This window comes from Cricetulus griseus, chromosome 6 (genome assembly GCF_003668045.3).
Source record: "Cricetulus griseus strain 17A/GY chromosome 6, alternate assembly CriGri-PICRH-1.0, whole genome shotgun sequence".
NCBI classification, from domain to species: Eukaryota; Metazoa; Chordata; class Mammalia; order Rodentia; family Cricetidae; genus Cricetulus; species Cricetulus griseus.
The window spans coordinates 47,195,480-47,321,626 of NC_048599.1; the positions used below are offsets into that span (position 1 = coordinate 47,195,480).

General features: G+C 41.9%; 2 protein-coding genes and 2 non-coding genes across 12 annotated transcripts; 2 read left to right on the forward strand and 2 right to left on the reverse strand.

Moving 5' to 3' along the window:
* Positions 1–24,838: 24,838 nt before the first annotated feature.
* Positions 24,839–75,498, forward strand: Rnf24 (ring finger protein 24). 5 transcript variants are annotated; one of them, XM_027421746.2, is made up of 7 exons: positions 24,843–24,989; positions 46,192–46,301; positions 62,872–63,021; positions 65,694–65,736; positions 68,717–68,758; positions 69,558–69,637; positions 70,228–75,498. In XM_027421746.2, the coding sequence occupies exons 2-7, from the start codon at positions 46,273–46,275 to the stop codon at positions 70,364–70,366; spliced, it is 483 nt and encodes a 160-aa protein (XP_027277547.1). In that variant the 5' UTR covers positions 24,843–24,989; positions 46,192–46,272; the 3' UTR covers positions 70,367–75,498. The 5 variants fall into 5 exon arrangements, with proteins under 5 accessions (XP_027277548.1, XP_027277547.1, XP_035302378.1 ...); XM_035446487.1 differs by lacking the exon at positions 24,843–24,989 and adding an exon at positions 42,924–43,031; XM_027421747.2 differs by lacking the exon at positions 46,192–46,301 and having other exon boundaries at positions 24,839–24,989.
* LOC113836449 lies at positions 55,196–55,302 on the forward strand. The gene has a single exon (XR_003486657.1). It is a non-coding gene; the product is annotated as a U6 spliceosomal RNA (small nuclear RNA).
* A 2,350-nt stretch (positions 75,499–77,848) lies between the features above and the next one.
* Pank2 (pantothenate kinase 2) lies at positions 77,849–113,041 on the reverse strand. Of its 5 annotated transcripts, XR_003486516.2 has the most exons (8): positions 112,189–112,507; positions 99,190–99,542; positions 94,229–94,482; positions 89,830–90,006; positions 86,002–86,125; positions 82,186–82,311; positions 79,120–79,232; positions 77,849–78,087 (listed from the first exon to the last, which is right to left on the reverse strand). XR_003486516.2 is itself a non-coding variant. In XM_027421739.2 (7 exons), the coding sequence occupies exons 1-7, from the start codon at positions 113,013–113,015 to the stop codon at positions 78,037–78,039; spliced, it is 1,194 nt and encodes a 397-aa protein (XP_027277540.1). In that variant the 5' UTR covers positions 113,016–113,041; the 3' UTR covers positions 77,849–78,036. The 5 variants fall into 5 exon arrangements, 4 of the variants coding, with proteins under 4 accessions (XP_027277540.1, XP_027277542.1, XP_027277544.1 ...); XM_027421739.2 differs by lacking the exons at positions 79,120–79,232; positions 112,189–112,507 and adding an exon at positions 112,907–113,041; XM_027421741.2 differs by lacking the exon at positions 79,120–79,232 and having other exon boundaries at positions 112,189–112,506.
* On the reverse strand, positions 85,476–85,554 carry Mir103 (microRNA mir-103). Its single transcript, NR_105096.1, has one exon. It is a non-coding gene; the product is annotated as a microRNA mir-103 (primary transcript).
* Positions 113,042–126,147: the final 13,106 nt, after the last annotated feature.

Sequence of the window (126,147 nt, forward strand, 5' to 3'; positions counted from 1 at the left end):
ACAATGGCTCCAATGGCCCAGGTTTGCTCCTCACATGGGTGCTGTGACAACAGAACCTTTAAGGGGTGAGGCCTAATAGGACTCCTGGTCACTGGGGGGGGGTGCCCTTGAGGGCGACTGTGGGACAAGGTCTCTTTCTCCTTTCGAATTCTCAGCCAAGATGCTCCCTGGTGGTCTAGTGGTTAGGATTCAGTGATCTCTCTAATTCCCAGCCATGATGAAGTGAGCTAGTAACCCCTCCACACACTTCTGCCATGGTTTGCACCCCCCTGCCCGGGTCCAAAGTGGCTATGGACTGAAAGCTACAAAAAAAAAAAAAAAAAAAAAAAAAAAAAAAAAAAAACCAACAACAATAAAAAAACAACCTTTCATCTTTTTAAGCTGGTTTATTCATATAATGATTTGTTATAGTAACATAGTAATCCAGCTCACTGGCTGCTTTCTTACATGGCTCATCCCTCACTCCTCACACTCCTACTGAAGGTCCTAAGATCGCTTTAAACTTATGCTACTTGCACTAGAACCTTTGTCTCCCAGTCTGTTGCCACCTCCAGTGAAAGCAGCCCACCAAGCTAATGGTTATTCCCCATAGGCACTTCCAGGCCAAACCTGTTCTCTTCTCAGTGGTTCAAATAGCCACAACACAGAAGGACCTTTGCCCATTCAGAAAACACCTCCATCCTCAACCATGTAAGCTAGAAACACCTAAAAAAGCAGTTTCTTTCTTAGAAACCCTCCTTACATGCCTTAGGACTCTTGTACAATGACAGTCAAGGCCCTTTGGCTGGAGAGAGGAGTGGCATATAGTCTATTTTGTGCACCATCTCTGGTCACTTTATAAGAGCTAACTAGAGGTTCCATCCAGACTTATGGTGTGGGGGTATAGATAGTGAAATCTGTCTTGAGTGTTAGAGGGAGTTGCAATGGCCCTAAATCTACCACTGTGGCAATTTTTGGTGAAGTTGGCTTTTCCCTCAGCACTCATGTCCCTTTTCTGCCTCTGCCTGTCTCCTTGCCCCATTCCAGAAAGCAAACCTGCATAGTGGGCATGAGTGTTCATGGATGAGGAAACTGGTTCTAAGCTGGGAGTAGCTTTCCCAGCATCACAGAATGTGTAAGAACAGAGTGAGGTTTTCAGTCAGGCCTCTCTGACACCAAAACCCCCGTCCTAAGTCCTTCTTAGAGAAGAAAGTCTCCTAAGGGAAGCAATTCTCCTAAGGGAGCAGCTCAACACCCTGCCTTACTGTTAAGAACCTTTGCTGGCCCAATGATGATGGTGCATGCCTTTAATCCCAGTTTGGGAGGCAGAGGAAGGCAGATCTCTGAGTTTGAGGTCAGCCTGGTCTACAGAGCAACTTCCAGGACTGCCAGAGCTATACAGAAAAAGGTGTCTTGAAAAACCAAAAGATGAAAGAAAGAAAGGAGGGAGAGAGGGAGGGAGGGAGGGAAGGAGGGAGGGAGAGAGGGAGGGACCTTTGCTAACCAATGCCCTGCATAGTTGGTTGTCTACTGCAGCCAGGTGGAATAGAAGCTTCTTTGGGAGCAACCAGGATCCATTCTCTATCCCACAATCCCTTTGCTAGGCCTTCTCCCTAACCCCTTTTAGCCCACCTTGATTCTGAACTTTAATTTACTTTCTATCTTTGAGTAGCTGTTTCCCAGAGAGGGCAGAAAGCCTCTGAGAATGATGAGATTTTAACTAGAGCAGAAGAGATTGGGCCACCTCCAAACCTCAAAGTTATGGAAAAACCCGACTGAGGGCTTCCAGGGCAGTGACTCAGCACTCCAGGCTGCAGGGGGGACTACAGGCCACAACCTAGGCCTGGTGCCTGCTGACCAGGCAGCCAGCTTGCTTTCGGTTTGGTTCTGAACACTCTCCCAGGGGGCAGCTATTCTCATCAGGACTTATCTGGCTTCAGAAAGTGGCAATTTCCTATTCCTTCAAGTCTCGAGGAGACGGGACTCAAGACCAGCCCAGAGTCTCTCTTCCCAACAAGAGTAGGCCTCAACTCCCAGGCCCAGATAGAACTGGCAATGCTGCTCTTTGTGGGGAATGGATCAGGAGTGAGGGGTGACAATGCAAAAGAGGGCATGACAGAGCTGCAAAAACCTTCCTGAGGATGGGGAGCCCTCCCCTCAGCCAAGAACTCCCTCCTCCAAAAAGGTGCTGACACCCCGCTATGAACCGCTGGGTTTCAATAGGCTGCTGCCTTGGAGGCCAGACAGGGAAGCTGTGCACCTGTGCCAGTCGGTCATCCTCAGGGAGACGGGGAGCTAAGGATGGGAGAAGGGAATGTGAGTTCACATGGGCTTAGAATGGAGGCTGTCCACCACTAGGGGAACCATCCAAGGACGAACCGTCTCAAACATGAACTGCAGCCACTCCCATTACCAATTACACTGCACATGATTCAGTTTGCCCCTCTGCCACATGAGGTGTACTGGGGTGGTAGCGGGGTGTCCTGGATTAGGCCACCACACTAAAAACAAGGCTCCAAGACAAGAGGGCCTCAGGAACTGTGTCTGTCACCACTGCTTTTGCATCATGAAGTCATTTCAGTTGGGCTAATTTCATGTGTCGACTTGGCTGCGTCACAGTGCCCAGATATTTGATCAAACAGCATTCTGGATGGTTCTGTGAGAATTTCTTTTTTTTTAAATTAATATTTAAGATACATTGAATAAAGCAGATTGTCTTCCTTTATAGTTTGGATATAAAATGCCCTGCCTCTGCCAAATGTGCATATGCTAAAAACTTGGTCATTGGCCAAGCGGTAATGGTGCATGCCTTTAGTCCCAGAACTCAGAGGCAGAAGCAGGTGGATCTCTGTGAGTTCAAGGCCAGCCTGGTCTATAGAGCTACTTCCAGGACAACCAGGGAAACCCTGTCTTGAAAAACAAAAAACAAACAACAACAACAAAACAACAACAAACAAACAAAAAACCTTGCTATCCAACCATTAGATACATTCACTGGGAGGTAATTTGATCATTAAGACCCTTGGCCTATGGATGGATTGATCTACTGCTGGGTCCATATTCAGTGGTGTTATTAGGAAGTGCCAAGAGTGCTGAGAGGTAACTGGAGAAAGTGGATCTTACGGACTTGCCTGTACCCTGTCCCTAACCTTTACTCTCCATTGTTCATTACTTCCTGTCTGTGGTGTAAGTTAGAGAGCAGTTTGCTCCACCACATCCATTGTGCCATGATCTACTGCGCAATGAGCAGTGATTGTCAGAGCCCACAGCTCATACAGTTCCAGTACTCCTGTGGAGACGCTAAGGGCTCAGGGACATCTCATCAGGGGATAAGCAATCCCCGGTAATCTCCCACCAGTTAGCTTTCTGCTTTCTTCCAATTCTATGGGCTCCCAGCCTTCCATCTGCCATCAGGATACACACATCTTATCTGATGCTTTTCACACTACTCTTGCAGTGAGAGGAGGAAACACCGGCACAGATACCCAGATGTTTCTACAGGACATAGGGTACTGGAGTGAAGTTAATTATGTGAAATCCTGTCCAAGGAGGGCACAGCAGAGGGGTGTCCTAAGGACCTCACCGGACAGTTTGTTTCTAGTAATGTCCATGCCGTGTAGTCACTGGGCCTCTAACTCAGTAGAATCCTTGTGAGAGCTCACCTACTCTCACACATCAAGATCCAGTAAGGCAAGTGGAAATCAAGCTGTAGAAGTCTGGTGTGTGTGTGTGTGTGTGTATGTGTGTGTGTGTGTGTGTGTGTGTGTGTATGTGTGTGTTATGTGGTGTATGTGGTTTATGGTGTGTTATGTTGTGTGTATGGTATATGGTTTGTGACATATATATGTGATATATGGTATGTGTTCTGTGTGTTTTGTGGTGTGTATGTATGATATATGGTGTGTATGTGTGTAGTGTGTGTATTGTATACTGTATGTGTGAATGGTATGGTATGTGCTATGCTTGCTATGTGTGTGGCATATGATGTTTGTGTGGTAGGTGGTGTATATATGGTATACGTTGTGTGTATGGGTAAGTACACTTGCATGTGTGTTTGTGGAAGTCAGAACAGGATCTTAGGTGTCTTTCTCTACAGCTTTCCTCTTTATTGCTTTGAGACAGGGTCACTCACTGAACCAGAAGCTTGCTGTTTTGACCTAGCTGGCTAGCCAGCCAGCTCTCAGGATCTGCCCGTGTTCTCACCCCAGTGCTGGGATTACAGGATGCACAGCCATGACTGACTTTTTATTTGAGGGCTAGAATCTGAACTCAGCTCCTTGTGTTTGCAGAGCAACTGCTATTACCCACTGAGTCATCTCCCTGGCCGGGTTCCAGTGCTGAGTGTCTCTGTAGTTTACGGAGCTTACTCCCAGGCCTCCACTAATCTCTTTTCACATGCAGCACACCCCGGGCACCCAAACACTGCCTCTTGCCCCTTTAGTGCCTTCCTTGGTGTTCTGAGGCCTATTAGCCTAGCTCACCTCTTCTTGAACTTCACACAAATAGAATTTCAGGACACACTCACTCATGTTGCAGCTCATCTCAGCATTGTTTTCTTATTGCTGAGAGCTAGTCTGTGTGTGAATAAAATCCAGTCGAAAATGAACTTGTTGATAAACCTTTGACTGTGTTCAGTTTGTGACTATAAAAAATGAAGTTCTAGGAAAGTTCTTACATACTTTTGTGGGGACCAAGAATTTTTGGATGTTGTTGTAGTCCTAAAGGTGGAATTTATTGCGTCTTTATGGCATAAATTGTGTCTCCAAAGGAAATATTATAGTCACAATCCCATCAAGTTAAGAGTAGCCGCTGTGGTGGGTCCTAATCCAGTATGGCCCATTTCCTTCTAACAGGAAAACTCGGGCACATCTACACAAAGAGCCATGGGAAGACAGTCACCCAGGCAAATGCCACATGACAGCAGGGGCATAGGTTAGGTGTGACACCACTACCAACTAAGCACTGCTGAGGATTGCTGGTGGCACTAGAAACTCAAAAAAGGGGCCTGAGATGGATTCTCCCTTGGAGCCTGGGAGACAGCAGCAACCCACAACACTGCCATATGGACTTTGAGCCTCCAGTAGGGGATGAAGGCAAATGTCTGTGATTGACAGCCATTGTGCTTCTTTGCAGCTCCAAGACACTAATACTGTGATATCATATGTTGCCCTGCAGTTTGCCAGGGTGCCAAGTAAGACATTCCTTAGGGAAAACTGACAATGACTCTGGAAGTTGGTGACCACACCCCCACATTGTTCTCCTGGGGAGTGGGGAGAGGAGGAACTGTTGGACAATCAGGTCATCTTCAAGCAAATCCCCCTAAACCACTACCTCTGTCCTAAGATGGAAATGAAGGCTTAGGGAGGGATAGTAGCCAGCCCAACATCACAGAGCTGGCAAGTGGTGGGGTCAAAACTGAGCATAACCACTGACTTTTGTAGCAAATGAACTCCAAAGAGCAACCCACCTGAGACTACTTAGTCAGACATCTACAGGCTCCTCCCTGGTGACTCGCCTCAAGTTTCATGCTGTGAGTCAGAAGCCAGACTCTGAGCCTTCTTAACCGGCAGCTACCCAATAACCTGATGATACCAAAATGACACATGTGAAATTCCTGCCCATCCTTTCATTATATCTTCAAAATGTGGGTGTGTGTACCTGTGCATTTTCGTGCACGTGAGTGCAGAGGCAAAGATCAACCTTAGGTACTGATCCTCAGGACTTATCTACCTTGGTTATTTTGAAAAGGTGTCTCTCATTGGGCCCTGTGGATCACCAAGTAGACTAGAGGGGCTGGCCAGCTGGCTCTTCCTCTCCACTGCTGGGATTATGGATTATGGGTGCACCTCATGCCTAGCTTTCCACATGGGTAATAGGGCCTAAATTTGGGTCTTATGTTTGTTTTTTCAGACAGGGTCTTACTACATAGGTCTGGCTGTCCTGGAACTAGCTATGTAGATCAGGCTGGCCTCAAACTCACAGAAACCTGCTTGCTTCTGCCTCCTCAGTGCTGGGATTAAAAGCTTACACCAGCATACCTGGTATTGTACTTGGGCCCTTTACTGATTGAGCTATCACCCTAGCTCTAATTGCATCATGTATAAGAAAGTAAACCTATCTTCTTCTGGGCCATTGGCTCAGGCAAGCTTTTCAAGCCAAAGAGAGGCTCCACCCTCCCTCCTAATCCTAGAGAACACTGGCCACCCCAGTGTTGACCTCTGCACATTCTCAACCAACAGGGAAAGAAAAAGAAATGGATGGGATAGAGACGAGCCAGAGGGACAGCACTGTTTACCTATGCCTCTAGGAAACTGGGCTGAAACAAAACTCATAGAAAATAGGAACTCTGTCCCCTCTGCCCCAGGACACCTGACCCAGACTGCTAGCAAGACTGTCACCCAGTCTATGGTGAGACTGTATACACCGTGACCAGTGCACCCCTTTAATGATCTCACTGGCTTTTAGAATTCTCTCAGACTCCTGTTCCCATCACTGCTTCTTTCTTTTCCCTTCTCTGTGCCTCTTAGGAACATTTCTGTGGCAGTTCTGGTACTGGGAAGACAGAATGAGTGATGCCACACTCCTGCCTCTTAGGGTTCCCAAGGTCTCTTTCATTGTATTTCATTGTACTTGGCATTTTGGGCCAAGGCCACAGTCTCTCTCTCTCTCTCTCTCTCTCTCTCTCTCTCTCTCTCTCTCTCTCTCTCTCTGTCTGTCTCATTCCCATCCCCTTCTTTCCCCTCTTTTTAGTGCTGGAACTTAAGCCCCAGGCTTCCTACATGCTAGATAAGCACTCTTACACTGGCTGTACCCCTAGTTCTTCTCCCACAGTGGTTTCATCTGCTTCTAAGACTTTGTGTCTGTTTTTCCCCAACATCCCACTCTGCCTCTGGGACAACCCAGTTCCTACCTATTGCAAAAGCCATCTTCTAAAAAACGAGTATCCTCCTCCTTTTTCTTCTTACAACTTTTTTAGGAAAAATAGTAAGTCCTTTTTCTTCTTACAACTTTTTTAGGAAAAATAGTAAGTTTAACATAGGAGTTAAATCTCTCTTTCTCTCAGAGTTTATTGTACTCCTGAACAACAAGAATTCAGCACCTGCTGTGTGCCAGGATCTGCTTCTAGCCCCAACCTGTTGAACCTCTCCAATATCCCCAGAAGGTCAGCACTACCAATGTGGTATTTTCTCAAGGTTCTTCCTTCTCCTGCTGTTATCCTGCTTCATGGTTGGTGGGGACCCTTCCCCAGCCCCACTGACATGCTCTACCCATGGAATGTGGGTGGAAACAGTATTTCCCCTGTGAGCTCGATGCTTAAGAGTATCATGTGTTTCTGCTTGTCACACTAATGCCTATGGCCTCTGGCATAAAAAGAATATGCCCTTGATAGTTGCTGCTAGACACATGGAGCAGACCTAAATCAAAGCCATAGTCTGGAGCCCAGCCCAGCAGAGCCATAGCTAACCTGTGGGCTTTGGAATGACAGCTAAAGGCTTATAGGTTAGAAGTCACAGAGCCTAGGGGTTGTTTGTTACATAGCATTAGGGTAGCAATCGCTGACATGTTACTATTTCACCTTTGACATAAGAAAACTGTGGCCTGCAGGGGTAGAGTTTCAAGATTCTGGAAATGATAAGAGATGGAACTAAGGTGCATATTCACACAACCTGGCTGCAGCTACAGTGTCCTACATGACTCTTGCACAGAGAATTAGCATTCTCAAGCATGCTTACTGCTTATTGTATATATGTGATGCTTAAACTCCATTGTCAACTCTATGGGATTCAGAATCGCCTAGGAGACAAGCCTCAAGACGTGTCTATAAAGGATTATATGAATTAGATTAATTGACAGAAGATCCACCCTAAACATAGTAGCATCATTTCCTGAGCTGGGGGTCCTTCTGAGCAGCATAAAAAGGGAAAAACTAGAGAAAGCCAGCATTCATCACTCTCTGCTTCTTGACTGTGGCAATTGTGACTAGCTGCCTCCTCAACCTCCTGCTCCCATGACCCCCCTGTATTTGGTCCCATATTTCTTTCTTTTTTTAAAGTAAATGTACTTTTTTAAAAAAGATATTATTCATTTATTATGTATACAACATTCTGCGTTCCTGTATATCTGCACACCAGAAGAGGGCACCAGATCTCATAACGGATGGTTGTGAGCCACCATGTGGTTGCTGGGAATTGAACTCAGGATCTCTGGAAGAGCAGCCAGTGCTCTTAACCTCTGAGCCATCTCTCCAGCCCCCCATATTTCTTTAGTGTATTCCCATTCCTCCCTTTGGAATGGTTTTCTATATTTTATGCCATAATGAACTATAGCCTTGAATTCTTAACCAAAATAAATGCTTTCTCCCTTGTCTTAGTTATTGTTCAGTTGTTGTGAAGAGACACCATGAACAAGGTAACATTTTTTTATAATTGGTGTTTTGCCTGCATGTATGTCTGTATGAGGATGTCAGATTCCCTGGAACTGGAATTACAGTTGTGAGTTGCCACGTGGATACTGTGACTTGAACCCAGGTCCTCTGAAATGGCAGCCAGTGTTCTTAACTGCTGAGCCATCTCTCCAGCCCTGAATAAGGCAACTCTTAAAAGAAAGCATCTATGGGGGCTTGCTGTTTCAGAGGGTTAGTCTATGTTCATCATGGCAGGAAGCAAACAGGCATGGTGCTGGAGAAGTAGGTGAGAGCTTTACATTCTAATACCCAGGCAACAGACAAAGACAGATAGACACTGGGCCTGGTGTGGGCTTTTGAAACCTCAAGCCAGTGATACCCCTCCTCCAGCAAAGCCACATCTTCTAATCCTTCTTAAACAATTCCAACCACCTGGGAGCCAAGCATTTAAATATATAAGCTTATAGTGACCGCTCTCTTTCAAATATCACCACAGTCCACTCCCTAGGCCCCATAGGCTTGTAGCCATAGCATAATGCAAAATGCCTTCAGTCCAACTTCAGAAGTCCCCATAGTCTATCACAGTCTCAACACTGTCTCAAAGTCCAAGGTCTCTTTTGAGACTAATCCCATATAAAAGAAAAGAGAAAATCACATAATTCTAACATACAATAGCACAGAATATATATTACCATTCCAAAAGGGAGGAATATGGATAGGGACACAATGAAGAAACACTGGACCAAAACAAAACCAAAACCCAGCAGGAGCAAACACCAAATCCTGTATCTCTATGTCTGATGACAAAGGACTTAGATGGCTCTTCCCTTCCAGCTTAGCTCATTGTAACACACTCACTTTTCTCTCCTGGCCTGGTCCTACACCCTATCTGCAATTGTCCTTGGCAGGTATCCCACAGCTCTGCCATCTCCAACATTTTGGAGTCTCCAAGGTAATCCAGGCTTCACCTTCACAGCTTCATGCAATGGCCTGTACAGGCCTCCATGCAGGACCTCCCCTGCCACATTCCTAGCCTCAGTAGCTTTCCTTGACCGTGGAGGGGATTTCATAACCCCTTTTCTATACTCTTCTTGACCCAAAAGCCAGAACTACAAGATCAAAGTTATTCCAACAAGGCTACACCTCCTAATCCTTCCCAAACAGTTTTACCAACTGTTTACAGGGGACCAAGTATTCAAATATATGAGCTTATAGGGGCCATTCTCATTCAAACTATCACATCCGTTAAATTACTTTTATCAGGGTATTTTAGCACAGCAACAGGACAAGTAACTAATACAATTAATACAATGTATTTAATATATATATATATATATGTGTGTGTGTGTGTGTGTGTGTGTGTGTACATAAATTTATATATAAATACCTAAATACTATATATTCTGAATACTTAAAATCTCTATACATATGGCAACATTTTACACACACACACACACACACACACACACACATACACACACACATATATATCTGATGTGTTCCATTCTGTGAATGTATCCAAATTCCTACAGTATGAACAGTATGAACATGGCAGCTTTGCCAGTGATCACTGTCATAAGTAGCTACAACAAACATCTGAGTACATTTCTCCTCTTATATATCAAGTTTCTCTAGAGTGTATTCTGAAAGTAGAATTGCTGTGTCTTCCACTCTGTATTATGACATTGTTTCTCAAAGCTCTTATCTTTTTCTTTTAGGTGCTGGGAATCCAACCTAGATCTTTGCACATACATGCTAGACAAGTGTTCTCCCATCAAACTGTATCCTTAAATCCTTTACAGAGAGAGGTTTATACCAACTTGCATCTGGTCATGAGATTAAAGGCAGGGTGTGTGATTAACTAGCAAGCTGTGTAAAATTACAAGAAGGGTATGAGATTATCTGCTAGTTGACATCCTTGTTATACTGAATGATGTCAGTGCCTCATTCAAACCCTTCAAGCTGGTCCAATCCTGGCCCAGCTGTTGTGTGTGTATTGGCTGCTAATGCTCCCAAACACTCCCTTACTAGTGGATTGCCCTCAGCCCCCAGTGAGTCAGTCCAGACATACAGTAGGTCGTTGTTCATGTTTGTTATTTTGTGTTGGGTCCAAAGGGTAGAAAGAAAAAAATGAAGGCAAAGTAAAGAAGCTACAGTCTCCATCCTCTCTAACCTTGACGCTACTAAACTTATGTGCAAAGAGAGATTTAGAGAGAGGAATTAGAGGAAGAGAGGAAAGAGAGTCTGACTCTGAGGAAGATTCACCTCAAAGCTTCTCCCAGGGGAGGCTTGCTAGAGGGTGGGAGCATGCCAATGTCTCTCTGTAAGTGAAAAGAATATTGAAAGGCTTGCATCCTCCCCTGCTGGGAAAACTCTCTGCTTCCAGCACCCACCCACCCACCCACTTGGTTCTCCTTAGCTTTGTCTATTTTCCTCTTGTCTAATTCCCAATTGTAGTCACACATTTTGTTTGTTAAATTCATCTCCAAGCAAAAAAAAAAACATTGTCCAATGTATAGCATCAACTCGGCATTTATTGAATCAGGAAATTAATCAGGGAATATCATTTATATACACGACATCTTTTGTTTTGTTTTGTTTTTTGAGACAGGTTTCTCTGTGTAGCCCTAACTATGATGGAATTCCCTCTACAGACCAGACTGACCTCAAATTCAGAGATCCCCCTGCCTCTGCCTTCCAAATGCTGGGATTAGAGGTGTATGCCATCACCACCCAGATTTACACTGCATTTTTTTTTTAAGATACAAAAGGGAACTAGTGAAATGGCTCAATGGAGAAAGAGCTTGCCACACAAGCTTGATGACCTGAGTGTGGTCTCCAGAAACCATGGGGAAAGAGAAAATCAGTTTTAAAAGCTGTCCCCTGACTTCCACATTCATGACCAAATGCATTCTCTCTCTCTCTCTCTCTCTCTCTCTCTCTCTCTCTCTCTCTCTCTCTCTCTCTCACACACACACACACACACACACACACACACTAATAATGATGATGATGATGATAATACGTTTATTTATATTAGTTTTTTAAAGTCACAAAAGGCTTTGAGAGGACCCTATGTTTCCTATTCCTCCCAGCCTATTACAAACCATGCACATGTACAAGTGTGAAACCAGAGCCACATTTCCCAGGACAAACCTCCTACCTCTTAAGTGCCCTCTTTACTCATAGAGCCCTGGCCAGTCATCTCTTTCTGGGATGATCACACACCAGACAGGCACTGCCCACTCTCTAGTCTGGGCCAAATTCCTCTTTCTCTCTCTTGTACACACTCTGGGCAGCCTTTGAGACTCTTTTCTGTAGGGGCTGGGAATGTAGCTCAGCTGTCAGAGTGTTTGTATTGCATTCACAACACCCTGGGTTCAATTTCCAGTGCCACATAAGCTGGGGGCGGTGAAATATCCCTGAAATCCCAGTACTGGGGAGATGAAGACAGGAGGATCAGAAGTTCAAGGTCCTGTTTCAAGGCCAGCCTAGGATACATGAAACCCTATCTAAAAACAAAAGCTTCTTGGACTACACCTGTGCTTTCATCTGTCTATCTGGGGCCACTTCTTCAGAAGTAGGGCCACACTATCTGGACCTTACATTTTTCCCGGGTTCTACCCCCACATGGTTTAAATGGGACTGGCTCCTGGAGGCTTATATATTTTAATACTTAGCCAAGGCTTCTGCTGTCCCCTTTGGTAGAACTGTTTGAGAAGGATTAGGAGGTGTGGCTTTTTTGGAAGGTGTGTGTCACTGGGGGTAGGCTTTGAGGTTTCAAAAGCCCATCCTTTCCCTGGTTAGCACTCTCTACTCTCTGCCTTGTGCCTATGGATCAGATATAAGCTCTTAGCTACTGCTCCAGTCCCATGTCTTCCAGCTGCCATGCTCCCCACCACGATGGTTACGGACTCACTCTCTGAACTGCAAATAAGTCCCCCAAAACTCTTCTATAAACTGCCTTGGTTGTGATGTCTCTTCACATTGATGGGAAGTAACCACGGCATCTCACTTCTTCCACCTCTTCCTTCTAGACCTATGATCTCCTCATCCGAATGTGGACACACTGAATAACCAACGAATTATGTACATTTCTTCTTTATGTATTTCTCCATCTTATATCCTAGCCCGTTATGTCACCATCCTCCCTCCTCATCACTGGAACTCAGAACCCCTTTCATTACCAAGGGCACTGAGGCAAAAAGAACAATGATCCCTTAAGATGTCCTCATCCAAATCTCTAGAACCTGTAGATACACTACCTTTCATGGCATTCTTATAAAACTCAGTAACATGATGAGAATAAGGATTTTGAGAGCTTTACCTTGTATGGTAGGGGTTTAGCCCCATGTGTTGGTGGGTTTTCCCTTAGTGCAATGAAATATCCAAGATAACTTATATTGAGAATGTTTATTTTGGTTTACCATTTTGATGACTTTAGCCACTCATTACTTGGCCTTGTTTTTAGCGCACTGTGATAGCACAGTATACCATGGCATGTGAGAAGTCTACTTTGTGGCTTCTAGGAAGCAGAGAAGCAGAAAGGGTCCTAATGTCCCCTTTAAAGGGACCTAACTTTCTTCCACTACAACCACCTCCTTTTTTTTTTTTTTTTTTTTTTTTTTTTTTTTTTTTTGAAAGGGTCTCACTATACAGTCCTGACTGGCCTGGAACTTGACATGTAAACCAGGCTGACCTTGAACTCACAGAAATCTGCTTGGCTCTACCTGGGACCACTAGGACAACCTCTTAAAGGTTCTATGAGCTGGCAAACAAGCCTTTAACTGGGAAAATCTCTTCCACACCATAGCAGGTCCTCACACACAAAAAATGGGGAGGCAAAAGAACTATAGAAGGATATGTGGAACAAATGTGTTTATGTATTTAGGAGAGAAGAGAAAAGGAGGGAGGGAGGGAGGGAGGGAGGACAGACCTGCAGTATGTTTGAGAACGTAACAAAGGAAGGAAAGGAAAGGGGAAACTGTACAATTACATTTATTTATTTATTTATTTATTTATTTATTTTATTTACTTGGTTTTCTGAGACATGGTTTCTTTGTGCAGCCCTGGATGTCCTAGAATTCCCTCTGTAGACCAGGCTGGCTTCCAACTCACAGAGATCCACTTGCCTTTGCCTTACAAGTACTGCGATCACCACCTCCACCTGGCTAATTTCAATTTTTTAAAAGAAGAAAGTATTCTAATAAAATAATGGTTCAACTTTTCAAATTTGGTATGCATAATGAGAACCCCATATACTTACATGTTCAAGAACAGTATCCAAAATTACTAAAGTAATGGACACCAAGACATCACAGACAAGTACCTGAAAACTAAAAATGTAAACATTTTTAAAGCACACAGAGACAAATGATGCACTATCTATATATAAGGGAGAAACCACTGAAATCATAACAGATTCTCCACAGATACTCCAGTCACCAGAAGGAAGTAGCATAGTAGTCTTAAGTGAATTTTTGACCTAGAATTCTATATTCATTTAAAATAGACTACAGAAATGAAGGGGAAATCAGAACGTTCAGATGAGGATTAACTGCTCCCAGAAACCATACTCTTAAAAAATATCCAGTGTAGGGGAGGAGGGGAGGGAGTGGGTACTGGGATTGACATGTAAAACAATCTTGTTTCCAGTGTGCCTACACCAACAGTTAGCTCTCTCTCCTCTCTGCCTCCTGCTTTGTGGATCTGATGTCAGCCACTGCTCCAGCACCATGCCTGCCTGTCTGCTCCCATGCTCCCCACCATGATGTTCATGAACTCACACTCTTAAACTGTAAGTCTCCATTAAACACGTTCTCTAAGTTGCCTTGGTCATGGTGTTTTGTTACAGTGCAAAAAAGTAATTAAGACATTTCCCAAGAGTATAAAATGAGAAGTCAGAGAAGCTAGATCACTCACACATAGCCTGTGGGAATTGTACAGCCATTCTAAAAAACAATTTAGCAATTTCTTATGAAACTAAACACTCAAATTTCCATGTCAATCAATAATTGCACTCCTGGGCATTTCCTCAAGAGAAATTATAAATACATAAAAACCTATATGCAAGTGTTTCTCTTGGCCGGGCGGTAGTGGCACATGCCTTTAGTCCCAGCACTTGGGATGCAGACACAGGTGGATCTCTGTGAGTTCAAGACCAGCCTGGTCTACAAGAGCTAGTTCCAGGACAGGGTCCAAAGCCACAGAAAAACCCTGTCTTGAAAAACCAAAAATAAAAATAACCCCAACGTTTCTCTTTTAGTACACAGACTATAATGTTCATATTGGGAACATGCCAGTGTCCTCCCACAGGTAAATAAATGATAAAGGAAAAAATGTACCATCCATATGATGGAACACAACTAAGCAACAAAAAGAAACAAACTATTGACTCATGCTACAATATTGATAAATCTCCAGGAAAGTATCCTGAGTAAATAAAGCTAGTCAAAGTTACACACTGAGTGGTTTCATTCATAGGGTCCCTTTGAAATGATACAATTATACACATACACATAGAGCCTATTATGTAACTTCCAGGACACTGAGACATGGAGGTGGGAAGAAAGGAAACAAGAATCATGTAACCCCTATTCTGCAACTCACCTGTGATGTGATTACATAGACCTATACTACTGATAAACTACATAGGACGAAACGCACATGCCAGAGATGGTAAAATAAGATTTGTGCACTATCACAATGTCAGTTTCCTGGCTAACAACATCATGCTATATAACTGGGAGAAATTGGGTGAAGAATACACAGAATTGCTGTTTTATCTCTTGTAACTCCAAGTGAACCTATTTCAAAATGAAAATATTAGTTCAAAGAAACTTCATTAGAAGGAAACCTAAGCGAATGCAGGTGTAGTCAGATGGTTTGAGGAAATATATCTCAGAGCAAACATTCATTCATGGCATTGAATGATTTGCTAGAAGACATAAATAAATATCTACTTACCCAGATAGCACACCAATGGAAGACCAAAGAAATTACTGCACCCATATCTACCTTGGTGAGTCAACCACTTTACTGGGCTAATAGGCCTGGGGATGAAGAGTTACTTAGAGAAATGTGGGTAATCCCTAAACAGCTGCACCCCCAGAAAGTCCCACCCAACATGAATGACAGGCTCCCGGAGGCTGAATAAATGAAATCTTCCCTCCACTGCAGTTAACCGTCCACCCCAGTACACCCAGCAGCCCCTGAGACCATGTGTATCTATGAGAGAGCAAGATGAATGGAGAGGCTATAATCTCAGCCACTTTTACTAAGGCATGTCAATATGCCTGATCTTCTAAAGGTCTCATGTGGGCTACCAAAACTGCTCTGAATTCAAGATAGCAATAGATATGTCGTGCCTGAAAGATGTAATTCCACAGCTCTCCACCCTTCTTCTGCTTCTTACACCCTCCCCCCACTTTCTGCAATTTCATTGATCCTTGGAGGGGGTAATATACATGATTGTTTTTCTCCCGTTTATGGTTGATCATTGCGCCTCTATATCACAGCAATAGTCACTTATTCTCAGTAATTTGGCCAGTTATGATCTCTACAATAAACACTAACTGCAGCAAAAAAAGAATTTTCCAAGGCCTGCAAAAGAAATAATATATGGTGAATGTAAACAAAAGTTTAGGAACCAATTAGACAGAAACATCATGTCAAAACTTGTAGAACTGAATACTACAGAAAACACATTTTAAAGAAGAACAGATAAGTCTTAATGACAAACGGATTTACTAAACCTCTATGAACATTTACAGAGACGATCCTGAAAGCTAATGATCCTGAAAGCAAGCCCTATATCTACTTCAAGACAGGGTCAAGACTGGAAGCCAAGCCTCAATAGGAATAGAGCATATAGGTGGAGTTTCTCTGTGTCTCGACAGCCACTCCCAAATAACCACCTGGAGACCTCTTATTAATCATGAAAGCTCAGACGATAGCTTAGACTTGTCTTTAGCTAGCTCTTATAACTTAATCCATTTCTATTCATCTATGTGCTGTTCCAAGCCTCACTTATCTCATCCAGGTACTTCCATGCTGCTTCTTCCCTGTCTGGCTGGCAACTCCTCAGACTCCACCCTTTTTCTCCCCAGCATTCTCTACCCTGAAAATCTTGCCTAGCTACTGGCTGTTTAGTTTTTTTATTAAACCAGTCACAGTGACATATATTCACATAGTATAAAAGAGTATTCCACATTTCCTCCTTTTTGTCTAAATAAAGAAAGGTTTTAATTCTAACAATAGTTCGTTCTTCTCCTATTTGGATCTGTGGTAATTCTAGAGCTATTACATATTGACAGGCGCTAACCCCCCTCAAGAGGGGTGGCGGGGATGCATGTATTTATCATATCAAAACCAACCTAGTCAGCTCCCTCCTGAGGAGGGAGGGAGCCTGTGGCTTTGGTGACTCTAGATAACCTCAGGCTGATCACACCCTACACCCCCCCCCACACCCCACACCCCACACACACCCCCATCCCCTGGAGAGGGAGCCTGAGAAATGGCTACCACATTCAAGAAAAACCAGCAACAAGCACTCTTTCTAACAATAACTAGAGCCACTTCTTTTAGACAAAGTACTGCTTGAAGGTCTGTGCCTCTAAGAATACCTGATTATAGGGCTGGAAAAAAAATGGCTCATCAGTTAAGAGCATTTGTTCCACTTTGAGAGGACCCAGGGTCAGTTCCCAGCATATATATGGCAGCCCATAATTGCCTGTAACTCCAACTCCAAGGGATCTGATGTCCTCTTCTCGCATGTGTGGGCACCTACACTCACACACTCACACACCCACACCCACACACACACACACCCCCCACACACACACACACAATTTTAAACAAATCCACATAATTTTAAAAGAGCAAAAATAAATCTGCTTTTAAAAATCTTGATATACAGCTGGGCTTTGGTGGTGCACGCCTTTAATCCCAGCACTCAGGAGGCAGAGGCAGGCAGATCTCTGTGAGTTTGAGGCCAGCCTGGTCTCCAGAGTGAATGCCAGGATAGGCTCCAAAGCTACACAGAGAAACCCGGTCTCGAAAAACAAAAAACAACAACAACAAAAAAATCTCATTATGACAATGGTACAAATATAGCAGTCCTCTTGGTGACCAGAGTCTTTAACAAGTGTCTGAAGTCTTCCTGGGTTGGCCCTATGTTAACCTCAAGGGAACTCCCTATACCTCTCCCCTGTGCTGCATCCCCCAATTCCTATATCCTGGGTCTTTCTCTGGTTTTCTTCCTTGGTTTGGCAAGTACAACTTTCAGTTACTTCTAGAAAAGGAAACATGAGTTTGTACATATTTGAAATCATCTTTATAATACTCAATACTTGACTAGTAGTTTAGCTAGGCATAGAATTCCAAATTAAAACAGTTTCCCTTCACAGTTCTCAGAATATTACTCTAATATTTTAACTTCCAGTGTTGCTAAAAATAGTTTTGAGGTGTAATAGCTAGTCAGAAAATGGAAAGGACATGAGAAAGGAAAGCATGCCCCCTCCCCAATTCTCCTGGTTCTAACAGTTTCTTTTTCCTTTTTCTCCCTAGCTAATAGCCAGGAGTTTTTCTTTTTTAACATTGTTTCCAGTCCTTTGCCATATAATTCTTCTTTTTTTAAAGAACTTTTCTAAAATGCATGTGTGTGTGTGCGTGCATGTGTGCATGCATGTGTGTGTGCGTGTGTGTGTGTGTGTGTGTGTGTGTGTGTGTGTATTTGTGTGTGTGTGTGTGTGTGTGTGTGTGTGTGGTCTACAGAAGCCAAAAGAGGGTGCCAAATCCCTTGGAACAGATCCCTTGGGATCTTGTGAGCTACCTGAGGTAGGTGCTTGGATCCAGACTCTAGTCCTCTGGGTAGAGTAGCTATCAGTCTTAGCTACAGAGTCACCACAGCTCACCAGGAGGACTTCTTGTTGCTGTTTTGTTTTTGTGTATGACTGACAAGACCACCTGCAGAAAACTGCACTCCCTTCTGTGAGAAACACCACAAATGAGATTGTTAGAAATGCTCAAGAATGATGCCTCAAGTGCAACCATTTTAGGACCTGGACGTGAGTAAGATATTTTAATGATATTCTATTTCTGCCAGTCCTTCTGTCTCAGGCTGCTGGCCACCCAATGTACCTGAAAATGCTCCTTTTCAGGGACAGAATTCTGTGAGTAAGAAAAGGGAGCACACTACTTTCCCTAACAAATTTAAAATTAGTTGCAAATTAAGAGGCTTCAAAGTTCCTAAGTCGCAAGCATAGCTTCCCCTGAGGCACCTCTGTGTGTCACATGGGCTCACATGCTCATTCAACATGCGCACTCACATGTGTTCTCTTTGCTCAATTAGTAGATCCATTCACTTTGCTTTCCTCTGATTTGTCCTGAAAATCTCTTCTGTGGCAGATGCCAAGGGCTGAGGTACAACTGAGTCAAGGTCCTCTAAGACCCTAAATGGGACTCCTCGGGCCACACTGAGAAACCCCAGTTGAATTTCCTGCTTCTGGCAGTGGTCTCAAGAGAAGTCTAGAGATGTTCTGATTCCTGAGATTTAGTATATGGCTTAAGTTTCTCCATTAAAGTTTGTGGAATCTTTTTGTGCTAAGTTCTGAAATTTCACAATTTCCGAGTCTTAGTTGGGACTGTTTTATCTATTGAACACAGTGAAGGCTCACCACCTGGTAATTTATGGTTCCCACTTGGAGAAATGTTTCTTGAATTATCACTCATTATTACCTTCCCTCCTGTTCTGAAAGACCTACTATTTTTGACTATTCCTCCTACATGTGTTTTGCATTTGTTTTCTATGAACTGTCTTAGACTTAGCCTACACATCTTCTATTGACTTTTTAATTTCTGGTACTATGAGCCTGAATGTATATTTATTTTAAAGCTGTTTTTTATTTCCTGTCTTAAGATAGTATCTTATTCTTGTTTTGTGGTTACAGTATCTCATTCTTGAGAATAAATCTTGATGTTTTCTAAGTTGCTTTTTTCCCCTATTACTTTCTTTTAGTATGTGTTATTGTTACTTGTTCTCTGTCTTCTGTGCTACCAGATCTCCTCAGATATCTGGGAATCTAATAAACTCTGCTAGATACTATTGTTGTCCTACCCATGCCCAGCTTCTGTGGTCTGGATGCCAATGGGATGTTTTCCTTTCTCTAGAGAGCTGTTTTTGACCAGGAACTCCCTTCCCTAATTTGTGACCTCTTTCTTGGCAGTCAGTGGCCAGAGACCTATTAATATCTGTATATAAGAAATCAGTCCTCTTGCTCCAAGATGAGATCAACCCTGATACAATTTCCATTTCAGAATTCCCTGTGGATCAGGTTGAGTTCAAATTTCGTCCAAGGTCATCTCTACCGTCTCCTTTCTCTGTGGCTTCTGAGAGAGAAAGGGTGAGCTGCTTCTAAGCTCCTGTCCTCTGTAAATCACTTGCATGGGACACCCCATCTCCAGGTAACTGAAGGCATAGTTATGGTTCAATTTCATTTTTGCCTTGATTGGATTTGGAATTAGGAGGCTTACTCCCACATGTTTGTGAGGGTGCTTCCAGAGAAAGTCAATTGAGAAAGGAAGATTCACCCTGAATGTGGATAGCACCATTCCATGACTGGGTCTTAGGCTGAATAAAAAGTGGGAAGGAGAAAGGAAGCCGAGCACTGTCATTATTTCTCTCTGTTCCTTGACTATGGACACAATGCGCTTAGTTGTCCTACACTTCCACCATCATGCCTTCCCTACTGCCATGGACTGTATCCTCTTCAACTGTGAGCCAAAATAAATTATTCATCCATTATACTATTCCTCATTAAATATTTTTCACAGAAACAATAAAAGCAAGTAATAAAGAAATCGATTACTCTAAGTGGGCCTTCACTGTGATTACTTGGTATATGATTTGTAGACCTTTGCAAACGATTTGCAAAAGGAATTTGTAGAACTTTGGACCCAGGGGTGGTGGTGGTGGTGGTGGTGGTGGTACACATCTTTAATCCCAGCACTCAGGAAGCATGGGCAGGAGGATCTCTCAGTCTGAGGACAGCATGATCTACAGAGTGAGTTCCAAAACACCCAGAGCTACACAGAGAAACAAACAAACAAAAAGAATTTGGACATAGAAATTATGTTGATGGAGTAAAGTGATGGTAATGGGTTTTCTTCTAAGACCCATGACCTCACTAGCCCCGGGCAGTTAGCTGCAATTCTAGTTCTAGGCATGGCTTCCCTTCTGTTGAGCAGGCCTGAAGTCCAATTAGACAGCTTTTGGTTACCTCCAAGACATGACTGCTACTGTTGCTTCTTTAGGGATATCTTGCCATTGTAGCTTGGTAGTTTTCCTCCCTTGGCAGCTCACATAGTATAATTTTTGGTACTATGAAAGCTAGACCACAGGAAGGAAGCAGGGAGTAGCAGGAATCTTCCTAGTCCTGTGTCCAAAGTGTGTTCTGTCTTCATCAACAGGGACTTACTTTCAACCTCTGAGAGAAGACCAATGGCAACAGTAATATTGTTTGGGGAGTTGCTTGGGCTACCCTGACAACTTGAGCAGAGGTTCCTTATGCTTGGTCCTGGGGGTTTTGATAGTCAACGGATCTTTGCTTGTGATGAACACTGCCAGCCCAAGTGACTTAACTTCAATCAATGTGTGGATCACTACCCACATTTTGGAAAGTCGTACCTTATCCCTCATCACCAACCTCCCCCACCACATCGGTAAGTTCATTATAGCTGATGAATCTTCATTGATATGTCATTATCTTCTAAAAACCCATGATTTACATTAGGGTTCACTCTTTTTTTTTTTTTTTTTTTTGGTTTTTCAAGACAGGTGTTCTCTGTGGCTCAGCTCTTGTAGACCAGGCTAGTCTTGATGCCTCCAGAGTTCTGGGACTAAAGGCATGTGCCACTGTGCCCTGGCTAGGGTTCACTCTTGTGGCCATACATTCTACAGGTTTGCACAAATGTGTTACTTGTATTCACCATCACAGCATCATACAGTATTTCCAGTGCTCTAAAAATTCTCGGTGGATTTTAAGAGGAAAGAGGTTTTCTTCTGTGTTGCTAGGTAATCGTTGCTTTTCTAGTAGAGGGACCAACAGCAAGAGTTGCAGAGAGTGAAACAGCATGGTGCTGTTCTAGAAACAGCTGTAAAATAAGGCTCAAGTGCCAGACAGCACAGAGAAAATGAAAAGCCAGACACAGCAGATTTGCATATTTTTTGAGAGACACACAGAGAGAGAGACAGAGAGAGAGAGAATAGATCTGCATGAGAATGGATTGAGACGTCTGCAACAGCCTAGGGGAAAGGTGAAGAGGTCTGGTTTATACCTAAGCAAGAGCTATCTCAGCAAACCTATGTTCAAAAGGCCTTCCTGGTAATTGCTGGATTGCAAGGAGGGAGGGGATAGCCAGCTCCCTGGCTAGAGAGGTGAGGGAGGAAGTGGCCACAGCAGGTTGGTTCAGAATTAGCTTTATTCAAAAGTGAGAGCCTCAAGACCATGGAGGACCGTTCTCAGTCTTAGGGTAAGAGAGTACCAGCAAGGACAGAGACATTATCTCAGAGACAACATGACTGGACCTTGGAGAGGGGGAGTCTATCCTAACACTTAGAGAGGACCCTCATCAGTAGAGAGAGCTTAAGCAGAAAAATAGAAAACAGAGCTCCCATGTACGGCGTGACAGGCATCCCAAAAGCAGGGTCTTCAGATAACCCCAAACGAGAGAGATTTTTACTGATTTGACTTATTCTTCAACAATTTTATACATGTATATTGATCATATCTCTCTCTCCTCTCCCACTCCCCTGAAGCTCCCCGATCCTTCTCCTTCCCACTTACATGCCCCCCCTTTCTCTCAACTCACTGAGTCTAATTAGTGCTGCCAACACGGGCACCGGGATGGTGCCACCCACTGCAGTATGGACAACACACTAGCAGACACATCCCTAAAGAAAAATAACACCTCCTTCCCCAGCAGCCAGCAGCTGCCAATAGCTTCTCAGTTATGAACTCTCCCTCCATCCCTGCTGGAATGTTCACTGGCTAAATCCTGTGCATGTAAGCACAACTGCTGTTGAGTTCACAAGTGCCATGGCCATGTCATGTTCAGAAGAAAGCATTTCACAGCATTCCTTTGCATCCACTGGCCTCTGCATTCTTTTTGCCCCTCTGACATGGCATTCCCTTAGCCTCAGATTAATAATAGATGTCCTGTTTGGGACTAAGCATTCAATAGTCACTTATTCTTAACTCTTTGACCACTTTGAATTTCTGCATTATCTGTAAACAGAAGATTCTCTGTCCAATCTTGGGAGCAGCACCAATCTATGGGTACAAATATAAATATTTAGAAGGCACCTTGACAACATGAAGACTTAGTGGAACTACAGTCCTTAGATCCCCCTAGGGCTTGTCACCTCCCAGACCATTGGCATTTGACCACATTTACAGTATCAAGTATGAATTCCTTCCTGTGAGGCAGGCCTCAGGTCCAATCAGAAAGTATTTGGCTAACCCACAACAATCATACCACTATTGCCCCAGTGGGAAGATCTTGACTGACAGATCAGTATAGTAGCACACAAGGTCCTGTGCTGGGTAAGACCATTATTTTAGTTTGGGTTCTACTGCTGTGATAAAACACCATGACCAAAGACAACACGGGAAGGGAAGAGCTTATTTGTCTTACATTTCCAGGTTCAGTTCATCATGAAGGGAAGTCAGGACAAGAACTGAAGGCAGGAATCAGAAGGAAGGAACTGATACCCAAGGCACAGAGGAATGCTATTTACTGGCTTGCTTACTATGCTTGTTTTCTTATACTACCCAGAACCACCTGCCCAGGGGTGACACCACGCACAGTAGTTTGTGCCCTCTCTCATCAGTTATTAATCAAGAAAATGTCCTATAGGCTTGCCTACAAGCAATCTAATGGAAGCATTTTTCTCAAGTGAGATTTCTCTTCTCAAATGGCACTAGCTATGTGAAGATGGAAAAAAAAAGCCACCCCCCCAAAAAAAACTAGCCACACCTCTTTCAAGGTAACAAGTGATACTGCCCACAAAGGGTGGGGCCGGGTGGGGCCCTCCCAAATTAATCATCAATCATTAATCAAGAATATATGCCACAGATGTGCTCACAGGACAGCCTGATACAGTAATTCTTCCGCTGAGGTTACTTCTCCCCAGATGACTCGTTTGTGCCATGCCCCTTCTTCTTTTGTGCCCCATAAAAGGCCTTAGACAATAATCCTGGCACTTGAGTGTCTTCACTCACGTAGCCTGCTGCTCCCTAGTAGTGTATTTTGCATGTGTTTTTCGTTCTTGCTTTTCTTCAAATAAAGTTTTCTTGCTACTTTTGCACATCTGTGTGGGCTTTTATTTAAATTCCTTGAATAAGAGACCAGTAACATGAAAACACTCTACCCAAACGTCAGGTAACAATCTGCTTTAGTTTACATGCCAAGGTGAAGGAATTAGGTAGGCCTACACACTTAGCAGCAGTGAAGGGTAGGAGCTTCAAGGCCGCAGCACAGCAGGGCTCCTGAGAGCAGAAGAGGGAAAGGGAAAGGGGGAGAGGAAAGGGAGGGTATGGGCGTGGAGATTTCAGGCAGGTGTGGCTTGATTCTGGGAGAAGAAGTTGGGTAGAGGGCTTGTAATCTAACATTCACTGATTTCTTCTTACTTCCCCTTTTGGGGGAGGTTTATGGTTTGCCAAAGCAGAAGGAATGGGCTGCTAGGCATTTTCCATGATGAATTAAGCCACAAACTATTTATGGTTTATGTGAAGGATTTGGGAGGGGGAGGGGAGATATCTCAGACAGGAAAATGGGGGAGTAAGGTAAGGCAGGACCTGAAGTGCCGTGCCATACACCCTGCTAAGAAGCCTTAACGGTGACGGCTGTGAGAACTGCTGCATGCTACCACTAATCTGCTAGAATAGGCCTTGTTATTACAAGAAGGGCTCAATGCTCCCAAATCCTGAGTCAGTTTCTTGTCTACAGGGCAAAACGAGCTGGGGGCCGAGAGTAATGGGTAGATAAATAAATAAAGGTAATTACATAAAGGAACGCACTGTTTCTTGGATATACTCGATTCCTCTATCTGTGCAGCCACTGGTCTGCAGCAGGTGGAAGTACCCCACCTATGAGGACTCTTGGGCCGCATGCTAAGATAGAAGCCAAATTTCATTCTTTTAACAGTTAAAAAACGTTCACAGCCACGGGAAATACTAAACAGCTGAGAAGACGTGAACCTTATACCTCAGCCTCAGGAATCAACCTCCACAGGGTAGCCCACAGCCTCTTCTCGCTACCCGGAGGAGGGCCGCGCCTGCGCACTGCAGACAATGAAGCCGCGCGCCCTCAGCGAGGAGGCGGGACTTGCCCGGGCATCCGGGTCCCACACCCCGCCTCCGCGGCATGAATGAGAGGCGCGGCGCCCGCCCCTCCCCCGCCGGGCCCGCCCCTCGCCGGGGCCGAAGCTATCAGTCGCCACCGCCAACTCAGCGGCTCGGACACACGGACGCGACTGGCGAGCAGCTCGCTGCCAGGAAGCTGCCGCCGGGCGCCGCAGCCCTCACGCCTGCTGCCCATTACCCGGGTGAGTGAGGGGAGGGCCGAGCCTGAGGCCGCACGGCTGAGCCAGAGGCTGAGACGCAGGCTCCGCAGGTCCGTCTCTGGGATGCTGAGGGCAGCGCGCCGGCCTCGCACCCGCTCCGAGACCGGGGGGCCGCGGGGCAGTCCCCACACACCCGCACAAAGGGCGGCGCGGGTTGTCACCCGGAGGTCACCTCGGGCTGGGCCCGGGTGGGGGAGGCGGGATGGGCGGAGGATGGATGAGCCGCTGCCTCCGCGTTGGTGGTGGTGGGGACGGACGCGCGTCTCGGGGACGCGGTGTGGCAGTGGTTTTCTGGTCCCGAGCCACTCCTTCCTTTGTGGTGCTTGTCTCGTGCCTGGTTGTCACACTGTGCAGGGCAGTGGTCTGCACCGGCGTATTTACTAGTGAAAGTCATAGGGCCGCCTCATCGGCTGCGGGTGGGGGGCGTGTGTGCGCACCCACCGGCCTGAGAATTAATGACCCTGCTTTGTTTCCGGAGACCCAAGGGGTGTGCGTCCTGTGAAACGAGACGGTCTGAGATCGTCTAAAAGGGCGTACGGGAAAAGAAGTGTAAAGATAACCACATCTTTACCTGTCCGTCCCTGGTGCTATTTCAGATAACAGTTTTGTTTGTTTGTTTGTTTTTGGTGTTTCTTGTAAAACCAGCCAGTGGGTCTTTTCATTGAAAGTGTGACTCTGTATTATGTGGTTGTATATTTATAATACATTGCTGTTGGGGTTAATGGTGATATATTTATGTGTCGGGGATATGCCAACATCCAGAACATTGCTTTCTGGGTAGATGGTTGCTAATAGGTCTTTGTATACATATCTATAGGAATACTCCCATGTATCTAGGGCACTGCGTTACCCACTCTTCAGTACAGGTGTATTGTGTTTCTTGCCTCCTTGCTTTACAAAGTAAGAGGTGGTACAGCAGGTTCTCACCTCCTTGTTTGTCCGGTCGCCCCGTGGCCCCCCCCCCCATGCTTTGGCAAAGGATTTTATTGCATATTATCCTGGCATGCACCCTGGCTTTGATCTGAATTTTCGAGTGTTTGGTTGTGCAGCCCAGCTCAACAACTCATCTTACACGACTACCAGAAAACACCTTTTTTTTTTTTCTTTTTCTTTTTTTTTCCCTTTCATCCCCCAAGAGGGTAGGAAGCACTACTGGGTCCCATAGACTTTGAATTGATAGGACTGCTTGCCTGTTTCACCAACTAAAAAAAGGTCTTTAGGCTAGTACCAGGAAGGTGTGTCCGCCAACGCCTTTCATCCCATCATTTGGGAGGAAGAGACAGGAGGATCTCTGTGATTTCAAGGCCAGTCTGATCTACATCGGAATTTCTAGGCCAGAACTACATGATGAGATCTTGTCTCAACAAACAAGATTATTTTTATTTGTTATTTTAAGCAGATTATTTGAATTTTATAAGATAGTTACTACTCTAGTTGGATAATGATATTTTGCCCTTCTAATTTTGTAGAATGAAAAAGCACATTTCTGAAATATTTTTGTTATGATATTTTGATTCAAAATAGTGGTGGTGGAAAAACTGAGGAGTTTATATATGATTAATTGAGTGGGTTCAGGTTTAAGATTCTCTTCAAGATTATTTAGTTTTGAGTCACATATATTTTCATTCCTAGTAAAATTTCAGTACAAAATGAAATGTAAACCTCCACAGCATCTGTTTATGTATAGACTCCCTGCTTAAAACATTTGCTTTTAATTTGAAGGAAATTTTCCACTGGTTGGATGAAAATCCATTATTCTTAATAAAATTCTTGCCTTATTCATTTTTCTTAAACCAAACTGTGGGTCACAACCCAATATGCATAACTGAATGTGGGAGTCACAAATAATTAGCAATCAGAAGTTTCTGAATGTTCAGTGATCAAAAATTAATTCAAGGGGCTGGAGATGTAATTTAGATGATAGTGCATCTTTGCTTAGCACGAACAATGCCATGCCCCAGATTTGGTTCCTTGGACTGAATTGGTGTCCCATACCTATAATCCGTTTCCCCTTGGGAGGACGGAGGTAAAAGGATCTCCTTGGCTACATTAATGAGTTTGAAGCCAGCCTGGGATACAGGAGACCCTGCTAAAGTGATAATAGTAAGAATAATTCACAATCAAACACATAACAGAACTGAGATGCTCTGGCATTGCTGGTGTAGCAGTGCAGGACCTCACTGCAGCCTTGCTAACGAGTATGCTTTGGCACCTCATGCTGTCACACCCTATGCCAGTGAATGCTGCCTGACGTACCTTGGCTCAGGTTCTAGGCTATTGTCTGTTAGAAGTACAGTGGTTTTGTTTTTTTCTGAATTTAGAAAGTTCTGTGATCCTATTGAAACATAATGGTTTAAAGCTGAGGGTGTGGCAGACACCTTTAATTCCAGTACCCCGGAGGCAGAGCCAGTCCTGTTTTGAAAAAACGGATGGATGGATGGGTGGGTGGGTGGATGGATCTTTGAAGAAAGAGAAAAATACTGCACCTATTGTATTAAATTTTCTTTTTTTCTTCTTTTAGACAGAGTCTCACCACATAGACCTGGAACTCACTATGTAGACCAGGATAGAATATTCAGGAGGCAGTGGCAGGCAGGTGGAGTTCTGTGAGTTCAAGACCAACCTGGTCTACATAATGAGTTCCAGATCAGCCAGGGTCTCACTATCAAAACAAAAGCTGTTTGAGTTGCTAACTTGAAAAAAAAATTTTTTTGAATTTTGGTTTAGAATTAGATTTCCAACAACTTCAGAAATGGTCCTTTATCAGTTATTTTTTCTCTTTGCTGTGACAAAATAACTGACAAATGACTTGAAGAAAGGTCTGTTTTTGGCTGGCAGCTTGAGGGTGACATGGTGGGGAAGTCCAAGACAGGAATATAAGTCCCTTGTCAAATTGTGTCTAGTGGAAGAGGAGAGTGATGGATGCTATATTTCCTTCCAGCTTGTGAGGATGCTTCCATTCACATTCAGGGTTGCCCCTCTGGCTTTTTTTTTTTTTTTCAAAATCATTATTTTGTTTTATGTGTCTGGATGTTTCCCCTGCAAGTATGTCTGTGTACCAATGTGCTTGCTTGGGGCCAGAGGAAGCTAGAGGAGAGCATCAGATCTCTGAAACTGGAGTGGCAAACAGTTGTGAGTAGTCATGTGAGTGCTGGGAATTGAACCCCAGTCCTCTGGAAGATCGTCCAATGCTTTTAACTGCTGGACTTTTTCCAGCTCAGTCTTCTTCAGTCAAACCTTTGGGGACAGGGACACCTTTATTTTATAGACACACCCTGAGGTGTGATTTCATGATGATTCCCATCAAGTTGAAAATCAAAATGAACCAACATAGGTCCTAAACATACTTCTTCCATTTTGTACCATGTATTTATAAAAAACAGCACTTCAGCACTGACATTAGTCAAAAGACAAGTCACCTCAGAAAATGGTGATCCTCTATGCAGTATTAAATATTTAGCCACAATTTAATTCTCTATGTAAACGTAAACAAGCACATCCATATCAATATGCAAATTTGCCTTTTGTCTTTAGTAAGTGGTAAAATTGTATATGTCAAAGAGTTATTTCAAAATAAAATTGTTTTAAGTTTATTATCAGTAAATGTATGGTTTGATATTAAAACAGTTTTATATGCCTGTATTCCTGAGGTCTCAAAAAAACATTTCTGAGGTGAAAGGGGATGAAAATGGGAAATATGGCCCTACCTTGGATGACTAAAAAGTTTTTTTTAGGACCTTAAGTTAGTAAAGGTTAACTTTCTTGTTTATTTTTGCAGCAGGGTTTCTCTGTGTGTGGCTCAGAGAGTTCCTAGAATGATGCTCTGTAGACCAGGCTGGCCTTGAACTCACAGAGATCCACCTGCCTCTGCCTCCCGAGTGCTGGGATTAAAGGTGTATACCACCACCACCTGACTAAAGGTTAACTCTTATGTTTGATAGGTTTGGGTTTTACAATGTAGAATTTGTTTATTTATTTATTTTTAAGACAGGGTTTCTCTATAGACCAGTCTGGCCTCGAATGTAGAACGGCCTGCCTCTGCCTCCCAAGTGTTGAGATGAAAGGTGTACGCCACTATACCTGGCTGAACTTTAATTTTTCAAGAGTGACTTATCCCATCCCCTCCCTCCCTCCTTTCTTTCCCTCTCCCTTTGGACTGTAAGAAGATCTTAGGTCGAAGCCCTCTCTCTTCCTCTCACCAATTCGGGAAACCTGTCCTTAGGACTCTTTTGTGTTCCTCATATCAGAAACCACCTTCCTCCCCCATTCTTTGTCTCATATCCCTTCACTACTCACGGTTCCTGTATTTGTGCCTTCTCTCTTGCATCATTAACTTTACACAGGTCTCTCCATGTCAGCTCACAGGCATGTTCTCTTGCCATCTCTAAAAACAGAGAGCCAAATTTAATAAACTTTCTTTGCCTCCCATCAGTCTGCCCTGTTTACTGATGGTTAGATGTCTCAGGTGAGAAGTACACACTTTGCCTATCTCTTTATGTAGGACCCATCATTCCTAGCTGGTATTGTTGACTTGCCTTCTTGTCTCTTAGCCCCACTAGAATGCCAGCTACAAAAAGGCAAGAACCTTATCTATTCTGTAATTCAATTTCAACCTAGTCAGCCAGCTCTTGCCTTTTAATTTTTCTAACAAGAAGATCATTTCATTTTTGTTTTGTTTATTCTTTTCTACGCTAAAAGTTCTGGGCAGTGGTGGCACATGACTTTGATCCCAGCATTTGGGAGGCAGAGGCAGATGGCTCTCTGAGTTTGAGGCCAGCCTGGTCTACAGGGCCCAGGGGGTTGAACTCAGATCATCACGGTTGTAGGCAAGCTCCTTTACCCTCTGAACCATCTCATCAGCCCTCTCTTCAATATTTTTGTTTAGAATACTTGTATCCCCCTAAGATATTATTGGTCATAAATATAACCTATTTAGTTTTTTTTCCTTTCTTTCCTCTTCCAACCCCCTCCCCATTTCTTGCCCATTTGTTCCCCAGATTATACCATGTGATAGGTTAGTAAAATGATCTGCAATTGGCCAGGCAGTAGTGGTGCACACCTTTAGTCCCTGCAGGCCTGGATCTCTGTGAGTTCAAGGCTAGACTGACCTACAAAGAGAATTCCAGGGCTATTATATAGAGAAAGCCTGTCTCAAAAAAAAGAAAAACAAAACAAAACAAAACAAAATGAAACAAACAAACAGAGCAGCTTATAACACTTGTAACAGTTTGGTAAATTGATAAATCGTTCTGATCATTTGATAAAGTAGACTTTGAGCCAAGCACTATTTGTTTATTTGGCTCAAAGATTCCTTCTTCATGTTAGTCCATGTTGTTATCTTATTTTATTTGTTTTCCTTTTTGAAACAGTTTTTCACTGTTGTGGAGCCCTGGCTGACCTGGATCTCCCTGTGTCTGCCAATGGCCTCCATCTTGAAAGACCTTCCTCCTACCTCTGTCACCTGTGTGGTAAGATTATAGTTGTGTGCTAAAACTTTGAAATGCCCAATATCATCAAACAGATTTACTTATTTTGGTTATTTGAGACAGTATTTCATGTAGCCCAGGCAAGCCTTGAACTTAGTTAACTATGTGGCTGAAGATGACCTTGAACTCCTAATCCTCAGGACTCTTAAGTGCTAGGATTATAGATAAATGCTCTCAGATATACTAGATACCTGGCAAACTTTTTTCCCAGTAACTGTAAGATGTTCTTTTTACCTGCTAGCAAGCTAAGCTAGGCAAGCAAATATATGTAGCAGTTCAACATACTTTGAGAGCCACATGGAGGATATATACAGGCTGTATAAGTCCCACTAGAAAGGGCTAGATCTAACCTAGATTTAAGAAATTTTTTTCTATGGTTAACATTGTTTGTTGTTTTGGATGTTTACTTTAACAACCATGGGCCTTTTAAATCGAAAACTGAGGAAATTGTTTCTTGTATTAATTTGGTAGTTACTCTACTACTTTCTTATCTAGATACATAATGGGAGTTCTTATAATCTGAACATTTCAGAACCTCAGATGTAGTGCTGTGTAAATTGAGGGTTTTAAGAGAATACCAGATGGTTGAAAAGGAATTGTGAGCACTCCAGTTAGTGCCATCCTTTGAAAGCCAGCTGGATAAACCTTCTCTGCTCTGGAGGTAAGAACTAGACACTTTGTTCCATGCCAGCTGGCTCCTGAATAGCTGGACAGTGGCCTTATTTTGGATTGGCCACTCTTGGAAAGCCAGACTGGGCCTTCCATCTACCCTAAGGATAGTCATGCCAAAGAGTTAGTTGCTCCAGGCCTCCCTCTATGGAGTTGAAGTCAGCCTGCAGTGTCAAGGAAAAGGAAGGTACTTAGTATTGCAAATGAACTCTGTGTAATGAATTGCTGTGGGAAAGTGTAATGTAACCTGAATTTTTATGAATTTAATGCTAAGGATAGAAGAACTGCTCGTCAAAAATGAATGTTTTTATATTGGGACTTTCTCCAGTACCTGTTTTCATTTATTAGCATCTCTTAAAATGAAGTTTGCTTGTTATTTTCATTTTTATCTTGTAAAATTTGGGTCATTTGAATAAGTAAATTTTTTTGCCTCATAAAATTTGCTTTATAAACCATAGACTTCATTAGAGGGCCAATTCTATATGTTGTCTTAAAATTTGTCACATATTATTTGCTAATGATTTACTAATTATACAGGTGCTTGTATCAGGCAGTTCCTTACATCCTTTAGCAAATTCAATATATTAGTTTAATTAAGGGAAAAATTAATATTAGTTAAGTGTGGTACTGCCAGTATGAGCACACATCTCATCTGACGATGGTATCTTTTGGATTCTCAACATTAATAGCCTAATTCAGACTTCAATCTTTAACAATTGGCTAGTTTTAAAAGAATTGGTGCAAAGGAAATGATGGAAAGGGGTTAACACTTCAAACCATCAAGTTCTGGAATTGCAAAGGTGTGGGGGTATGGTAAGAGACACTGTATAAAACAAGTTTTATCATGTGGAGATTTATGGAATGCTAGTGGGCAAACTACCTTCGACAGAAAATTCCTCACAATAGTATGTTAACTTAATTTTTTTTTTTTCATTTGGAGATTGAATGGTTCTGTATTACCTGTTTGTTAAATTCATCTAAACAACAACAACAAAAAACCATAAAACTACCTACATTTCTTTATTATTCTCTCTTAAAATTGAGCATGTGAAATTATACTTTGCGCTTTAAACTTAAAATAGTATCTAGTTTCTACAGCTTGGACTGAATTGTGTACATGTCTATAATAAAGTTTCTGCAATCTGCTGGGTGGTGATACTGCTGCACATCTGTAATCCCAGGGCTCAGGAGGCAGAGGCAGGCAGATCTATGAGTTCAAGGCCAGCCTGGTTTTGTGAGTTCCAGGACAGTCAAGGCTACAGAGAAATAATATGAGGGGGGACACAAATAAATAGATAAAAAATAAAATTTCTTCAATCTTTTGGTTTTTTAATTGTCTTTGAAAGCAAGCCAAAAGTAACATTTCTTTATTGAGACAGGGTCTCACTATGTAACTCTGGATGTCCTAGAACTCTCTTTATATGATGTAGACTAGGCTGACCTCAAACTCAGTGCCTCCCAGTTGCTGAGATTAGAGGTGTACACCATCACAGCTGGCCCAGAAGGAAACTAAAGATTTGTTTTCTAGCCGGGTGTTGGTGGCACACGCCTTTAATCCCAGCACTCAGGAGGCAGAGGCAGGCGGATCTCTGTGAGTTCGAGGCCAGCCTGGTCTCCAGAGCGAGTGCCATGATAGGCTCCAAAGCTACACAGAGAAACCCTGTCTCGAAAAACCAAAAAAAAAAAAAAAAAAAAAAAAAAAAAAAAAAAAAAAAGGATTCGTTTCTTTAAATGACAAAGCAGTATCAATAGTTACAGATAACTTTATGCAAAATCTTTTTAATTAGCCTTCACTGAAAACATTGTTTACCTATATATAGCATTATAGGTATTACTTATTTCTTCCTTACAACTATGCTGAAAAGAGTTCATGGATGATAAAATTAAAGATCAAAAAAGTAATTTCCTTTTTAAAAATAATTTATTTACTTTTATTTTATGTGCATTAGTGTTTTGCGTGCATGTGTGTCTGTGTGATGGTGTCATATCACCTGAAACTTAAGTTAGGTAGTTGTAGCTACCATGTTGGTGCTAGAAGAACAGCCAGTGCTCTTATCCTATGAGCCACTCTCCTGATCCCAAAGAAGTAATTTCTTGAGGTTAACAAGTCAGAGTCTAGGGCACAGGCATCTCCGTAGCCCATCACCTATCAGAGTTTATGCTGCCAGCTTCTAGGAGAGTATTCAGATGCACTGACTGCAGTTGATGAAGGAAGTTCTGAGTCCTTTGCAAAGACCAGCTGCAGAACTACACTCCCAGTTTCTTGTATTTAAACTACCACGGCTAGCTACAAATCCCTAATTACATCTGCAAAGACCCTTTGTTAGGTCACGTTTAGGTTTCTGGTACAGATTTATTTTTCTCTGTCATTTAACCATTTAATGCCATGAGAACATAACAACTTCCTTGATAATTTTTAGTGTCAATGTTGTGTCAGATTAGACAGGTATCCAATAGACCAATACAAGGTGGGGAAAGTACAGCAGGACAGAAGACCCAACTTCATAGGAAGGGTTAGGGAATCAAGCAGATGTACAGGGAGAGAGCCGTTTAAGACAGAACATGAAAGGTTCTATAGGACTGGAGAGAGAGAGAGAGAGAGAGAGAGAGAGAGAGAGAGAGAGGGAGAGGGAGAGGGAGAGAGGGGGAGAGAGGGAGAGAGAGAGGAGAAAGAGAGAGCGAGCTGCCTAAACAATCCCCAGCACTACAAAACCATTGCTCTGATTAGAAGCAGAATGTTTTGTGCTTAGAAGCTACTTCTGGAAGGCTATTGATTTTTCTTTCTGCTTTACTTTGAACCTCCTGGGGAGAGAATTTACAAAGTGAGCTCCATAGACCCTTAGTCAGCACCATGTGTGTAATATGTTGTGAATGTTGTGTATTAAGATACCATCTCAAAAATATGTGAAATAATCAAATGTAAACAAAAGGAAAAACATCATTCAGTTCTGAATGTAGCTGTGACTTGTATTTTTTGTGTGTCTCAGTTCTGTTTCAGTTCACTGCCACCATTCATTTACAGCTTAAGTCTGTGGAAACAGGACAGTTCTGGGGAGTAGACTGCTGCATCAATAAAAGGATGTCTGTTTGTATTTGGAGATTCTACCTGTTATTCTCTCTCTCTTTCTCTCTTTATATTTTATAAAATTGGTTGTTCTGTGTTATAGATTTTTAGTGAAAGAATGTATTTCAGGTATATAACCATATTTGTGGTCTATAGTTGTGTGACTGTTTTATTCAAGGAGAAATGGGTGTTTCCCATATAATTTATCCTACTTCTGCACACTGAAATACCAGTAAGGTGACTTTTAGCCATGGGTTCCCTTTATTTTCTGCCTGAGATTAATATTATTTGTTAGACTCAACTACCCTTTTTTGTCTTTTTTGGGGGGCTGGGTTTGTTTGTTTGTTTGTTTGTTTTTGTTTTTCGAGACAGGGTTTCTGTGTAGCTTTGAAGCCTGTCCTGAAAATCACTCCGTAGACCAGGCTAGGCTTGAACTCACAAGTTCTGCCTCCTGAATGCTGGGATTACAAGCCTGGATCAACATACCCAGCTATCTCAACTATGTTGCTTTTCAAACTTCTGTTTGCAAGAGGCTTAGATTTTGTGAGGAAGAGCTGTAAACATATTCAGAGGTAGTATGAGTGCTCTCATATGCCACCTCAGTGGTTACAGCAGCAGTTCTCAACCTGTGGATTGAGACCCCTTTGTGGGTAGAATGATCCCTGTGACCTAAGACCATTGGAAAACACAGATATTTACATTACAGTTCATAACAGTAGCAAAATTATAGTTACAAAGTAGCAGTGAAAATCATTTTATGGTTTGGGGTCACCACAACATCAGTAACTGCATTAAAGGGTCACAGCATTAGGAAGGTTGAGAACCACTGAGTTACAGGGTTTGTCACACTTGTTTGTTTCTCTTAGCCTTTTCTCTTGCTGAGATATTTTAAAGGTAAGTCCAGGTTATTCTGTCTATCTCTTTATTTAGGGCAGTTCCTTTTCTTTTTGTTTTATGTTATGAACTCATCACAGGAGCTGGGTCCTGGTCCTGTGACTCTCACATTTGGGCTTTGTCTGCTTCTTCATCACATGGTGCAGTTTGTTGCTATTCTCTGTATCACATTTAACACTGAATCACACTTAGAGGCTTTATGTATCTGTCTACTACACTTCCGGTATTGCTAAAAGACCATTGTGATAGTCACAGTATAAGACATTTCATCTGTACTGTAATGATGACTTTCCTTACTCTGCTATTGCTATCTCTTCCACATTTGTTAGCAAGAATTCTGTAAGATCTTTATCTCATCAAAGGGCTTTTTAGGGTGACCATAAATTCACTTTATATGAGAGGCTGCCACTATAATTTTATACTAGTGTATACTTGGTAAAAATAAGTTTAATCAGATAAGGAAGGGAATTGTTTGACTTGAGGATTTAATCTTTTTTGTCTTAGTGGTGCTGCCTTTGTTTGAGTAACATATCAAGATGTTAATTTTTTTTAAATTGACACGAACTCTAATATCTCTGCAAGCTAAAGTTGGAAATATATGAAAGCCTATTTTAATCAAGCAATGGAAGGAAAGCCTACTATGTTAGGATACCAAGTTGGAATTTCCAAAAGTTGATTTGACCCAGTTCTTCCTCAGATGCAACTGAATGCCCATTCCACTCATTCCTCGTGGGCTTTTGGGGTGAATGTTACTAAGTTCCCAAGAAATAATGAATCTGGAATAAAAAATAAGTAAAGATACAAACACCACAGATGACATTGGTTTTAAATTTATTTCACCTATCATGAAAAATGATACTTGCATATCTTTCTAGATCTATTTATTCCTTTCTCCTCCTCCCCACTTCTTCTTCCTTTTCCTCTTCTTATTCATTTTTTGAAGGGAAAAGTAAAACTTTTCTTCTATACACCTGGGATTAAACATGTCTTTCAGACCTACTTGTTTCTTAAGCAAGACTTTATTTTTAGAGAATTAAACCTTTGATCTACAGCTAGTTGGACTACAAAAATCTCTGCTTTCCTCATAATTTTTAAAAGTATAATACTAAAGAATCTCACCTGTCCAGCTTTTATGACTTCTTGGAAGTATTTTATTTCAAATCCATAAATACTTTAAGATTTGGACAATTAGAGGACTGCTAATTTGAATACTATCTCATCCAGAGTTTCTAGTTAGTTCATTTCCCCATTTTAATTTGGTTTACATCTGTTATGTACAAAGAGCTTGACCGGTCAGATCTGTGAGGTACATATCTTCTATAAAGATAGAAATAAAAGCTATGGGACATGCTTTGTATTTTTAATGTTTTATATTCTTTTTCTCCAAAACTATTGGGCTTTTTATGCATGTGTCCCTACAATACTGTATTTTTATGAAATTGTGTATAGGTGGAAGAAAATGAAGGTTGCACACTTAAATTTTTAAAGCAGAGATTCATTTACTAATATTTTTATTTAACTCTTTACTTGAGCTAGGTGATGGTAGCACAAGACTTTGATCCCAGCACTCAGGAGAGGCAGGCAGATCTCTGAGTTCCAGGGCAGCCAGGGCTACACAGTGAATTGAAACCCTGTCTCAAAACAAAAGTTTTGTTTTGTTTTTTATTTTATACTAAAGAGTTCTTCCATCATTTCTCCTGATCCTTTCTTTTTTTGCTTTGTTTGTTTGTTTTCTAGACAGGGTTTCTGTGTTTAACAGTCTCGGCTGTCCTAGAACTCACAGAGATCCATCTGCCACTGCCTCCAGAGAACTGGGATTAAAAGTGTGTGTCACCACTGCCCAGCATCTTCTGATACTTCTCAACTTCACATTCTTTTAAGAAATGCTGAGGAAGCCTCACTTTTATTGTCCTGCTCCAGTTTACCTTATTTAACCTTTTGTTTTTATTTATTCCCTGAATCCTTGTTCTCAGGATTTCCTTGATTTCAAAGGAAAATTAAACAGGTTAGGGTTCTTAGCTTAGTAACCATCTTTAGACAGTCTCCAATTATACTGTTTGAAAAGGTCTTTTAAAAGTGCTATTATGATTCCTCCATAGATGAGCCGTTGTGTGCTATATTGTTTACTTTAAAAGGAATAATACTGTAGTATGGTCTCCTAAAACTGAAGCATGCCATTATAAAGGGATGGCTTAAAATACTAAGACAGCAGACAGACAGAGACCATTACAGAAATCCACAACTGATCATGGAGTAGTCAGCCCCAGGGGATACATCTGCAACAAAACTCCAGTACCCAAAGGCTCAGGGAATCTCATGGAAGAGGGGCAGAAAGATTATAAGAGGTAGAGGATCAGCAAGCTGCACAGGTGTCTCCTGGAAATGATAGGGAAGCTACACTAATGATACCTGAACGCTATAGCTGCCTAAACAAGACCTGAACATGACAACACCAATAGACAAGCTAACATGAAAGGGGGCAGCCTCTAGTCACTGCTGAGGGAGGGAGAATGAGTCATCCCTGGATGAACCCCCAGTTGGTTATCCAATACCAAATGGTCAGCCCTGAAATCATATACATACAAGCAACTCAGCAAGTCAGTGTGTGTGTGTGTAAAATTAAAGGAAAAGAGCCATCATCAACTTAAGAGATAGCAAGAGGGGATGTGGAAGGGTTTGTAGGGTGAAGAAGGAAGAGATAATGTAATTATATATATTTTTTATTTTTTTGGTTTTTAGAGATAGGGTTTCTCTGTGGCTTTGGAGGCTGACCTGGACTAGCTCTTAGTAGACCAGGCTGGTCTCGAACTCACAGAGATCCACCTACTTCTGACTCCCAAGTGCTGGGTTATAATTTTTAAAATTGAAAAAAAAAAAAAGACTATACAAGAACTGGGGAGTGTTAGTAGTAGAGTTAAACATGCAGGAATCCCTCCCTGTTCAAAACATCCCCTCACTTAAGCCCGTAGATAAAATCAGCATAATTGTTTTTAATCAAGTCATCCAAGCATTACAGGTAATCATTGTTCCTCATCTCAGCCAAAGTGATCTAGTGCAGAAAATGAACTTCCTACTTCCTGAGTTCAACAGAGGGCTCATTGCAGTGGTTTAGATAAGATGCACTTCCTTTTTGTTTTTTATTTTTTTATTTTTTGGTTTTTGAGACAGGGTTTCTCTGGCTTTGGAGGCTGTCCTGGAACTAGCTCTTGTAGACCAGGCTGGTCTCGAACTCACAGAGATCCTCCTGCCCCTGCCTCCCCGAGTGCTGGTATTGAAGGCATGTGCCACCAATGCCTGGCAAGATGCACTTCCTTTCTGTATAGGAAATTGTGTCACCACTTTGTTGCCTCATGTCCTTGCCCTCTTTTAATGCAACCAGAACCCACAAGGTGTGGACCCCACCCTCCAGTCTTTGTCCTATTGTTATTTCTTATGGTGAGGAAGCCTATAAGGCAGTGGAAACTCTTGGAGTCCTCAAAGTTGGTACATTTTACAACAAAGTGTAATGTTCTTCTCTTTTTAGGATAGAGATGTCAATTGGGCCAGTGTGATGGCTTAGCAGGTAAAGTCACTTGCTACCAAGCCTTGTGACTTGAAAACATCCCCAGGTAAAGAAGAGACCCAACTGCTTCAAGTTGTCCTCTGACCTTGACATAACATTCCAGTGTACTCATGCCCCCTCCCATACACAGTAAATAAATTAGCAATATATATATATATATATATATATATATATATATATATATATATATATATAGGTTTTTCAAGACAGGGTTTCTCTGTGGCTTTGGAGGCTGTCCTGGAACTAGCTCTTGTAGAGCTGGTCTCGAACTCACAGAGGTCTGCCTGTCTCTGCCTCCCAAGTGCTGGGATTATTAAAGGTGTGTGCCACCACCTCGCGGCAGCAACTTATAGATTTTAATGAATAGAAAAAAGAATATTCCTGTTGGGCGTTGGTGGTGCACGCCTTTAATCCCAGCATTCAGGAGGCAGAGGCAGGCGGATCTCTGTGAGTTTGAGGCCAGCCTGGTCTCCAGAGCGAGTGCCAGGATAGGCTCCAAAACTACACAGAGAAAACCTGTCTCGAAAACAAAACATCAAAACAAAACAAAACAAAACAAAAAAGAATATTCCCATTGTTCCATTGAACATTGTATTTGGGTTTACTATCTTTGTTCATGTCTTATCATCTTTTGTATGCCAGGTATCATCTAGTTTGAATTTATAAATGAGTTACTCCTTTATCTGATCCACTAAGTTACAGTTTAATTCAAAATTTATAAGATTTGCCAGTTGTCATTCTAATATTCTTTTCTGACATTTTTCATATGGTGCGACTGAAAAGTTCCTGTAAAACTTAAACAAGAACTTCTTTGGCATTTTAATAATGCCACAAGCTAACTTCCTATAAATGCAGTGAAATCAAGTAGAGCTTGCATTTGACTTTTTATTAGCTAATTCCTAATTCTTCTAAAAATCAAACTTATACATTCTTATACTTTTTTTGCAGAGTAGATGCCATTGTTTTTTTGTTTTTGTTTTTGTTTTTGTTTTTTTTTTGAAAACAGAAAAAAGCAGAGTGATACAGGGACAGCATACAGTAGTTGAGCAAGTTTTGGCCTTACTCATTAACTGTGTTCTTAGTTGCAGATGGAAGTAATTACAATTAAATACTTGAGTTACTGTGAATGTAATTTAGTTCCTTTAACAAAGTACTGTCCTAATAATTGTTGTTGCTGTACAAGGGCTAGTACATTGGAAGGAATGAACACAAAACAGTCTTTGCAAATAGTATGACTAGCTTTGTCTGCCTGGTGGCAAGATGTGCCTGATTAGAGGCTTCACTCCAGTGATTGTCACATGGTCTGAAAATTGTTCCTGCTTAACTTCAGTTCATACTTTATCTCTTTAGGAGGTTCTCTATGTGTCATTTCTGAGAGGTTTTTTTGTTTGTTTGTTTGTTTATTTGGATGGGGTCTTTTTTTTGTTTGTGTTTTTTGTTTTTGTGTGTATCTAGCCTGTAGATAAGGCTAGCCTCGAACCCACAGAGATCTGCCTGCCTCTGCCTCTCCAGTGCTAGGATTAAAGGCGTGAGCCATCACTGCCCCAGCCTTGATAGTTGTTTTAAAGTCTGATCTTCACCCTCTCTTTTGAATAGCTTTATTAAGACAAAATTTACATCTTCATAGTTTGTTTATTTAAATATATGATTCAATTCTAGGCTGGATGGCCTAGCCATTAAGAGCATCTGTTGTTTTCCTAGAGGACCCAGATTCAGTGTCCAGTGCCACATAGTGGCTCACAATCATCTATAACATCAGTTCCAGGTGATCTGATGCTTTCTTCTCAATTCTGCAGCAGCAGGCACATATGTGGTACATATACATACACACAAGGAGAACACTCAGAGATAAAATAAAATCTAAAAGAAAAATTTAAAACAGTTGGGCGGTGGTGGCACACGCCTTTAATTCCCGTGCTCTTTTGGGAGGCAGAGAGAGGCAGGTGTATCTCTGAGTTTGAGACCAGCCTGGTCTACAAGAGCTAGTTCCAGGACAGCCTCCAAAGCCACAGAGAAGCCCTGTCTCGAACAAAAAATAAAATAAAACAGTCAAGAAAGTTTTTACAGCTCCTGTATCGGGTATACAGGCCCCACCTCAGGTGGTTCACAATATGTAACATTAGTTCTAGGGTATTCAACACCTGGTTTCTGCCGGCACCTACACACACGTGACAAACAAACTCACATAGGACACACACACACACACACACACACACCACACACACACACACACACACACACACACACACACACACACACACACACACACACACACACACACACACACACACACACACCCCACACGGAAATCTTCAAATATACATTCATTGGATTTTAGTTTGTTCCTCGAGTTGGGCATTTATCACCATAATTTGGGAACACCATTACTGTGCTAAGAAGGAACCTGGTTCCTCTAGCCTACACTCTCTACTCCTTATACTCCACACTAAGCAACCGACAGCCTTCTGTTTCTAATCTCAGTCTTACATATAAACAGAATCATACATTATATGGCTTTATGGGACTAGTTCATTTATTTGACTTGATGTTTTCAAGGTTCTGTGGTTATCTTTTTGAAATACTAGGATTCTCAGAAGCACACTGACCTATGGGAGGAATAGATGGAATGACTTTCATGAATAAAGAAAATTGACTTGTGTGTCATGGCTCACTTTTAGTCACAAATGATGAGAAATGCTCTCTAAGTAGTTACTGTAGGTATAAAGAATGGTGTTCTGGTAGAGAATGCAAATGGTTAACCCCCTTTTTTGTTGGTTTGTTTTCAAGACAGGGTTTCTCTGTATAGCTTTGGAGCTTGTCCTGGAACTTGCTCTGTAGACCAGGCTGGCTTTGAACTCACAGAGATTCACCTGCCTCTGCCTCTCAAGTGCTGGGATTAAAGGTGTGTGCCACCAACACCTGGCTAACATTAACTCTTTTTGATCTTGCTTTGTGTGCATGTAATGTCATTTTTTCCATATATAGGAAATACTATGAGACTCTGGGGTTATTGTAACCAAAACTATTGCAACACTGTCATTTTTATTTTTGTTTCCATCCTTTGTAACTGTTCATTGTTATGCATAACTTAGACCTTATTGACATAATTTATAGGCTTACACACTACATTTTTAGTTATTGAGTTGATTTGATTTTTGGTTTTTTGTTTTTTTTGTTGTTGTTGTTGTTGTTTTGTTTTGGTTTTTTTGGGGGGTTTTTTTTTTTTGGTTTTTTTTTTTTTTTTTTTTTTTTTTTTTGGTTTTTCGAGACAGGGTTTCTCTGTGTAGCTTTGGAGCCTATCCTGTCACTCCCTCTCGAGACCAGGCTGGCCTCGAACTCACAGAGATCCGCCTGCCTCTGCCTCCCAAGTGCTGGGATTAAAGGTGTGTGCCACTGAGGCCCGGCCTAGTTATTAAGTTTTATGAGATGAAAATTTAAATGTTTTATTTTGAACAGCCAGCTATTGTGTATGACAGGCTGAGTATCCCTAATCTTAAAATCTGAAATGCTCTAAAAGTCCTCATGTGACTAGTTACACTCACAGAATAAATACTATAAAAACTGAATAAACAGCCTTAGCTATATGTAGTCAATATATAGAAATACAAATGACTTTGTTTAGACTTGTGTCCTATCCCCGATATTTCACATTACACACCTACACAGAGAGGGGGTGGGGAGATTATTTCAGAATCTGAAAAAAAGAAATCTAAAACTTGATATGATTCTGGTACTGATCATTTCAGATAAGTGATATTCAACCTGCAGTATGAATGAGAATTTGGGATGAGGATATGTGCAAGTCAGATAGAGTTAGGTAATTAGTAAATGTATTGCTGATGGTTCCAGATCACAGATCTTAACGTTAAGATCACATTGTAACATCAAATGTTCTGTGCTCTGTTTAGTTACATAATATGTCAGAACATGGGACTAGGGAATATATACCATCTTAGCAAAAACTGTGTTTTTCTGAACTAGAATTAGGATCTGTGATCTGGTTCCTGAATGTCTGTGAATACAAAATAATTTAAAAATAGTACTGACCTAGATGATAAGTCTATGAGATGGGATCAGCTATCAGTGACAGAAAACCTCCTAAAACCAGTATTAAAAAAAGATTAAAAGTTATTTCCTTATGAATGTAAAAGTTGTCACAGGTCTTGTATGAAGAATCATGGAGCAAGCGACCATAATACTGAACACCCCCATTTCTTTCTTTTCTTTTTTGGTTTTTCCAGACAGTTTCTCTGTGGCTTTGGAGGCTGTCCTGGAATTTGCTCTGTAGACTACAGTGGCCCGGAACTCAGAGATTGTCAGTCTCTGCCTCCTGAGTGCTGGGATTAAAGGTGTGTGCCACCACCACCCAGTCTGATTTTCTAAATAGATTGTTCTTTTAGAGAAGAAAGGCTCTCCCAGCTTAATAGAAATATCTCTTAATATGTTAATATGTCATTACCGGGGCTGGAGAGAGGGCTCAGTGGTTAAAGGTAAGCAGTCTTGCAGAGCATCCACATTGAGTTCCCAAGATGTCATTTGACTTACAACTGCCTGTATCTCCAACTACAGGGGTATCTGGCCTCCGTGGGCACCTACTCTTGTGTGCATGCACATGCACACACATATTATTAAGTGTAACAGAAATCTTAAAAACAAAAGGAATGTCATTCTCAGATGTGATGTCTAGCCCTTGTATTCCCCGAACTTGTGACACTGAGGAAGGAGAGTAGCAAGTTTAAGGACAGTTTGGTCTGTATCCCGAGTTCCAGACTAGACAGAGCTACATGACAAGACCTGGTCTCAAAAATAAAACACAGAATAAATCATCCCTTTTTCTATAGTTGAGCTATTGTAAAGAAATAGTCTGAAGGACACTTGCTAGAACTGATGGGATTTATGAGCCAGTCTCCTATGAAATGAGTTGTGTGAACTTTCCACAGAACTCCTATGGAAAATAATCAGTAGGGAACAGACCCAACCACACACAGTTACCTTACTGGGGCATTTACCTTTAAGGCTTCATCAGTTCTAATCTTGTAGTAGGAGAAACTCAGAATTTTCTAATATATCCATCTGTAAAACCCAAATAATAGTGCTTTCTGTGATGACAGCTATAATACTGGTGGTATAAATGTTTTTATTAGATAAAGAGAAGAAAGCTTCCAGGACTAATGGCATTGCAAGAGTTGACTCTTTAAAAAGCCGTTTAAAGGGTTGGAGCTCTTCCAGAGGTCCTGAGTTCAATTCCCAGCAACCACATGGTGGCTCACAACCATCTATAACGAGATCTGGTGCCCTCTTCTGGTGTGCAGATATACATGGAAGCAGAATGTTGTATACATAATAAATAAAACCTTTATTTTAAAAAAGCTGTTTAAAGAAGATGTTCATCAATCTGGAATGATACCGACTTCTCAGGATGTTTTAAAATACAAAAGCAGAACCAGATTCAACTCACAGAAACACATTTCATCCCCACCCCATTATCCCGGTAATTCCATATTCTGTCTTGAAGTGTTTTAAGTGTACCCGTAGACTGGGTTTGTGGCTCAGTAAGTACATGCCTACCTAGCATATAAAAGATCTAGGGTTCAGGCCTCAGCACCACACACACACACACACACACACACACACACACATAAGATCTCCTTAGATCTTTTGTAAAAGAACAACATGATTCCAGAAGACAAAAAGGAGATATTTGAGTGTAATGCCTAGATTTAATATCTAGAAACTTGAGGTAATTATCCCCAAGTGTCCAAACAATAAAAAGCATCCTCAGCTAGGCCATGGTGACTCACACCTTTAATCCCAGCACTCAGGAGGCAGAAGCAGGTGGATCTCCCAGTTCAAGGCCAGTCTAGGCTACAGAGTGAGTTCCAGGACAGCCAGGGCTCCACTGAGAAACCCCCGTCTCGGAAAAAAAAAACAAAAACAAAAACAAAAAGCAGCCTTCATACTTTGGGTTTACTGAGAGATATGAAGATTGCTGAGTTAGTCATGAGCCTCTTAGATGGCAATGTTTTAGTCCATCAATTTTCCTTTTACAAATTAAGGTTCAAAAACAGATATGTTTTTAGTTTATATATGTCAGCTATCTAGAACTTGTTGGAAAAAAATGTTCAATTAATGTTTGTTCCTTAGAATTCCATACTCTAAGCCAGTCACTTTAGAAAGGAGTCTACTTGTGACCCTAAGTGGGCCAGGAAGAGGTAACTTAAGCCAAAGTGATTAATTGCTAACTGGAAAATTTTACACTTAACCCCTACCCAAAAAGCCAACCATGCACTTAAACCAAAACCAAAACCAACCTTGGTAGCCATGATGAACGCTTGCCATTTACTGGCACATCCCTTGGTAGATGTTGCAACTGTCCTTTTCTGTGAATAGGAAATGGAGACTTCACCATGACTACCATCCTGGTAGGAGAAACAGTGAAGCTGGAGCCTGGAAAGTTAATGCAAGTCACTACTGTGACCCTTGCTTGAATTCTAAGTACTACCATGAAGCTTACTTCATTTTCCTCATTCTACTAATGAATTTCTAAAACATCTGGTTACATTGTTTTCTGTCCTTTTAAAACCTATACAGTAACAGACTCTTCAATTTATTTGTTTGCTTGGTTTTTTTATCATTCTAAATGTGGTTATAGTTTATTAAACATTATGCTGTCTTGGTAAATATGCTTTATTCTAGTACTTTTCCTCTTCAATGATTCTCAGGTCCTATATGGATTCTGAAAAATTAGTATCATTTCTAAGAATTGAGAACCCACAGATGAGGCTGGGATTATAACTCAGTGGCAGAATACATTTAGTGTGTTTGAAGTCCTGTGTCTAATCACCAGAAAGGGGACTCAGCAGTAAAGTTCTGAACTTGATGTGCTAGACCCTCGACCTCAAGAGTAAGAGAACCTAGTGAGCTTCATTCATAGAGGATCTTACCATGTTTCCTAAAGCAGCTTGGATATATATGTACTCAATGTGTAATAACCGAGTATTATATAAAGGCTAAACTTTCTCTGGGTTCAGAATTTAAATTAGAATCACTTAGCTCAGCAACTCTAATGCCACCAGTAAGAAAAGCAAGTCCACATGACGAGAAAACCTAGTGCTTTTTTTGTTTGTTTTGGTTTTGGTTTTTCAAGACAGTTTCTCTGTAGCTTTGTAGCCTGTCCTGGAACTCACTCTATAGACCAGACCAGGCTGGCCTCAAACTCACAAGAGATCTGCCTGTCTCTGCCTCCTGAGTGCTGGGATTAAAGGCATATGCCACCACTGCCTGGCTGCCTAGTGCCTTTTAATATCTTTGTATACTTGAATTTGGTTATTAATAAAATTATTAATTTACTTGTCTAGAGACTGAACAAAGTCAGGTCCTTTAATTTAAAAGCAGATTAAATCTTTCATGGCTCTTCCATTAAACAAAGTTGTTTTGATTTCTGTCTGGTGACCTGTGCTTTTCTAGGAACTTATGACTAATTGTTGGTTTGTTTGGTTTTATTGACAGGTGTCTTAAGTGCAACTGACCTATTCGGGTTATCACAGTCGGTTCTCTTTACTTAGAGAAGGGCTCTCTGGGACCTGTGAGATGGCTTGGAGAGTAAAAGTTCTTTCTGTGTAAGCCTGGCCACCTGACTTCAATCCCTGGAACCCATGCAAAGGTGGAAGGAGAAAACTAACTCCACAGAGTTGTCCTCTGACCTCCATGTGCACACTGTGACACATACACCTCCACATGCGTCATTCCTTCGGTGCATGCAACAACAATGTTAAAAACTAAAGAAGTGCTCTTTTTCTGTCTTTAGAGTCACTCTGGCTCTTATTTCACAATGTTTTTCTAGTTGTCACATAGGTCCTGTAATTCCCAGGGTTCAGTGATGTTTCCTGATATTTGAAAATATTCTGATATTTTCAGAATAAAATGAACTAATTTTAATTTAGAAGATATAGTTCTTTGTCATATACTGGAAGAGACTAAATACAAGGTGAGATCCTGGATTAGATCCAAAAATGGGAAAACATTAATGGAAGAACCAGTCAAGTTTGAATGATGTCTATAGTTTATTTAATAGGATTATACCAGTCTTGTTTTCCTTTCTTAATGAAAGGTGTTATTTAATATTAGGTGATGCTAAGTAAAGAATATGTGAACTCTGCAGCTTTCCCATAAATATTATTGGAAAAATTACTGGAAAACATTTTTGGTTTTGGTTTTTCTTGGAGTCAGGATCTCCAAATAACCCTGGATGTCCTGGAACTTACTATGTTGACTAAGCTAGCTTCCAAATCAAGAGATGCACCTGCCTCTTCCTGGGTGCTAGAATTAAAGTGTGTACCACCATGCCTGGCCTTGGAGAAGTTTTAGATATATACCTCACTCAGATTATTAGAAACTTGTGATATGGGCCCTTCTTGAAGCTATATCAGTACAGTGGGAATGATAGGGTGTATCAGCCTGCTGACTGCATCTGTTCCAATACTGCCAGTTTCAGCAAGCTTACAAAGTCCACAGGGCAGTCGGATCTTGGGGTAAGTTTGGGTCCAGGTTTGGCATTCACTAAATGGCTTCAGTTTGGGCAGCCAATTTTATTGTTTGGAGTCTGATAGTTTGTTATTGTTTTTTTTTAATCTATATATTGGAAAGTATAGTATTCAGTTTATGGTGATTATGAAGACTTCCTACATATATAAGTCTTAGTCATAAACTGTAAGGCACTATAGAAAAACGCTCATTTTGATTACTGTCTTAAAAGAATTGATAGAGAAAGAAAGATTTGTCAGTTTTTTGGGGTTTTGTTTTTGGTTTTTCTTTGTTTGTTTGTTTGTTGTTGTTGTTGTTGGCTTTTTGAGATAGAGCTTTTCTGTGTAGCTCTAGCTGTCCTGGAACTCATTCTGTAGACCAGGCTGGCCTCGAACTCAGAGATACATCTGCCCCAACGTCCTGAGTGCTGGAACTAAATGTGTCACCACCACCAGTCAAGATTTGTCAGTTTTATGTATTATGGGTTAAGCTGGCTCTCTCTCTCTGGAACCTTTCCTAGATTAATTGTGTAACTGCATTAAGTGCAGTCAAAAGCCATAGGTGATATATTTATTACTGTGCTTATGATATTTTCAGTATTTTATCATTTGCAGTGTGAATTTGAACCAATAGGATAAAGACTCATGAGGCATTGAATATTGTAGTCTACTAATTATAGAGATTTTACTTACACAATATTTTAACCTATTCAAACCAGTGTCTAGAGCTTTGACAACCATGGCACTAGAAAGAGAATTTGGGCTATGAAAACCTCAGATATGAAATACAAAGCCCAAGATACCAGTGGAATTCATAAAGTCTATGACCAAGAAACTCTCAAATGGTTATCTTATGTTGTGCCAGAAGGTGCTGAGCAGTCTGTTAGGGGAGAAAACACATCAGTAGTCTCACCTGTCACTAGATCTTGCATACTACAATACCGATTTGCCTGGCAAGATGTGCCTACTAGTGCAGTGGGAGCATAATGGTTATGAGGGTAACCAACAGCTTTCTAATTGGTTATGAGGCCTGCTCCCCAGGAGGTGTTTCATGCTTGGTACTATAAACCTGGTCAAAAGTCCATACCTGTGTGCTGGCTAGTTTTTATGTCAACTTGACATAGACTAGACTCATTTGTGAAGAGGGAACCTCAACTGAGAAAATGCCCTGACAAAATTAGCCACTGGGCAAGCCTTTGAAGCATTTTCTTGATTAATTGGGTGTGGATGGACCCAATCTGAAAGAGAAGGCAAAAACCCTGGGCAGGTGGTCCTGGCTGTTAGAAATAAGCAGACTGAGCACTCTATGAGGAGCAAGCCCATAAGCAGTGATCTTCCATGGCCTCTGCTTGAATTCCTGCCTCCAGGTTCCTGCCCTGCTTGAATTCTTGCCCTGACTTCCCTCATTGGTGGAGTGTTACCTTGAAGTGTAAGATGAAATAAATCATTTTCTTTCCAAATTGCTTTTGGTCATGGTGTTTTATCCCAGCAATAAAAAAATATAAGACAAATAGTGAGAAAATAGGTCCGGGGGAACCTGCAGTTTTGTTAAATAGTCATGCTCTTAGATTTCTTCTAAATACAGCTTTGTGTTGCTTTCAACTTGGGTCAGAGTAGTTTCTTTTTGTAGTGGGTAGTAGTTAATGCAGAGACTCATAACTGCAAAAAGTGCTGGGTATAAGTAAGCCCAGTGCTCAGCTGTGTATGAATTACATATGTATATATATGATATATATATCACCCCCACCATAGTCCGAGGCTCAGAACACTACAGAAGAGGGTGCAGAAAGAATGAGAAATGGGGGATGGGGAAGAAAACTGTGAAAGGCCGGTTTCCAGATATGACATGACATGCACACACATCAATTCACAGCAACTGTTGTAATCAAATGGTTTTCAAACAAATTCATACTAAATATTTTCTTTAGATGATCTGTCTTTATTCTAGTAAATATGTAGATTTACATTAAACTAACAAAATTTCTTTTGTACTGATAATGTGACACAGATTTTTTAGTTACATCTATTTTGTGCCCTGCACGTGCATAGAACCAAGAGCTGATGAACCATCGATGTAGACTCAGATCCAACTCTATAGGAAGACATGCGCTGGCCCCATTGAGTTTGAGAACTGTTAAAAAGTGGACATATGCCAGGCAGTGGTGGCGTACACTTATAATCCCAGAACTTGGGAGGGAAAGGCAGGCAATCTTTGAAAGTTCAAGGCCAGCCTGGTCTACAAAGTGAGTTTCAGGCTCCAAAAACTACACAGAGAAACTGTGTCTTGAAACCCCCCCCCCAAAAAAAGTTGACATTCATAGATAAATAAGAGTAAAGTTATTATTGACAGTTATTTTGATTTCTTTTGTTGTGAGGAAGATGTACTATTTTCTTGGGAATAAAATAGCTTTTTCTAAAATTAAGCAGATAATATACCTACAGTTTACTGCAGATTGAGAAGGGAGCTACTCTTTTCTGCCTACTTCTTTTTGGTGCCTTTGTGTAACTGACTGTGAAACTCTCCTTTACAATTTGTGTTCTTTACTGTCTGAGCATTACAGGATGGTCGTGATTATTGTTTTAACAGTCTAAGAATTCTGTACTTAGATCAGATGTGGTGGTACATGCACTTGATCCAAGATCCAAGAACTCAGAAAGCAGAGGGAAGCAGATCTCTGTGAGTCTGTATCTGAGTTCAGACCAGCCAGGGCTACATAGGGAGAACCTGTCTCAAGATGGGTGGATGATGGAGGGACAGAATTTTAAAAATTCTGCACTTAGAGCTATGCATGAAAGAGCGCATCTCAGCATTTGGGAAGAGGTAGGAAGCTTGTGAGTTTAAGGCTGAAGTTTATATAAGGACATTCTGTCTCAAAACAAACAAAAAATATAAGCAAACAGAAAAGAACTTTCACCAAGCTGGTTGTAAAGACCATGAATCAAATAGAATCTGATAATTAAAGGCTGATAAATAGATCCTGTGTAGTATAGTGTATGCAATGTGTGCCTGAGACAGACCAGAAGAGAATAGGAGACGATTAATTTTAATCCATCCATCATCACCACAGTGACATCACTTAAAAGTCTGATGAAATTCTTAAAAGTTTTAATGGTGACTACATTATGTAAAAAGATGGGGCGAGTCTTTATGAAACTGACACAGGATAACTAACACTTCAGCTGGGCTGTGGTGACATACACATGGTGGATTTGAGTTCAAGGCCAGACTGGTCTGCCCACCAAGTTCCAGGACAGCCAGAGCTACATAGAGAAACGCTATGTTGAAAAACAAAACAACAAAAGAATAACTGACACTTGGAATAGGGCAGAGTAAAAGGATCCATTAGAATAGCAAACACTCATGCTCCAATTATGGCACACAAATTAAAGGCAGCAGTTCAGGCTTGATTACTTGGGCAATACCAGCCAAACAGAAAGCTGGTTACATACCCGGAGGGATCAGTGGCAGCAGAAAAATAGCCAAACAGTAAAGGGATCAGCTGATATCACCATTTACAGAGCAGGGGAGGATAAAGACTAATAGAGGAACCGTTTAGGTGGGTTTTTTTTTTATTTTTATTTTTGGTTTTTTGAGACAGGGTTTCTCTGTGTAGCTTTGGAGCCTATCCTGGCACTCACTCTGGAGACCAAGCTGGCCTCGAACTACAGAGATCCACCTGCCTCTGCCTCCCGAGTCCTGGGATTAAACCGTTTAGATGTTTAAAAAATGATTCCTTTTTTATTTTATGTGCATTGGTGTTTTGCCTATATGTCTGTGTGAGGGTGTTAAGTCTCCTGGAATGGGAGTTATAGGCAGTTGCAAGTTGCCACTTGGGTGCTGAGAATTGAACCTAGTCCTCTGGAACAGAGTGGTCAGTGTTCTTAACTGCTGAGTCATCTCTTCAACCCCAGATCCCACCCCCACCCCTCTCTCTCCTTTCTTTTTTCTTTCTGTTTCTTTCCTTTCTCCCTCCCTCCCTCTCATCCTCTCTCCTTCCCTTCCTTTGTCTCTTACTGTATGTATAGCCCTGGCTGGCCTGTACTCATATAAAGATCCACTGGTCTCTAACTACTGAGTGTTAGGATTAAAGCCTTTTTTCCCACAGCTGGCTCTGTTTAGAATTTTTATTTCTTAAAAGCAAAGTACAAATAAAGTTATAAAACATTCATAACATTCCTTTTTACGTTTACTTATACATGTGTATGTGGAGGTCAGAGAACAACTTACAAGAGTCAGTTTTCTCTTTTTCACCATGTGGGCTCCAGGGATGGATCCCAGGCTTGGCAATAACCTTACCCACTGAGTCACCTTGCTAGCCCCTTATAGCATTCTTTAATGAAAAAAGGTAGAATCAAAATAATGAGGTGGTTTATGAGTGAAATAAAATGGAAAGATTCACATTGAAATAGAGGTAAGACAAGTAACTAGGATATAGTATTGCAATAGTGTAGATTTTTGTTCCACCAATTCTCCAAGTAATGAGGATGGAATGGGAATGTAAGCAGAGGAAAGTTACAGAAGCTGCTGCAGAGAAAAGTCTTCCTCAGTATATTGAGTCTGTGGCAGGACTTCTTTTCTTTTCTACATTGGGCACTTGAAGACACAGCACCCATATAGCCATCATTTCTTGTTGGCTGGTTTTGCATAGCATTTTACCACTACACTATATCCCCTAGTTCTTTTTTTTTTTTTTTTTTTTTTTTTTTTAACCGGTCTCACTGGATTGCCCAGGCTGGTCTGGTCTCACAGCTGTCCTGTCCCAACTCCATTGAGGTGCTGGGATTATGGGCCTGCACTATTAAGCTGGTAAGTCAGCTTCTTCACCAGAAAGAATAAAAGATAAAAATGACCTCAGACCAATTCAAACAATATAGAAAAGGTTCACTGGAGAAATGTTTTAAAATGCCAGGCAAGTGTCTTGCTTAGCTCTTGCGCCTAGGAGATAAAAGATGTTTTTAAACAAAAATCTTATTCCCATAGAACCTGATACCTATTTTCAGAAAGGAAGCAATACAGAATATTGTAAAAGCCTGGAATGCAAAGGGAGATCTTTGAACTCCAAGTGGTAGAGACTAGCGAATCTGGAAAGTATGTGGCTCTGGTGCCACCAGGGCCACCAGCTTAGGCTCTGGTTCAGTGCCTGCCAGTGCACCACCATCTCTGAAGGGGCTACTTTGCAGATTTTCACTTATTTTCTTAGGGGACTCTCTTGGGAGAAACAGAACAATTAGCATATATAATCTAAGTTTGGTGTTAGAATAAAGGAAAGCATTTCTTCCCTAGTATAGAGGTGCTTTCTGGAGAATGTGGGTTTTTGGCATTCACTGGTGACATGGCAGAAAAACATGTTTAATCATACAAATATAACTTATACTTCATACACAGTGATTCCCAACATTATCTCCTTTCAAGTCTTTTATGTGAAGGTATAAACAAATATTTGTAATTACTGATTTTTTTGTACTTTAAAGTGTTGTATTTTGAAACTATATTTGTAGCATACCAATTTCAAGATACAACATCCTGTTGTCTTAGGATTCCTTGTTGCTGTGATAAACACCATGACCAAAAGCAATGTGGAGAGGAAAGGGTTTATTTCTTTTTATAACTTGTGTCCACTCATCTAGGGGATCAGGGTAGGAACACAAGGGAGGAACATGAGAGGCAAGACCTGAAGCAGAGGATGTGGAGGAGGGCTGCTTACTGGCTTGCTCTTTGTGGCTTGCTCAGCCTGCTTTCTTAAACAACCCATTACCATCTGCCCAGTGATGGCACTGCCCACAATGAACTGGGCCCTCCCACATCAATTATTACTCAAGAAAATGCCTCACAGACTTGCCTACAGGCCAGTATTATGGAGACATTTTCTCAATTAAGATTCCCTCTTTCCAGATATGTCTAAGTTCATGTCAAGTTGACAAAACCAAACAGCATATGTGTTCCTTATTTTCTCACCAAAGCAGTTTGTGCTATCAGTCCTTTCAGTTTCTTAATATCCTCCAGGCTTTGTATGTCTTCAAGCCAATTCCAGCTGTTCATATCCTGATCCACACAGGCCTGTAATTCTAGTGCTTGGTAGCTGAAAGAGCAAGATCTGAAGTTCAAGAACAGCCTGGGCATGACCCTGCCTCAAAAATAGAAATAAAACACAAAGTAAAGTTCTGTATTCTCTAGTGAACTATGCGAAGCCTATGTAGCATTCCATGTGTTTTATTGGCCTCTGTTGTGGTAGAGAGTTGGCTGTAGATGGAGTGGTTGTCAAGGCAGACCCAGAGCTGCCATCTGGTTCTGAAAAGCTTGGGTCATTGTAGTGGAGCCAGGTTCCTGCCTACCCAGTGAAGCTGCATTGTGGTCTATCACCAGGCAAGAATGAATGTTGTCTTCTGTACTTATCCTATACTAGCAACGTGAAACAGGGCTCTAGCCTGGTTTTGTCTTTTAATTGGTTACTAAGACTACCTTTGGTTAAGCTAGAACACAAAAGATTACATCCTCTACATCACCAAGTATGTGTTCACATTGCAGAGTCTGGAGCAACTGCTGGCTTACTTGTCAGGAAGATGAACTACAGACCAGCAAGTTAAAAGTAGTTTTATTTATTGACATGTCTTTGTAATTATTTTTAGTGACATATCAGTAAAAAGCACACATTAAGTCCTATGTTTATTTGCTTTTATGTGTGTTTTACAACTGGCTTCTCTTGAAACACTCACTGCTCAGAGCTGAGCAAACTGCTTTAAGACTTAATAGATAGCAGCAGTAGATGCATCTGTCTTTAACCTTCTATAGTAGGCTAAGAAAAAACAGTAGCTTTTTTCTATGTCGAAACAACCATCTTAGAAAATACTACAGGCAATTTTAAATATGTATATATGTCTATGTAACCATATACTTGGAAAAGTATAAACTTGTCTGAATAAACTATACACATCTATCTTTCTGGACATGGTGGCAAACACCTTTAATCCCAGCACTTGGGAGGAGAGGTAGGTAGATTTTCATGATACAAGGCCACCCCTGGTCCACATAATGAGTTCTAGGCCAGCCAGGGTTACATAATGAGATCCTGTCTCAAAAAACTAAAAACCAAATGTATCTAAAATAGACTTAAGTCTAAGATAAATGAGAAGAATATAAAGGTGTATTTTAGCCCAATTTGTGCTGCTGTCACAGAATCCCACAGACTGGATACTTTAAAATATTAAAATTAACATAGGGCCTGATAATGGCTTCATTTGGTAAAATGCTTGCCACACAAGCCTGTCAACCTTAGTTTGGATCCACAGCACCTACATAAAAGGCTGAGTGAGTGTATTAGTGCATGCTGTGCTGGTCTGAATGAGAGTGCCTCCCACAGACTCATGTTTGGTCCCCAGTTGGTGGAGCTGCTAGGGAAGGATTAGGAGGTGTGGCCTTATTGAAGGACCTATGTCATTAGGGTTAGTTGGTTGGGTTGGGTTGAGACAGGGTCTCTGTATGTTGCCTTGACTGTCCTGGAATTCAAAAGCCTACAACATTCCCAGTTAGTTCTCTCTGCCTCATGCTTGTGGATCAGATGTAAGCTCTCAGCTACTTATCTAGTGCCATTCCTGCCTGCCTGCTGCCACACTGCCAACCTTGATGGTCATGGACTCTAATCCTTTGAAACTGTGAACCTCCAAATTAAATGTTTTATAAGTTGCTGTGATCATAGTGTCTTGTTACAGCAATAGAAAAGTAACTAAGACCATCCAGCTAAATTGGTGAGATCAGGTTCAGAGAGAGACCTTGTCTCAAAAATAAGGTGAAGAGAGCTAATAAGATGACTCAACAGGCAAAGGTATGCAAGCTTGGTGGACCCGAGTTCTGTCCTTAAAACTCCGGGGTGGGTGGAGAAAACTGACTCCACAAAATTGTTCTCTGACTTCCACACATGTACAGTGGTACTCACTCTTCATACACATACACATCATGCACAATGCAACAATAAAATTTTAAAATTTAAGATTGAGTGCTCACTTTGGCAGCATATGTATTAAAATTGGAGTGATACAGAGAAGATTAGCATGGCCCCCGTGTAAGGATGACATGGAAATTTGTGAAGAGTCCATAATTTTTGAAGAATAAGTAAAAAATAAAATAAAAATTAAGATGAATTGATAGAGACATCAGATATCATTGACCTGGCCTCTACACAGTATGCATGCACAAACACGCATAAACACTCTCTCTCTCTCTCTCTCTCTCTCTCTCTCTCTCTCTCTCTCTCTCTTTCTCTCTCTCTCTCTCCCTCCATCTCCCTCCCTCCCTCCCTCCATCTCCCTCCCTCCATCTCTCCCAAGCTTATTGACTGCCCTATCTATTAAGATGGCACTTAACTACTCTTCCAGAGGGCCTGGGTTTTGTTCCCAGTAACCACTCCAGCTCCAGGGAATCCAATGTCTCTGGTCTCCTCAGGCACCTACACTGATGTACACATGCACACATGCAGACACACACCTATACATAATAAAAAAATAAATATTTGAATTAAACTTACCTGGAAAAGAATGTGTAAGAATAATTTTGAAATATTAAAAAGAAAACAATACTGCTCCACCCTATATAAATTACTAATGTGCTTAAATTACATTAAAACAAAGCATTACATGCTGATATGGGACATCATAATATTTTCTAATGTCATATTCAAGGTGTGTTAAATATTTTAAATTTAAGGAACAAAGCTATGCAAATGTGAAAAGAGAATATAAGTGAACATTTCTTTAATCAGATATAGGAGGACCAAAAATAGAAAAAGTAAAGAGTGAAAGATTATTATTGGCAGAAGCAGCTAGACAGGAACCTGAGGTAGACACACAGAAATAGAATCACAATGCCCTCCACTAGATATCTATCCTTTTTCTTTTCTTCCTTTTTTTAAAAAAATTTGAATATAGGCAGAAGGACTTATCTCCTTAGGGAAAAATAGCAACACAAACACAGTAAGTGACAGGAGGTGGTGAAAATTGTGACTAATGGGAACTTACTGGCATATGTTCAGATTCATAGGCACCCTGTAGACTGTAAAAATGCCACCCACCCTATTATGCAATGGTACAGCAGCCTGCAGAATGGCCATGCAGCCCCAAGCAGTGTTTTACTGTGTAAAAACACAGCTTAATTGTAGAGTGTTTGCCTAGCATGTTTATAAAATATATATTCTTTAAAGTCAGGTCTTCTTAAGCCAGTTTGGCTATTTACATTCCTATAACATCCATTATTCTAAATGAGGAAATTAATACTCAAATTCTCATTAATTTTTTTTACAGATCTCAGCATAACATTTTCTTTGTAATGTTTTATTTGACTCAAACCTGCTTGATTTTTTTTCTTCCTTTGGTTAGTGTATTTTGGGTTTTCCCTTTATTTCTTCTGGCTTACATGATTTGTTCTTCTAAAGTTGAATTATCCAATTCATTTTCAGTATTTTTCTGTTCTTTTGAAATAGATAGTATAAATGAAAGGTTATGTTTCCAATTTCTAGCTATTGAAATGAACATTCCATGCTTGAGCAACTGTCATTGGTAGGATGGAGCATCCTTTGGGTATATATACCCCCAGAATGGTATAGCTGGATGTGGTGATATATTATTATGATTTATTAAATCTTGCCTGAGGATTCAGAAAGCAAAGTCAGCCACAAGCCATAGAAGCCAGGCACACACTTTTAATCCCAACAGCCAGATGCTAGGAGGTGGTGGGACACACCTTTAATCCTAGGATTCAGGAGGCAGATGGAAATCTGTGATTCCAAGGCCACCCAGATCTACACAAGATTGATCCAGTCCTAAAGAGAAACAGCTTACACAAAAATGATCTCAGTACCTAGGATCACATGCCTTTAATCCCAGCACTAGGGAGGTATATGAAACAGGAACAAAGTCTCAGTCTCGGCATTCATTCTCCAGCCACGCTAAGGATAGGAAAACATTCAGTCTCAGGATTGATTCTCCAGCCATGCTGTGGAGAGGCAGCAGGATCAGCCCCTTCAGCCTGAGGTAGTGGTAAGAGCTTAGTGGCCTGCTAGTTTGCTTTTCTGATCTTTAGCTTGAAGCTTGAACCCCAATATCAGTCTGTAGGTCTTTTCTATATTGTGTTTCAGCTAGATCTGAAGGTAGGTCAATTCTCATCTTCTTGAGGAACCACCACACTGAATTCTGTAGTGTCTGTACAAGTTTACAGGCCCACCAGTGATGAATGAGTGTTCCCCTTACTCCACATCCCTGCCAGCATGAGCTGTCATTTGTGTTACTGATCTTAGCCATTCTGACAGGTGTAAGATGAAATCTCAAAGTAGTTTTGATTTACATTTTCCTAAGGATGTTGAACATTTAAGTGTTTCTCAGCCATTTGAGTTTCCTCTTGAGAATGCTCTATTTGATCTGATCTGGACCCCACTTTTTAATTGAGTTGTTTGTTTTCTTGATATCTGGGGTTTTTTCAAGTTCTTTATATGTTTTGATATTATCTCTCTGTCAGATGTATCATTGGTAAAATCTTTTCCCATTCTGTAGACTGCCACCTTGTTCAAATGATAGTGTTCTTTGCTATGCAGAAGCTTTTCAGTTCCATTTATTGTTGATTCTAGAGCCTGTGCTGTTGGTGTTCTGTTTAGAAAGTCTTTACTATGCCAATACATTTAAAGCTATTCCACATTTTCTCTTCTTTCAGGTTCAGTGTATCTGGTTTTATGTTGATCCATTTGAAGTTAAGTTTTAGCCAGGTTGAGAAATATGGATCTATTTGGATTCTTCTACATGGCAGCCATCCAGTTTGATCAGCACCATATATTGAAGTTGCTGCCTTTTCCCTGTGTGTATTTCTGGCTTCTTTACCAAAAAGTAGGTGTCCATAGGTGTGAGGATTTATATCTGGGTTTTCAATTCCATTGATTGCCTGTTTTCTGTACCAATACCATGCTGTTTTTATTACTATAGATAGCTCTGTGGTAAGTACAGTTTGAGGTAAGGAATGGTGATACCTCCAGCAGTTTATAGTCAGGATTGTTTTACCTATCTTTGGTTTTGGTGTGGTGTGCTGTGTGTGTGTGTGTTTCCATATGAAACTGAAAATTGTTCTGTCAAGACCTGTGAATGGAATTTTGATGGGAACTGCATTGAATCTGTGTACTGCTTTTGATAGGATGGTCATTTTTACTGTGGTAGTCCTACCAATCCATCTTTTTCAGTTTCTTCAGTGTCTTAGTTTTTAATATACAAGTCTTTCAATTGCTTGGTTAGAGTTACCTCAAGGTATTTTATATTATTTGATGCTGTTGTGAAAGGTTTTGTTTCCCTATGTTCTTTCTCGATCTGTCATTTGTACATAGGAAGGCTGCTGATTGTGAGTTGATTTTTGTCTCCAGCTACTTTGCTGAACATGTATTATCAGCTGAAGGAGTTTCCAGTGGAATTATTAGGGTCACTATCATATGTAATACAAATTCTAATTGTTGTTAATAATAAAAACTCAGTCAGATATTGGAGTTAATGTTGAAGGTCAGGAAAGCAAAGTGGCCTGCCACTAGAGAGTTCTTACCTCTATCAATGCTCAGACCAAAGGGGCAATCCTGTCTTCAGTGCAGTCTAAGACTGCACTGCTCCTCAAACTGCATCTCTCTTTTGTCTCCTCCCACCTTGTATTCCTGTCTCCATATCACTCCTGTCTCCACCTCCCTAGTGCTGGGATCACCTTTGTGTGAGCTCTTTTTTTTCTTTAGACAAATTCAATCTCCTGTAGCCCAGAATGGCCTTGAACTAACAGAGATCCCTCTGCCGATGTCTCCCAAATCCTGGGATTAAAGGTGTGTGACACCAATGCCTGTCCTCTACAACTAACTAGTGTGCCTAGCTTTGCACTTTGATCTTTAGGCAAGCTTTATTTGTTAGATCATAAACAAAATATCATCACAATCATAGACATCATTTGCAAATAAAGATACATTGACTTCTTTCCCCTTGATCTCCTTCAGTTGTTTTATTGCTCTAGCTAAGATTTAAGTACTATGTTGAATACGGGGAGAGATGGATAACCTTGTCTTGTTCCTGATTTTAGTGGAATTTCTTTGAGTTTCTCTATTTAAGATGAGCTTGCTATAAACTGTCTTTATTATGTTGAGGTATGTCCCTTGTGTCCCTAATCTCTCCAGGACTTTTATCATGAAGGGATGTTGGATTTTGTCAAAGGCCTTTTCTGCTTCTAATGAGATGATCATGTGGTTTATATCTTTCAGTTTGCTTATAGTGGACTACATTTATGTATTTACATATGTCAAACCAACCCCCCCATGTCTGTAATACAGCCAACTTTATCATGGTGGATGATCTTTTTGATGTGTTTTTTGTTTTGTTTTGTTTTTGTTTGGTTTGGTTTGGTTTTTTCAAAACAGGGTTTGTCTATATTGCTTTGTAACCTGTCCTGGAACTCCTCTGTAGACCAGGCTAGCCTCAAACTCACAGAGATCTGCCTGTCTCTGCCTCCCAAGTGCTGAGATTAAAGGCATGAGCTGCCAACACCTGGTTTTACTGAGAATTTTTGCATCTAGGTTCAAAAGGGAAATAGATCTGTAATTTTGAGTCTTTATGAGGTTTGGGTATCAGAGCAGCTGTGGCCTCATAAAATGAATTGGGCAAAGTTCTTTCTGTTTCTATTTTGTGGAACAATTTGAGAAGTATTGGTATTAATTCTTTGAAAGTCTGATAGAATTCTGAGCTAAAACCATCTGGTCCTGTTACTTTGTTTTGTTTTGATTTTTTGTTGGTAGATTTTTTAATTACTGCTTCTAAATAAAAGTAGTAAATAGTGGTTATAGGTATACTTAAATTTGTCTGATCTTGATTTAATTTCAGTAGAGGGTATATATGCATCAAGAAAATGATCCCTTTCTTTTAGATTTTCCAATTTGATGGAGTACAGGATTTTAAAGTCTGTCCTCATGATTCTCTAGATTTCCTTAATATCTGTTAATTTGCTTTTTCTCTCTGCCTTTTAGTTAATTTAGCTAAGGGTTTGTCAATTTTACTTGTATTCTTAAAGAACCAACTCTCTGCCTCTTCATGTTGTTTTTGTTTCTATTTTATTGACTTCTGCCCTGAATTTGATATTTCTTGCCATCTACTCCTTTTGGGTGTGAGTTCTTTTAGTTTTGGAACTTTCAAGTGTGCTCTTACTCATATGAGATCTCTCCTTTTTGTAATGTAGGCACCTAGTGCTTTGAACTTGCCTTGTAGAATCACCATCTTGTATCCCATAAGTCTGGGTATTTGTATATTCATTTTCATTCAATTCTAAAAAGTTTTTTATTTCTTTCATTTATGTCTTGACCCAGTTTTCATTGAGTTGTTCAGTTTCCATGAGTTTGTTTCTGTTGTTGCTGGCATCCAGCTTTGATCTATGGCGGCCATAGAGGATACAGCGTGTTATTCCAGTTTTATTATATTTGTTGAGACTTGGCTTTGTGACCAATTATGTGTTCAGTTTTGGAGAAAGCTCCATGAGCTGCTAAGAAGGAAGTATATTTTTTTGTGTTTGGATGGAGTGTTCTATAAATATCTGCTAGGTCATTTGGTTTATGACATCATATAGCTCCAACATTTCTCTGTTTAGTTTTGTCTGTTTATTGGTGAGAGTGGAGTGTTAAAATCACCAACTATTGCTATGTGAGAGTCAATATGTGATTTAAGCTGTGGTAGTGTTTCTTTTATGAACCTAGGTGCCCTTGTGCTTGGTGCATAGAAGTTAAGAATTTGCAATGTCCTCTTGGATTTTTCCTTTGAGTGTGTAATGTCCTTCTCTAGCTCTTCTGAATAGTTTTGTTTGAAGTCTATTTTGTCGGATATTAAAGTGGCTATACCAGCTTGCTTCTTCGGTCCATTTGCTTGGAATATCTTTTTTCATCCCTTTTCCTCTGAGGTGATGTCTATCCTTGATGTTAAAGTGTGTTTCTTGGATGCAGCAGAAAGGTGGATCCTGTTTTCTATCCAGTCTGTGGTTGCCTTTTTGTTGGGGAATTGAGACCATTTGTGTTGAGAATTATCAATGAGCAGTATTTGTTGATTCCTGTTATTTTGTAGTGAAAGTGTGTATTTCCCCTCTTTGGACTTGCTGGTCTACAATTATTTATTCCTTGTATTTTCTTGGGTGTGGTTAACTCTTTAGATTAACGTTTTCCTTCTAGCATCTTTTATAGGGCTGGATTTATAGATAGATATTGCTTAAATTTAGTTTTATCTTGGAATATCTTATTTTCTTTATCTATTGTAATTGAAAATTTGGCTGGGTATAGTAGTCTTGGATGACTTTAAAGTCTACACTGAGAAGTTAGGTGTTATTGTAATAGGTCTGCCTTTCCCAGGGAATGCCTAGTGTAGTTGGACTGGGATAAAGATATGAGTAGAGGCAAGGAAGGGCAGAGGGGAAGATCTGTGTGATCTGCTGGAGATGGGGGGAGAGGGGACAATGAGGGAAGGGAGGCCAAGACAGGTGGTCTCCTATTGAGCTGAGGTGAGTATGGGGGATTGGGTTTGGAGGAGAGGAGGGAGAGATAAAGATCTGCAGTTAGCTTACTTGCTTCCCTAGCCAGTGGGTTCCCAGGGAATTCTGTCCATTTCTTTTTATGGCTGACTAGGACTCCATTGTAAGTAACAAACCACAATTGTTTACCTGTTCATCTCAATAGACATCTAGGCTTCCCACTTTTGCACAACAATAAAATAGTGCTGCTAACAGTACAGAAGAATTTGTTTCCAGATCTTTGGGATATATCACATGATAATCCTATCTATTTTCATTTTGTTTTGTTTTTGAAGATTCTCACTGTATATCCCTAGATAGCCTAGAACTCCTTATGGTAGACCAAGCTGGCCTTGAACTCACAGAAATCCACCTGCCTCTGCCTCTGCCTCTGAGCACAGGAATTAAAGATGTGCATTACCAGGCCCAACTCTTTAACTGTTTGAGAAACAACCAAACTGTAACATTTGATGCTATATAATTATTTAATCCTTTCTGAGAAATATGTGGATTATTGTTATTGTGTATGTCATGTGCCACAACAGGGAGTCCTTTTTCTCCCTTTTACATGGGTTCTGACAATGGAACTTGGGTTGTCATGCTTGCCACATTACCAGCCCACATGAGTTATTTTTCATATATTACCATTATAAATACCGGTAAGTTATGAGGTGAATACTGCTACATAAAGGGTGAGTTATTAAATAATCTGAGAAGTTTTAATACATTTTTTGTACCTTGAAGCTTTTATGTTGATTAATTACTAGCATTATTTCATGGAGTTTTATGAATGAATGTAAACTGAAATGCTTTATGTTTTGAATCTAATAACTTTGGTAAATATTTGGTGTGATAAATGAAGGAAGGACAAGAATAGTAATACTTTTGCTTATTTTAGTTCAGGTCAAGCATTTGAAAACTTGCCTCTTCATGGTTCTGAGGAAGTTTGGAGTTTGTTTTGGGTTTTTGGGGGTTTTGTTTTGTTTTGTTTTTGTTATTTTTTACAGTCTTGCTATGTAGCTTTGGCTAACCTCAAACTCCTAGCAATCCCCCTTACTCCTCCCAATGGCTAGGATACAGGCATGTACCACACTTGTCCACATCTAATTCTTTTCCATTCTTTCTTTCCCACAGTTCATCCATGAGCTCAGATTTCCCACATTACAACTTCAGGATGCCTAATATTGGATTCCAGAATCTGCCTCTCAACATATATATTGTGGTTTTTGGCACTGCTGTATTTGTCTTCATTCTTAGTTTGCTCTTCTGTTGCTACTTGATTAGGTAATCAATTTTTATTATTTTCTGGTATTTCAGAATATGTTAAACAGTTATTTCTACCATAAGGTCAAAATATGTGTAAGAATGGGCCATAGTGGCTTAGCCTTTTAACTGGCTGTGAGTTGGTGTTCAGTAACCCACTTTTGTGCAGTCTTCAATCCTATCAGCTGATGAGGTGTTTTACTCTGTAGTAGAAAATGGTCTTCAACAGTTCTTCCACAATATTAGCACCCCATCCAGATACACTTATACCTACTTTCTCATTTTAAGTTTAAGTTTAAGACAGAGCCTCAATCCATGCATCCCTGACTGACCTGGTACCCATTATGTAGACCATGCTGGCCTTGAACTCTTAGATATATACCTGCTTCTACTTCTAGAGTCCTGATTTATTAGTCTATTGGAAGTTGCTCTTGTAGAAGGCATTTGCATCACTGTCATCTGAAGTCATCATGGGTCAGAAGACAATATCTTAAGACAAAAGCTATGCCTTAAAAGGCCTCTTCTTGCAGCTGGTCTTTCAAGACTTTAAACACTTCTCTGTTGCAAAAGTTGGGTATTCATGTAGTTATCTGCATAACACACTAAACATTCTACACTTCAAACATTAACTATACACAGAGACATGGGACAGAAGAGGTTACCACACTTGGGATGAGGTGATAGATTTTGTCACTAATGATTCATGCCTGGCTGAGTTGTTAGTATCTAAACACGTTTACCTATTACATTGTTTAAAAGAAACTAACTTTCAAAGCCAAAACTAACTGAAAAATTCTGTGTAAGTCAAGTTTAATTGCAAATACTTGTTACTTAGCACTTCCAAAGTGAAGCCACATGATCAAGAGTTCGAGGCCAGCTAAGCTGTGTAGCAAGACCATATATCAAAAAATAACAATGAAAAATGGCACATGAAATAAGGCATGGTGGTGCACGCCTTTAATCCCAGCACTCAGGAAGCAGAGGTAGGTAGGTGCATCTCTATGAGTTTGAGGCCAGCCTGTTCTACATAGTGAGTTCCTAGATAGCCAGAGGAGCTACATAGTAAGACCCGGTCTCAAAGACCCTGTCTCAAAATTTATATTCTCAAAGAGCTTTTGATGGAGTTAAAAAAAAAACATGAAATTAAAGGGTAGAGGTGTTTGTGGGGTTGGATTTTGTTGTTGTTTTGAGACAGGATCTTACTCTGTAGCTCAGGCTGAGCACGATGGTGTAGGGCCCTAAAGCAGGGAGTTCTTAAGTTCAAAGCCATAGTAATACTCTATCTCAAATCAAAAATATATATGGACTCTCTACCTTTTGTGTGTTTGCTTTAGAATAAAAGTTTATGTACCTAATAAATTTCTGTGCACCCCATGTGTGCAGTGCCTGTGGAGGCTAGAGAGCATTGGAACTGAAATTATAATCAGTTGTAAGCTATGTGATGAGGGTGCTAGGAATGCAACACAGGTCCTCTTCAAGAGTGGTAAGTGCTCTTAGTTGCTCAATCATCTCTCCAGCCCCTAGAATAAAGGACTTTAAAATAGCATAGTATTGACAGGGGGTGTTAGTTTTCTAGAACCCTCTCAGAGCACTGTAAAACAGGTGAGTCCAGACAACAGACATATCCATCTTTTTGGGCATATCTACTAGAGGCCTCTTCCTAGCCTTTGGTGACAACCAGCAGTCCTTAGTTTTTCTTGGCTTATAGATGCTGTTTACTTCTGCTTGCAATCACTTGGTCACCTACCTCACAACACACATAAAGTCTAGGCTCAGATAGATCTTAACCCTAAATGCAGTAGGTGAAATAGTACATGATTTTTCAGTATGTGGGACACTGTCTTGAGACTGTCTTATGTAGCCCTTCCAGGCTGGCCCCAAACGTCTATGTAGTCAAGAATAACCTTGAACTTCTGATCCTTCTACCACTGACTCCCAAGTGCTGTGATAATAGGTTTTTGTCTTCAAACATTGGCTTCAGGAGTTATCTTCTTAATCTTTGGCTGGCAGACATTTCTGTAACAAGATACAAAAAGAATCTGTTAGGGACTGTAGATTGGAAGAAACCAAACACAAAGGAGGGTACACCAAGCAACTCATGCATGAGTCTAAAAGCAGACATAAGTAGTCTACATTGATCATCGATTAAAAAAACCAAATAGGTTTTTTGTTTTTTTGATTGGTTTGGTTTGGTTTGGTTTGGTTTTTCAAGGCAGGGTTTCTCTGGCTGTCCTGTAACTCACTTTGTAGACTTGGCCTTGAACTCACAAAGATCCACCTGCCTCTGCCTCCCAAGTGCTGAAATTAAAGGTGTGCTCCACCACCGCCCGGCAAATAAGGCCAGTTTTAAGGGTGGACACTGATTGGGAGGAATCATTTCCGAAGCTTCAGGGGTCCTGGAAATAATCTATATCTTGATGTGGATGATAATTATTCCAGCAGATGCATATTTTAAATTTCTGAACTGTGTACTTAGTTTTTGCACTTTACCGAATATATGTCTTAAGTTTTTAAATTAAGAATGAGGCAAATAAGTAGACTTTCCTTAACACACAAAATCCGTATCTTCACTATAACATCTGCTGTATTGAGAGTCTTGTTTCAATGATATTTTACTAGAGCTTACAATGAATGTTACCCCATGGTACTTTCTCCAAAATCTTAATATCAAACTGCTCATTTGTGTCTTTTAGGCTAAGACATCAAGCACATAAAGAATTTTATGCCTACAAACAGGTGAGAAATTTAATTACAGTTAGCTTTTATCGTGCTTTACAATAAACTTTGAGACTGTGGTTCCATAGTTTAAACTGGGATTAGCTTAACATGGATTCATTTTAAATGCTTTTCATTTGTTAGTTTGCAGCACAGAAAAGGTCAATATGATTTTCTTATGTGATCTTCTATCTGTATTACTTGAAGCTATAGAAATTTTAGATGATAGAACAAAATGACAGAATTTCAGTTAATATTTGCTGAAGAAAAATGCTGTCATCTGTAACCCTTTAAGTTACCACTGACTTAATAGAGTGCACATCCCATGGAGTGATCTTCTCTTTCATGAACAGTAAAGTGCTGTGTTCTCTTCCTCAGGTCACCCAGCTGTTACTGCATTCTCTTCCTCAGGTCACCCAGCTGTTACTGCATTCTCTTCCTCAGGTCACCCAGCTGTTACTGTATTCTCTTCCTAAGGTCACCCAGCTGTTACTGTATTCTCTTCCTAAGGTTACCCAGCTGTGTGTCTGTGTTCTCTTCCTACAGCTCACTAGCCTTTCACCCACCTTTTTTATAACCTCAACTTGCTTTTGTTGGTGGTGGCAGGTTTTATTATTTTGAAACAGGATCTTAGGTTGACCTGGAACTTATTTTGTAGTCTAGGATAGCCTTGAACTGGAAGCAATCCCTGTCTGCCCTGTTGCTGGCACTGATGTCACATTTTAGGGTTGTGTATTCTTTTGTTTGACTATTGTAGAAGTGTCTGAAGTGAACTCGTTGTACCCCTCCCTGTTAGTGACTACCCTGTTTCCCTCTAGCACTACCATGTGGGTCTAAGACAGTTGAATGTTGTAGTTTTCTAAATGAGTGAATCCTTTTGTCTCAATTCTAACATAATCTTGAAAATCTACAAGATGTTTGCATGTAAGTTAACTATAGAGTAAAATTGGTCTTGGTGGCCATTTAATAGGTAAAATTGACCAGGAACCAATCTGGTGAGGTGAAAAGTAACCATGATCCTAAGATGAGTAAGATTTTTAGCATATCATTCTGTGGCTGGATGGTAATTTGCTTGTGATTTCTGAAAATGTGATTTGCCTTCAAAACCATTTTCTATTTAAATGTCAATCACCCCAAATTTAGACATTTTCACCAAATTTCATTTGACTGATTTTTCCCACTTAAGATCAACATAAGTAGCCAGGTTTGGCACAGACCTTTAATCCTAGCACTCAGGAGACAGAGTTTGAAGCCAGTCTGGTCTACATAGTGAATTCCAGAATAGAGCAACACAGATACCCTATCTCAACTGCCTCCCTTACCCCCCCCCTTCACGGAAGCAGATAGATAGATAGATAGATAGATAGATAGATAGATAGATAGATAGATAGATAGATAGATATTTTAAAAAATAAACAAGCTTGTTCTGGGGTTGGGAGACTCAGTGCTTAAGAGCATTCGCTGCTCTTGCGGAGGACCTTCCTAGGTTTGATTCCCAGGACCCATGTGGCTTATAACTATAACTCCAGTTCCAGGAGATCTGTATACTATGCCCTGCATAGAAATAGGCACACATGGTACACAAATACACATGCAGGCAAAGAACCCATGCTCGTACTATAAAATAATTTTACTTCTTGTGTGGGTGTTTTGCCTGCATGCTTGTCTGTGCACCATGTGCATGTCTGGTGCCCTCAGGCCAGAAGAGGGCATGAGGGCGATAGATCCCCTGACAGGAGCTATAAAAGGTTGGGAGCTGCCATGTGCATGCTGAGAATTGAACCCATGCCTCTGGAAGAACAGTCGGTGCTCCTAACCACTGATATCTCTTCAGCCCCAAAATAATTTTTTTTAAGATGAGTCTATTCTCAAATTTTTCTTTTTTGATGGAATCTTTGCCATGTCACATTCACTTCAGCTAATGTTTGTTACCACACACCCAGGACAAATCTAAATGAAAATTTTCTGAGGATATGAATGTATAATAAGCAGATGTCCTGTGTGACCAAATTTAATGAGATCCATGAATGCCTGAATAAAAGAATAACATATTTATTTGGGGAGCACTCACACAATGAAGGTAAACAGCCATCGCAGTCTTTTGCCCTTAGAGGCACAGGATGCTGTGATACAGGATGACAATCAGGTCTCAGACCATAACCCCAAAAGACAGCAAGTGTGACCCCTCCCTTCCCACTACACTCCCGAATTTAAAATTGACTTTACATTTTAATCTTTTACGAATTACTCTCATCAGCCAATACCATTTAACTGAATTGTGGTTATTGCTTCCAACAATTTCATCACAATCCACATGAGCATGTGTTAAGATTTGCTCTATTCTCAAGAAGATTCAGAAGTAGAGCTGAAGATGTAGCTCAGTTATAAGAGGCTTACCAAGCATGCACAAGGTCCTAAATCCAATCCTCATGAGTACACACCTGTAATCCCAGCCAGTCAGGAAGTGGACACAGGAAGAGCAGAGGTTAGAAGTCATTATTAGCTACACAGTGAGATGTGCTTTTCAGAATATTTGAAAGAATGTTGTTAATCTCAGCACTCAGGAAGAGGCAGACAGCTCTCCATGGGTTGTTAATCTCAGCACTCAGGAAGAGGCAGACAGCTCTCCATGGGTTTAAGGCTAGCTTGATCTACATAGTGAATCCCAGGTTAGTACTGCCTTACAAAAGGTTAGACTATTGTGTTTCAAAGTATAAAAGATTGTAATTTGAGTGAGGAAAGTGAACTACATACATACATGTTTCTTATCTGCCTATATAATATACACATATAAAATATGCATATATTTGTCAGCAGAATTGAGAAATTCTTCAATCACTTCTGTGCATGTAGCAGTAGGGATTGAAACCTGAGCATAGCACATGCTAGGCAAATACTGTGACCACTAAGTACATATTCACATGGCTGTTGAGATGGTACAGTGGGTAAAGATACATGCCTACATATTATGTGGGTCTAAGAGCATTTTTTTATCTTACAGGTTATATTAAAAGAAAAAGTAAAAGAACTGAATTTACATGAGGTAAGTTGTTTTTAAGTATTTAATCTTTCCATGATTTTCTAAAACAAGTGGTGTGCTTCAATACCTTCATTTCCAGCTTTAAAAGATGGGCTCCTCCCTCCTTCCCTCTCCTGTGATGATCATGTGTGTTATCACTTACTCCTCTTGTCACTGTGACAAACACCTGACACCACTTAAACAAGAGAGGGTTTATGGTGGCTCATAGTTTGGGTATGCATTCATCATGGCGAAGACCTGGCAGAGAGCAAGGCTTGAGCAATTGTAGGTGCATAAGCAGCTCACATTGTGTCCTCCAGTGAGAAGCAGAGAAATAAACACTGATGTTCACCAGGCTTCCCTGCCCCTCCTCTCTATATTCAGTGTGGATACGCAGCCCACACTGAAGGTGTCTTCCTCCTGTTAGACCTCTATGGAAACATCTAGTGTCCTAGGTGACTTCTGAAAGCCAGTCAGGTTGATGATAAGGCTTAACCCTTACACAAAGTCTCAAGATTTTTCCAGGGTTGTTTGTTTTTGAGAGAGATGCTCATCTGTAGCCCCAGGTGTCCTTGAATTCACAACAGTCCTCCTGCTTCAGCCTCCCATGGACTTGTAGGCACAACTAACTCAAAATGCCTGCCTTAAGGATTGTATTTAATATCATTTTATATGCTGACTAACTACACATGTCCAAAATGTGCAGCATGATCATCTCACTAGGACTCTTGGGGAGCCCTATGTCCTGTTGCTTAGCTGAGCTTCAGGAACCCACACCATGTTTTGTGGTACACACTGGCCTCACTGTGACTTTGCCTTTCAGCTCTGTGCTGTGTGTCTAGAAGACTTCAAGCCTCGAGATGAACTGGGGATTTGCCCATGTAAGCATGCCTTCCACAGAAAGTGAGTACTTAATGTGATCCAACTTATTCTAGACCATGGGGACATTGCTAACCAAGCTCGATGCCTTCACAACTGGTCTGTAATGTGAAAACTGACAGCACACCACAGGGTGTGGCATGTGTACGTGACATTAGGAGGGAGCAGGGAAATGGAACATGACTATCACTGCAGGGTTGGGCAGAGATCAGCCCACCCTACACCTCTATAAACAGCTCTTTGCTGGAACTTTCCAACAACTGTTTCCACCTCTTGAAGCTGTATTTTAATCACATCCAGTTATTTTAAGTCACAATAAATACTGTGGATATACATGGTGTTGTGGGGCCACCTTCCTTTCTACAGACACATATCATATCCCCTTCTGGAAATTTTGGTTTATTTTTCCTGCTTTCCTACATCAGCAAATTTTATAGGAAGCCACACATGACTCACTATGTGTTAGTTGTGGTATCTTTGTTACTTTGTGTGAGATAGAAAGCTCTGGCATGTCAGAAGGTAATGTGGACTCTAGGGTTGAGATCCCACCCTAGACTCCTTGCTTAGTCTAAGTCTAGAGCTGATGTCTTCCACCTGGCTGTCTTGTTCTACAGGTGCCTTGTTAAGTGGCTGGAAGTCCGAAAAGTGTGTCCCCTGTGCAACATGCCGGTGTTGCAGCTGGCCCAGTTGCACAGTAAACAGGACCGTGGTCCCCCTCAAGAGCCCCTCCCTGGGGCAGAGAACATTGTATAGCTTGCTGCAAGAATCAGACTTGCTGGATGCATCAGTGTGGAGCCAGGAGGAATACAGCAAATTTTGTTTGGGCTGCTCTCTGCCTGGGGCCCCCACTGTCACTTTCTTTGCCTCATGAAGAACTCCTGAGCCAGGCAAGCTGAGACCCTAGGCATCTGGATCTTGTGACAACCAAAGCCCTATAACATCACCCTAGGCCAAGAGGAGTGGAAGAGCCTGCAGGTTTGCTTTCAGAAATTTCCTGAGCATCTCTTGCTGTCTCCCAGGCACCTCCGCATCAACCAGAAGGGAAGACAACACAGATGTTAGAGAAAGGAACTGAGAATGAGACTTTAATGCCACACCCACCTGTGGACCTATAAGCTGCTGTGAAGACCTCACCTGCCTCTGTTGCCACAAACCCTCTTGGCATCCCGAGTCCTGAAACCAGCTGTTCCATCAGCTGAAGCACAACTGGCTGCCAGCATTTGGTGAGGTAGCCCCTGCAAGGCTCTTCAGGTTCTATTCCTTTACTAAGGCCTTCTTGGAGCCTGAAGATTATGGGAACAGCAGCAGCAGCAGCAGAACCCCTTGCCACACACACACACACTGGTTCACACTTGCTGTCAAATCTTCCAAGTTGAAGCCATTAGAACACTTGGAAAGGCCTGGTCAGGAGCCATTCTTCTTCTGTTTTCCCTCCTAGTCACCAGTAAGACCCATCAGGAGCTTGACCCTGAACTCCACGGTCTTGTGTAACTCAGGAGCCAGGGTACTGCTCAAATACCCAGCAAATGCAGTACAATTCCATTGTAGCTGCTGGCCTCAGCCCACTGGGTCCCTCAGATGGCTCTAAAGAGAAGCTACTTTCTCAGCAAGGCCGGTCCTCAACCACTTGGATGACCGGGACGCTGACACTTTTGCTTCTCTCTTCTCCTTTCCCTCCTCTCCTCTCTTCTGCTCCTTTTCTACATAAGAAAAATGTCTTACTGCATTTTTAAACATTTATCCCAAATAAGCTCCCTGTAATTCTGAATCGTGAAGCCAGTGAGCCACTTGGAGTTGTAAATAGTTTGAGGAAGCTCCTGCATGGCTGGCCTTCTGTTGGTGTGTACCTCAGTTACTTGGACTTGATATCCCTAACTGAAGGTGTTTTTATATGAGAAATGCATGCTGCTCTTTGGCTTTTTCTGTCCAACTTTTCTAGAGATAATTGCCTCCAATGGGCTTTGTGGACACTGTAAATTAGCCATGTAAAGCACAGAACATTCTTTTTACACAGCTTGCTCTCCCCTCCCCGTCACAACAGTGCCAATGTTATGCCTCATCAACTGCTCTGCCCTGCTGCCCTGCTGCCCCACTGTTGTGAGGAGGAAGTTTTTGCAGGAAGTACAGTCTGGCAGAGAGGATGGGGAGGGGGACTTTGCTACTCTGTTCTTGACATCTACCCAATCTTAGAATGATTCGGGGCCTGCCTTTGCCTCTGGCAGCTGAGGTCAGATAGGGAAGAAAATTCCTACTTGTCTAACCTTAAAGTGCTAAGGAAGCCAGATGTGGTACACACACCTGTGTAGTCCCAGCTGAGGCAGGCAGGGTCACAAATCTGAGACCAGCCTTGGCTTCACAGTGAGATCCTCTTGCAAAAGGGGATGGGAGGGGGGGTTCTTGGCAGAGTTCATTTGGAAAATTATAAATCTGGTCAGTAAGAATTGGCTGTCCCCAGTGTGTGCTCTATTTATGGCAGGCCAGCTGGATTCCTATACAGAGCAAGGGAGCATGAACCATTTTCTGAGAGCCTTAGCCTGATTGGGCCCAAGAATTCATGCCTATGTTTCTCTTGTGCCTGTAGGTTGGTAGCACCAGAGTCAATTGCCCAAACACTCAGTTTACAGTGAAATGTTTTCAGTGACCAATGCCAGATGTGGGCTTCTTCTGGCCTACTTTTGTTATAGGCTAGCATCCATAATTTCATATTGCATAACTGGAGACAATAAGGAAAAGTTATTACCACTCAGTTTTTGTAGAATCCTGGTCTTTTGCTGCAGCTTTTTCTATCCCTGTCCTTACTACTAAAAAGCCAACCTCACCAAAGGCAAAATTCTCATCAGACCTCCAGACAGGTTAAGGTGGTTGGTGTGCAGCCTGAATAGGCAACGGGAGAGTACTGGGGTAAGCTTTGCACCAGGACACTCATTCTGCTGGGCCTGATTGAGGTTCTCTATCTGTTTCTGCCCAGCCACTGTTAATGTGGTTGCTTCCTAAAAGACATTCCTTGGGTTGGAAGCTGTTTCTGTGCAAAGTTTGCTTCTCATCTCCCCTGCTTGGCTTGATCACTTACTGCAGCAGCAGCCCAGCCATACCTGTCCCAGTCATTCTGGCCCAACATTTATGCCTGGTTCCCCACCAGTGTTTTCTTGTACATTTACAGTTGGCTGAGTCATTCTATGCTCAGACCCAAACCTGCAATGAGGCCATTATTTCCTAAGTGTCTGGTAACCTTTATGTGTGGGTGAAGATTTTGGTCTACTCTTGGATTATTTGAACTCAAGCATCTAGTAGCTAGAGGGTTGGTTGTTACTTGTGAGCTATGGGTTAGTGGAGCATAACTCAGCCCTAGCTAGACTTAATGTCATGATCATTGTTGCCTGGAAGCCAACTGAATCCGGCTGGCATTAGAAGTGGAACAAATCAGATTCCTACTCGAGTCACTCTAACATAGAAAACACTGACATGTTTTACTTTGCCATGTGTAATTTTGTTTGGCCTATCCCTGACCAATGGTTCTTATAGCATGTGCTTACCTAACCAGGAAGTGGGAAAAAACAGCCAGGTAGGGACAGGTGGCCTCTAGTGAGGTCTATACTGAGGAATACTGGAGACCTCCCACCATTGTCAAATACTGTTCTTGACAAAAGCTCTTTTCCATGGCTCTGTTGCAAAGCATGCTGACTTTGAACAGCTATTCTAAGATGTGCTAAACACCTACAGCACTTATTTTCTGGAAATTTGAGATGTCCATAGAGGAGGTTCCAGGGAGATCTATGCAGAAGTGCTTGCACGAGTTTGAATTGTCCACTCACTGCTCACTTGCTTTGTGCTTTTCTTCAGGTCAGCCTCCCAGAGCCTCCTTTCCTTAGCCACCACCCAGGAATTGTAGTAAGGTTCCTAGAAGACATGCCAATCCAGTCTGGTGGGTCCAGGCATGGGGACCACCAGGAGCTGCTGATAATACATACCTTCCTGGTGACAAACTCAACAACTTCCTGAACTGTGAGGCTTCCCCTGGCTCTGCCACAGTCAATCTTTTTGCGACAGGTTCCTGGTTGTCCTGAAACTGTATTATCAGGCTGACCTCAAAGTCAGAGACCAGTTTTTCTTCTGAATCTGCTGCAATTAAAAGCAGGGTACCATGCCTAGCCTCCAAATTGAGTCTTGACTTGGTTGCTCAGTCTTCCTTTGAGTCTTTGAATAGGTCATCCTTCACAAAATTCAAATATCACAGTAGCTGTCTTCCTTACAAAAATCTATCCCATGAGCACTCAATTCTTTATTTGTTCCTCTTGTCTCCTTTCAGGGGTAGGGGTGTTTGTGGTGTGTACAGGTTGAGAGACTTTATACAGAAAGCCATCCCAGAAGTGAAGGTAGCTACATGAAAGGTGAGCCAGAAGTGGAGGCTGCTTTTGCATTCACATTCCTTTTGTGTAGATTCCTTTACAGATTCGTCCCTTACTCCTAATATAACAAACAGCACAGCTGATTTCTCTACCTTCTCCAGAATGGCAGTCTTCCCCCAGCACTGAACAGTCTCAGGTGCCTGGACAAGCTGCAATGGTCACTTAGTTGGTGTCAGGTTTTTGAAGCAGGAAAGCATGGATCAAGGTAGAGGTCTCCTAAGTCCCCAGGGCTAACGGTCATTACACCTAAGTGACTGCAAATAAGACACTAGAGAAGCAAATGCTTCCTACAGAATTCTTCCCTCACCCAACTTTCTGATTAACAGAAATTACTTTTTTTGCCTTCTCAGAATTTAGAAACTAAAGCAGCCTCCTCCAGGCAACCATAAGGGAAAAGCAGACATGTGCCTTGCTCTTCAGTATCTACCACCCAAAGTCTTTGCCCCACCCACCTGCTTCCCTGCGGCCTACAAAACAGCCCAGTGAGTTAAGTGTGCCTGTGCTCACCCAAGATGAACCTTGAGAAGTGGAGAACCGTCCTTCTGGTACTTCATACCTCTAGCCTGGTCAATCGATTAAGAGCACTGGCTGCTCTTCCAGAGGACCCAGGTTCAGTTTCCAGCACCCACATGGTGGCTCATAGCTTCAATCTGTAACTTCAGTTCCCGGAGATCTCTTCAGGCATTTGAGGGCACCAGGTACACACATACACATGCAAACAAACACTCATACACATAAAAACGAATCTTTAAAAAAATTACCTAAAATGAAAGCATCACAGTATCTAACTAAATCTTAAGAGATGAGGACCTGAAATGCCAGGTAAAGCTTTTAGGCAAGATTTATCAGGATTTGGGTACACTAATTGAGCTGAACACTTGTCAGCCTGTTTTCATGTTCAGCTTTAGAACCCAAGTTGCTGCAAGATGCTTTTATTCTAGTTAGACCAAGCAAGTATCCACATTCTTAGTTCCTTTGTTCACAGGGTCAGGGAGAACACCCCTGCTGTTTCAAAGACATGATGTAGCTAAGAACATGGCCCTACCAGTGTTAAGGAACTTGTGCGGTTGAGAAACCTCAGCACCACCCGCTCCACTCCAGCATGGCTGATGTGAAGCAGGGCATCTTCCTGGTGATGGCCTGGAACTGGTGCCTCTGAGTCTCTTGACAAGTCATGGCCAGGAAAGTGGGGGAGTGGCACTTTAGTCTTGTAGTTTAGCCTTTTGGGGCTTATTTACTAGATATAACTCCCTCAAAAAAAGGTTTATGAAATGCTGAACCTCAGGTTTCATAGACTGTTTGTACACTAAGAATTCTGCAGCAGAATATTTTTAAACATTGGTTTTTGTAAGCTATATTTTTGTATATTTAATTGCTATTTTAAAACTTTAATGCATTTTTTGCTAATCACTTGTTTAAAAATGAAACATGCATGTAATTGACCCAAACACATGTAAATAAAGGGCAGATTTTGAAATACTTTGTATTATATATAATTGTCAACTTATGGGCATGAAACTGAATGACCTCTGACCTGTCGTCCTTTGGCATGAGGTAAGGTGGGGCACTCTGACAGAAAGCCCATCAGGCCTCAGTGACAGCAAAAAGCCAGACCACACCATCCATTCCTACTGTGACTACCAGCACTTGGGGTAGCTTGATATATAGCTTTATCCTTTGATAGTCTGCAACACTCCTAGAACTTGCCCCAACCTTAACCCTCAAAGTCCTGTAAATGTGGCAGCTTTTCTCCCCTAATACAAGGCAGTGAGCAGCTCTCTGCTGCTCAGCTTCAGCCCATGGCATCTTCACCAAGGCCACACATAATCCTGGACCTGCCCCTGGGCAACCTTGCTCTCTGACAAACTTTGCTCTCTGACTCCGGGGTCCCTTTATTCCAGGTTGTTTTCCCTGCAGCCTGTTCCTTCACTGCCCATCTCCACATTTTCTCATGCTCTGTCTCTAATTCAGAGTGCCTGGTTTTGAGAACCCCCAAACCTAGGTGCCCTCAGCACCTCCTGTCTCTCACCTCCTACATCCAGCCACTGAAGCCCACAAAACATTTCCTCTTCACACAGGCCATCCTTCTCCCATCTGACAGTCCAGGCTACTTTCTCTGTGCTTCATGGCCACAAATCCTCTTTCCTGAGTGGGAGGAGTGAGGTGGAACTTTGGGCCACCAAAGAAACTACCTAGACTGGACAGATGAGATGACAAGATGGTTCCAACAGCCACTGGATGCAGCTCACAGGTCGGAGGTGGCCATGAGATGCAATGTGTACATTTCTGCAGATAGTGATGGGACCAACAGGAGGACAGCTTGGAGAGTTGAGCTTGAGAGTAGACAGTTGCCAGGGATGAGGCCCTGAAACACCCTTTGTATTTATAATGGCATTGTGCTAGTGGTGCACACCTATAATCCCAGCACTTCAGATGTGGAAGCAACTGTGTCATCACTTCAAAGCCAGCCTCAGCTATATTGCAATATTCCAAGTTTGAGGTTAGCCTGAACTACAGGAGACACTGTCGCAAAAAATAAAAGAGCCCTTCCATGGAATGACACTGGGCTGAACACGAGGAAAGAGAAAACAGACAAGTAATGGGTAGTGCAGAACAGTACCATTCCTCCCCTTGCTGTGTACCATTGAGGCTTGCCTTTTGAGCTTGTTTCTTCAATGTAAGAAGACAGAAACAATACAAAAACTGGTCACAACCGGTCAGCCAGCCCCAAGGCAGTGTTAAGTTCACAGGAGTCACACAAGGGTAGGGTGAAGTAGAACCCTGCCCCAAATGGAAAAATTTCCTGGTACTAGTGGTAGGTGGAGAGTCAGTTTTGAGGAATCTCAGCCATCCCTGCAACAGCCCCATGTACTGTGCTGTGTAAGGCCCCAGCCCAATGGCACCAGAAATCCAATGAGCCAAAAGCACACATTATAGTTGTCCTTGTGGGAATTGGGAACCTTCAAGGAGGCTAAGTCCATCCCCTGAGTTCCCATGGCCCAAACCAGCAAGAGCCTTCTGTTGCCCTAAAGCTGGCATCAGAACCCACAGCTGAATGGCAGAAACATATTCCTAGCCAGAGCTTGAGGTCTCTGTTCCAGATGCAAGGCTGCTCTGGACAGGCCCTTCCTTGCCTTCAGCTGCAGACCTCTAAGTGTGTACAATATGAAAGCAGAAGAGAGCTTCCTAAATTATTCTGCACAGAAGAAAGGTCAAGTCCCTATCAAAAATGATTCACGGCCTGTTCATCTCAGCAGCCTTCTGAGTCATCTTCCTACAAGTATCCCACATGCCAGCACCCTGGAGAACGTAAGTTATTTAATAAACATTGTTCCTCCTCTGCCACTCAGTATGAAAGGACTAAGCACTCTTGCTGTCCATCTGGCACTTCCTTTTTAACCTAGCTCACTCACTTCCATCAGGTCCCCAATCACCTACCCAAGAGACTACCAAGTGGTGTCTTTCCACACAGTAAAGAGGACAGGAAGTGCCCTTCCAAAATTCATGTTGAGCCAAGTTTGCAGAACCTTGAAATAAACCATTTTCAGTATGTTAACATAGCGGCCAAACATGAACCAGAATGTGCCCAGAAGACTACCTCCAAGGGCATACTGACAAAACTGGTTAGATTCTAACACACATTTCAACAGGACAAGCAGTCACCTGCTAGCAGAAGTACAGACTGCTCTCCATTGCATACTCAGTGGATAATGTTGGGAGTTCAAAGCACCTTGGAGTTAATAGTACTACCCTGAAGACCAACAGCTTATAAACAGCAAATCTTCATACTGTCTAGACAGGCAAAAAGAAAAAAATCCTTACTGGTTGCTAGGTTAGACAGAATTTTAAGAATTTATCTTGATGACTTAGAAAAATACATTTGTTTCTTGCTCTGATTTGGGTAGTACACGATCATAAAACATTAAGTCTCTTTAAAAAACAAGACAAAAAAAAAAAAAAAAAAACAAGTCCACAGATGCCCCTGTGGTAGGTTTCAGGAAGTCCTCTGGGTAACAGTCAGGGTATCTTCAACAGCTCAAGGAGTGCACCCACGGCTCCAAAATAACCCTGAAAAGAAAAAAAAAAAATTACACAAGTAAGATCACTTTTAAAAATTCTTTTTAATTATGTGTGGGGAGTGTGCATGTGAGTACAGGTACACAGAAATCAGAGGTGTCAGATCCCCTGGAGCTAGAGTTGCTTAGACAGTTGTGAGCCACCCAACATGGGTGCAGAGAGCCAAAGTTAGGTCCTCTGCAAGAGTAGTGTGTGCTATCAACCTCTGAGCCATCCCTCCAGTCCCATGAGGTCATTTTTAAACTCCCTCAAGTATAGTCAATATATTAAACAAAGCTAGTATGTCCCATTTGTTTCCTGAGCACAGAGAGCACACCCAGTCTGGAGAAGTCCTAAGGAACTCCCTTTAAGGGAGGGGCTGGATGCTAGAATGCCCAACTACAGCAGCTGAGGGAAGAAAGGCTCAGATGTGGCAAGGACTTTGCTCTGGTTTGGTTTGGGGTTTTCTGGTTTGGTTTGGTTTTTGTTTTGTTTTCTTTTTTTTTTTTTTCTTTTGTCAACTTGACATAAGCTAGAGCCATCTGAGAAGAGGAATCTCAACTGAGAAAATGCCTCTAATTAGGCTGGCCTGTAGCTAAGTCTATTTGGCATTTTCTTATTAGTGGTTGGTGTGGGAGGGCCCAGCCCACTGTGGGCAGTGCTATCCCTGGGTAGGAAGTCCTGGGTTCCACAGAAAGCAGGCTAAGCAAGCCATGAGGAGCAAGCCAGTAAGCAGTTTTTCTCCATGGCCTCTGCATCAGCTCCTGCCTCCAAGTTCCCACCACTTTGAGTTCCTGCCTCGGCTTCCCTCAATGGACTGTCACCAGGGATATGTAAGCCAAATAAACCTTTCCTTCCCAAGCTGCTTTGGCTATGGTGTTTATCATAGCAATAAAACCCTAACAAAGACAAATGGTGGCTGTCCTGTCCTAGGGCAAAGGCCTGGACATTTCCAACAGTCAGTGAGAAGACACTAAGCTTAGTAACACAGGGTGAAAGCCAACAGTCTGGAAGGAGGGGGAAGTGGGAAAGGGCCAAACCTACCTGTACAGGAAGGGATAACCAGGCTACATAGTGAGACCCAGTTTAAAAAGTAAAAATTAAAAAGACATATGCCCTACAGTCTCCAGCAGTAAGGAGTGGGCTCAAACAGGAATCTGAAACCAAACAAAAAACAAATGACAAAAAAAATCAAATGAAGCAAAACCCTCACCAACAGAAGAAGAATGGCAGCAAGAATCAGAATAATCATACAAAGGACAGACTGCATCAGTCTCCAAGCAGGAGGTTGGAAATTAAAGCATTGTAAGATCAAACGATTGGGCTATGGCTCAGTGGCAGACCACCAGGCCAGAACATAAAGCCAGGGTTAAATCTCCAGGACTATGCAAAATAACAAAAAGAAAGAGGAGCTGTGCTTTGGTGGCCCACGCCTTTAATCCCAGCACTCGGGAGGCAGAGGCAGGCAGATCTCTGTGAGTTCGAGGCCAGCCTGGTCTCCAGAGCAAGTGCCAGGATAGGCCCCAAAGCTACACAGAGAAACCCTGTCTGGGGGGGGGGGGGGAGGAAACATGAAAATCCTCAAGTCCTAGTGGTGAATTCTAAGAACACACTAAATATCATATCTAGGAAGGCAACAAAGTGTAGGAGTCACTTAACCAAATGGGGACAGACTCAACAATGTTCAAGGACCCATGACACAACCCAAAGGTACTCTCAGCTCTAAGTGATGTAGCTTCAAAGTAAGCAGCTCCCTGTGTCTGAGATTTATTTTATAATGAAAGAACAAAGAAATGAAAGAGGGGAGGAGGGAGGGAGGGAAGGAAGGAAGGAAAAGAAAAAGATAACATAACCAAGTTATAGTCCATTGAGTTCCACGGAAAACCCAGGACCTACTACTGAGTAAATAAAAAGGTCACAGTAGGCTAATTCATTACTTTGGAAAGTATTAAGTAAGAAAGGGGAGACTTGAAAAGAAAGCACACCATGCCTCCACACCTACTGAACCAACTGCCTTGTCATGAGAGGGCACACAAGTCTCTCAGGACCCAAGGGACTGAAATAATGGATGACAGGCATCAACATGCAAGTCAAAAACCTGACTATAAGCAAAGATGCCAAGAACAAATGGCCCAAGCTAAGCAGAAGAAAAAAATGAGTAAGCAGTGAGAACAGCAAAACAGAATCCCATAAAGGTGTGACTACAGGCTGAGTTCCCCTTATCCAAAATGATTGGGGCCAGAAGTGGTTCTGGTTTGGGAAGCTTCTAGATTTTAAGGTATCTGCAAAGACTTACTTGTGTACCACATCTAATCAAAAACAAAGTTTCAAATTTGCTGCCCAGAGATGTTTAAACTGTATAAATGTGGAAAAGGGAGGGGATATTATCCTAAAAAACTAATTTTCATGTTTTACATAGCAAAAGTTGCAACCTTTTGGTAGAAATTGTGCAAGAGATAAAATTACACTAAGATAAACAATTTTTTTTTTCCTGTCTCTGAGTAACAGCTCTGGCTGTCCTGGAATTTGCTTTGTAGACCAGGCTGGCCTTGAACTCTGAGATCTGCCTGCCTCCCAAGTGCTGGAACTAAAGGTGTGCGCCACCACTGCCCAGCTAACAATTTTTATTCTAATATAAAGCAAAATAAAGTAGGCCTGGTATCACAGAAATAGGTATATGGGAAAGATTATAAACTGTAAGAAACTTAACAATTAGTATCAATTTACTAATATAATAACCTTATAAATTAAAAATACCAAGCACATGTCTATAATCCCAGCACTCGGGAGAGGAGGCAGGAATTATTGTAAGTCCAAGGCCAGCTTAGTCTACACTTTGAGCCTATGTGTCTAAAAACCAGCAGGTAAGATGGCTCCGCAGGTAAAGACACTTGCCACCAACCCTATCGTCCTGAGCTTGATACCCAGGACCAACATGGTGGAAAGGGAAAACTCAGCTATTTTTTTTTTTTTTTTATCTCAACACAGCAGGAGCCTGCCCCCATGAACACATGTACTTGCATATGCATGGATATACTCACACGTACACACACTAAATGTAAAATACGTATTAAAAAATAAAGTTAAACCAAGCATGGTAGCACACACCTTTAATCCCAGCACAGAGGCAGGTGGATCTCTTGAGTTCAAGGCCACCCTGGTTTACAAAAAAAGCTCCAGGACAGCCAGGGCTACACAGAAAAACCCTGTCTCAGAAAATAAATAAAAGTTAAATGACTTAAGCTTTAACCTTTCTAATAAAAGGATATGTGTACTTTGGATTTTAATTATGAAGCAAGCAATTTCAAAAAATAACTTTAAAGAACTTTTATCAAGTCATAAACACTTAAATATGCACACATTAAAGACCCACCCACCAAGGGGAAGAAAAGAAACACCCATCCACACCTCCTGTCCAATTATCCTCAAACAGAAAAGAAGAGGGACAGAGGGCACTTCCCAAGACAGGTGTTCATGTTGAGCAACCCCAATTCCTTTTCATCCTGGCTTCTAGCTGTCTGCCTGTTATGTTCTCATTACAATGTGGTTCTAGTATGGAATGCTTTTATTATCACTATTCATCTTTAGAACATACATACATACTTATGTAAATTATAGTTGACATTAAAAAAAACTGTCATGAAAAAGCAGAATAGAACACACAGCTTGTTTAGAGAATAAAGCATCAGCAATACTGGGCAATGTTCATCCTAAGGGTATAGCTGAGTAACAGAACCCTTGCCCACCTAGTACAAAACCCTGGATTTGATCCAACACCCCCCGCAAAAAAAAAAAAATCTTTAAAACCACTTAAACTGTGAGGCATGATGGCTCATGACTATAATCCCAGCACTTAGAGAAACTGTAAAAGTTCAAACCAATCTGATCTTTATAGTACGTTCCAGGACATCCACAGCATGTAGGAAGGCCCTATTTCAAACACCAACAAAAATTCTTAAAATTTAAACTAGCTGAACACCTACCTCATTACATTTGGTAAGAAATATTTTCAGAAACAACAACAAAAGCCCAAGGCCACTGCATAGTTAGAACAGGACCACTGCAGCCCTGGTCAGTACTTTAACTGAGCCCTGGAAACAAGCCACTCACCTCGTGCTCTGAAAACAGTGCTTTTAGCTGCCCCTTGGACCAGTAATCCAGAGCATATGCCAGAAGTCGCATGGCGATTGTGTTGACTCTCAGGAAATTGCCGACAAATACAACCTGGTTAATGTTCTGAGCACAGAAAAGTGGCAGTGAGTTCACACTCTGATTTCTGTTTTCTCATAAAGCTCTCAACATTATATAGTTTTCAGAGCAACATGATTGGGTCAAATTCAATTCAACTGGTTCACATCTAATGAGATTTGATAGACAATTCAGGGCCCACCTCAAACTTGCCCCACAGAAAGATTATGAACTTAACAATAAGCTAAAAAAAAAAAAAATACAGCAGAACCCCTGATGATTAATTTTTGTCAACCTGATACCTGATTAGATTAAGACAACCTGGGGCATTAGTTCGGCACACCTTTAGGTTGTGAAGTCACTTAGAGAGAGGTTTAAGTGGGGGTGGGGGTGTGAGGGGGCACTCTGGGCAGAAAAAGCCAGCTGAGCATCACATTCACTTCTCTCCCTCTCAGTCCTAGTCCATCCACTTGTGATCAAAAGCCTCACATTCACACTGTCACAAGTTCAGCCATCCAGACACTCAGAGACCTCTGTCACTGTTATAAATGAGGCATAGCTACATCTGGAGTTGAAGGCAGGAGGCAGCAGTGATTCCACATGGTACTGTTTTGCAGGCATCACAATCTCAGAGTTGGGTTGGTAAATGGTTCAGTGGTAAAGACACTTGCCTGATAAACTGAGTCTAATTAAACATGTTGGAAGGATAGATCAATTCCTAAACGCTATTCTCTGATTCTACACAACTTCTGACATGCAAGCACAAACACATACCTTCTAAATAAATAGGGTTTTTTTGTGTTTTGTTTTTGTTTTTAAAGATCTAAGAATTACGGAGTCACTGACGTTTGCATCATGGCTTCAGAAAGCTAATGGGGCCAAGCAATGCGGACTGGGTTGAATTCCCTACAAGTAGGCCCCAAGAGGTGCAACAGTTATGGTGAAGTCTAAGTTGCAACATAGACTCTAAAATACTGGAGATGCCAGGAACCACCGGATATTTACCAAGAAAACCTCTAGACTCCATGTGAAGTCAGCTCAAGATAGAAACAACTGCCACCAATAATAGCTAGCAGAGAACTATGAAAGTCTGCTGAAGTCTAAATGATGCCATCATGAGCCCTGGGCACAGAGCTGCAAAAGTTGACATTTATCCCATTCTGTTACATAGTCTGGTATTTCTTTGCTGCGCTCCTGTTCCTCCCTTACAGAATGGAAATGTCTACTCTGCCTCATTATACTGGAAGTTGTACTCTACATTTTGATTTTTACAGAAGCTCATCATTATGAGATTATGATAAGTCTCAGAACCAACTTTGTTTCTAAGAGAGATTCTTGCTATATAGTCTCAGCTGGCCTGGAAATCACAGTGTAGACCAGCCTGGCCTGGGAATTCAGACATCTGCCTACCTCTGCCACCTAAGTGCTGGGATTAAAGGTGTGGCTCTCCATGCCCAGCTTCAGAACCAAGCGGCCTTATTCAAGTAAATAATGCCTTACTCATGCAAGCAACTCGATTAAATCCAATGAGCCACAAACAACAACGAAAAGACGTGAGGTAGGTGGGGGGGTTGGGGGGGAAAAAGGAAGGGATTTGGAGGAAGACAAAAACAACTGATAATGAGGAAAAATTAAGACATTAAGGGTGAGGGGTGGAATGTTAGATTTAAAGCGAGTTGTTTGGCTGACAAGCTGACAAGGGATAAGCCTGAGATGGTCAATACTAATTGTCAGCATAGCTGGAGTAGGAAGCATTAGTGAGGCACACCTTTGGCAGTGTCTATGAGGCATTTCCAGAAGGTAATTAAGAAAAAACTTGTCTTGAGTGTGGGCGACACTATCCTACAGACTGAAACGTCAGCTGAAGCAGCCTTTATCTGTTCCCTGGCATATCAACATGTGAATGAGCGCCCCCCTCTTCTGCAAGTTAATTTACCATTGCATGAGCCTCCCCACCACAAACTATACCCGCAATCTGTGAGCCAATACAAATCCTGCTCCTAAGTTACTTTTGTCAGGTATTTGGTCAAGGCAAGGGGAAAGTAACTAACCCAAAAGAGGCCTTGACACTAAGAAGCAAATTATGCAAGGTATGTGACAGCTAAAAACAATTTAGCTTCAGCTGTGAACCAAGAAAGCAAAATCTAGTCTACCTGAAATTCTACCCCCAAATTCAGTAAAGCTGTCCAGCCATCAATGCTAAAGATGCTCAAAATGGGTACAACAACTGTGCAAAACTCCTCAGCAACCTCTACCAGGATCCCTAAGCACAATCATAATGTAGGGTGATTACAACAGTCACACCCAAGTCAGCCCTGTATCAAGAATAAAACAGCCAAAGAACAAGTCCATACTTCAAAATACTTACCACTGTCACCACTTCCAAGAAACCAAATGCCCAGCTCTATTTGAAGAGTTTATGACAAAATAAGAATATGATCAAATATACAGCCATGACATAGGGAGGAAGCTTAGTCAATAGAGTGCTTGTCATGCAAGTGTGAGGTGCTGAGTTGAATTCCCCAGAATCCACCTAAGAAAGAAGGGGCAGGGGCAAGTTTATAATCCCAGCACTGGGGAGGCATAAACAGTCAGATTCCAGGGAATGACTGGTCAGTCACTATAGCTAATGAACAAGTTTCAACCAGTGACAAACCATGCCTCAAAAACTAAGGTGAGCCAGGCATGGTGGCACACACCTTTTAATCCCAGCATTAGGGAGGCTGAGGCAATCAGGTATCTAGGAGTTTGAAGCCAGCCTAGTCTTGATAGCTAGTTAAAAAAAGAAAATAAAACAAAACAAAAACCAAGGTGGACAGAACCTGAGAAACACCCTAGGCTATCCTCTGACCTTTACACCTGTACAAGCACACACATGCATTCACACACACAAAATTCACCCATAAACCATATATCTCAAGTTAAAAACATAAAGTATGCACATCCACTAAAAATTTTAAAATACTTAAGCACAGAAAAGATAACATTCAATAAAGGAAAAAAATGTTATTCAAATGAAGTACTTTTTAAAAACCTGGTATATAGTACCTTCTAATTTAAAATTTAGGCAAATCCTTTGGGCTTTGAAGTCTCCGCTTAAAGTACATGTCTATATTAAAGAGCAATTTTAAACCAAAGTGTGTGAATAGGGACAAGCCATAAAGCTGCACCAACTGGATCCTAGATACTCTTTCTCTAAGGGCAGCCCATTCTTGGTTCTTTCATAGCCCTGTACAATGCTGCTTGACCTGAATGCTACAAGGCAGCACTGTAAAGAAGCTGAAAGCACGAAGACAGCTCTGCTGCAGTGGAGGGGAACCAAGGTGGGCCTTCCTCTGACCGCTCAGTCTTCTCTCCCAGCTTCAGTGGCTTCTTGTGAATTCCTTTCCACACCTCAACAGCACCCAACAAACACAGCATCTAGATTCAGCATTGTTACCATCATTCCATACCCCACCCCCAGCTCAACTGTGGCCTCCTTCCTGACCCCACTCTACTTTCTCCTCAAAAGAAGCCATTCACCTCTAGGAAGAGAAAAAATGTGTGAGGGAGGTGGAGGTGGAGGGAATCAGTGAAGATAAATCTGTTCCTCAAGTGTTTATATTTAAAGTCCACCCCATGTAACTACATTGGGGCACTACTATAAGACGACAGACACTATGTAAGGCTGAGTGGGACCCATTTAGGAAACTCAACATTTCCCCTTAAGAGTAACAGAACAATCTCATGTCCCCTTACTTCATTAAGGGCACACATTCTTGCTATGGAGCCAATGTTGTTGGTGATGGTGATCAAAGTTGCTCTGGCAAGGTCCTCCTTACTGGCAGCCTCTCTCTTCTCCTTGCTCATCATGTTTCCAAAACTGTAATGGAGGAAAAAAATTTAATTGCTGAAACAAAGCAACACTGTCTAAGAAAACTTCATTGTTACTTTACTATGATAAAATGACTTTACAATAAGCCTTTCCATTTTTTATTACACAATGATGGAAGAAGCATCCACTGGAGAGCTGAGCTTCAAACAAAAGCCCACAAAGCACTCTAAATGAGCAGGTAACTCGCCCTGTCTTCTACTAAAATTCAACTCTGGTACCAGATAGTTCCCTACCCAAGCAGCATCCTGCAGATCTACTGAGAGGCAACACTGCCTGATTTGCCACCAGAGTTCCAGGAAGACATGTCTTATCAGCAGGTCATCCCTACTGTGCAACTGTTCCACTCAAATGGTCACAATCACATCTATTATAGAAAACTCATCTTATCAGCACAAAGTACAAAACAGCTGAGTCCCACAGTGAGCTACTACAGTTCCAGGCTGTCCTAGAAGGCAAATAAAAGACTTAAAATTTATTGACCAGCAGAAGTGCTACATTAGTAACTGTGACCCAAACCCAAGAATAAGGAAGTGATGACCAGTGATCAAATGCTGCAAACAAAACAGAATCTACAGTATTCCGTTCCTATTACTCAGCAAATACTTGCACATAAATAACCTTTCTATTATTAAAAACCAAGTCCCCTGCTGTGCATGGTAACTCACACCTTTAATATCAGCACTTAGGAGGCAGAGGCAAGTAAATCTCTAAGAGTCCAAGGCCAGTCAGGGCTACAAAGTAAGACCTTATCTCAAAAACAAAGCAAAACAACACATGTGCTCTAACACAAAAACAAAAATTACATCCCCAAGGGGGCTAGAAAACTAGCTCACTGGCTGTCCTTCCAGAAGACTCCTTCAATTCCTAGAACCCAACATGTCAGCTCATAACCATCTAAGTTTCTAACTTCAATCCCAGGGAATCTGATGCCCTCTTCTGGCCTCTATGGGCCATGGTATTCAGGCAAAATATTCATACACATAAAAGTAGTTACTTTAAAAAATTACAACAAACAAATAAATTAATAAATAAAATTAAGGAAGTCCCAAGCTAAGCATAATAACACAGGCCAGCATCTCAGCATCTGAGAGACCAAAGCATTCCTGGGTTTCACAGTGAAATCCTGTCTCAAAAACAGCAAGAGGGAGAAAAGACTTCCATTTTTGATAGAATTGCACAGAATAAAACAGGAATATACTTAAAATATAATGCTTTGGGGCTGGAGAGATGGCTCAGGGGTTAAGAGCACTGACTGTTCTTCCAGAGGTCCTGAGTTCAATTCCCAGCAACCACATGGTGGTTCACAACCATCTGTAATGTGATCTGGTGCCCTCTTCTGGCAAGCACTGTATACATGATAAATAAATAAATCTTTAAAAAAAATAATGCTTTTGCAGTTCAAAGATAACAACCACCTAAATAAATGGAAAGAAGCCCATTTTCCTGAACCAAAGACTTGACAGTGTTAAGTTGGCAATATTCAGGTCTAAAGAAATAGCTCAGCGGTTAAGAGCACATGCTCTAACAAAGACCCAGGTTCGATTCCAAGAACCCATACAAAGGCTCACAATGGTCTTTATTTCCAGATTGATGTCCTCTTCTGACCTTCATGGCCACCAGACACACACTGGGTACACATGCATACATCCAAGGGAAACACACATAAAATTCAAAAATAATAATTAAAAAAATAAAAATACTCTTCAAACTGGTCAATAGATTCAACACAGTCCCTATCAAAATTCCAGCTGTCTTCTTTACAGACATTGCCAAGTTGATCCTAAATTTCATACAGAAAGTCAAAGAATTCAAAATAGTCTTAGAAAGGAAGAACAAGTTAAAGGGCTGTGTCCTGTATGTTTAGCACTTCCCCCTTAGTACTAGGCCGAAGTAAACAAGGGAATGTGGTACTGTTTTAAAGACAAATCTATACAACAGAAGGAAATTAAGAATCCAGAAATAAACTGAAACATCTAGAGTCAACTAATTGTGACAAAGGCCTCCAAAGAATAGGGAAAGAGCAGTCTTCAGCCAATGGTCAGCTAGAACAAGTAAAAAAAACACCATGCAAAAGAGACTATGGAGCTCTATCATGTACCACACAGAAAAGCTAACATAGAATGGGTCATAACATAAATGTCAATACCCAAACTATAAAATTCTTTATCCCTTGCACTAAAAGCATAAAGGATAAACACATATAAATAAGAGGTTTCACCAAAATTACAAACTTCTGGCTGGGTTTGATAGCACTTACCTATAATCCCAGCACTCAGAGGGCAAAGGCAGAAAGAGGAACAAAAACCTGAGGCCAGCCAGGACCATACACTGAAACCCAGTCTCAAAAAACCCAAATGAGGTTATAAGCGTCAACACTCAATGGATAGTATTTGCCAACAAAAGACGTGGAGAGGACTCCTAAACAAAAAGACAATGATATAGAATAAGTTAATCTCTCTTAAGATCCTGGGGCTGGAGCCAGGCATTGGTGGTGCACACCTTTAATCCCAGCACTCGGGAGGCAGGCAGATCTCTATGAGTTTGAGACCAGCCTGGATAGAGACCAGCTAGTTCCAGGATAGCCTCCAAAGCCACAGAGAAACCCTGTCTCGAAAAAACAAAAAAAAAAAAAAAAAAAAAAAAAAAAGATCCTGGGGCTGTAAAATGGTATGGTCACATTGGAAAGCAGTCTAGTAGTTCCTCAAAAGACTAAATATAAAGTTACCAGGCAGCATACCAATTTCATTCCTAGGTAGAGATCAAGAATATTAAAGCAGGTTAGAGTAGCACAGGCTTTTAACTTGGGAGGCAGAGGCAGCCAGTTCTCAAGTTTGAGGCTTGCCAAGTTTATAGAGTGAGTCCCAGAGGAGCTGGGGCTACATAGAGAAACTCTGAACCAAACAAGCAAGCAAACAAAAAGAAAAAAAGAAAGAAAATTAAATGTCCATACAAAAAACAAGTACACATGTCTTCATCACTATTCATGACAGCCAAAAAAAAAGTGGGAATACACAATGTTTATTAGTTAATACATAAAATATGGTAGTCACATAATAGACCACTCAGCAATAAAAAGAAATAATTCTGTAAACATTGCAGTAAGTGACATGAAGCTGGTTATGACAGATCATACTACATGATACCATATATACGAAATGTTCAGAGTAACCAAATCCAGAGGCAGAAAAAAAAAAAAAAAAAAGAGGCGCTGGGAAGGTTGAGAGGTGAAATGGAAAAGTAACAGCTAAGGGCTGCAAGATTTCTTTCTAAAATGATAAAAAATATTCTAAAACTGAATTATAGTAATAGCTGCAAAATTCTGCAAATACACAACAAACCACCAAATCACACTTTAAAAAAAAAAAAAAAAAAAAAAGACAAATGCTTACGTATACCAGACTAGCTTCCAATTCACTATGAAGCACAAAATGATCTGGAACTCCTGATCCTCCTGCCTCCATGCCAGGGCTGAGATTATAGACATGTACCATACCCAGTTTATACAGTGCTAGAGAATCATATACACTAGTACAGGGCTCCATAAATACTAGTACATATTCTACTAACTGAACTACATCTTCAGCCCCAAATTAAATATTTTAAACAGATAACTTTATAAGTTACATTTCAATGAAACTGTTTAAAATAAAACATATACCTAATAGTTTCTTACCACATACATACGCCCTTACCTTGAAGCCACAGCCCAGCCTGGCAATCCAAACCGTTCATAGTCTCCTCCATAAATGTCTCGAACTAATTTGTCCACTTTGGTGCTATCCCCACGAGATGCCATTTCAAGAGCTTCTTCAAAAGTGCTACAGCCAGTAAGAAGACAGCAGAGACCAAAGAAAGTTCCTCCTCCAAGACTATGATAAAAAGTAAACAATGTAGTATTTTTAAAACACAGGAATGGGATGTTAAGACTTATGAACTCCAAACAATATTCATGTATCAGTCTACTCTTGCCCCAATTAGATCATGCACGATACCAATAAGTTTGCAAGATAAATGTAAGTGCCTCATAAATACAAAATGTATATGTCCATGTGAGCCAACAAAGTAGAAAAAAAAATATATCCCATCTCCTTGTACGTGTCCCAAGCGCTGTCCACTCTTGCTGAGTATACAAGCCTCAGGTACACATAAGTAAGGCCAACATACCCAGAGTCATGGCAGCACCTACTTTCTGTCTTCAAGTGCAGAGTGACCTCTGACATCATTCAAGCACCTGTCACTAACCCACCAGACTCCTTTATTGAAACCCCTGTCTCCAATACTCTCATTTGTTGGCTAATGATTATTATACTCATTAGGTTAAGAGTTATTCAAACCCTCAGTTCCTTTTTTTCCTCAAATAACCCTTGAACTTTAACCAAAACATTCATTTTCTTTCATCTAATCCTCCCTTTTCAAATCACTTTTCTACTTATCAGTATCTCAACTTCTAGATCCACATTGTCTTACTTTTCTATTCCTGTGATAAGACACCATGACCAAGATGCCCTATATAAAGAATTGGGGAATACAGTTTCAGTCCATGAAAAGTTATGACAGAAAGCATGGTAGCAGGCAGGCATGGCACTGGAGCAGTAGCTGAGATCTCACACCTTGAGACATAACCATAAGGCAAAGAGAGCTAACTGGGAATGGCTAGGGTTTTTAAAACCTCAATGTGACAAATCTCCTCCAATGAGGCCACCCTTCTTAATCCTCCCAAACACTTCCATCAACTGAGGACCAAGCATTCGAATATATGACCCTATGAGAAGGCATTCTCATCCAAACCACCACATTCCACCCTGGCCCCCATAGGCTTGTAGCCATATCATAATGCAAAATGTATTTAGTCCACCCCCAAAAGTTCCCATAGTATTTCAGTCTCAACACTGTTTAAGTCTATCCATGTCTCTTCCAAGACTCAAGGCAATCCAGTAACAGTAACCCCATGTAAAAGCAAAAGCAAAAATCAGGTCACATAGTCCTGACATACAATGCACGGAATACACATTGCCATCCCAGATGGAGGAAAGGTCAAAGTGAGGAAATACTGGACCAAACCAAGACTGAAAAATAGCAAGGCAAACTCCAAATCCACTATTTCTGTCTGATGGCAAAGGACTTAAATGGCTTTCCCCTTCCAGCTTTGCCAACTATTACACACTTCTCTCTTTTGGGCTGGTTCCACAGCCTGCCTGTGACTCTCCTTAGCAGGTATTCCAAGGCTCTGGTGTCTCCAATATCTTGGGATCTCTAAGGCAATCCAGGCTTCACCTTCACAGCTTCATACATGGCCTCTCAGGGCCTCCATGAAGGGACTTCCCTGCCATATGCGTGGCCTCAAGTGGTTTTCCTTAATCATGAAGACTCCACACCACTTTACTCATGTATCTGTCTTGACGCTAAAGCCAAAACCATGTCGGTAACTGCCAAGTTAAGCTGCCTGCTTAGGAAGAGACCTGGCCCCTTCCTGAATTACACTTGCAGCAGCTTTCCTTTATTGCTGGTTTTTGTTTGTTCTGAGCAGAAAATTTTCCAGGCATTTCCTTCTTACAAGTTGAAAGCTTAGCTGGGTAGTTTCTTGCTCTGAGAGCACCCACCCCTTTTATTTTATTTACCATCAGGCCTCACCTTATCTTTCAGCATAGGCCTTGGTTCTGACATTAAATCTTCTAATGCTATTTTTCCACTTCAAACTGTATATTTTGTATTTCTTTTTGTTTCACTTATCCTTTTGCACTGAAGATCTTCTCAGCCAAGAAAATTAATGCATCATTTTTTCAATTTTGCCTCAGGCATTTTTTTAGGACAAGAGCAGAAAGTAACCATATTCATTCCAGAATATCACAAGAATGATCTCTAACTCAGTTGCTAATATTGTTCTCCTCTGAAACACTTTTTGTTTGGTTTTTTTGCTTGTTTGTTTGTTTGTCTGAAACAGAGTCTCTATATCAGCATTTTTCAACCTGTGGGTTGCAACCCCTTTAAGGGTCAAATGACCCTTTTACAAGAATCATCCGAGACCATCACAATTCCTAACAGTAACAAAATTAGCATAGAAAATAATTTTATGGTTGCGGGTCACTACAACATGAGGACTGTACTAAAGGGTCACACAGCATTAAAAAGGCTGAGAACTAGTTATATAGTCCTGACTGCCTGGAATTCTGTAAGAACAGTCTGGTCTTGAACTCAGAGATCCTCCTGCCTCTGCCTCCTGAGTGCTGGGATTAACAGCATACACCATACCATACCTGACCCCATCTGAAACCTCTTGAGCTGGGCATCCATAGTCAACATTGCTCTTAGTACTGCTGTCTTCCAAGTTCCTACTAAGATGGTCCTATTCAGCCCTGCTTTCAGCATTTAACCACTTTCCTAATCCAAAGCCCCAAAGTCCACATACCACGAGCCTGTCACGCCAATAGCCCATTCCTTGATACCAACTTCTGTCTTAGTTACTTTTCTATTGTTGTGGTAAGACACCATGACCAAGGCAACTTTTGGAAGTGTTTATCCCATCATGGTGGGGAACATGACAACAGGTAGGCAGTTTGACACTGGAGCAGTAGCTGAGAGCTCACATCTTGAGACAGAGAAAGCCAGGAATGGCTGGGGCTTTTGAAATCTTAAAGTCCACCCCCAGTAACACATCTCCAACAAGGCCACAATTCCTAATCCTTCCCAAATATTTCCACCAACTGGGACCAAGTATTAAAACATGAGGCTATAGAAGCCATTTTTATTCAAACTATTACACACACCATCCCATTAAATACCCCCTACCCTATAGCCATCCCCTGGTCACCTTATATCATCCTCTGGTATAAATGCATATAAGCACATGCTAAAGCATGTATGGATGTATATGTACAAAGTCTACAGGTTTCAAAGGAAGAAGTTTTGTAGGGGGAAATGCTGACCATGCCCACTTGGGGCTGGCACAGGCACCACTGACCACGAGTGGTCAGAGTGACGTAGCAAGGGTTTAAATATCAGAGACACATGCACTCAGGTCTCTTTTCCCTCTCCCTCCTGGCTGAACAGACGAGCAGGCATCCAGTATAAACCTGGTCACTGGCTCCACTGTGTGAGTACTTTCTTAATAAACTATCTGTTATCAATCTAGTTCTGACTCCACATTGCGTTCAGTTTTAGCTGGTGTCAGAAGTGGTCAGCATTTCCCCCTACAAAGTTTTTCTTGCCTTCTCTTCCAAAGGTCTACCTGGTTAACTCCAACTATCTTATATATGCACACTATAAACTATGGATACAATGAGTCTGTTGAGGTAATGCCTAAAGAAATAATAAAAAAAATCCTAAGCAAAAGCCAGGCAGCAGTGGTGCACACCTTTAATCCCAGCACTCAGAGGCAGGTGGATCTCTGTGAGTTTGAGATCAGTCTGGTCTACAAGAGCTAGTTCCAGGAAAAGCTCCAAAGCTACACAGGGAAGCCCTGTCTCAAGGGGAAAAAATCCTAACCAAAAGAGATTAAAGAGCTCAGGATATCAGAATGTTTGAAGAGAAGCAACATGTGCTTGAATAGTTTCAAAAACTTTAAATCTTTCACAAAATTTAAATGGGTGCTATAGGTGTATGTGGTAATATTTATGATTTAATATAGCTTGCCTGAGGGTTTGTGAGTCAGACACTAACCATAGAGGCCAGGCAGTAGTGGCACATACCTTTAATCCCATGACTCAGGAGACAAGCTGTGAGTTCAAGGCCACTCAGGGTTACATTAAAGTGAATCACTCTAAAAGAGAAACAGCTCACACAAAGGAGATTTCAACACTTGGGATCCCATACCTTTAATCCCAGCTCTAGAGGTATATAAAACAGGAGCGGGGCATTCAGTAGTCAGTCTCAGAGATTTATTCTCCAGCCACAATGAGGACATGACAGCCCTTTCAGCCTGAGGTATAGGTAAAGAGCTAGCGGCCGGCTGCTTTGCTTCTCTGATCTTCAGCTTGATCCCCAGTATCTGTCTCTGGGCTTTTATTATTCATGCTACAGGTATGGTTCAGTGATACCTGAGAGCTCAGTAAACCTAAATCAAAGTATGAACAATGACTTATATGAAGGATTTACCTGGTGCCTGTGACCCTCTTATAATTATCTTTGGAATACACTGCTAAGATGCTAACCCCTGAGCCGATGTTCACCAGAAGCAGAGGGTATGGATTTTTCAAATCAAATGGTAACTTCTGACATTTTTCAGAATCAGCAGGATTTTCAAAATAATAGCACTGTGACCGTCCATTAAATCCAACTGAATCAATGTACAAAATTCCTTTTATTAAGCAATCCAGTTCATCCAGTTTGTGAAGCTGAAGGTCACCTATCTGTAATAAAATAAAAATGTTATCAGATTTTCTAATAAGCCAACAATTTTTTTAATATGTTTTTCTGAAACAAAGTCTCACTGTAACCCAAGCTGTCCCTAAAACTTTCTCTTGCACCCAATTGCTAAGTGCTAGGACTCTAAGTATGAGCCACCACATCTGGCAACAAACAGAAAACTTTTAAATTCCATTAAAAAAAAAGCATCTCTACAATGAAGGAACCATAAAAGTGTATCCATGGATGTGTAGCATTTATATGTGCTTTGCAGAGCAGATCTGGGAAAAGGAAAAGGAGGATGAATCACCAAGACATACTCTGGTTCTCACAGACCCAAAAAGTCTCCATCCAAACTAATATAACTGTGGGGCTGTGTGCCAAGTCCCAAGTGAGCAGCAGAAAATAGGACCGCTGCTGACATAGACAGTGAAGCAGAGATGTAACTAAGGCCATGGCTTACCTAATAACAATGGCAGAATCCATAAAGACTGGCATGCTGAGATGGAAAGGTAGCTCAGGTGATAAAGTTTTGCCACCCAAGCATGAGGACCACTTCCATTTCCACACACTCAGAAAAAACTGGGTGTGACAGCACACACCTATAATCTCCGTGTTGGGAAGGGACAGGCAGGGGGAATCCCTGGCCTAGTCTAATCAAGTAACCCATGTGAACAGCTCTTAAGTTCAACACCAAGGTTGACCTAGAGGTCAACATCAAGTCTTTCTCAATAGCTCTTCACCTCATCTTTTGAGTCAAGGTCTCTTGACTTGCTCACTACCTAGGCTGGGCAGCCATCTCTATTCCAGCACTAAGGCCATAGGCATACACTCAGCTTTCTAATATGGGTGCTAACTCATGGGATCCAAACTCAGGTCCTCATCCTTGAGCAGTAGGTACTTTGCCCACAGGGTCACTTTCCCAATACCCTTATTCCATGTAGTTCTCATCATAACATGAGAACATGAAAAGGAAACCCTAATAGCCTAAGAACCTGTTCTTAAAATACAAACTCCAACTTGCACTCTTCCTTTGGATGCTCACACAACTGAGGCTCTGTTAATGGCCTGAATGGTTTTCAAGTATTTATTGCAATGGGGCCTCTACAGCACCTTGGAAACAGAAGTTTTCTCCACCTACCTAGCTATCTAGCCTACTGGGAGACTCTCACAAAGGAGTACTTGCTATTCTACTCCTTACCTGAATTCATAGAAAAACAAACAAACAAACAAAAAAAACCAAAAAAACAAAACCACTAAAACCCACAAACAAGAAAAACCAAGGAAAGAGTGTAAAACCTTATTAACTAGTGTGTTTTCATTGCTATGCTTGGATTACAACAGTCAGTTGGGGGGGGGGGATCAGAAAAGAACAAGGCCATAAACTATGTAGTGACACAGGGGGAAAAGAACGAGACATTAAAACAGTATAAACTCAATTTCCCTGGGAAAGCTAGGTACATGTCGGAGAGTCTGCATACTGACTAAGGTTAGTTCTTAATTGTTCTTTAGTCCTCTCAATAGCCATGGCCAACATTCATACTTAACATTCTTTTAGACTATCAGCTAAAATCTTTGGAATGTATTAACAGACCACTAGCTTAAACATAAGAAAGTCATTAGACAACATCTAAAACCTATAGCACCTGCCGACCTGATGTTCCCACCAATGCATTTAGAAAAGCACTGACATGGTTTCCTTTTATTCTGTAACCTCTTCCACAAAAAGATGTCATTCATGTTGTTCAGGGCAGCCCAAATTTCTGTTGCCAAACCTGACTGCTTGCATTTGGTTCAGAATAAACTTAACTCCTGTGAAGCAAGAGCTATACTTTGTATTGACAGAGTCAAAGAAGGGAAAACCTCCCTCAGTCAAATACTCTCATTTGGTAGCATGAAAAGGTTACTGAAGCTGGGCAGTGGTGGTGCACGCCTTTAATCCCAGCACTCAGGAGGGACAGACAGGCAGATTTCTGTGAGTTTGAGGCCATTTTAGTCTACAGAGCAAGTTCCAGGACAGACTCTAAAACTACAAAAAAATCCTGTCTCGAAAGAAAGACAGGGTAGGGGCGGAGGGAGGGAGGGGGAAAGGGAGAGAGAGGGAGGGAGAGAGGGGGAGAGAGGGAGAGAGAGAGAGAAAGAGAGAAAGAGAGAGAGAGAGAGAGAGAGAGAGAGAGAGAGAGAGAGAGAGAGAGAGAAAGAAGAGGCTATTGAAGACATTTTAAGTCTGTATGTATTGCACTCTGAAGGCTAGGGTCTTGAGCAATCAATCCACTTGTTAGTTCTCATACCTTTGTCACATCAACCCTCAAAAGACCTAGCCTCAAGACCTTGCAGCCACAAAAGGAAAACAAAACCTAATGCCCAGTGTTATACTGGCCTTAGGAGTTTAGATGCAGTTGAGAAACTTGGTTGGCAAGTATAGCACAGGCTGGGACTGTATTTGCCTAGTTTATACACAACAGCTCTTCTGTCAGCTCTAATGCCCGTAAAGAACCACTTAAAAAAAATTTTTTTTTCTCTCATTTTCCAGGCAGGATTCTCTGTTTAACAGCTCTGGCTGCCCTAGAATTCACTCTGTAGACCAGGATGGCCTTGAACTCACAGAGATCCCCCTGCCTCCCAAGTGCTGGGATTAAAGGTGTGTGCTACCACTGCCCAGCCACTTTAAAGTTTTTATTTTAAATTTTATGTGTATGAGATTTTTGCCTGCATGTATGTATTATAGGGAAAAGGGGCCAGCCAGGGAAACATACCCTTAGCAGAGCCAAAGAAACACAATTTGGCCCTGAAACCAGAACCAAAGGAATGTGCCCTGACCCTGAAACCAGTGCCAAAGAAGCACACTATTTCCCTGGAATCAGAGCCAGTGAAAGAAATACACCCTGGCCCTAAAATTAGAGCCAAAAAGCTAAAAATGACCAGTGAAAGAAACACACTTTGGCCTGAAACCAGAGCCAAATATTATCCTAAACCTGTGCCGAAAACTAACCAATCCCTGAGCAGGAGATCTAGTCATTCTAAGCTCAGGGACTGAAATGTGACCAACACACCCTGGAAATCTCCCTGGAAAAACCCAGCCCCCTAAGGATCCCTATATAAACCCTGTGTCTGTCCAGCTTGTGGCTATCCAGCTGCCTCCTTTCACCCTAGCAGAGGCAGCCACTCTCCTGGATTCTTCCCTCCCAATAAATCTCTTGAATGAGGTTTAGGTGAAGACCTTCTTTTGCAGCGGAGCAGAGAAGACCCTGGGCGGGGAGCAGGGCTGAAACCTTCCCCTAACCTTCCCCTGGCAGAGCAAAGTTGTTACACTGGGGGCAGAGCCAACTGTAACAACTTCCCTGGGAAGCCCTCTCCTGGCTGGAGCAGAGCTATTACATCAGGAAGCCCATCCCTGGAGCTGGGCTGTAAACTGTGACCTGTGGTATTCCTTGGCTCCCGAGCTCCAGGATATCTTTCCATCTGAGCTGTAACACTCAGTGTTCTGCAACTCCCAAGTACCAGAATATCTTTCCATCCAAGCTGTAACACTCAGTATTCTGTGACTCCCGAGTGCCAGAATCCCCATTCCATCTGATCTGCTTACATGTACACCACACATATATACCAAATCCCCTGGAACTGGAGTTACACGTGGTTGTGAGCCAGCCACCATGTGGGTACTAGGAATCAAACCTGGGTACTGAGCAGCCAGTACTTTTAACCACTCAGACATCTCTCCAGTCCTCCACAATCCCCCAAAATCACTTTTAACCAGGCATGCTGAAAAACAACTGAGGTAGCAGAAGAGAAACTATGTGGTATACAAGATTGGAAGCAGTTTTGTGGCAGATGGGGTGTATGTGCACATGTGGAGATCAAAGGACACCTGAGATGTTATTCCTCAGGTGACATCTACTTTTTTCCTGATTCTGCACTGGCTTGGCATTTTCCATAACAGCTGTCCTTGAGCCCCAGGGATCCACTTGTCTCTGCCTCCCAAGTTCTGGGCCAATACCCAGTTTTTTGTCATGTTGTTTCTGAGATGGGAGTCTATGTATCCCTAACTGATCTAGAACTTGCCATGTAGACCAGGCTAACCCCAAACTCAAAAGAGATCCACCTGCCTCTGACTCCTGAGTACTGCTGAGATTAAAGGCATGGGCCACCACAGTCAACTTAATTTTTATTTATGTCTCTGCATTTCCAAGACCACAAGTAGCATTATATACCCTGGCACTGGAAATGCAGGCAGTTTTGACATGGTTACTGGGAACTGAACTCAGGTCCTTGCTGAGCTACTGCTCCAGTCCACACACAGCCTTTTTATATGGGTTCTAAAGAATAAACTCAGGTCCTACAAACACTTTACTGACTGAGCCAACTCCCTAGCCCAGGACTAAATTTTTAATTTTTTTTTAACTCCTTAATGAGATGTAATGATGATACTTCTTGTAGGTTCTTACCATGCTTATCCCATATTCAAAGTTTTCATACTAAAGAAATGGTAAAGTGTTATGCTGATACACATCAACATATTTCAACCAGGTAAAAAGCACACTACCCAATAATCGCCAGATGATCAACTCCTGACTGTCACTAGTTTATATATGTTCACTTCCCTCAAGAATATTCAGCTCCATTAGAAATGTAAATGATTCTACTACTTGTAATTGGCATCATTTTAAACAATCAAATTACCATAAATTGTATATAAGCTAAAAAATGCATACTGTGAGAAAATCCTGCTCAAATTTGTATGATCCACCTCCAGTGGCACAAAAGACAGTGTGGAGACTCGAGAAGTTTTTATCTTTGCCCATTTGAATAAAAGCAGGCATGTCATGAGTGGGAAAGCGTATAAAGTGCAGATTGCCTTTGCGTCCACACAGAGTCAGGTCCTTCAGCTCAAGGTGCACGTCCCGAATTCCTGTGGATCCATAAGCCACATTGGAGGTCAGGTACTTGCGAATACTTTTCAGACTCTCCACTTCCTCCTTTTCTTCTTCAGCAGTGATGTCTTTAGGTTCAAAATAAACCAGCTTAACTAGGGTTCCACCAATATCCAAGCCAAACCATGGAAAAACTAAATGAGAAAGAAAAAAAAATAGTCAAAATAACTATTTCTAAAAATAAAGGTTTTTATTTACTTGACTAGAAACTTATTCCACAGGCTATGGTTTCTAAGGAATAAAATTCTAAACAAAAAAATTTTGGGGAGAAGAAATGTGAATCAAAAATATCAAAGTATTAGGACAAACTAACTTTTCTTATATTTTTGGTTGTGAGCCTAGCCTTTAATCGCTGAGCTATCCCTCCAGCCCCAAACTAACTTTTCTGTGTGCTCAAACTATACTAGGAAATACTTCAAAGCTAACAAATGAAGTATCAGCTCTGAAAAATAAAGACCGTGAATGAAAATCTTCACCCTTCCTCCTGCTCGAAGGAAGGAGTGTTGAGACTTTACAGAGCTCTAGTACTCACACTAAAGAACAAGGAAAGTCCCAGGGTCAATTCCTCTCAGCACTACTCTGGGCTTAGTGACAGAGTACTTATCCACTATACATCCACTATACATCAGGCCCTAGGTTCATTATCTGGAAAGACAAAAAAGGAAAACACTGGCAGCTTAAAAATAAAAGGCTTCGATGGACTTTTAAGTCCAAGCTATCTGCTGCCCCCAAAACACTTTAAAGTTAAATAAACAGGGGGCTCACAACTGTATTTAACTACATTTCCAGGGGATCTGGTACCCTCTAGCCTCCATAGGCTCTAGGAACACACCTGGTACACAGACATACACATAGGCAAAACAACCATACATATAAAAAATTTTAATTAAAAAATAACAGCTTCAAGAACATAGGTAAAGATGGACATAGGGTGCCTTCTCAACCCTAAATCTAGGAATGACTAATAAAAGCTTAAGTTTTTTATTAACATTCTTTCCTAAAATAATTCTGGAACACACACACAGACACACACACACACACACACACACACAAAGAAAAAAAAGAAAAACACACAATAATCTAGTCATTGTCTGTTCTGAACCCTCAAAAGGAATGCTAAAAAAGCTGGAAGCAGCTGTGAAGGTCAAAAAGCACCCAGGGTTACTTTACCCAAGCATCAGACGGAGTATCTGCCAGAATGACACGGGAGCAAGTTTTAGCAGCCATCAAGTTCTCTCTACCAAGAGTACTTTTCACCATCACAAAGGCAAACAATCTCTTGAGTACATGGACCAGAGACACAGAGTCAGAGTCAGAACAGCATCTACTTGGCTGCTGTCACCCAAAGGGAGGGCAGCCTTCATACCTGGTCATACATACATACATACATCCCTTCTCAACTACACTCCATCCCAGGAGACAATAAACAGAATCTACACCCACTGATGGATTAACAGGATTTCTCATCCAAGGATGAATCACTAAAAGGGAACAAATACCACCAAAATGATAAAGTATCTGAAGAAAGAGTTACAGGAATAACAAGTAGTCAATGTCTTCAGACACATGTGATCTCATCTATGAAAAATTAGAAACTAATAATTACCAAAACCACAAAAATTAATGAATGATTTTAAAAAGTAAATGGAACGATACTTATAAGTGTGTGTAAAACTGGTAAATAGGAGCTGGAAATGGCTCAGTGGAAAAGAATGCACACTGCTCTTACAAAGGACCAGAGTTCAGTTCCCAGCACTCACACCAGGCAGCTCACAACTGCCTGTAACCACAGCTCCAGGAGATCCAACACTCTTCTGGCTTCCTCTGGCATCTACACCCACACGTACATATTCATACACACACACACATACACACACACACACACACACACACACACACATACACACACACAATTTTAAAGAAAAAAAAAGATGAATAAAGTTTGTTCCTAATCATGGGGTTTGGGGGTGCTTTCAACACTCACCCTTGCATAAACTTATCTATGAAACTCAAAAACAAGCTGAGTGAAAGAAGTCTTGCAGAAAAGGCTGCATACTCTAGGAACTAATCACTTCTGCAACTATGAAAGAAGGCCAACTGTATGATCATACTGGTAAAGAGAGGAAGGGCTTCAAAGGTACAGGTTGGCAGTGACCCAAATGTGAGAGTCACAGAGCTAAATACTCTAAGCCAAGCAAACAAACACTTAACAGTAAAATGGGAGTGCAGTCACACAAGAGAAAACAAAACTAAGAAATCCTCCCAAAATGCCTCTCAAGAACAAAAAAAACAAAGCAAAAATAACAAAAAAAAAAGTGAGAAATAGAGGTAGAACCAAAACCAAAAGCCTTCTCTCAGAAGCTCTAGAAATTTCTTGGGACATAGTGGAAACACTCAAGAAGACTAAGACTTTTTTAAAATCCTACTACAGCCAGGTATGATGCAATACACATTTAGTCTTAGCACAGGCCAATCTCTGAGTTCTAAGCCACTTAGTGATCCATAGTGAGACCTTTTTTGTTTGTTTGTTTTTGGTTTTTTGAGACAGGGTTTCTCTGTGGCTTTGGAGGCTGTCCTGGAACTAGCTCTTGTAGACCATGCTGGTCTCGAACTCACAGAGATCTGCCTGACTCTGCCTCCCGAGTGCTGGGATTAAAGGCATGAGCCACCACCGCCCGGCGTGAGACCTTATCTTAAAAAATCAAAGAAAAGAAGTCAGGAGATGATGGTGCATGCCTTTAGTCCCAGCACTTGGGAGGCAGAAGCAGTCAGAACTCTGTGAGTTTTAGGCAAGCCTGATCTACAGAGTGAGTTCCAGTATAGCAAGGGCTACAGAGAAACTCTGTCTGGAAAAACCAAAAGTAAAATAAGTGAAGAAACCTTACTAAAATTTCAGAAAACACTAAGAAGAACCAAAGTTCCTAGAAGAGACATAAATTACACAAAGGTAAGCAGTGCTCTTCATCAGCAACATGAGTGTTAGAAGACAAAGGTACACAGGCTTCAAATACAGGAAAAAGGTTTAGAAGTGGTATCTGTCAACCAGCTTTCAAGCAGGAATCCAAAAGAAGCTTTACACACAAGGACTGCTACTCAGAGTCTCTGACTCACGTAGATGCACAGCAGTGCAATTTTACATTTCCAAGAGCTATAAGAAAGATTTTTATTTCCAAGCTATAAGCAAAGGAATAAGTGCATGCTGACTTTAAGATCTAAAATACTTACATAATTTCAACAAAGGACATCAAGGAGGAAAGGAGTAGGAAGTGAATGCAGCACATCTGTCTCGTAGGGAAAAGAAAGAGGACAAGACTGAGAAGCTGGAGACTAGAACAGAAAAGGGATGCTTTAAAACATAACAAATCATGCAGTGCTAGTGCACAGCTATAATTCTAGTACTCAGGAGGCAAAAGCAGGGGATCATTGCAAGTTCAAGACCAGCATGGTTATATGTAGAGTTCCAGGCTAACTAGTACTTCATAACAATACCCCATGTCAAAAAATAAATAAAAGTAGCCCCAGAAGAGAAAAGGAACATAAGATTTTTCAAATAACTAGATATAGGCAATACTGTTTAGGGGTAAGGATAGCCCAGGGGATTCAACTCCAGGCCTCACATCTGTAATGTACATACCCCAGGACTTGGATACATTCCCAGCCCTAAAAGATTTTGCAGGTTTTCACCACAGAGAAATTAATTTGAGTAAATATGCTAACTAACACTAGTGATTTAGACATACAATGAATATGTGAGTAAAAACTTCACACAGATTCTCTGTCAACAGGAATATTTTTACACACAGCTAAAAACAAATTTTAAGCTGGATATGTGGCACAAACATGTAATTCTAGTGCTCAAGAGGCTGAAGTAAGAAGATGATTACGTTCAAGGACAGGCTGGACTACATACATAAAAATATATGAATATAATGTCATGTGCAACTTCAAATGCTAGAAAAATAGACTAGACCTAAAATAGGCAGAAGCCACACATGGTAATGCATGTCTCAGCACTCAGGAAGCTGAGCAGGAGTACTGCCACCATATTCAGACCAGCAAGGGCTACAAAGCATAACTGTGAGAAAAAAACCCAAAAGCTGGAAAGATGACTCAGTGGTTAGAGCACCTGCTGCACAAGAGAACCTGAATATCCTAGCACTCAGGTAAAAAATTGGTTGTTGCTGCATGAATGTCTATTCCCCCATCCCTGTGGAGGGTGGAAACAGGAGGAGGCTGAGGCTTGCTGGCCCCCAGCCTAGGCCCAAATTCAGTGAGAGACTGTTTCAAAAAAAAAAAAAGCAGCGAATGTAGAACAAACCCAGTGTCTTCCTCTGGCCTCCACACTTGTAAAGCCATGTAACACCTACCTACACATAGACACCAAAAGGAAGATACAAATGAAAACAGAAAAAAATTGTGTATAAAGTTACAGTACTACTGATGAATAAATAAAATAAAGTCTTGGAAAAGCTATTAAAACAGAATAAAGAGGCTTTTGAGTGTCTGCATTTTGCAAGACTGCTCGCCCACTCCTATTCTTGAGACTGTCTTTCTTAAACTGTCTCTATTTCTACGGACTTAAAATAATAATAATAACAGCACTCAAGAGGCAAAGGCAGGCAGATCTCTGATTTCAAGGCCAGTCTACTCTACAGAGCAAGTTCCAGGACAACTAGGGCTACACAGAGAAATCCTGTAACTGAGCTGGGAATATAGAGCTCAGTAGTAGAGTGCTTGCCTAGAATGCATAAGGTTCTAAGTTCAATTTCCATCGTGAGGGTGGGATAGTCTAGTAATTAGTAGCTTCATGTGCGTGACTGGGTGTGCACATGGGAGCCAGGAATCAACACTGGGTATCTACTGCAATCATTTCTCTACCTTACTGTATGAGTCTCTCACTAAACCTACAACTCAAACACTTGGGTATACTGGCAGACTCCACCTGGGTGCTAGGGATACAAATCAAGTCCCCATCTCTACACAAGCACCTTACAATTGAACTATCCCCAGTTCCTAACTCTTCTCTAAAAATTAATTTACAAAGTCAATGATGAAAAAGTTCTTATGAAGAGACTTTAAAATTAAGTATCTTTGTTTAAAAGGGACACAGATTTGCTGGGGGAAAGAAAAACCCATAAAAAGTTAGCTCAAGGGACAGAAGCTGACTCCTTGGGTAAAGGGCTTACTGTAAAAATATGAAGATAAAATGCCTTAGGCTCTGGGCTGGAGAGATGGCTCAGAGGTTAAGAGCACAGATTGCTCTTCCTGAGGTTCTGAGTTCAATTCCCAGCAACCACATGGTGGCTTAAAAAAAAAAAAATCTATAATGAGATCTGGTGCCGTCTTCTGGCATGTAGACAGACATACATGCAGGCAGCACAATGTGTACATAATAAATAAATCCTTTGAAAAAAAAAAAAAAAGCCTTAGGTCCCAGCATGCATATAAGGAGCTGAGCACCCCCAGCTCCCATAGCTCCCATCTGCAATCCCAGCATTCTGAAAGATAAGTGGGAGGTGGGGATAGGAGAACCCCCAAAACTTAATAGGCCAGTTAGCAAACAAAGGAAACCTGTCTCAACCAAAATGGAAGACAAGGGGCCATACTCAAGATTGTCCTCTTACCTCCACCCCATGCTATGGCCCACACATGCCTGCACCCATGTGCACATGCACACACACAAATCATATACACACAAAAAAAAATTTAATAGTTTACAATGAGGATGGAAAAGAACATGAAAATCAAAAGCACTAAAATTTTTATCACTAGGAAGGGAGACAGGCCCTTTTGGTTTCCAAACAAACCTTGAGACACTTAAAACACACCAACTCCACTTGATCAACACCAATGTTCCCCAAAAGCCAAGGCACCTCTTTTCTAAATTAGTATCAACAAGCTACAAAAAAAGCTTTGTTTTCTAGACCAATGAAATTTAAGGCTATCCCATTAGTGGCAATGAGTCCAAAAATCACCAATTTTCAAAGAACTCCTTCATGTGCTACATCATACAAGGGCCATCTTTAAAGAAAGAGCTCTTCCTCCACAATACCAAAGGGGACTCTGACACCAATGTTCTCATACTTCCTACACACTTTATTGTATATACATTGCCAAAAAGGCATTTTACTGTACATCATGATATCTCAAACAGTTTTAAATTTCACTAGGCATTTTTCCACCTGGGGGGGGGGATATGGCTCAGTGAATCTCTTATACTCTACAAGCACAAGTCCCTACATTCCAAAAGAAAAAAAGAAAAAAGAAAACAGCATAGCTGTGCATGCATGTAACCTCAATATGAGGGGGTATGGAGTGGATCCCAAGAATTCACTAGCTAGCCATCCTTGCTGATAGGCTATCTCTTACTGATAGGGTGAGCTTCCTGTTAGTAAGAGACACTGACTCAAGCAATCACACAGCAATAGAAGATACCTTATGCCCTGCTCAGGGCCATATGTACATTAGATGGGCATATGTACCCTAATTCTCAACGCACACACCACACATACACATACACACACACTCTCACACAAAACCCCTACCTCATCAGATAATGAGATCTAAATAAAATACCTGGGGCACAGCGTCTAACAAACACCTAGAAATTGATAGCTATGGGACTGGAAAGATGGTTGGGAGCACTGGCTGCTTATCCAGTGTACCCAAGTTCAATTCCCAGCACCCCCATGGCAGATCACAACTGTCTTGTAACTCCAAGACCTGATACCCTTACACAGACATGCATGCAGGCAAAACACCAATGCACATAAAATGAAAATAATTTTTTTAATTGGTAGCTACATAACTATCATTAGCATCTTGCTGCCATCATTTTTACCTTATTTAAAGCAATGCTAAAATTGCCAAATATTTGCCAAGCAAGAACTCTACCAAGTTAAATCTTTACCCTATATTTCTTTCTTTCTTCCTTTTTTTTTTTTTTTTTTGAGACAGAATCTCATATATTACAGACTAGTCTTGAATTCACTGGGTAACCAAAAATGATTTCACCTTTTTATTCTCCTGCCTTGTCCTTAGTGCTAGGATAATACAGGTGCCACCACTCCTGGTTTATACAATCCTGAGATCAGGGATTCCTGCATGATGGCCCCAGCCTTCATAATTTATTCTCTTGTGCCAACAGCATGTGTATGGAGGCCACAGAACAACTTTTCAGGAGTCAATTCTCTTCTTCCAATTTATTGATACAGGGACTCTGGTTCTGCTTCTAGCTGATTCTCCTGCCTTTGCCACCCATCTCACCATAGAAAGGCTGGGATTACAGATAGGTTCTGGGGATCAAACTGATGTAGGTTTGCAAGGTTTTGTACAGCACTGTCCTATGAACCAAACAGTCATCATTTTCATCAATTCAGCTATAGCACTTGTAAAAAATTACCACAACTGGGCTTGTTGACTACTACTGTTCCCTCATAGAAGGGGTAGGGAGAGTCACTGGACCCTCACCTGAGTATCCAACCACTCCTCCAGTCACCTGTATGCAATGCTGCCCTAACTGCACATGGCTTCTCAAGGAGGGGCTAGCCTTAGGGAAGCCACCAGACATGCTTAGTGGCTACTTTAGGCTATAAGAAACCCTAGTTGCCGGGCGTTGGTGGCGCACACCTTTAATCCCAGCTCTCGGGAGGCAGAGGCAGGCAGATCTCTGTGAGTTCAAGACCAGCCTGGTCTACAAGAGCTAGTTCCAGGACAGCCTCCAAAGCCGCAGAGAAACCCTGCCTCGATAAAAACCAAAAAAAAAAAAAGAAAAAAAAAAAAAAAACCCTAGTCAACTCATTGGTTCCTCAGTGTGAACTACGGATTATCACTGGAACCTTAGGAGATGGGGATAGAGGCTGCTTTCTCCACCCAGGAAAAATTTCTCAAAATACTTGACAAATGTTTTTAGCCACTAAACCATTTCCCTGGCAATTCCTGAAATCTTAAATAATCTTTACTTAGTATTCTCTCATCCTGTGAGATATAACACCCACCTGATCTAAAGTCTTTAAAGAACTTCTGGGTCAGTAAGATGGTAGGTAAAGGCACTTGCCACTATGCCTAACCACCTGAGCTGAGCCCCTAGGACCCATAAAGTGGGAGGAGAGAGAACCAACTCCTATAACTTGTCCTCTGACTTCCACATAGGCATCACAGCACATATGCCCAAACACAAACAACATTAATGTTATTTTTCGAGATTTATTTTTTCATGTTTATGAGTGCTTTGTATGAATGTATGTGTGTGCACTTCATGTGTGCCTAGTGCCCTGAGAGGTCCAAAGAAGGCAGATCCTCTGGAACTGGATTTACAGACAGTTGTGAGCCACCATGTTGGTGCTAGGAATCCAACCCAGACCCTCCCCAAAAGCAACAAATGTTCTTGACTGCTGAGCCAACTCTCTAGCCCAAATTAGTTTAATTTAAAAAGTACTTTACATTTCTTACACATGCCTCTCATGTCCCTTCTAATTCAGAAGTCTAGGATGAAACCAGTCTGGAAACCTCACTGCTCAAGCAAATGTGGGGTAGAACATAGTAATGAACCAGGATCACAGGTTACAAAACAAATTAGCACCTACTGGTTTCAACTGCCTTAGAAAAGTAGTATAAGCTGGGCATGGTGGTGCATGCCTTTCATCCCAGCACTCAGGAGCCAGAGATAGGTAGATATCTGTGACTTCAAAGCCTGGTCTACATATCGAGTTCTAGGACAGCCAGGGCTATAGAAAGAGATCCTGTCTCAAAAAAAAGAAAAAAAAGAAAAAAAAAGAAGGAAGTTTAAAGACATTAAAATAAGAGTTTCTAACCTCACATGGCTTTTCCAATAGAGATAAAGAATTATTTAGTTGTCAGCAGACTCTCTCAGAGCTAAGACTAAAGTACACTCTTGGAAGAGTTCAGCAGCCAACAAGATATGTTCTCCATGTAACAGGATATCTCTGGGTAGTACAGAAGATCAGATGAATGTAAAACAGCCAATTCCTTGTTTGAATCCTGGAGTGGTGGTCTTGCTTGTAATCTTAGCACTCAGGAAGCTAAGATGGAAGAATCATGAGTTCAAGGCCAGCCTGAGCTGAGACCATATCTCCAATAATAATAATAATAATATAAAAAAAAACCTTCTTCAGCAGGTTCATTATCTGAAACAGTTTATCATGATTTATCTGACAATCAGAGAAAGCAAAGGAATAAAGTCAATATCAGACACCATATTAAAAAATTAAATAAATCAGAGGCTGGCAGGATAGCTCGGTGGGTACAGACACCTGCTTCCAAACCTGACTGCCTAAGTTTAATCCCCACCCAGGATTCACAAACAGGAGTAAACCAATTCCTACAGGTTGTCCCCTAAACTCTCCATATGTGCCCTCACATGCACACATACACACCAAAATAAATAAATGCCTGTGGTTTGTTTATACTTGAAAAAAAAAAAGGAATGTAACTCAGTAAGCACAGTGCTTGCCTAACATGCAGAAAGTCCTGGGTTCAATAATCCCTAGCACCAGATAAAGCAGACATAGTGGCAAAAACCTGTAATCTCAGCCTTTGAGAGGTAAAGAGGATCAAATCCAAGGTCATCCTCAGCTATACAGCTAAGGATCAGCTCAGGAAACAAGAAACACAGTCCCCCAAAAATAAGTAAGGCCTACTTTTGTCTGCCTAGTACCTTCAAAAAATTCTGAGGCCACTTTAATACAACATACACAGCCCAAATGAGTTCTGAAACCACTTTAATATACACAGCCTGTACGTTTTCCCAATTGTCTTTGAATCATTCTGATCTCAATAACTTTTGTTTATAAGGCAACTTTTTTTTTCTTTTCGAGACAGTATTTCTCTATGTAACCCTGGCTGTCCTGGCACTCAATCTGTAGACCAGGCCAGTCTTCGAACACAAGGATCCACCTGACTCTATCTCCCAACTGCTCAGTCAGATTAAAAGCATGGGTCACACATCTCATTAAGGCAGCTTCTTCAACACCTCTTCAGAGTCTTTTTGTTTTGAGACAGGGTCTGTCTGTATACCTGTCCTGGAGCTGATTCTGTAGACCAGATTGGCCTTGAACTCAAGATCTATCTGCCTCTGTCTCCGGAGTGCTGAGATTAAAGGTGTGAACCACCACCTCTCCAATTCTTATTACAACCACTGAACTGGGCCCTGAAATCTGCTCTCTGTATCATTCATATATGAGAATGTGCAAGTACAAACTAAAGTACATGCATGTGCATGGGTGTAGCTCCTCAGGTGCCTAATACTTTTTGAGGCAGTGACTCTCATTGGCCTGATACCTTACCAAGTAGGCTAGGCTTAACTAGCCAGTAAACTTCTAGGGATCTGCCAACATGGCCATCACTGTATTACAGGCACATGACAGCACACCCCGCTTTTTACCTGGATTCTGGTGATTTGAACTTGGATCCTCATACTTCTGAAGCAAGCAATTTAACGACCAAGCTATCTCCTCAGCCCTGTAGGTCTTTTTTACGAACAGTACTTAGTCACAATTTTTCCCCTTGAACAAGACAGCCTTGAACACAAAAGATCATGTCTGTTTGGTCTAAAGCAATGAAAAACAAAACAAAACAAAAAATTAAAAAAAAAAACCTAGCAAGACGAACAATTCAGTAAAAGAGTAGATATAAGCAGGAGCACAAAGGCTCAAATTCCTAAATTCCATTTATATTCCAACAGAGTAGACACTTGTTACTGGGCACCATTTCTCTGATCAATGAAACAGACTACCACCACATACCTCACAGGCATTCAGAAGGCTGAACTGTGCTGGACCCATATACAACTAATCCAAAATAATACTCCAAATACCAGTGGCCACAAGCAACTATCTACATATGACTAATCATCTTATGTTAAAACCTCTAAAATTAACATTCATGTCAAATAATGTAATACAATACAGGCCCATAAAAGAACTAATTTTTTTTTTCTGTTTTCTTGAGACAAGGTTTCTCTGTGTAGCCTTAGCTGTCCTGAAACTCACTCTGTAGACCAGGCTAGCCTTGGAACTCACAGAGATCCAACTACCTCTGCCTCCCGAGTGCTGGAATTAAAGGTGTGTACCACCACCACCTGGTCGAACTAATGTTTTTGTGTTGCTTAAAAATCAGGTGCTTGGTGCACAGGCCTGTAATCTCGGAACTTGGGAGGTAGACAAGAGAATCAGGAGTTCAAGGCCATCCTGCACTATATGAGATTGTCTCAAAACAACAAAACTGTGGTGCTTGGACCAGGGATATTATATATAGCCCAGTGACAGAACATGTACCAGAATGTACAAAGCCCTGTGCTCAAACTCACTACTGGAAGAAAAGATGAAAGCCTAAGAGGGGAGTGACTGGTAGTGGCGCATCCCAGCACTAAGGTGGCTAAAGCAGGATAACTGTCCTAAATATGAGGCCAACTTGGCTATACTGAAATTCCTGTCCTAAAAACAAACGGGCTGCTGTCTCAAAAAAAAAAAAAAAAAAGAAAAAAAAAAAAAAAAAAAAAACAAACGAGCTGCAGAGATGGCTCAGCACCTGGCTGCTCTTCCAGAGTACCAGAGTTCAATTTCTAGCACTCACATGGCAGCTCACAACTGTCTGCAATCCAGCTCTAAGTGACTTGGCACCCTCACACAGATGTGCAAGCAGATGTGCAAGTATATTGGTGAATATACGTAAAATAAAAATAAATAAAACAAAAACAGATACATCAGGGTCAGTGAGATAGCTCAGTGGGAGACTGCCCTCCATCCCCAAGACTAAGGAAAGTTGTCTTCGGATCTACACACACACACACACACACACACACACACACAAACTCACACTCTTACTCTCTCTCACATGCCAAAATAAATTAATAAAAACTTAAATCAAGCAAACAACTTTACAACAGTAATAGATTGAAAAGTGGCTTTTCTTTTTTCTTTTTAGGACAGGGTCTTCGACTCTCAAGCAGCCTGTATTATCAAATCTCTTGCAAAAAAGAGAAAAGACAATATATATAACTTTCCATGACAAAACAGGGCTACAGCCAACCACTCAAATCACCCATAAAGGCAACTGGGCAGTTAGCTGGGCTGGGCACAGACAACGCACACCAGGCCGCTTTCCGTAACTCTCACAGACTGCATTATTCATTTACCTTCCTCATATAGTTAAGCTAACAACCAAGTCTTAACCACGTGTAAAAAACTGCTGCAAAGTTCCTACTACAGTAACAGGACAATTGGCACTTTCAGCAATAATAATGGCTTCTAGACCCCAAGTCTTGAAGGGGAGAAAATACACAAGGCAAGAAATACAATCAGTAATAAAATGAGAAACCGACTCTCTGGAAAGAGTAACTCCCTGGGCAACTGAGGAGCAGGTCGACACCCCTCCAAAGAAAAGGCCTTAATGCACAAAATGCTACAGCTGAAACCGGAATTCCCGTGAACTGGAACGAAAATGGGGGAAAGCTCTGGGGGCGAGATGACCTGAATTCTCTCAGGAAGAAAAAGCAAGCGAGAGGCGTACCAAGCCCAGGCTGGAATGTTAGGCCCACGGGGGACAGTTATCCAGCGAGCTCGAAATCGCCAAATAAAAGGCTTAATAGGCGAACGCGGTAGGAGATTCAAAGGGTCTGGGAGAGGAGGCGCCGTCTCAAGAATAAAACCGAGGCATTCTCGGGGAAAGAACGCCCCAGGAGGCGGGGAGGAAGGAAGTGGCGGGGACAGCCCGCGCGGGCAGCGCTCGCGCGCAGCAACGACGGCCAGCCGGGGCACTTACGCGGCCGCCTCTTCCGGAGGCCCTCGCCGCGCGGCCGGACGGTCGAGGCGGTGCCGCTGAGGGAGCCAGGCCGCTCTCGTCTCACGCCCTCCGCCGCCCCGGACGCCGACGGCACCGCGCTGTTCGCCCGGCGCCTGAGCGGCTCCCGCCTCCGCGTTTCGACGTCCAAGGACACCGACTCGCCGGCCGCGGCTGAGGCGGCGGCAGCCCTGCCCTGGCGCTCCATAGGCGCGCCGAGCCGGCCCGCTCCCATCCGCAACAGCCGCCGCTGCCGCCCGAGCCAGGCCCCCAGCGCCGCCTCGCCGTCTTCGCGCAGCCCGCTGAGCGCAAGCGCACGCGGGCTGCCACCTCTTCCGTTGCGCCAACGTGCAGCGAACCAATCCGAGCTGACTATGAGAGAGTGGCAGGGCCGTCGTCCAATCGGCTCTGAGACTCGAGCCGAAGGGCCCGCGCTGCCACCCAATGACAGTCATTCAGGACAACGGAGCGGAGATGATGGCGGCGGCGCACGGACGAGTCGAGCGAGGGGCGCCCCCTCCTGCGCAAACACGAGACGGGTAGCCGGTCGGCTCCCCTTTTTTCCTCGAACTCTCCCGGGACTTCGCCTAGTCTCTCCTCGCTGCCGGGTGCGGGCGCTCATGAATCGCGCCTTCCTTCAGCTCCCGAAGCCATTAGTAGCCAGTGTTAGCAGAAGGAAAGACTTTGAGCCGTGACTAACCTTTGCTTTTGTTTCTGGGTCTGGTTCTGTATCTGCGGAAGGGGCACCACAGCCATCCGTACTGTGCAGGCACCGTCTCTTCCTTTGTGTTTGGGCTACTACCCTTCATTCCCGGTACCAGAAGGAATGAAAAGACTGGAGTTGGTCTCCATGGCAACTGGCGGGAGGAGGTGGATTCTAAATTCTTCACTTACCTCCTGCCTGAAGGAGGCGGTGTGAAGGCCAGGAAGTTGGTTCGTGTGCTTGTTTGAGCTTTTTTACATACTTGTGTGTATGTCTGTGCCCCAGGGGCGTGCGTAAAGCCCGCTGAGGGCGGAAAAGCCGAGGGATTCACCATAGAGTCCAGGAACCTATCCCCTGTCCTCTGCAAGATTAGCTAGTGCTCTTAATCACTGAACAATAGCTCCAGCCCCCTGGGTTGGCTTTTTGCAGAAGACAGGGATCCCCTTTTTTCGTGGTGTGTTGGAGTACAGAAAAGAATTTGGCAACTGGGTTGTTTCTTGTTGTTTTTTGTTTTTGGTTGGTTTTTTGTTTTTTGTCTTTTCCTAACAATCCTGAGGTCCCCTCATATACTAGAGGCTCTTCCCAACATCCCCCACTACCAAAGGCTGCCTTGACCCCAGAAGTATCCCCACCTAGCTATACCCCTAAGACATTCCATCAATTTTAAGTGACTGGGGCTTTCTCACAATTTCCTGAGTACTTTTCCGGAGAGGCAATAGTGTCCGCTGAGTGACAACCCTCTTATCTCCACTTACTCCATCATTAATAATACCAGGCTGAGCTTCTCTTGTGTCTGTCGAATAGTAAGTACTTCCATATTCACTCCAAACTAGTACCCCATGGTGTAGGATTAACTATGGAAACCCTATTTCCTTACTTGAAATTCCAGCTCCTGCAGAAAAACACTCCATACACAGATATAACAAGAATCAAGAATACCCGTAGCAGAGCTTGAGGGACAAATCAACAGTTAAGAGCAGAGAATCATGATTCGATTCCCAGCACCCACATGGTGCTCACCAACCTTCAGTACCTCCAGGGGATTTCACTTTCCTGGCTACCCCTGGAGTATCAGGTACCCAAATGCTGACAGTAAGATGCTACCCTGTCTCTGCCCCACTTGTGGCCACTATGCCAACTCAAAGCACTGGGCTAGGGCCTGAGAAGAACTCCTTTTAGACTTTAGGCTTCACCACTAAAATCTTCAGACGTCATTGGAATTCTGAGTTATGTGCAAGCAATAAAGACAAGACATAGATGAGACAAAGAGCCATCAAAGCCATAGCATGCCCCTTTCCTCCTTTGGGCTAATCATCCAGCTGGTGTTCATTGGATCTACAAGCCAGAAGTACTTGATATCACAGAGGAAACTGCACTCTTGCTTCCAGTGTTGTGTGCAAACTGGTTATCTAACTGTTGTCTCCATGCTTGGCTTCGCCTGTGGCAACAGAATACACCTTCCCACTTGCTGATAAGGTCAAGGCCTTCTTAGCTACTCCCATCTACATTCGTGGCTGCTGCCCCTGTGACAACAGCCACCACTACTGCTCCTGTTTCTGCAGCCTCAGCCAAAATTGAAGCCAAGGGCAAGCCAGGGGAGTCAGGCATGGATATGGGATTTTGACTAGTTACAAAGTCTTGGCCAATTCAGCCAGCTTTATTTGTAAAATATAGAAGTCAAGGCTTAGATGTAGTGATGAGACAATTGTCTAAAAACATAGAGATTTAAAAAATGACAGAGAACTGGGAATGTAGTGCCTTTAGAGAGTGCTTGCTTAGTATAGTGAAGACTTGGATTCAGGCTCCCTCCTGTCATGGGAGAAGTTAAGCTATTCTCTGCCTTGGCACAAGCATAGTGGTCCATACCTGTAATTGCAGAACTCAGTAGGCTCTCAAGGCTACAGATTAAGTGAATTTTCAATAAATTACTAAAAACAAAAACCCTAGCTTTTTGAAACATCCTTTTTTTTTTTTTCCTACATAGTTCCAGTAGCCTCAAACTCACTAGGTAACACAGGCTGGCCCAGAAATTGCAATGCTCCTACCTCAGTCTCCTGGGAGCTGGAGTGTGTGTTCATGGGCATACGTGCCACCATGCCCAACTTTGTCTCTTAAATATAATTCTCAACCCTTACATTGTTTATGTTGGGAACTTGCTGACAGTCTATGATATCAAATTTAATAACAATGAAGTAGGATATTTATATAATCTTAAATCAGAAATGCAAATTGTTGGGCATGGTGGCACGTAGCCTGTAATCAGTCCTGGCACTCAGGAGGCAGAGATGGGTAGATCTCTGTGAGTTTGAGGCCACCCTGGGCCACATAGTGACACCCTGTTTCAAAGAAAGAGAGACAAAGTGTACTGTAAGATTCTGTATTAAGTTCAGAGGCTGGGGTCTATCTCAGTGGTACTTGCCTGATATACCCAAGGCCCTGAATTTAATCCTCAGCACTTCAATTACTAATTAGTTGTTTTCCGTTTCCTTTTTTTTTTTTTTTTTTTTTTTTTTTTTTTTTTTTTTGAGGTTTCTCTGTGTAGCCCTGACTATCCTAGAACTCACTCTGTAGACCAGACTGGCCCCAAACTCATAGATCTGCCTGCCTCTGCCTCCCAAGAGCTGAAATCAAAGGGTATGCTGCCATTGTGCTACCAAAGACACACCACCTCCATCACCACCTGGCATTAATTAGTTAATTAAATTCAATAGGGCTGGTCATCGTGGTACAGACCTGGAATCCTGGCACATGGGAGGTGGAGGTAGGAGGATCAGGAGTTAAGGCAGGTGGTCTCCCTTATGTAGTTTGAGGCCAGCCTTCTCAATATTAATGTAAAATATGAGGTAAAGATGACTACTACTTAGGGGTAAAAGCAGAAAGGGAAACAGGCCTCTAAGAGATTTTTATTTTGGGGGCATGTGCCTGTGCCATCGTGCCCATGTGGAAATCAGAGGATGGTTTTATGGAGTCATTTCTCTCCATCTTTTATATTAAACTCAAGTCATTAGGCTTACACGACAGGTGGTTTGCCTGCTGGCCTGTGAGACTGGTAATGTTTCTTGATCCAAGTGGTTACATATGTTCAGGATGTAATATTTCAATTGTTTATTTGTAGTTTATGTAATAGTCTCTATGTTAACATTCTTAAAAAGAGGAGTATTAGCAATGGGATAAACAAGCCTATGATTAAGTATAGCTGTTTACCTCCAAAAAATTAAATGAAATTAGCAATTAAGAGCTGAACTGTGGTGACTTATGCCTTTAATCCCAGCATTCAGGAGGCAGAGGTAGGTGGATCTCTGGGTTCAAGGCCAGCATGGTCTACAAAGGGAGTTCCAAGACAGCCAGAGCAGTCAAACAGAGAAACCCTATCTTGGGGGAAAAAAAAAAAAAAAAAAAACAAGTTTCCCTTCTCTGTGGTTAGGATAGGTCTTTCAGAGAGAACATTATTGTGGTTTTTATCACTTTTGGTCTCCCTCAGTTTTCTGTTGTACAAGCCAGAGCAAACAAATAGCACTGGGCACTTGGTAAACACTTCAGAGGAACCGACCAAGTTCTAAAAGAAGCAACTTACTAAGCTAGCACTACTTCTGTGGTGAAACACCATATTGTTTATTGCTAGGTTAGAGGAATGTTTAAACAAGCTGTCTATGACTCTCAGTTGCTCTGAGTAAGGAAATTAGGAATTACTTAGCTGGCAGATTCAGCCTTAGGGTCTTCTAATGGTACAGTTGGGCTGGAGAGATGGCTCAATGGTTAAGAGCATTTGTTGATCTTGCAGAGGAACAGGGTTCAGTTTCTAGCACCTACATGGTAGCTCACAACTATCCATAACTCTAATTCCAGAGGATCGAACATTGTTCTGACCTCTGCAGGCATCAGATACACCCATAGCATACAGAAAGACGTGCAGGCAAAACACTCTTATGCATAAAATTTAGAAAGAATACCATTATCTCTGCAATATCTTGTTACTAAACAGGCCAGGCATCTTCAATATGGATTGGTATCACACAAGACCAGCAGGAAAGAGAGAACTCTTAGAAACAACTTAGAGCCCACCGTCTGGCCTGGGCTTCCAATGAGTCACATCCCATCTCTCTTGTAAGAGGATAAGACAAACCTCTGAGTTTCCAATGAGTTTTCTCGAAGCTAAATTAGAGCATCATTGTAGAGTAAAAGATGATATTGTCTTAGTTACTGTTTGTTAAAACCAAAGAAGCATCCTCCAGAACAGTGCTGGGGATAATGTCCTAAACAGAAGGATTTGGGTTTGTGTAAATAGAAGCCTAAAGACCCAGTATCTGGGTTGACTTCCAGTAGCCTACAGATCAAGATGTAGAACTCTCAGCTCCTTCTCTAGCACCATGTCTGCCTGCACGCTGCCATGTCCCATCATGATGATAATGGACTAAAGCTCTGAAACTGCAAAACACCCCAATTAAATGTTTTCCTTTATAAGAGTTGTTGTGGTCATGGTGTCTCTTCACAGCAATAGAAACCCTAAGACACACCCATACAAACTGATGGCTGATAATCATTGTCAACTCAAATAGGTTTAAATAACTAGGAAACACACCTCAGGCATTACCTATAAAGGTGTTTCCAGAAATGTTTAACTGAGGAGGAAAGACCAGTACTGAATGTGGGTGGTGCTAGCCCCTGTACTAGAATCCTGACTAAATACATGGGTGAAATCTAGCAGACCACTGGCATTTATCTCTTCCTTCTCACTATAAACGCAATGTAACTATTAACCTCATGCTCATGCCGCCATGCTTCCCCGGCACTGCCCTCTCAAACTGTAAGCCAAAATGAGCCCTCTTTCCTTAAGTTTCTTTGGTCAGGTGTTTTATTAACAGAAGTGCGATTTACAGCAGCTCTCAATCAAATCAAGCTGACAGTGTTGACCACTGTGGGGAGATACTAGGGACAAACAGGAGGTAGGACCTGTGACACATAGTCCTGTCATGATCTGCCTGCCATCTGACCAGAAGTCCAAAGCAATGGTGGCCACTTGATCATGGACTGGAATCTCCAAATGCCATGAACCCAATGAACTGTTTGTTTTTCTTTATAATTGTCTCAAGATTGCATTATTGTGATGGAAAGCTAAACAATGTAACCTCAATACAGGTGTTAGGAATGAGATTACTGAGGGAAAATGCTGATTCATCAATTCCTGATAATGTCACCTAGCCAGAAGGCTCTGGTTTGCTCTGTTCTCCATTTCCTCAGTGGTTCAGGTGGTTCATCCTACATATGGTTAAAAACCCTGAACCACAGGGTTCTCAAGCAACTGACAGAGACCAAGTTATTTGTACCGCAATGTCATTGTCAGAAACTAAACCCAATTCAACCAAGCTTGGCAAGATCACATCATAGGGTGCCATAAGAGATACATCCAATTTCAGTGGGATAAAGGACATCCATTTTTAATCATTGTTCTTTACCTTTATTATTTTTTAAAGACTCTTCAGAAAGGCAGTCTCAGTCCCTACCCAAGACTCAGTAAGTTAGAACCTGCATTTTGACAATTTCCCAAAGGACCTGCATTTCTATTGAAAGTTGACACTCAGAATTTCACATGTATTCACATATTACCCACGTGGTTATGTCTTACTTGTTTTAATTTGTTTTTTACTTTGTTTTGTTTTTGTCAGCTTGACACAAACTTCAGTTATTTGGGAACGGGAGCCTCAATTAAGCAAATGCCTCTACCAGATGGCCTGTCTGCAAGTGTGTGGGCATTTTCTTAATTAATGATTGATGCAAAAGGGGCCAATCCACTGGGGGTGTTGCCATCTCTGGGTAGGTGGTATAAGGAATCTGGAAGAGGACCTGGAGAGAAAATTCCATGGTTAAGAACACTCGATACTCTCCCAGAGGACCTGAGTTCAGTTCTAGCACCCATATCAGATGGCTCACAACCATTATGTAACCTCAATTCCCAGGAAATCTGATGTGTTCAAGGATACCTGCACTCATGTGCACATACCTGCCTGCACACACACATACCTATACATAACTAAAAATAATAAAAGTATTTTAAAAACAGAAGTTAAAAAAGAAAGAATGCTGACTGAGCAAGACATAAGAAGCAAGCCAGTAAGCAGCACTCCTTCATGGCTTCTGACTTCCTGACTCCAGGTTCCTTGTCTTGAGTTCCTATCCTGACTTCCCTCAGTGATGGAGTGGGACCTGAGAGTTGTAAGAAGAAATGAACTCTTTCCTCCCAGACTTACTTTTGATTATGGTCTTTTATCACATCAATAGAAACTCTACTTAGGACACAATAAAACATTTTTTTGCCAAGAAATGTGGTGCACACCTTTAATTCTAGCAGTCAGGAGGCAGAGGCAGGATGACCTCTATGAGTTTGAGGCCAGCCTGCTCTACAGAGTGAGTTCCAGGACAGCCAAGGCTACACAGAGAAACCTTGTCTCGAAAAAAAAAAAAACAAGATAAATAAATAAATAGAACAAATTGTTTTAAAGGGACTAGCAATAAAGAAGTTAAAAATTCATGGGAGAAAACTCTGAGCCAGGCATTGGTGGCACATGCCTTTAATCCCAGCACTTGGGAGGCAGAGGCAGGCTGATGTCTGTGAGTTCGAGACTAGCCTGGTCTACAAAATCTAGTTCCAGGACAGGCTCCAAAGCTACAAAGGGAAACCTTGTCTCGAAAAAACAAAACAAAACAAAAAATCTGGCAATGAAGGGATCCATTAAGCTATCCTAGGATGCAGATGACAGCCCACCGTGCCACACCCTCTTAAGATCTAAGAGCTTGTCTTTGAGTAGAATATCTGTACCTCATAAAGAGCACAAGAGTGCAAAGGAGAAGAGGTACCAGACCCTGCCCCCCAGGTTGAAATCCTATGGCAAGCAGCATTTGGCCAGGGTGGATATTCACAAATATAGGCAAACAAGTTTTAGAAGTAATAATGGCAGAATCGCTGCGCAGGAGTGGCCATGAACTAACAATTCTAAAACCTTCACTCTAACAGTAAGTCATAGAAGAGAAACATCATGAAATCTATGATGTATGAGTTGGAGGATACATAGTTTGAATGAGAATTGGCCCCATAGGCTCTTATGTTCTAATACTTGGCCTCCAGTTGGTGGAACTGTTTGGGAAGTATTAGGAGGTGTGGCCTTGGAGGAGGTATATCACTAGGGATGGGCTTTAAGGTTTCAAAAGACTCCTGCCATTTCCAGTGTGCTCTCTGCTTCCTGATTGCAGTGTTTGAGATGTGAACTCTCAAAAGTTCATGCTGCTATGCCTTCTCTCCATCCTGGACTCTGACCTATTGAAACTGTAAGCCCAACTAAAATGCTTTTCTCATTGATAGGAGCTCAACTCCACAATCTGACTTAATTGGCTAATGGGCATAAAGTGGAAGGGGGAGGTTCAGGAAATATGAGCCTTTGTTGGGTTGCTGTCAGGAGGAATTAAGTCAGGCCATACTGGACAAAAGCCCTGAGCGACAAAGAATACTTAGCCCCAGCATACTCCACCTACAGAAACAATACGCCCAGGTATCAAAAACAACTCCCAGTCAAACCACAAAATAGCTCTACATGCTTCGCTCAACCTGAAAGGACTGAGCAGATGCCATAACAGGCTGCTCACTCTTCTCTCAGAGAACAAGCTTCAATTTCAGTTTCCTGAGACTGAACAAACAGGTTTTTTTCTGAGAAAAAGCCACGAATAAAGTCAATCTCCAACACCCCCAGAAGCAACACCCCTGGTACAAGCAGTACTAGGACAGGTCAGACCTGAGCCAGCCACCACAGCAGCTCAAGGACAGGACCTGGGCCTTGTCCAGGCCTGACACAAAATAGAAAACTGTAGCCCTGACCAGCCCCTAACTAGCCCCAGCCAATTAAAACATTAATATGATTGCCACTTGCTTAAGCCAGTCATATTTAAAAATGATCTAACTTCCCTAGACACTCCCCTCAGTAAGGTTTAAAAGAAGCCCCCACCTCCTTCTTGGGGTCATCGCTGTCTTGTCTTTGTGTAGTAGGGTGGTGAGCCTCAGCATGCTGGAATAATAAAAAAAGATGCTTTGCTTTTACATCGGATCTGGTCTCTTAGTGGTCTTTGGGGTTCTGGACTCAAGGCACAACACAACCTTTGTCCCATGGGAAAGGTTGGGACCCCTTACTGTTGCAGCAGTGTAGTCTCAGTCTGTTGAAATCAAGTCTGTCTGCTTCTCCACCTCACTTTTCTTACACTAATTACTTTTATAGAGAAAAATAACTTTTTCACATTGGGGATCAAATACACGGCTAGATAAGCATTCTACCAATTGTGTGAAACTTCTCCTGGGGTAATACAACACGTATCTACTCTTCCCGGATAGGAAAACCCATGAGAGACCAAAGGTCAAGGTGGTGAACCAATGAGTTTTTATTGAAATTGCTTACAAGAATATGGATATAATTACTTACAGATCAGAGATGGCTAAAATGCAGCAGCATCATTGAAAAGCCCACTGATGATGGTGCTCAGAAGCTGCATTGAAAGGCTCAGGCATTATGCTGGCCTGCCCCTGTTACCTGGCAGGATCCACTCAGGCAGTAACCTGGTCAGCCTAGGGTTCCAAGGGAACTAAGTCTGCACGCAGGTGTAGAGGACCCCTTTAAAAGACAGACCCCTGCCCACATACATTCTCTTTGCCTCTCTTCCCTCTTTTCTCTTTGCCTCTCTTCCCTCTATTCTCTTTGCCTCTCTTCCTTCTCTCTTCTCTCTCTCTGCCTCTTCTCTCTTCCTCCCTTCACTTCTCTCTATGGCACATGGCGGTCAGCCATTAACTTTGTTTCTCTTCTCTCTTACTCTCTCTACTCTGCCAGGCCTATAATAAACTGGTTAATGTATTCTCTTAGTCTCGTGTTCATCTTGAGCCTCTTCTTCATTTCTAATTTAAGCAAAAGAATAACATGCATCCCCAAGAGAAGCTCAGAAGATTCAAGAGTCTCCTCTTGGCTACTCAGATGGCCTGAGCCTAAGCCCTGGCAGCTGTTTACTGCTTCCATCAGCTTTGGGGCTCAAAATCTCCACTTCTTCCAGGAGGAAATGGTTTAGTTCTGGGAAAACTGTCATACAACACTAAGTTACATCACAGTCAGCCCAGGGTTTCTGTTTTGCTGTGTTCTAGTTTTTGTTTGTTTGTTTGTTTGATGGTGGGGGTTGTTATTCACTATAACAAAACAAAAACAAAAACAAAAACAAACAAACCTCAAGCTAGCCATTGTTATAGCTCATGCCTATAAGCCAATAGATCAAGGCAGAAAAATTGCTGCAGGTTCAAGGTTAGCCTGTGATATATAAGTTCCTGTGATATATGAGTTCCAGGCCTGCCTTGGCTATAGCGTGAACCCCAGTTGAAAAAGAGAAGGGTTGGGAAGGGATGTTAGATTTCTGAGGCAATTTTAAGAGATGGAAGGCAGAAAAATAGAGGTGTCTGATCTTCAACTGACAGGCAAGCTACATGGCCAGGGAGCAGACTCTGCTGAGGGAAACTGAGCAGTCTGTCAGAGGAAAAGGGTGCCTTGACACTTTGTAGGGGTGGGGGAAAGGGCGGCAGCACTTGGCCTTCTGGGGTTGTCTGCTCAAGGCATGACAGGCTGTCTTGGCAGATCACCAAGCAAGGTCCAGAAAGATTTTAAAGAGGAAACACTCCACCATTCCAAAGAGAGTAGATTCATTCTTAGCTGTTTCCTGCTGTGGAGGGCTGTGGTCAGAGGGGGTTTATTTCCAGGTTGTTGTAGAGGAGGGCCTTTGTTACTGAAGCAGATGATTAGTTAGAGTGAAACTGAAAGCTAGTCCAGGAAGTTGGAGGGAAGAGAGAGGTAGAATAAGCCCATGAAAGGAAGTGGGGATAGAGCTGGTTGAGGGTGACTAGAACCATTGCCAAGAGTGTCACACCAAAATGAGCCAGCAGAAGCATCGGGGAGCTACAGAGCATAGAAGGAAGGGAACAGAAGAAAATAGAGGACTAATGTAAAGGGCTGTATCTTTCCTGGGATAAAAGAAAGGGATGAAGGTCCCTCATAGCCAGAGTTCTGCACAGCATCTAAAAAGTTCCTTTTGCAGATGTATCAGTAACAACCAGAGCAAATGGAGCTGTTGTAGGGTGAGAACTATTGGCAGAGCTCATGTGGGTATGCGGGGAGTTCAGTCAGTAAAACATTCAAAAGATGGGTGAAATGTAAGTACAGGGATAATAAGGAGGAAAGAGATCAAGGGGGAGGTGCCGGAGCAGAGAGATACCAAGGCCCGAAAAAGAGGCTTGTGGTTGAATTTTTGTCTGGTCCCACTGTGATCTAGACCACCAGGCCATTCTTCAGTGCCAGGGTCCTGATGAGGAGGTGCCTTTTTTTCTTTTTGAGGAGTGTGTGTGTATGGGGGGGTGGGGTAGTGAGTCTTTCTCTGTCCTGCGAGCCAGCTCCCAAATCAAGGCACATACTTTTTTTGTTGTTGTTGTTGTTTGTTTTTTGTTTTTTCGAGACAGAGCTTCTCTGTGGCTTTGGAGGCTGTCCTGGAACTAGCTCTTGTAGACCAGGCTGGTCTCGAACTCACAGAGATCCGTCTGCTTCTGCCTCTCAAGTGCTGGGATTAAAGGAATGCACCACCACCACCCAGCCATCAGCTCCCAAATCAAAACTCTGATACTTATTATTAATTATGAAAGCTCAGCTGATAGCTTGAGCTTGTTTTTAGCTAGCTCTTTTTTTTTTTTTAAGATTTTGTTTATTTATTATGTATACAATCTTCTGCCTGCATGCCAGCAGAGAGCACCAGATCTCATTCAAGGTGGTTGTGAGCCACCATGTGGTTGCGGGGAATTAACTCAGGATCTCTGGAAGAACAGTCAGTGCTCTTAACTGCTGAGCCATCTCTCCGGCCCCTTAGCTAGCTCTTATAACTTAAATTAACCCATTTCTATTCATCTGTGTGCTTCCCTGAGGCTCATTTACCTCATCTGCATGCTGTCCACCCTGCTTTCCTGCTTCTTCCATATCTGGCTGGCAACTGGGCCCTTCTTCCCAGAGCCCTCTGTGCCTGGAAATCCTGCCTAGCTACTGGCCATTTATCACTTTGTTTTGTTTTTAGACAGGGTTTCTCTGTGTAATAGCCTTGGCTGTCCCCAAACTCACTTTGTAGACCATGCTGACCTCGAACTCATAGAGATCTGCCTGCCTCTGCCTCCTCAGTGCTGGGATTAAAGGCATGCACCACTGCTAGGCTCAGCTTTTTATTAAACCAATCAGAGTGGCACATCTTCACAGTGTACAAAAAGATTATTCTACAACAGGGTGGGTGTCTGATACAGGGTTTTTCTGCATAGCCCTGGTGGTCCTAGAACTCTCTCTACAGTCCAGGTTATCCTCAAACTCAGAGATCTGCCTGCCTCTGCCTCCTGAGTATAAGACATTCACCACCATGCCTTGTTCCCAAACCTTTTCTTATACCAAGCAAGTTTATTAAGAAGTATACCAGGGGCTGGAGAGATGGCTCTGTGGTTAAGAGCACTGACTGCTCTTCCAAAGGTCCCGAGTTCAATTCCCAGCAACTACATGGTGGCTCACAACCATCCATTATGAGATCTGGTGCCCTCTTCTGGTGTGCAGATATACACGGAAGCAGAATGTTGTATACATTATAAATAAATAAAATCTTTAAAAAAATAGAAGTACACCAGCTGGGTGTGGTGATACACACTTTTTGATCCCAACACTTGGGAGGCAGAGGCAGACAGATCCTGGTTTATATAGCTAGGGCTATGCAGAGAGACCCTGTTGAGAGAGAGACAGGGACAGACACACACACACACACACACACACACACACACACACACACACACACAGAGAGAGAGAGAGAGAGAGAGAGAGAGAGAGAGAGAGAGAGAGAACAACTGTGAGGGCTAGGTTAGCAGAGAGCTAAGTCAGACAATGTTGGCAAAGTAAACACAGGATACTTCAGACATAGATGCATTAGGACTGATAACACAGCTCAGGGAAATGAGTTGTGTCCCCCCAAATGGCAGCCTCATCTCTTCCAAGGCACAGGCTCCAGCATCAGACCAGCCTTGCCAAATCCATTCCTGGAGACAGACACAGAACTAAAAGTTCTGTTTGTCCTTTCATCGGAGCCTCTGAGAAAGTCTTGGGTTGATCTGGCTGTGCATACCTGTGTCTTTAGAACCTGTTTTAGTCAGTGTTTCTATTGCTGTGAAGAGACACCATGACCACAGCAACTCTTATAAAGGAAAACACTTAATTTGTGTGGCTCACAATTTCAGAGGTTTAATCTATTACCATCATGGCGGGATACAGCAGCATGCAAGCAGACATGGTACTAGAAAAAGAGTTCTACATCTTGATCTACAGGCAACAGGAAGTGAGCTGAGACACTGGGTATGGCTTGAGCATATATGAGACCTCAAAGCCCACCCCCACATTGACACACTTCCTTCAACAAGGCCACACTTACTGAAACAAAGCCACACCCACTCCAACAAAGTCATACCTCCAAATAGAGCCACCCCTATGAGTTTATGGGAGCCAATTACATTCAAACTACCACAGACCCTCCCCCCATCTCAAGCCAGTGAGGATTTATTTATTGGTACAGACACAGCATCATTCTTGGAGGAGGGCACAGAGCCCATCCTCAGCAGTAGTCACATCTAGTTATGGAGTACTGCAACAGCCAAAGAATCAAGTTGGTCCTGAAGGATGTTAAGTTGATCTGAGATTTCTCTAAGGTTTGTTTGGTTTTTGGGTTTTTTTTGTTTGTTTGTTTGTGTTTTGAGTGCTGGTGAGACAGAAAGGTTAACTGATGCAAAGAAGTCTTCAACCCAGATGTTTTAGTTCTGAGTCTCAAAAACAATGCCCAGAGTGGAGAGAAGAGTGATGAGGTAAGTGGCCCGTGACCCATTAGTTCCCCTTTCAGAGGTCACCCAAACTGTTTTCAGGGGTTTAGGGGCCCCTGATCTCTCTTTTACATATTCAAGCAGCAAAGTGCCTCAGAGGAGGGTTCATCCAAAGGGCTACAATAAAACATAACAGATACAAAGATCCAGAACACAGCTGGGCATTGGTGGCGCACGCCTTTAATCCCAGCACTCGGGAGGCAGAGGCAGGCGGATCTCTGTGAGTTCAAGACCAGCCTGGTCTACAAGAGCTAGTTCCAGGACAGTCTCCAAAGCCACAGAGAAACCCTGT

Excerpts from the sequence above, each read along its gene's own strand:
- Pank2 (XM_027421741.2), bottom strand. The coding sequence starts at position 112,441 with ATGGGAGCGGGCCGGCTCGGCGCGCCTATGGAGCGCCAGGGCAGGGCT. Across the intron at positions 94,483-99,189 it reads TTGAGCAGGATTTTCTCACA|ATAGGTGACCTTCAGCTTCA; the intron begins GTATGCATTTTT and ends ATTTTATTACAG. Across the intron at positions 90,007-94,228 it reads AAGAGGGTCACAGGCACCAG|TCTTGGAGGAGGAACTTTCT; the intron begins GTAAATCCTTCA and ends TTTTTATCATAG.
- Rnf24 (XM_027421744.2), top strand. The coding sequence starts at position 47,122 with ATGATAGGGTGTATCAGCCTGCTGACTGCATCTGTTCCAATACTGCCA. Across the intron at positions 65,737-68,716 it reads AATTTTATGCCTACAAACAG|GTTATATTAAAAGAAAAAGT; the intron begins GTGAGAAATTTA and ends TTTATCTTACAG. Across the intron at positions 69,638-70,227 it reads AAGCATGCCTTCCACAGAAA|GTGCCTTGTTAAGTGGCTGG; the intron begins GTGAGTACTTAA and ends CTTGTTCTACAG.